The sequence below is a fragment of the Molothrus aeneus genome, chromosome 7 (assembly GCF_037042795.1).
Source record: "Molothrus aeneus isolate 106 chromosome 7, BPBGC_Maene_1.0, whole genome shotgun sequence".
NCBI classification, from domain to species: domain Eukaryota; kingdom Metazoa; phylum Chordata; class Aves; order Passeriformes; family Icteridae; genus Molothrus; species Molothrus aeneus.
This window is the reverse complement of record NC_089652.1, coordinates 24,044,819-24,188,997: the sequence shown is the minus strand read 5'-3', so window position 1 is coordinate 24,188,997 and position 144,179 is coordinate 24,044,819.

Sequence of the window (144,179 nt, the reverse complement as noted above, 5' to 3'; positions counted from 1 at the left end):
TATTTTGCTTGGAGATTTCCCCAATGCCTAGAGCTGATCAACACTGTCCCACCATGCCTAGAGAGGAGTGATGTGCAAGTGGAGAATATGGCATAGAGGCACCTCACCTCCTCTGCTCAGCCCACCTCTTAATAAGTCATTCCAGACTTATTAAGCCCAGGTTCATTAGGATTATCTTCTGCTTTGGCCTTGCTGTTTGGCCAGAGCTGAAGATCCTGAGAGGTCCTGGGTATGAGATCAGAGCGAGGGCTGGAGGGAAAGCTATTGTTGCTCTTATCGCACTGTGAGGTTTGTTGCATTCCAAGGAAATCATCTGGCACTTGGCTTTCCCCGCTTCCCTGGCCACCGTGAGGTTTTAGGACAATCCCTAATCTGTTCCCTTGTGAACACTGAGGGCCTTTCTTGTGGGAAACAAGTTTGCAAGTTCAGTTGTTTCTATCAAAGATGAGAGAACATCCATGCAGCGCCAGACAGTACAAGCTTCCCCCACAGGCACTCTGGCTCTGGCATCCCACACTGATCTATCACCACCAAGACCCACAGCACAAGCCAGCATCTCTGTCCCGAGCAGCCACCTCCTCCGCCTCCGCTCATAGCCTGCGTTCCTGGCTGCCTACCTCGCCTCCTCTCTGCCAGAGAAAGGAGACGCAGTGCAGAGCCTGGGAAAGGCTGACACTGACTTTTCTCTCCCCTCACAACGGCCTGTGCACAAAAAAACCACCTGCAGGCACACAAACCCTTGTGCTTGAACATGTGGCTGGGACCCAGGTCCCACTTGATGGGATGGCTGTGATGTCTGAGCTCTGTGGGGTTCTGGCTGGCAATGGGAGTAGAGCAGGGATGTGTCTTGTTGAGGTAGGGGAAGAAAGGTGGCACTTGGGGAGCAACACAATGATGAGGTGGCAATCCGGATTGAGGTCCCAATCCTCTCCCCACTGTCCTCCCCCCCTCTTCTCCTCCTGCTCTTCACCAGATCTGTCCTTATCTCCTTATCACACAGAGCTTTTCACTCCCTTCTCACTACAGGGAAACAGCCACCCAAGAAGCAAGGAAGAGTGTCTCATTCCTGATGCTGTCAAAATAATTTCTGTGTTGCTTCTGAAAACTTGTCTTTGAGTATTGAAGAGCCCTATTCACCAGCCCTGCCTCCCCACAGACCACTTCTGCCACCACCCAAGCCCTCATCTCGCTTGCAAGAGATGCAGGTGACAAAATTCAAATCCAAAAATTTGGGACACCTCCCATGCCTTGCTTATCTTTCCCTTCACAACTTGGTCATGACTTTGCATCTCAGCCCCCCCCTGTCAGAGGTCAAGGGGGAAATTTGCTTCCACCAACCTTCAGGATAAGTATTACTCTTTCCTCCTCCCATTCCACTTGCTGAGACAACCTAGCTCACTCATTCGACCTATGTCAGGGGGATCAAAGGATCCCCGTGAGTTCTCTCCAAGTCCTGCTGCAACAACAGAAGCACATCTGGTTGTGGTTTCCCTTGGGAAGGGTCCAGATAGTGGCTGTGTTACCAGCCCACTTACCTCAGCCAGCTGCCCCTCTGCCTGTGCCTGCTCCCTGCCTCCCTGCCCACCCCTGGCCACTGCATCACTGGTGCTCTTTTCCTCTGCCACCTTCACACACCACAGTCTCCTGGCCAGACAGGGGCAGAGGAGGGATGAAATATTGTGGGATCAGGAGGTAATGAGAAAACTTGTTTTTAACTTGTCTCCCACCTGAGGCTTTTGTTGGAAGGGCTGAGGACATGGGGCAGATCTCTGAACTGAATCACCCCTTGAACATGTCCACCACACCAAAGGATAGAGGGGTCTGGCTGGAAGTGGAAGCTCCTTTTGCATCCCCTGATTCTCCTCAGTCTGGATCTGAGCAGGCTTTTTCACGAAGACATAAGCAAACCTTCATGAAGTTGCACTGGGGAGACAAAATGCATGTGGAGTCCCTGATGTGATGCCAGTTTCCAGTGATGGGAATGGGAAGTAAAGCAAACCATCAGTGCTTGTCAAAAACACAAGGCTTGGGAGAGTGGGTAGGAGTTTGCTTGTTTGCTGGCAAATCGTAATGGGCTTCATGGAGAAGCACCTAGGGCAGCCTCGAAATCCACCCATTAGTTAAGTGGGATTTAATGTCTTCCAGTGAGTAAATACCATCTCATTTTGTTAGCACAAAGTGGTCCTCATCAAAGTATTGGCAAGATTACAACATTTTTTCATAAATCCAGCAAATTGCAGTCTGCCTACAGTCATCCACTGGAGTCTTTCTTGTCTTGCTTTAATTGAACTTTGTGTGGGGGAGGGAAAGGGGATTACATTTTTTATTGCTGGGTGTGTTTTATGGGAGATCTGTCAGCTGGAAGTGACAGTGCCAATTAGGGTTGCATGTTTTTGTGTGAGTTGCAGAGCCTTAGAAAGCAGGAAAAAAAAGGGGGTGAAGGCAAGCCAAGCTATTCACAGTGATAGATCTGGGGAAGAGCAAGATGGGAGATACCTTGGTTGCTACCTGTGGCTGTGAGACTTGCCCTCCGTCCTTCTTCCCTCCTGCCAAAACATTCACACATTCCCCGAGATGTGCCTGGGGAACATTGGAGCTCTATTTACCACTGCCCTAACCACACCTTTCCCCAGCCACCCAAGTAAGGCTCGTGTCTGCACACAGGGTATTTGTGGTCTTCTCCTACATGTTTCCATAGGTGTGAAGCAAACACCTTCTGAAGGGAACTCCTTAGTTCTCCCTTGGGTCACTCTCTGTGATGGAGGTAATCTCAGAACAGTGTTTTGGAAAGGAAAGGCACAAAAATCTGAAACACTCCAGGCTCTCTGGTGTCTTACAATAAAGTGATTCTAATTCACCCAGAAAAGTACAATGAGTATGATAAGTGCTTGATTTGCAAGTATCTCCTCACATTAGTGAAGGGACAAGGGAAGGAGAAGGAAGGGGAGGTACCATATTTCCAGGTAATCTTAACCTTTTGATTTACACTCTCTTGAGCCAAATATCTTATGGCAAATGCAGCAGCAACCTTTTACAATTCAGAGCCAAAGCTTTGCTTTCCAATCCCTGAGCATCCTGGGTGCTCACTGAGACTGCTGACAATCTCTCCCTTTGCTGTGTCTCTACAGCCAGCAGCTCTGATTCTGCCCAAAAAGACCCTCCATGCATGAGGCCTATCAGCCAGCTTCATGGGCTAAATGGCAACTTCAGCAATCTGGGCAGAGGGGCAGGTGGTGCGGAGAGTCACAGTATGCTTTGAAAGCCAGGCTGCTCCCCTTTGTGGAAGGGATGGGTGCTCAGGATTTATGCTGCTGTACATGAAAAATAAACATTTGGTCTCCACATGCTTTGCTAGTCAGTGTGTGCTACCCAGCTGATTCAAACACCCATCCATCAACCCTCCCTTGACTCATCACCACAACACTGAAGTACACGGGGGAGTGAGCACTCCCACATGTGGATGAGAGAAGGTTCCATTTGCCATGAGATGTTGAAATACCCCTTCGAGCCAGCTCCTAATAGAGGCAGTTGGATACAGCATTGCCTAGCTGCTGTAAACCATCACTTGCAGCTCTGACTAAATGTCCATTTTTAATCTTTCCCTGTGACACAGAGTATCTCCTTCAGTAGGCTCAGGACCCTGTGGGCCAGTGCAGGAGTTTGCTTTTGTGGGCCAGATGGGCTGTTCTCTGTGGCTGGATTTCAGAGCTGGTGGCTATCATGGGTGGCAGAGGAAAAGTCCCTTTTGGAAAAGTGGTGATGATGCTGTCTCACCCATCACCCTTCCCTTGGCTGCTTCTCTGGGTTTCCACTGGAGCACTCTATTAATATCCTTGTTTCCAAACAACAATGTCACTAATCATAATTTATTGAGACTTTAAGGACACATTTGAAAATGACACTGACTGCTGGTGTTTGAGCACCGAACAGGAATTTTAAAGAGAAAAGGAATAAAATGAATAATGCATTAAAAAGGAGATGGGTTTTACCAAGCTTGTGTTTATAGAAGATGATGAAGAGTGTGATGAAAGTTTATCTGCATGGTAAGATGGATAAACGAGTTGATTCTGTTGAAGGCCAGGTGGCCCAAAGTATTCATTCCTCTTTCCTGGGACTGGTCAGCTCTGAACCTGTGCTTTTGGGAGAGCAGTGAAATATGAAACACAGACAGTGGGATTGAGCACAGACTTAGCAGGTTTCCTGATGACACCAAGCTGTGTTTGGGTTGACACATTGGAGGGAGGGAATGCTATCCATATGGACCTTGACAGGCTTCTGAACCTTACAGAGTTCAGCAAGGCCAAGTGCAAAGTCCTGCACCCGGGTCTGGGCAATCCTGAGTACAAGTGCAGTCCGTGCAGAGAACGGGCAGTCCTGAGGAGAAAGTCTTGGAAATGTTCAACAAGCTCAACATGACCTGGGGATGTGCACCTGCAACCCAGAAAGCCAGCTGTAATGTGGGCTGTAAAAAGGCAGTGTGACCAGCAGGCCGAGGGAGAGGATTCTGCTTCTGTACTCCACTGTAGTGAGACCCCACCCGGAACCCACCACTCGTGCGGCTCTGGAGCTCCAACACTAAAAAGATATGGACCTTGTCCATGATGGAGCGAGTCCAGAGCAGGCCATGGAGATGGTCTGAGAGCTGGAGCACCTCTTCTATGAACACAGGCTTAGAGAACTGGGATTGCTCAGCCTGGAGAAGGGAAGGCTCCGTGGACACCTTACAGCACCTTTCAATATCTAGGGGAGGCCTGCAAGAGGGCTGGAGAGGGACGTTTTACAAGTGACAGGACAAGGGGAAATGGCTTTGAACTGAAAAGGGATAGATTTAGATTGGATGTTAAGAAGAAATTTTTTACTGTGAGGGTGGTGGGGCACTGGAACAAGTTGCCCAGAGAAGCTGCCCTATCCCTGAAAGTGTTCAAGGCTGGGCTGGATGGGGCTCTGAGCAACCTGGCCTAGTGAAAGATGTCCCTGCCCATGGCAGGGGGGTTGGAAGGAGATGAGCTGTAAGGTCCTTTCCAAACCAGCCTTTCTATGATTCTGTTCTATGAAATGGGAAGGTGGTCTCCAACAAACTGCTCCTGTCTTTGGATGGGTGTTATTCCTCTGACACAGTGGCAACATTTGTGCCTGGGTGCACAGCCCTGCCCTGGTCCTGTCTCCTCAAGGCCGCTGTGTGTGAACAGCTTTATGGGGGCCCACCTTGACACACAACTTGGAATGAAGTGGATTCACAGACATCTCCAGTGGCACTCCTTGAGGCTGGTGGGGAGTAGGTGCTCCCAGTATTTTCTAGATGCAGGTGATGGCTGGAAAGCTGCATAACACTAGAAAGACTAGGGAATGACTAGAACATTGTGCTCGGACCACCCTTCTTTTCCATGAAGCTGTGTCTCTAGCTGTGAAAACACAGCACACATATGTGTGGGACTATGCTGCCTAAACAAAAGAAGCAGTGTTATTTTGGGAGCAATGGAATGGCCACCTAGCCTCTATTGGATATGTAGAATGAGGAGAGTGGGGCATAGGTCTTGCCCTGTATCTGGCAGGCCCATGAGGATGCTGAGACACCCTAGAGGGTCTAAAATGGCTCAGGCAATTTGCTCCTGCCTAAGTTTCAAATCACTGTCTCCCTACTGACTATCTTGTTTCAGGTCCTGTTGGATAACAGAGAGAGGGCAAAAGCCAGAGAAGATATCTCTGACCAGAAACTTAAAATACTCTTGTGACAGGAGTATTAGAGTTCAGACAAGAGCTTGCCAAGTTTCATATCAACTAGTATCTTGTCTCCAGTGATAATGGATGATTCAGGAAAGTGTGACCCTTCCTTTGCCCCTAATCATCTATTGGCACTATTTCCAAAACTTTTTTCATCCCACAAAGGCTGTTCTGTATAAATATATTGAAGCAGATTCCCCAGAAACAGAGCTTAGAATTTCTCTACCCTCTATAACTATTCCCATCCAAATAAACATACTTGAAAAAAAAATTAAATGGTTACCCTGATTTAGCAAATAAATCAATCCAAACACATGATTCCAGAACTGATCTTACAGCAACTTCTTTGCTGTTTCGTGGTGCAGTTTAAGAAATGCATTTCTTCTGTCCTTGGAATGACAACACGTAGATCCCCTAAGAATCATGGAGCATCACCTCCTAAACTGCCTCTGGTAAAATTTTTCTGGAAACATTCCAGGGGCAAAGTGCTTGCCATGTGTTTCATGTCCCATGCAGCATGCGAGATGGAGTTATTTGTTTGTTGCTGCTTTGTCTTCGTTTGTGCAAACTGACGCCGCAGGGACTTTTTTTGAGGGCATTTTTCAGCCAAGAAGATTATTCTATATAAATACAGTTAAATAAATAGATTTATCATCAGAATAGCTTCAGCCTGTTCCATCTATCTATCTATCTATCTATCTATCTATCTATCTATCTATCTATCTATCTATCTATCTATCTATCTCTATCCATCTAATACTTGTCTGCCTTTGTATATAAAATAATTAAATTCCTATCACAGCCTGAAACAGACACGTTGGGTTTATCTTGTTTTGTGTCTACACTGAAACTGTGAGCAAGAACCGAGCTAATTAAATCAGGTAGATTTATCAGCCTCAGGTACACCTTGGAGTTACTGCCCACAGTGGATCATTCTGTTTCTTTGCCAAAGGACATTGCTTTTTTAGCTAAGGGACAGAGAGCTGTCTGGGACCCATAAACCTTTCAGTAACTAACCTTGATCTGAAGAGGGAAGTGGTTGAGAGTCTGAATGGCTAGTCCAGAGAGAAAACTCCCATCAGCTCTGAGAAACTCTTGGCTACTGTCACCTTTCCCAAGGATTTTGCAACACTGAATTCCCTTTATTTGTATGTTTTCACTGGTTATCACAAATTATTTTGGAAGTGTAAGATAGTTTTTGAGCTGTTGGGAAGCCAGCATGAAATTCATCAGAGAAATGAAAGATCTTTCAGTCCTGCTGTTGGTATAACTTCTATCAGAATCTGATGCAGATAAGGGTCCTGCTGGTATAAGCAAGCTTATTCCTCTGAATAAGCCACTTAGAAGAATGTTTGAAAACTGATCCATTGAAAGACAGTCCCAAAAGGACTGAGAATTAAACTCCAAATAAATACTCTTCTCCCAGTCTTGCATGTGCAGTCCCCTGCATGCCAGCCAAGAAATAGGAGAAAAGGAGAAAGCCAAAATAGGAGAAAAAAAAAGTTTGAACGAGAAGTCTTGCCTGACTTCTAATGAGCTGTGATAAAAAGCAAAATAGTAAAACTACACAAGCAGACCTATAAATTAAGAGTTTTTTCTTCTGAATGATTACATGTCCCTCCCATTAAAAAGGTTTTTAAACTTTCATACGTCCTCAGGGAATGGAGTCACTGCCTGTCAGTTGATGCACCCGAAGGTGTTTGACTTGCTCTTCACCATGAGGTGAAAAGGGTTACCTTAAACCTCAGAGGAAGAGGGAGTAACTTGCTAAGCTGCCATAATTATGTGTGGGTGTCTGTGGGCCCCCAGTGTGCTTAACAGCTTTGCTTTCATGGAAATCAGTGGGATTTTTCCACTTGAGTAAATGTCAGGTACCTAATAAAGATCTGGACTTAGGGAGTGCCCTAATCTGTCTGATTGCTAGCAAACAAGTGTTTTCCCAGCCATAATGGGAAAATAAATAGAGGGGGAACTGTGAGACACAGAAAATCTGGCAACAAATCTATATGAGTATCTCAGATGAAAGACAGTCCCTCGTTCTCTTTGGAAACAAGAACTATAGGAAGTTTCATGAGCATTTTGGGACCAATCAAGGTTGAGGCTGTCATCTCCTAGCTTGAGAGCTAGGAAATATGGGACAACCCAGGCCTCTGGCTCCAAAACAATGAAATAATTTTGATGCCCTTTTCTTTGCAGCAAGAACTGCAAGTGTAGAAAGAATTAGAAGAATGAGTGGCTGAATTCCAGCTCGTAAGAGGTGAAAGGTGAAAAGGAGAGAAAGGATAGTGGCTGTTGCAGGTCACCTGGTTTTCCCCACTACACCATGCATGCATATGGAGCTGTGTTTTAAGTCAGATGAATCACAGAAAATTGGAAAGTCTCAATTTGTTTGTACAAGTGCATGAATAAAATGAAAGATTAGGTTATTACAGACATCAGTCATGCTTTAAAAACCCACGGAACTGGCTGAAAATGAGACAGAGACAGTATGAATAGATACAGTGTTACTATAGTCTATTTCCTATTACTGTTGTTGCACTTATCAGACAGAGTCAAAACTGTTCCTTTGCCTTTGTTAGATAAATACATGACTGTGAAAAAACTCTTTTCTTAAGGACTTTTTTTTGAGATTTTTTTTCATTTTTCCTCTATTGAATTGTCAAAATTAATATGAAATAATTCCTTTAGATGGAAAAAAAAAAAAACCAAATAAAAAATCCCCATCAATAGAATAGGTTTTTGAAAAGATTGATTTACATTTTAACCTTTAAATGAAATTGATCTACAATTTACAGTTCAATATGGAAATGCATCTTAAATGAAAAGAAAAAAACTCAGAGCATATACTTTTGGCAACTATGACTTTCAAAGCAAAATTTGGTAGCCTTAACTTTATCTTTTCAACAGGCTAATTTGAGATGCATTTTTCTATTAAAAATGTAATACAACCCACTTAGCTATATTATTGTACAAAATTTTCAGTGATCTGTACCCCAATCCCTTTGAAAATTATGATGTGAGGGGCAAGGAGGCCCAGAAGATGCTTACTTTCTTGAGCTGGCTAGCAGGTGTGTTGTTTAGGCCAACTCCTCAGAGGGTACCTTAATCCTTTTTTTCGTAGACAGGACTGTGTCCTGCCCCCACCCCCTTCCATGAGTTTCAGGAGAAGGTATCTGGACACAAAGAGATGACAGCTCTTGTTATAATATCCACCCCCATGGATCCCCTGCAGGTAGAGCTGGGTTGGTGATCCCAGAGTAGATTAACTATTGCTGATGATGCTGAAGTACAGGAGATGCACATGGCTTATCTCGGTCATTCAGTTTGTGTCTGAGATGAGGCACCGGATAAGGATGCAGAATTTGTGCAGACAAAGCTGAGCAACTGAATCATTAATAACTGGAGAGGAGGAGCTGACATTTATTTGCTCCAATATCCATAAACAAAGACTTTCAGAAAATGGTTGTTTTCAAATGAGTCATTGAATGGGCATGGTGGTTGGGTCTGCAGCAAATCCTCTGTGAGACACCCAAGTTCTCAGTTAAGAACCTCTTTTTCAAGGGAGAAAGAGAAGTTTCAGATTCAACACAGTACTCCCCCATGTTGGCAGGGATTTTATTTCTCCCTGCTGTGATCAGTGACACACTGTGGGTCGGGGCTGGAACTGGCTCTCTGTTCCTAAGATTCATGGTCTCTGTAATATTTTTCGATTTAAAAGTGGAAATGTTTAAAACTTGAAATGTTGGGCAGTGCTATCTCCTGACACATTTCCTGTGGTGTTTACATGGCTGCATCAGTGGACATTTGTCATTTGGACTATTCCAGGATTCCACGTAGACTTTGTCATCCCACTTGCAAGATGGACACAATCTTGTCTTTAAACCAATTCCCCTCCATTTGTTCTTGATTTAATTTCTTTCCAGCTGAACAGCAGCCCACAGGGAGAAACAACAGGTAGCTGTGTTAGAAAGGACTCTCTCTCACTTTCTGTGTGATCCTTCCTCACATTGCCATTGCATTTGTAGCTCAACCTTCAAAACCAGTCAAACCATGAATAATGCACACGCAACCCTATGGCTTTTCATGGCTGTCCAGAGAGCACAGAAACAGATACTCAAGAGCCTGGGTCAGACCCAAGAGTGTTGGCCAAAAAAAAAAAAAAAGGCTTTGATTTACTCCCACTCTCTTTGTTCCAAGTTTCCCTCTGAAAACAGAGAGGTATATATGGTCTCTTGGCTTTGTGCAAAATATAAAAGCATTTTCATTTCTGCAAAGCCTCTGTTGTAGAACTAAAGAAAGGATGCTTTGTGAGCAATTGGTTAGTGCATGTTCTTTAAAAAAAACCTCAGCAAAAACTTGGCTTCCGTGAAATATAGGAGGACCAAGAGATCTGATCTGTTCAGCACAGGTGAGAGGGAGTGATCTAATCAGGAGGTCTTTTTTATTCCTTTTGAGACATCAGTCTGGCTCTTAAATGTCCTCTGGCTGGCAAGCTTAGGCAGGAAATGAACTGCCTAGGTTTTTGAGAAGAAGGCCAGCTCAGGGGCCAGCTGTGATGCCTCAAGGGCTTGTACTGGCAACCCTGATGAAGACAATCTACCCTTTGTGGAACAGGGCCACCATCAAATCTGTGTTTCTGCAGGGTCTGCTGGCTGGTAGAGCAAATACCCTAGCCATGTTTGGCAGCTGGTGACTGTAACACGCAGTGCTGGTCATCTTGCTTGTTTATTAGATTGATCCTTCTCCTTTAGGTCCTTTCTCTGCTGCAGCTCCTGCTGTCTCAGGAGGTTGGGCTCAAGTCATTAACATCCCTTGGGAGTGAAGTCCCTACTACAGTCAGAAGTGTGACTCAGCTTGTGTAAATACACCTGCCTGGGGTTTGTACAACCTTGTTCAAGGCTTGTGGCATTATCTGGAGAAACTTAAACTCAGGAGTGGCTGTAGAGCTAAAAGGATTTAGGAGAAAACCTCAGGTAGTTGAAATATGGAATATCTTGGTTGCATGTTTATAATCTCCACAGTGCCCAGGAGAGCTACGGTGAGACTTGCTGGGTCTGCCCAAGGAATCCACTGCCTCTCATTTGCCTGCCCTGTAACCCAGCATAAGCTTGTGTTTATAAAATATAGAGGACTTGAGTAAATCAAGTCACAGTTAGAGGGTGGGCTGCTTTTGTAGACATGAAATGTACAATAGTTCATTGTTCTTCTTTTTTGAGAACCTCTCTCTAGATTTTAGGAGACTGGTGCTCAGAGGCTACCCGAACAGACAGCATAATGAATAAAAGTGTTTTGGAAATTTCCCAAGGAAGGGTATTTTCTCTCATAAAATAGAAATGTATGAAAAGAGATAAACTCCAGAAACACACATGGATTTTGCTCAATATCTATTTCAAGATAAGTTTTTGGTAAAGCTAACGTTTTCTGGTTAGAAAATAATTTTTTAGATGTCCAATTTTTTTAAAATATAGCTTTTATTTTTATAATAAACATTACAAGATGAATATTGAAAGTACAGAAAATATGACACATTTTTTCCTTAGAAATGGTATATTTTAACTGCCCTGAAAACATACTTGAGAACCTTGTCTCAGAATTTGAGGGATAGGAAATCATCTTTTTTCTGATGCTATCCTGATCCAAAACAAAGAAAAAAAATATGGAATTACAAGAATTCTTCTACAGAAGAAACTTTCCAATGCCACTTCTTCCTTTAAAACACCAAAGATAAAAATGCCCTTTCTCAGTAGCCATGGAAACACCATTATTTAGTACTTAAATAACAAGCACTGATTCTTCCCTTACAGCAGAAGGGTGACATGCTCACTGGTCTAGGAGCTTATGGCTCTGTGGAACTCAAACTGGTTTATGAAATATGTGTCTCCCATCATTTAAGAAAAGCCCCAAATGAAGGAAGAGGTGTCTGTGATGCCAACCAAGGTGTCTCTGTACAGATCAGCTGTTTGCAGAGTATGTAGAATTTCTTTAAGAAAATTCAGAGTGTGAGGCAATGGATGCAAACTCTACAAGAGAGGAAAGAGTTACTCGATGACACAGGATTGGACTGGGTCCAAGAGGATTATCAGCAAGAAAAAGGGGCTTTGGTTTAGTTCTGCTATCTTTGTTCCAACTTTTTCTCTGTAAAAAAAAAAAAAAGAAAAATATACGGGCTCACGTCTATATGCAACATATAAAAGCATTTTCACGTCTGCAAAGTCCTCACTGCAGAATTAAATAATGAAGGCTTTGTGAGCAATTGGTTGGTACTTGTTCTTAAAAATAGCTGCATCACAGACAAATCAGCTTTTGTTCAGAAACTGGGCAGGCCACGTGACCAATTCAGCCAGGACAGGTGATGACAAGGACTGCGGCTCATTATTGTATTGTGAAACTTTGTGCAATATTGCCATGCTCTGGTCCTGGACCCCAGCAAGTTTCCAGCTAAGGAGAACCAGGTTTAGTCAGGTGCACTGGATATTTTTGTTCCCAGGACAGGAAGAGAGAGGACCAAATCACTGCTGGATTTAAGACCCATCCTTCCACAAAAAGCAGATTTGAGGAGTGAAGAGGTCTTCAATTCTTATACATCAACATTGTACCTTCCCTCTTATTTATACCACAATATATTTTAACAACATTATTGTCTTACAGCAAAATATATCTTATATGCCCTGTTTTGCCCATGTAGTTAATTCATTAACAGTCATCTTAAATTCTACAAAATGACAATTTAGCTCAGAGAGGAAGGGACAGTGTTAACTCATGCTCATGGGAAGCAGGATTTAGGAGGCTCCTCTTCCCATTTTGACACTACACAGGTGGGCTGGAGATTAATGAGCATCTGTCTTGTGACCACGTGAATCTGATCACTGTTTGGTGGGTGAGGTGTGTTCTGGCATCTGTCCTCATAGTTACTGAGCAGAAAAGATGATGCCTAGACAAATACTTGTTTTCCAAAAATACTTGTTTTCCAGTCCAGGGGTAGTTTAATAAGAATGAGCACAATCAGCAGGGTCTACACGGGGTGTCTCCCTTTCAGGTCCCTCTGTTGAGCTTGTAGCTTCTGCTCTCACTTGATACTTGGTGTTTGGCAGCAGTGAAGTCTGTGGCCACTAACAAACCTGCTGCACAGACCAGGATTTATGTTTCTCTCTGATGTTTCTTCCTCCTTGGACGCATGATTTATTTTGAGGAATTAACTGAATCCTGACTGATTGTGCAGTAATTCAAGGCTGAGATTTGATTCTTAGTCAGAGACTCCTTTTTCCATGCTAGACCTTTTTTCCAGGCTCTAACAGTGGTTGGATTAGTAGCACAGATGGATATAGGTGTATCCAAAAGTGTACATTAAGATTAGTGGCTGTGTAGACTATCATGACCACAAGAAGAAATTTAAGAATGACTGACCTAACACTTTTGTTGAATTTTGCCTGAGAGTGTGCCAGCAATTTTAAAATTTAAATTAGTAGAATTTAATTAATTAAAAATAGAAATTCATTGTGCTTGACAGTTTGAATTATTCTAGTGAAACGTGACCATTCCTAGATAAAGCATGAAGGTAGAGTATGTGAAATGTACTTTCATTGACCACTGAGTGCTGGCTGAGCTTCTTCATTGCTTTGTCTTGGGTGATGGGCTCTGTGAGAGGGCTGGGCAGCTTCATCAGTCCTGGATCCTGGATCCTACTCTTGAGAAGCTCCATGAGATGACATGCCAGCCTTCACCTCCTGTGCGTATGAGGCTGTGCAGGGTGGCAGGTCAGCCTGCCTGCAGAGCTCCTCTCTGCCAGCTGGTCCTTTGCTCTGGGTGCCCACTCTGCTTGACAGGAAGATGAATGAGAACATTTGCAAATTTTTGTCTTGTACAATGTACAATCTCATACAACCTGGCTTCCTTCCAGCCCTGATTTTGAAACTGGCATGTGACTGGCTCAGTTGAGTCTTCCCATGTCTTTCTAACATTCTTTTTCAATTTGGGCATATTGTTCTGCTTGGTGATAGTGGCCCTGATAATTGCATGAGTCAGCCATTTTGCGCAGTTTGGCAATATACTGGTCTATTGTTTTTTCAGCTCTTTGGACAATGTTCCTGTTTCTGTGGGTTGAAAAGCACTTCTAGGATTTTACAGAGTCTTTCCTGCTCTGGTCTTGTCCCCACCAAACACTGCAGATGGATATGGTGGGCCTTATCTCAGAGAACTGAAAACATGCCTGCTTGCACTTGGTTTTCTTTTGTTTTCACTATCAGCCTTTATAGTTCTATCTTGAAGGCAAAAGGGCACCCAGCTACTGACCATAGAATCTCACATTTCTGTCAGATGTGAGACAGTGCTGTGCCCTTGACCTTGCCCTTTTTCCTTCTCTTTCTTTCTATGACAATGTTAGTTTCTTGTCCTTGCAAGTCCTTTTTCCTCCCTCCACCACCTTCCATGATGCAGCAGAAAAGGCGGCTGCCCACAGAGAGGTGAAAGTGTTGCTCATGAGTGTTGGTGTCCTTAATTATCACAGAAGTGCTCCCTTGAACTGAGTGCTTCAGGGTTATTAATTCATGCTACCAAACTAGCTGTGAAGAAAGGATGGCTCACTGTTATTTTGCATTTGTTTGATTGGCACCTTGTTTGAAAGTAGGTTTTATCAAGTTTTATCTTGAGCTGAGTGACACAGCTAATTATACTTGTTTTCACAAGCACCAAGCTCCAGTCTGAAGTAGAGGGAGCATATAAAGCACCAGTGTCATAATTCTTACAGATAATGTTTGGTTTTGCAAAATGTTTGGGCACAGGGGTATGAAATGTGACTTCTGCTAGTAAAAATCACATCACAGGAAGACTATGTGAGCAGTCAACAATTTTTTGGTGCTTTTTACCCTTTATAATCCAGGGAAGAAGTGTAAGGGGCAGATCCTCTGGGACATGTCCCAGCACAGAGGGAAGAGCTGACTGATCATAGAATATTTTGCAGGAGATGCCATGTTCTTTTTCTTACTCTATGGAGCCTGGAGGATCTATGAGTCTGGAGTTATGTTGGCTGATGGAAGTGAGATCTAAGGGGTCCAGATCAAACATGTTCACAGAAACTAGAAGAATAATAAAGATGATTCTATGCAGGAAGTTAAATTCTTCTTGCACAGCCTGGTCAGGGGTCACCGAACAATCTGGGTTAGGAACTGCTTCTCTAGAAGATGACCCAGCTAAATATGCCTGCTCCAGTAGGCCACATCTACTAATGAAAAATATGTAAATTTACAGATATAGCTTAACATCATAAGGCTACAGTTTTTCTGTGCCTGCATGCCAGGTCATCTGGTGGCAGGTGCTAACCAGTAAGAAAGATAATTTTCAGTCAATGCATGGATGACTCATCAGCACAGCAGGTCAGAGAGCTAAGGGCTGTAGATGGGCTTCAAGAAGAGCTGAGATAATTTTATGACCTGTGAAAGCATTTCCCTGGCTGTTCCTGTATAATCAGTAAGAGAAGGGTAATCAAAGCTCATTCCTTGGGGCACCAGATAATGATACCAATTAGCACATAGACAAGGCTTTGCTGAAAGCATTGCACCCAGGCATGTGATAATTAATTAGCTGATTGTTTGGGGAAAGGTATGCCCTTTGCTTTTCCTTCTCTTCCAAGATTGTGCAATGGGAAGAAAGGAGGATTTTATGCTTGCTTGTAAAATAGATGCCACATCTAAAATAGATGTGGATTTAGTCCAGCATGGCAAATTTGGGCAGTTTCTCCAGGAATGTGAATTTGTGCTGAGGTTTAAAAAGATCTCTTGAACTGCGGCTCCAAGCTGGATGTCAGTGCGTTGGGAGACAAAGGTAGGGCTATTAGATTTTTTGGTCTGTTTGTCCTCTTAAAAAAGGACTGGTGCCAAAACCAGATGTGTCCATCCCTGTGTACTCAGGCTGTAGCCAGGGATACTCAGCCACAGTTCTGAGCTTCTGGGGACAGAGGTTTGCATGGGAAACAGTTACTGCAAGTTTCTATGGCACAAGAGCATTGCCACTCAGCGAAACAGGCGGTGGTACAGGCTTTTGGCACCACCTCAGGAAACTTTGCAGATCAAAGATCACTGCCTCAGATGGGCTGTGGGGCTGGCTGTCTTTCCCAAGCAGAGCTCTCTGCAAGGAACCCAGATTTGATGAAATCCAATGCCCTGACATTACAGCGACCGCTTTGGCTCCATGGGGCTCAACTCAGACAGAGGTACTGGAGTCTGGCAGTGACCAAGTGTTTTCTCTTGTTGGCTTTCTATTTCTAGGAGACTGCTGGATAGGATCCCAAGTGATATATCTGGCTTCTTGTCCAGGCTGGTTTGTGTGTGTGCGTGTGAATGTGACTAGGCAGAAAATATCCCTCCATTGTTATATGGGAGAGAAGCAAAGATACAACAGTTTAAAAGAGCAATGTGAGGCAGAGTTTAATATTATTTTAGCTCTGTACAAACCTCTTCCTGGCTAGGCCATCATAGTACTCAACATTCTGCCCAACCAAGTGACAGCCAAGTTTTGCAGCTGCATTCAGGGTTTCCCACTGCCTTCTCTGCCTTGTGCTAGCAGAGAAAAGAGAACCTCTGTTGTACTGGAAGCGTGTGACATACAGGTTGGCTGGCTCTACAGGGGGCAGAGGAAAGAGAACAAGTTGTTCCTTGTAATTTCAGAGGTCCTGCATAAAAGCTACTGTGTGGGAAGGGTTTTTGATTATCAGACCTCTGGTCAGGTTTTGAGGAGCTGTTGGGTGGTCATCATTTCTGTGGAGGGTGGGTAGTGGGAAGTCCCCTTCTCTAGTCCTACAGAGGAGTCATGGAAATGGTCACCTCTGGGCCAGGTCTTTTCAAATTAGACAATGCCAGTGTTTTGTGAGCAGAGTTGGAAGCAAGGAAATAGCCTAGCCATCAGCTCCTTTAAGAGGGTGATTTTTATGTCTTATGAGATATAAACATGTGATGAAGCAGGACTTCCTTTCATATGCTTTAGGCTTCTGTCCAGCCCCCTGCTTTTGGGTTTGACTTGGTACCCAAACCTGCCATTTCTGCTCCTTGGAGCAAGGTTCAGTCCATAGATCTCCGAGCAGAACTGTGGTGATCTGCTCCAACATTGTCCCACCAATACAAAGCCAAGCTGTCTGCTGCCCAGTAGTGGTTCCACGAATATGAACTGCTCCTGCAGTCACCTGAGTCTATAACCATATCCATCACAAGCAGTCATAAACAGTGTCTACAAGGATATGTCAGTGCCTGTAGGGCTGACTTTTATAGAGCTCAAATTATCACATGACAGGATAGTTGTTCTCAAAGCCCAAGTCATGTGCTTAATGGGCCCTATTTTTAAATGAAGGAGGCAGAAGTGGCAGTGTTACTGGAAAGGAAGATAACTACTACTTTTGCTTGACACTGAGGGCATTAGGCAAAGTCTCTTCTTTCTAAGGTGGCACTCCATCCTCAAGCAGAAGAGAGTCCACTTTGCTTCTGCCATTATAAAGACAGAGAAAAACACATGCATGGTGGAAGACTAAACATAAACCATTGCATTTTTGATTTGCAGAACTTGTTAAGAAGCTGGTAATATGTCAAAAGCTGGAAGCTGAAATCTTCTCAGATGTCTTCCCAAAGTGCTGAGTAACATATTTTAGAGTTGTGCATTTGGGCATGTGCGAGTTATTGTGTGTGGCAGAAATAAACCACCTTACCTTCCCTTATTCATGTTGCATACAGACACAAATGTGTCATTCACATAAATCAGGCACAATTAGCCAGAGGGCTCAAATTTACAGTGTTTCTGATAAACCAGACACCTAAGAAATTCTGTGATGGGAAAAGGCTGCACTCTGCAAGAACACACCAGGTAACAGTAGCCTTGTGAACGATAGCCCAAAGCCTCAGCTTTTGCCCCGGTACCTGAACATCTCACTGTCCTGAGGGAAACATCTGCGGAGCAATTATTATCTTGGAAAGAGCCATGGGAAAATAAAGCAGTCGGTAACACTTGAAAAGCGTCCCAGATTCCCACTGAAAGGCTTTGTCAGAGCTGTGAACCTTCACTTTATTTAGCTGTATGCTTTTTTCTTTTGTTTTTTTTTTTTTTTTTTCTGGAATGGGTAGTAAACCAAAAAAGTATCCTGTATGTTGCTGCAGTGGGAAATCTCAGCCATGATAACATTCAACTAAAGGTTGTTATCTAGTAGATTGTAACCTGTGGAATATGGGAATATTTCTCAAAGAAAAAGCAGGGCTTGTCACTTGGTGAACTTTAGGAGCTTAACTGTATCACAGCAGGCCCCAGCTGAATGAGCCATGTAAAACTCAGAGGAACAATGGCTATGTCATACTGACCTGCAAAAGGGTTGGGTGTGTTCATCCCTTCTCTGCAGGACACAATCTTCTTGTCACAGACACTCTTCTTTTTTTTCCCAAGTTTTTTTTATGCAAGAGAAAAGGGAATTTGGGACTTGAATGACTGAACATGGTGTTTCCTAGCAGGACAAGCTGAATGGCACAGTCCCAAGTGCTGCTCCATGCTCTGGCAAGTGTCCTGCTCACAGGTCCCATGCAGTAGGAACAGGGGCACATCCCCACCCTGCTGGGCATGGCCAGTTGCAGTGGTGACACAGAGATCCTCATGGGGTCTGCAGAGGTGCACATCCGCAGGAGGAAAGGCGTGGGGCGCACCTGCATCAAATCCCATGGAAATGTCCCATCAGGCTGGGCAATAGTGCTTGGCACTTCCCTTCAGAGGCTACCAAAGGGCTCTGGGCAGGAGGCAGCACCACCCCACCCATTTTCACAGATGGCAAAATTGAAAACCAGGGCAGTGAAATAACTTAGCTAAGGTCACCCAAGGAAGCAGTGGAGGAGCTGGGAATAAAACGCAGGTTTCATGAATCACCAAACCACACGGCTTCCCCTTAGGGCTATGGATGTATTATAATGGAGCAAGATCCAGATGTGGTTTTTAACTGTCATTCAGTACTCTCTGTGATATTACTCTGCCTAAGAAAATATACAAATTTGGACTCCCTGGAGATCTGATTTGTTTGGGGAGCTTTATTAAGCCTGTTTGGCATGACATTTTTAGGCAGAACAGCACACAAAGGGATGGGGGGCAATTCTCAAATACACTGGCAGGGCCTGTGGATTGCTGAGTCCTTTGTGTAACCCAGAGGATGCATAAGAATTTGAGAAACACAATCTCAAAAGATGAAGGAGGGAACAAAGTCAAAGCAAAGAAGCTGGACCACATCAGGAGGTAGGAAGAAAACAGATGCTTGGCAACAAATCTGTGATCAGATGTGCTGTTCAAGTGGCAGCCAATCCCCTTAGAAAGTTATTATTCTCCAGCTGCTCATCTTCTTCCCTCCATTCCCTTCCCAACTCACCAACTCAACTGCTTGTTAACTGTTCCAGGTATCAGCCTGGGCTATTCTGAGGGAGCTCTGCTTGGAGGCACCTGCAGAACTCCCTGCACTGGCTTTTTGGCAGAGATATTCCGCAGTGGTAGGGAGGAGGAGACAAGACAAGGGTCCAGGGATGGCCAACTCTCCACCCAACTTTGTCACATCTCAGCAGCTCTTCTAGCTGCAGTCAGAGGAAAAGGGTGTTAGCTGGGTAAGAAAATATTGCTCTGCATGAAAAACTCCCAGTGCTTTGATATTAACAGTAGGAAGTGAGCGGGCCAAAATCCCAGAGCCTGAAGCCATGATTTAAATTGATCTCTGTTCACATTTCTACCTCCAGGTTTGGTCTGGGGGGATGGGGAGAATGGAAAAATTGCATATTTGCATCAAATTTCTACATTAAAATTACCACTCACCATACCCTGACAAACTATGCCCGTTTTTTTCCAAAAAGGCCTGTTCTTGCAGTCAGATGATCACATATCATCTCTGGCTTAGCTAAATAATGAGCTCCTTAACTTTTGAAATTTTGCCTATACAGTTAGAAAGTTATGTTCATTATACTTAAAAACTTGAAGTCAAACACCATTCCTTTCATACTACTTGACGCTAAATAATGGTTTGTGATTTAAATTTTAATTACTGATTTCTGTAGCAGTACTTATGCTTTTGAACATTTGATCTTAGAAATGCAGATTTCATGCTGGCTTAAACTGGAAGCAGCACTCTTGTTTTCCTTCCTGATAGGATTATGTGGTACTCCTGAGTGATGTTAAAAAACATTATCCAACCTGTAATGGAGACCCCATTGGGCCCAGATGAACAGAACCATCCTCATCCAATCCAGAGACCATGCAGAAAGTCTGTGTCAGAAACAAGAGTCTCATCCTCCTGTGGGGTATTTTGACTAAGGTCCCAGAAGAAGTGATTCCTGTGGATAGTGCATTTTAAAAGCCATCAAGGGCTTTTGACAATGAGGTGTGCAAGTCTCACTTTCTGATGAGACCTTGTGCAAGACTCCTGGCTGTGTTGAGGGACCAAAGTGGTGGAGAGAGGGGGAAGCAGTGCAAATTCATTGCTTTTAGTCTGCAAGACTCTGGTCCAACCCCTGTAAACAAAGCAAGAGAGCAGCTGTCATGTGTACTGATGGCAGTTCATACTCACTAGATATAGGTGAACTGAACAATAATTTGATGGGAATCATAGGTAGAAAGCACTACTTTGATATTGGCATGAAACCTTCCTAAAAACCCAGTCATATCAGCCTCTTGTTTTCAAAAATTAAAAACCCCCAAAACTTCCTGAGTGTTTATGCTTATTTAAAAAGGTTGCTGGGAGAAAATTCACCTTTAGCTTCTCTGAAGGCAAGGGTAGGAATCATCTCACCATACCCTGATTACCTAAAAAGTGTGTGGTTTACATAAATTGAACAGGCTCTATAGCTGCTGGAGAGCTACTGACAACTCCAGGAGAGGATTTCTGCCTGTCTAACAAAGAAATAAAAATGACAGGGGAAGACATGCTTTCAGAGGGTCTCTTTTTCCATTGGCCATAGGAGTTTAGATCCCCAGTTTAGTACAGGTACCTACAATTTTGTTTCAGTGAGCTGAAGCCACAAACTGTCACAGAGAGAGGAAAAACAGGGGCTGAAAGAGGGAATCAGAGAGTGGCCCCAGAGAAGGTAAAAAGATGGAAAGTTTAAGAGTTACAGACAAAAGACAGAGCCTTTAAAACAAAGCCATTTCAGAGGTTGTAAGGCAATGTGTCCTTCAATATCAGGTTAGCTGTTCAGTGGCTGGCACTTTGCACCGTGTGAAAAGATCTCAGCTGAAGATCTGTGATAATCTGCCCAGCCACGGTGTACTCGGGGCACTACTCCTGTATGCCCAGCAGGCAACAGCGGGGAGAGGGAGGCAGAGCTTTCCCACCACTGACAGACACCCCTGCTGTCTCCTGCTCCCACCCACAGTGAGTCATGACTCCAGAGACATCGCCCTGCGCGCTGGAGAAATCCACAAGCCACTACAATGTGATATTATGGACAGGATGGAAGTGATGCCCTTCTTCTTGAGGCTCATGGAGGGAAAGTTTTCCAGGGTTATTGATCAGGGGGTTCTGGGAGTGTGAAGTCAGGTGAACATGCTGAGGATGGGATACAGAAAAGATACACTGGATCTGGATGACAGAGGTGGCACGCTGCAGGAGGCAGGTCTTGATGGAGAGACCAAACTTGACAGTTTGCTGCATCTACCTGCAACAGCCAGCATTTGGCTGCACACCTCTACAATCAAAGTGAACTGTTACATTACAATAAATGCAACCCAGCCAGCCAGGTGTTTGCTTGCTCCTCAGTCACTGATCGCTGGGGCACTTAGTACAATACTGCAATGCCTAATGCTTCTGCTCACAGCCACGTTTGTCTGCAGTGCCCTGTAAAATCAGTCTGGGCTCAGCTTCTCAGCCTGTGCCAGTTAGCCTGATTCCCCAGGAGACAGGTGGGGGGATGCCACTTGAGTGTATTTAAAGAGGGACGATATATTAAACCTTCACCCTGCTTGTAAATTAAATGCATGGTTAAAGCTCTGGTCAGATGCTCACCCGACCACGCTGCCATCTCTTTTGATTTATCTCTGCAGCAGATGCAGACCCACACTTCAGTGGTGAGCCCTGCCAGTAGCAAATCTATTATTCACACTCCTCTCTGCCCAGGAAAATAAAAAAGTCAAGTATATGGACTCCTTTGGAAGGGAAGAGGGAGTGGTGTGGTTTCATGGAGTGGTGGAAAGGCTTATCTTTGCTGAGGTCACACCTGACCTGCCAACATGAGGTTGAACAGGTTGTGAGAGAAGGCAAGCAGCCAGTGAGCAGCAAAGCCTCAAAAACCCCACAACCTGCTAAACAGGGAACGCTGCATGGCTCCCGCTCTCTTGTTCCCCCAGTGTTGCCAGGTTGTAAGGTGTCATGTGGCAAGAAATCTGTTCCTCCGACCACCCTCCTTGCTCTCTTGCCTATGTGAATATCCATGTACCCCCCTTGCCAATGGGATGTGTCCACTCTGTGCTGGTGATGATGGGTTAGACAGAGCCTTCAGGAAAGTCCTTCTCTTTTTTAAAAACTGAAAATGGGACCTCCAGCTCTGTAAATGGGCTTCAGCCTTGTCTGTTGCTCAAGTCCTGGCCATGCTGCAAGATGTCATTATATTGCCAAAGACCTTATTGTGATCTTCAATATCCTCATGAGGGGAAGTGGAGGGGCAGGTACTGATCTCTTCACTCTCATGACCAGTGACAGGACCCAAATAAATGGCATGGAGATGAGTTGAGGGAGCCTTAGGCTGGATATCAGGAAAAAAATCACCTAGCGGGTGGCTGGGCACTGGAACAAGCTCCCCAGAGAAGTGGTCACAGCACCAAGCCTGACAGAGTTCAAGAAGCTTTAGGACAATGATCTTGGGCGCATGGTGTGACTCCCAGGGTGTGACTCATGGGGTGTCCTGTGCAGGGCAGGGAGTAGGACTTGATGATCCTCATGGGTCCCTTTCAACCCAGCATATTCCATGATTCTAAGTCATGTGCTTTACTCTGTTTTTCCTTTTCTGTCTTCCTTTCTTTTTTTGGATTCCCTATTCTTTCTGCTATTGCTTTTTATGATGCAGAAATGAGTAAGGAAGCAGATTTGCATGGTGTGAGACATTAAGAGGAACCTTATGCCGCACTAGCATGGGTACTGTGACAGGGAGAAATGTGTATTGTCTGCGTGTTTGAGACCACTCACACAGGACAGCAGCCACAGGATCGTGGGGATAGGAAAGCCTGATGCCTTGAATACTGTAGGAATATTTAAATACAGCCAGCCTTGATCCTCATTCTGGGAAACAACAGCTGCTGCCAGGATAATTTTATCCTCTTGCTTACACTAGAGAGAAGATCTATTCTACAAACATCCCGTGATCTCCTGGACCCATATATGCGGTTATTCCAGGTCAGAGTTGCATCACTGGAGTGGCAGATCCATATTCTGACTTGTTTTTTTTCTCTAGTCCAGCAGACTCTTCCTGCCTTGAATGCTCTGAGCCTAGTGACCTTATCCTTTCCTCTTGTGGTTGAATGGGTTATCACTGCATCCTCTTCCCAGATTGTCTCTGTGACTTAGGAGGACATTGGGAAAGTTTTGCTCCATCATATTGAATGTAGTGACTCAACATCAAAACCAAACAATTATGGAAGAGAAGAGCTGGTTTCCCTGTTTGCAGGATTCAAGGCCCTAAAGATAAGGAGGTATATTCATGCCCTTATCAGGTCTCACATTGAGGTATTTGGCTTTTCCTGACATTACACTTCCACTGTCTGCCTGAGTGCAAAAGAAAAGACACTAATTAATTAAAGAAAGACATTTCTCAGCTCACTGTGTTTCAATTGGAGCTCACTGCCCTGCTGCACCTGTAGTCTTTACAGGACCTCTGATTACCTCCCAGAAACACTTTCCACATGGAAGTTTCTCTAATGAAAAAACATGGAGAGAGAGAAATCTCAAAATTTGTTAAAAATTTTTTTTGGGGTGGTGGCAGGAGAAGAAGACCTGAAGTGTTTCATTTTATAATCAGGCACTTTGATATTTTCTTATTTCTTTGTTTGTTTTGAAATAACTTTCTGGCTCCATATTTCCTTTTGTAAACATTTAGAAGATTAAAAAAAAAATGCCCAAGCCTTTCATAGGAGCTAAAAATGAAAACTGTTGGCTTTTTCTGGAGAAGCAAATTCGCTTCAGAAGGGACAGAAAATGGCATAAAGTTGAACAAAACTTTGTATTTCAAGAAATAAGATTTCCTTGAAAATGACATTTCCTTCAGATTTGTTCAGCACCAAAGTTTTTTTTTTTTTTTTTGGCTTTTTTTTTTTTTTTAAGAGTTAATTGAGTTAATTTTAACTCTTTCCTTGAAGTTGCTGATGAGTCCAATCACACATTTTTTTCTCTGAACTGTAATTACTGCATTGGAAGGGTTGTGTAGCACAGCAAAAAGCATGAGCCCTCCTGCTCATCCTCTGAGCCTGCCCAGGAGCATGAAGGGTGCCCTGGAGGGTGGCTCTCTAGACACATTTTTATTTGATTAGCAATGGTCACTTGGCATCTGTGCAATCAAAGTATTCCCATATTTAACACTGATATGCTAATGCTGACAGTCAGTGGGTTAATCATTATGGAAATACTGACCAGTTCTTGAGTCAAATATCAGGTGGTGCCAAAAAACAGAGCCCTGGGACAAAGGACAGAGAAGTTCATCTCTGACTAATACTGCAGATAAAACGGCTGTTATGCAAAAACGTGTCTTCCAACACAGCACTTGGGTCACAGCAACATCTGAACCACAAAAATTCATTCTTCTTTCCCATGAAAAGCAAATGCCATGCATTGCTGAAGTTTGGGATTCTGAAAGCGTTTAGTGGGGGACAACTTACTGATAACAAACTGTCCAGGCTGCTGGAAGTTATTTATATAGAGCTTAGAAAAAAAAAGAAGAAAAAAAAGATAAAAAAGAAGGGGAAAAAAAGTCTTCAGATATAGCCATGACTTAACTTAGAAACTAGAAATTAGAAAAGGGTTTCTAAGCAGCAGAGGAGAGGAGGTCTGGAGCATGTCAGCTATGGGTAGAGCACTTGTCAAAACTGGTATCAGGTTTTAAGATGATCTGCATCAGTCAATGAATGACACAAATGGCTGTAAAGGGAGGTCAGGCCTCTTGAATTAGCTCTGCCTTTCTATAGTCCTGTTTATTGAGGGCCGAAGAACCAAAAATAGAGGCAATAATCATACCAGTCAATGCTTTCAGTCCCTCCCCAATGTATTTAAAATAACAATTTCCATCTTCTACAATCACTCAGGATTTGGAAGGTTTCCAGTTTTGACAGCCCAGTGTAACAGAGAGGAAAAAGTGGATGATTTCACATAAGATGGCTCTCTCAGCATCATTGGGCTGGATACATCAGCAGGTCCTTTAGGAAATCTTGGTTTACCCATCAACTTATGCCCACAGACGTTTGCCCTCAATCAGCCCTTTCTGGCTCACAGCAGCAGCAGGGGGTGGAACACACTCAGTAGCACTTTTTGGAGGATGGCAATTTGCTGGCCAAAATAGCTCCAAATCTTTGCCCAAGCTTAACGTTGGTTGCAAATGTATGAATGTTACAGGGTAGGGAGAACAATATGTGACATGTATTGTGGGCTGTGTTTCTGGTCCTGTGAGCCTGTTTGTATCTATTGTTCACCAGAGTTTACAATGGGATTCATGTAATCTAATTTTGACTTTGCTTCTGGAGGAACTCAAGTTATTTTTTAAATCCCTGGCCATGGCAGGAGATGTGGCTGTTGCTTAAGGAATGATGTGTGAGGCACAGCTGGGATGGAGCAGGGATGTGCTGCTACATGTGGAAAGAAGCTGACAGCTCTGGATGGCAGTGCATCCTCTCTGTCATAGAGAGTGTTCTTGGAGAGAGACACATCTGCCCTTCAGCAGAAGGGGATCCTGAATAGCCAGCTAGGAGTAGATGCTGAATTTTTAAGCAGAGAAAGGACAGTGTGATGAATCCCATCTGAATAGAATATGGTCATTAACACATCATTAAAAATGCCTTGTGTCTTACAAATGCAAACAATAAAATCCTTCTGGGAGTGTCAGACTCCCCTTTCTCTTTAAAAGCAGCTGTACTTTTTTAGTACATGGTAACCTTTCAAGACCTGCTACTCTTATTCTTCTTCACAGCTCTGCTGTTCCCCAGATGGGCAGGAGCAAGGTGTTTGCTATCTGTGCCCTACCAGAAGCGTTGCATCCTTACCTCATCTTCCATAAGGCTTTACTACTCTGGACCCAGTGCAAAGCAAATCCTTCTTCATCTTCTGACTCCTCTTTAGCATCTCAGAGAGGATTACAGCTTTTGGCCATATCACAGGGGATAATGCCATCTGAGAGAAAGGTGTGTGCCTCACCAGAGAGTGCCATGAGCCAGGAGACACCTAAAGAGGAAGATGAAAACTGTGATTTGGCCTTGGAATAGGTCTCTGTAGAGCATGTGGAGCCCAAGGGTAGCAGATTCATACTGTCTGCAGTGTTTGTAGAACAGCTTGGTAGAGTAGGATGCTGTCATCCACTGTGAAGTCAGGAGTCGGGGCGAACTATGGTGAGAAGTACCAGCCAATTAATAAAGAAACAAATTGGTTTGTAACCTTGATTATCTATCCAAATTATCGAATCACAATGCAAAATAAAGAAGGACACCAATAATATCCCTTTTATATATGGCCAGTTCTTCTGCTAGAAAATGCTGTTACAGGGATGTTCCACTTCCCACCAACTCCCATATCCCCTTGCATCCAAATTCAACTGGGTAACATTTCCTTAGACAATAATTTCTGGACAGCTAATTCTGGCATAATCTCTCCAATGTTAAAGAGAGAGAAGGTTTGGAGGAAGGGTCTGCAATAGCCTAGAGAAGACCACATTCATATTGCAGATGACAGGAGGACCCCAGCTTGAGCTTGTTGAGTTTAATGAAATAAAAGCTGAAAAGGGTAGGATTGGCTGCCACAGATACATCAGGGGACAAATACTGGGGAGGAAATAGAGCTATTTAACTCAAGTACAATGTTGGCACAAGAACAGCTGGGTACAGGCTGCCCATGAATGCATTTAGACAATGGGAATAGACAGAAAAGAGCAATACAAAGTGAAAAAAAAGAAAAAGCAAGTAATTTTCAGATTATAGAGTAATAGAAATGGCGCTGAGGAAGGCCTCTGGAAAGCTGCTCATTTTGTGTTTTTTAACCTTTGGTAATATGACAATCACTCCTAAAAGAGAAAAGCCAGAGATCATTTTATCAGTGTGGCCACAACACTTTCAATTCACAGCTTACTAAAGCAAAGACTGTCCCTGGCATGTTCCTCTTAATATTTTCCCAGTTTTGGCTGTATGTTTGCAAATGAGAACGTGAAATATTACAATTAATAATTTGCAGTCGTTTCACAGCCCTTCAATCTGACAGTGCTTAATTGGGTGAGAAACACTGCTCTACTGCAAACCTCTGCCCCAAAGCCCTGCCATAAGCAGCTAAAGCATCCCTCACTCTTGATGCACTTAATGAGAGGTTGTGGAGATGTGGTTGTTGCTGACAGTAGGACTCAGACTTTGCAATTTCTTCCAGCACCAGGCAAGGAGGGAGGCTTGAAGGAGTGTGAGGGAAATGCAGCCTCCACCTCCTCTCAACCCCAGGCAACAGAAGGAGTGCTAGGCTTGCCCCTGGCTCCCAGTCCCAGCTCTGCTGCTCTGCATTCCCATACTGCTACCTTGGGACTGTGGCAACAACAGCCAATTTTCCCATGGTGCTGAGCAGCCTTGAGCCCTTGCTGGGATCTATGTGGCCTTCCTTATGCCTCTTCCCTCCCTCCATCTGCTTGTCCTGTTATCTGTTTAGCAGTCATCCTCTTCTGAAGCTGGGAAAAAGCAGTGGGTAAAAAGAGGGCCCAATAACAACCAAGTCCTTCATCCACTTGGAGACTAGAGGTGCTACTTTCTACAAATAAATATCAGTAGGAGCTTATTTTGGCTTAGTCTGTGCCTCTGCACAGGAACCTGTGTCACCAGCAGCTCTCCAGACTGGGGTGAGATAAAGTGTCAAATCCTGCTATTTCAAATACCCATGTATACATTCTTTCCACAGGCTGTGAAAATACCCCCAAAAAGCTCTTCTGGGGCTTAGAGCATTACTGTTCCAGTCTACACTGTCATTTAGTTCCCTGGGTATTAGAGAAATCAGGAGGGGAGAATGCCAGATCTGGCTTTATTTTGGCCATGCAAATGTATTACTGAGTAGTGAAAAGTCAGGGAAAAGCATAAATCTCACTGCTGCACTCCAGTGCTCTGGGAGTTTTTCAAGTCCCTCTGGAATCCAGAGGCAGTTTTCAGTTTGTAAGCCTAAATGTACTTTTTACTGACAGGGCCAAATCCAGCCTTAGGACAAGGCCATGGAAGTCAGGGGAGTTTCATCAGGAATGTGTCAGGAATTGCACCGCTGCTTTAGGGGCTATATTTTAGGGGAGTTGCTGAGCCAGTCTGCCTTTACAAAATGTCAGGAGTAATAAAGCACAAGCCTTGTACCAGTGTATTTTCACTCCTCACCCTGAGATTATCAGATCACCACAGGCACCAAATCACTCTTGCAAGACAACAGTAAAAATGCTTTGCTGTGCTCTGCTCTACTACATTGTGCCTTGAAACTCCTGCAGATGTTCCTGTAACTTTATCACTTTCACCTCCTAATTAACAAAGTGGCATTTTCTCTGTTTCACTAAACAGCAAACAGGGCAAAGAACTGAATTATATGCAGTCCCAGCTGTGCACCCCCAGAATCCTCTCACTTCTGCACAGTGTGAGGGTACAAATATCCCACAGAAAATGGAGCTGCATTGCTGGTGGACAGGTAGCAGCTGTCCTCACTGCAGTCCTCTTCCTCACGCCAGTTGTGACAAGCTGCTGCCCCTGCAGAGGTCGGGACCCTGGAGAGCTGCAGCAGAGACATCAAATACTATTCAAGGCTCCTGCAAAGTTGTTGCATCTCAGACATCCCAACTATTTTAAATTTTAAACACAGCTTTGGAAGGCACGTCTCTCCTGCAACATTCTTCCCATTGCACTCATGTGCACAGTCTTGGCTTTCCAAACAACAGCTCTACTGAGGAGCTTGCTTTGTTATTAATAAGATGGCTGTGTTTATGTAGTTTAAGTGATGTTAAAATTAAAATGAAGTTATGATTCAGCTGACTTCAAGTTTTCTCAGAGCCCTTCCTTTGCACACACAGTTTGCCCTGCACTTGTTTGCCTTGGCAAGGCCCAGGCTTTATAGTAACAATTTCATCTTCCATTTATAGGCATCTGCACGCCATGTTATTCTTATAAAGCAGAATCCTTCTCAGAGCTGAGCAAGGGGGACATGTAAAGCCATGCATGTGAAGGCAAAAAAGTTTTTGGGATCTCAGCTTCTTCACGTAAGGAATAGCTTTGTCTCTGCCCTTTCGGAAAAATCAGTATAAAGGGGAAAAAAGTCCTGTCTCTGACTCTGGATCTTGAAAAAGAAAGAAAAACAGCCACAAACCTGTAGTGTTTTAAATTCAGTGTACACTGTTTGGCAAACTTCCAGGGCAAATGTAGGAAAGCTGCAAACTGTTGAGTTAGATATGTCAGGTGAGCTGTTTTCTGCATGGAGAGAGGAATTAGGGTTTTTTTTCAGATATTTAGACTTCAAGTGACTACTGTAGCAGCAACTATCTCTTCTAAGAGGCTGGGATTGGATTCCCACCCAGGCCTAGCTTGGGTTCCCAGACAGACTTCCTAGTACCTGAGCACCGTGCAGCCCATGGAGGATTGTCTTGTTCTGTTCATCATTAGCCAGACCTTCTTGCAACTCTATCCTTTGAATCAGTGAACATGCTGGAGCTTCTGGATGATTTTTTTAATGTAATTAATTAAAAAAAATTAACATTAAAGGGGGCTCTTAAGCAGGGACTTGACATTTGAAAACCAAGATTCCAGGGGGATCTTTCGGTTTTGCCTTACATATCCACACTAAAGAAAAGAAACATGAGGGAGAACCTGGCTGCAACAAGGGCAAGGGGAATGGCAGACATGGCATGACCTGATGAGACCAGCCTGACACTCATGAAAATGAGATTTGTCCTCCCTTGGTGCCACTGAGTTCCCTCTGAGGGAAGTACTTTTGCTTCAGCTAAAACCTGGTTGCCTTTGCTCTGCAAGCATCCATCGTTTTTGGCAAGCAGCCTTCCTCACCAGCCTGTCTCCTACCCACAGGGCCCAAAACACTGCCAACTCCTAGGCTTGGTGTTGGTTGAGGTGGGGCTCCTGACTCCCAGCATGGCTTTGCTGAGACTCCCTCGACTTCAGGAGCCCCCAGGCAAGGTCTGCTGAGGCAGGACCCGTCTTGCAGACCTGCACTGGGTGATGCTCAGCAAGGCTCACATGGGCAGTTTTCGCTATGAGGGTCAATCAGGACAGCCATCACCTGACTGATGCAGCAGGACCTCCAGTTCTGGACCCCAAGCTCATCCAACAGTCCATCTGTCAAGCTGAGACTGCAGATCCTCAGCAAAATGAGTGCAAGCTTATTATTTCTCTTTTCACTCAAGAACATGGGCCAGGGCTGCTTCTCTCAGCTCTTGCGGTGGACACTGATACCACAGCAGCAAACTGGGAGAAATTACCAGATTTTGTAGCCACGGGGAGGAGAGAGAAAGTGTAATATTTTGGGTGTAACTGGATGGGGTCCAGATGTGCAGGCAGAGGTCATGGTAGAGTGCTCCTTCCTTTCACAATCCTCTCCCAGTGGCATGTCCTGCCTCGGTGTGCCTTTCTAGATGGTGCCATTTGACTCCTGTGCCTGTATGTGCATCTGTAGCGTGACTCCTTGTACATGTCCCATCCCTGCCCCAAATCTGCTTCCCATTTGCCAGGAGTCAGATTCCCTGCTGTTTCTGGGGGACTTTCTCTGAGCTGCTCAGACATGACCAGAGCCTGAGGCGCATTGGAGGGCAGCTCGTGAGTCTCACACTGCAACAACTGACCACAAACTGAAAACCTCCCAGTGGAAGGCTGCTCTTTGGGAGTGTGTAATGCTCCTTTCCCCAAATTACTGGTTACTCAGTCACTTGTGCATAAACAGGAACTTTGTCCCCTGCTCCTTTCCAAGTGCTGGAAGGCAAGCAGCTGGCATGCAATCCTATCATCTTTGAAACAGCATCATCCCCCAAAACATCAGAAATTTATGGATGGTGTCCTGGCTTTCCAGTAACCAGATTCACTTGCACTTTCACTGATGTTACAGTCCATGGAGTCAAAACATCTACATTTTGCACAAAATTGGCAAGCTGGGGCTGCGGGTCTCCTTTGCTCACCCCCAGCAGATGACCCTCCTGGCTCCAACTATAAGCTCTGTGGAGCAGAGGCAGTGAGAATTTTGCAGTGATGAAGTCACATAGGGCCTGTTTTAATTAGAAATATTTATTTTCCTTACAGACTTTGCCTCCTCCTTACTGCTGAGGGATTAGCTGTTTGTCCCACTCTTTCAGGGGCCCTCAGCAGAAAGTGCCCATCCCAGGGGTATTTGGGCCTTTCTGAGCAATCCTCAAGTGCTGTGGAAGTGGTTAAATGAATTTTCTCTCCTGTTTCTATGGGTCTGGAATAGAAATACTCCCAGTGTCCTATTCATTTTGTCTGAGAAAGGGGCATGGAGGCAGTAGGTAGATGAGTTTAGAACTCCTGATCCAGGTGCAGCTAGTGGGAAGATGCCCTTTTACCCTCCTGTGCCCTCTCTTCCTTCTTTCCTCCTCTTCAACCAATGCTTTCCATCTCAACGTTTCTCCTGCTTCCATCATCTCTCACCTCGTCTGCCCTCACCCTCTCCTTTAAATATCCTGCTTCTCTCTTCTTCTAACCCCAGTGCCTTTCTGCCTTCTAGCTTTGCCTCTGGTGAGCTCTCTGGGCGTGCCAAGCCACTGCCTCCTTGTTCAGCAGCAGCCTCTGCAGCTGCTCTGGCTCTCTTGGCTGTCTTGGCTTTTGTTTCTTTTGGCATCCCCCTGAACACCCGGAGGTGGCAAACCTCAGAAAGACCCTACAGCAGAGAGGTTTCTGACCCACTGTTCCCTCAGAGGGAGAAGTTCAGTTTCTCTTAGGGAAGTTTGGGGATGCTTTGTCAGCAGAGGGGATGGGGAGAGCCATGGTACTGCCTGGGGAAATCATTAATTCCCCATCTGAGCTGAGCAAGGTGCTGTGAACAAAGCGTGTGAACACAATGCTTTTCATGAGTACTTTGCAGGGGATCATAGGACTTGTAAGGGGAAGAGAAATGAGCTAAAAAGAAGAGACAAACTCAGGAAGAGCTGAATATTCAGGAGAGGGATAAATAAACTCAATCAAAGAGGGGCAGAGTCCTGATGAGACCTGTCATGGAAAGGTTTAGGAGTCCAAATGAACAGCAAAGAATCTCCACAGCTCTGGTTACAATAGATCTGTGGTGAGCGGCAGTGAAGAGTTTGAGGGGACAGAAGAACAGATGGACAGGACCCCTTCATCTCTAAATTTTGTCAGGCTGCTCTATTTAGAAGGTATTAATAGCAAGCAAACAAAAGGATGGCTTTTTTGGTTGTTTGTTTGGGTTTTTTTTGTTTTGAATTTTTTTTTTTTTTTTGTGTTTGTGTATGTGTTGTTTTGGTTAGGAGCTCAGTTTGGTGTGAATTAAATATTTTACCTGCCCTACAAAAAGGATTGCTCTTGTCTTTGGACCTGAGGCATCAGAGATAGATTTTGATTTTAAAAGCCAGACACAGTGAGTCTGTGAGAGACCAGGTAACTGAACAACATGGAGCTCAGAAACCCTCAACAGCCTCACAGGCCTCTGTGACTGGGAGAGACCTCTTTCCAAGTGGTGTTTTGTTGTGAAAAAGCGGTAAGAAGTCAGCTTGGTTTCAGGTCACTGCCAGGAAAAGAGAGACACAAAGTGGAGGCAGTTCAGAGGAAGAATGACCAAAATGATGAGAAGCGGCTGAGCTAGCTTGGTTTCTGAACTGCAATTGAGAATGTGAAGCCTGCCTTGCTTGGACAAGTGACAGTGAAGAGCTCAGAGTGACAATCAAGTTGCCACAGCTTCATGAATAGCTGGTAAGTTGTTTGAGGCAGTGGCAAAGTCTTGATAAACCTCCAGATTGCTGAAGGGCATAAATACCAAGGCTGCAGAGAAAATGGTTTTTGTTCCTGGATCAGGTCCTGGCTCAGGCCATGGTTCTCTTTTGACTCTACCACTGCAGATGGCCATCCTGAAAATGAGCCCACTGCATGCCTGTAGCTGTAGCACAGGCTGAGCTTTACCTCACCACCACTGGAGCCACAGGAAATATGAGAGCCCTTGCTCGGTGTCATTTCCTCTTCTTCGGATTCTGAGCTGTAATCAATGTGTGTTGGCATTGCCTGTGAGGTAGAAGCTTGAATGCCAGTCCTTGAGGGGAGCAGCAAAAGGCTTTTTTTTCCCAGAATCCAGCACTGGGATTGGATGTTGATCAGTGAATGGATGGTCTTGGTACCCCACAGGACAGAGGAACAGGCTTACTAAGGTTGAATAGGTTTTTCTTCCTGGTGTACCCTAGTGGATCAGCTGAGGGGCTGGGCTAAATCTTTCTGAATAAAAGCATCCAGTTCTACACAAGCTCTCCATGAGTGATGCTGGTGTAACCTCGTACATGAGCCTTGGAGTTAAAATTGTCTTGATAAACTTGGAACAGATTGCTCTACATTAAACTTTTGTTTCCGGATGTGTGGAAACTCAGGCAGATGTCACACTGTTCATTATGCTGAAAATACATTTTCAAGATCTCCTTCCAAATCACAAGGGCAAGAAATGTCAAAAGCAATCACACCAAACTTCCAACATAATCACCTGACTCCAGGAAATGGGGCTCTAGACCTCAGCTGATAACGAAAGGATTTGTAAATTGCAAATGGTTCATTTTACAGCTGACCTAAATAACAGGGAAGATAATTGTTTCTGTTTTACAGAGAATATTTTATTCCTACAACCTGAAATGAAACAAGCCATTTTGATTTGGGGTTTATTTGTTTGTGCTTTTGTTAAAAATGCTAATTAACAAAAAGACCGGGGAATTTCAAAATGAAAGAAATAATTTGGGAATACAAAGCCAAAGTCATATGGGAGCACATTTTATACACATTTTTTTCCAAAATGTAAAAACAGAATCTTGGGATGGGGGGGCTAGGTGGAAGGGGTGGAGGGCTGGTGGGGCATGATATTTTTTCCTCTGCTTCTCAAGTTGGACTTAATTACTTCAGTGATTTCTACTCTTGAATCTCCAGCAAATTCCTTTCTGCAGGCTCATTGCATGATATTCCCAAAGGGAAGTCTAGATCCTTTTTGCTAAAATGTGACTGAGCCGGGAAAGATGATGCACATTATCTGTCACTAGCTCGTCTCCCACTCAGAAACTTACAGGACTGTCTTTTCTCTCACTGGAAGGTCTGTCCTTCTTCCTGGAATCTGGCACTGCTTTCTCATCCTAGCTGCCTTTCATCCATGCAGGAGTGTGGGGCAGAACAAGCCTTGTAAACAAGGTGGTGATGCACTACAGGAGGAGAAGGCTGACCTTAAAATATTTGGATTTCCAGAGTGTCTGGTCTAATGAGCTGAGCTAGCTGGAGCCATAGGGCAGAGAGCAGTGTCACCATATTCAGCTGTCTTGCAAACAGCCTGCAGCCAACCTTTTCAGGGGGGAGAGAAATCAGAAAACAGCCACCACCACCACCACCAAGAGAAAAATAAGTGTCCTGTCTTGCATGAGCGAAATTTATAGGAATAATAGAATGATGCTCCTCCACAGATGGTAGGTCAATAAAGTGAGCCTTACCCGCCCTCAAATCTTTGGTATTTTAATGTATTTCCTGATTCTGTGAGTTACAGCTGCCCTGTTGCACATATATACACATAGCCTTTAATGCTGTAGAGGAGAGATGGAGTAGTATTTATCTCCTCACTCCCAATGTCCCCTTTATCTTTGTTTTAAAGGCTTGATTCAGCTTTGAGAAATCTGCCTTGCTGCGAGTCAAAGTAAAAGCGTGCCCTGAAAGAGGAAGACATTCGTATTTATTTTAGTTAATTGCTTGTTTGCATAATTACTCATTCCAAAATCCAACTTACAATAAAATCTTCCCTTCCATCAATACAGCCATTGTTACAGCCTCCAGCACGTCTGCCCCAGCAATCATTTGCTGGAGCTGGGAAGGCTGCTTTGTAAAGGTGAGCTTTACAGTCTAGCTCTGACCCACAGAAACCAGGTCAGAGAGCTCCCCAGTCAGCTCGAGACCCACTTGTCTTCCAAGTCCTTCACCATAATTCACTGTAATAAAGAAAGAGTAAGGGGATGACGAAGAGGATTTAAGGTTGGTGAGTGCAAAACAAGGATGACTTTTAGATTTAAGCATCTGGTTTTTCACTTTGCCATCTCTGCTGTAGGAGTATGGGAACATGTTTCCCTACATATTAAAAACTAACCAAATCAGAACACTGTTTGAATGCAGAAGAATAGTGATTTGAAAGATGTTATTTATGTTCTTTCTTTTTGTGTGTGTGTGTGGCTTTTTTGGTTTGTTGTGAGTATGTTTGTTGTTGCTTGGGTTGGTTTCTTTTTTTTTGGTGTTTTTGTTTGGACTTTTTAGTTGGTTTTGTTTTGGTTTTGTTCGGTTGTTTATTGGGGCTTTTTTTTGGTTTTTTTTTGGGGGGGTTGTGTGTTTTTTTGGGTGTGGGTTTTTTCTTTTGTTTAGTGTTTTTGTTTGGTTGTTGTTCTTGTTGTTGGCTTTTTTTTTGTTTGTTTGTTTTTTGTTTTTTTTGTGAATATGCCTGAACAGGGGAAGAACCTGCTTGGACTCTGTGGGGCTTTGGAAGCCCTTGGCAGCACGTACAGTGCACCACAGTGCTTCAAGAGAGAGATTTTTCCCCAGTATTGAAGAAACACATGGACTCTGTTTTGAATGTCCAGTCCAAGTCAATGATGAAATGGTGTGTCCTGTTAGGCTAAGATGACAGCAGAGGGCAGGGAATGCAGCACACAAAATTAAAATTAAAGCAAACAAAAGGTTTTGAACATCATGTTAGCCTTTCACCCATTCCCAGCTATGAGGTGTGACCCTGCCTGAATTGGCAGGGTCTGCCAAAGGATCAGGTTCTGACCACGTTTATTTTGGCTGTGGCTATCGTAAACCCAGGGGCAGAGCTGGAAGCCTTCCCTCACCCCAAGTGCCCTTTGGGATACACCCTTCCTGGGCCAAGCTGAGCCAGACTGACAGGAGACAGCATTTATGGATGTACATCTGAGACCTAGGGACAGCCCAAGCTCTGCTTGTTTTCTAAACATGGCCAGGGGGTACCCTAGAAAGCCAACAAGGTTCCCAAACTTGATGAGATGAAGGCTGGTGCAAGCAAGACAGGGTCAGGTCACTGGATCTGGTCTTCAGATGAGGAGGTGGATCATACTGAGGGATCTGAGATTTTATGTTGGTGATAGCTCTCATTTTGTGATCTATATTGTTTTGCCCTGGGGCCTGTGCCTTTCCTTGCTGGCAGTATGCAGCAGCCTGGTGGCCTCCCACTTCCCTTCTGTCCAAGATACCTGTCTGAGAGGAAAGCTGGACGAGATGGCAGAATAGTTTGCTTCGTGATGAGTTCCTATGTGCCTGGACTGGGAACTGGATATGGCAAGAGCATTGTCCAAGCAGAAAAGGAAAGGCCACTGTCTAGGTGCCTGGTTGGATGTCTCTCAGGGTGTGCCTGGAGTTTTACAGGATCAGCCCAGTGGTTGTCTCCTAACTGGCAGAAATGGCTGGTATCTCATAGGGAGTTTCTGCCCCCATGTTTCCCAACATCTCTTCCAAACGTGTGGGTATCCCAAGGAGGAGCCAGCGCCTGCAGTAGTGTGGGAGGGGGAGGAGGGAGAGGAAAAGAAGCCCTGTGTCCTTGTAAGCGTAACAGTTTAGTCTTTGCTCTCAGGGACACAAGCTGGCAGTTGGCTTTGTAGTAACCCACATGACAACAGGAATAACATCAGGCATAATTAGACAAAATGATGGTATAAGTTCAGCTCTTTCCCCCCAAAGCACCCAGCCCCCTCAACCCATTTTGAAACAATGCACCTTTTGTGTACTCCAAGTAGCTTTTAAAAACACAATTGATTTCTTTCTTCCCCATCACAGAAAAGAGTTTGCTGCTAGGATAACAACAGTTGAAATGTCTCAGGCAGGATGGAGACTGAAGCAGGGAGGGGATGGGATGCCTCATCCCTCCCAGCTTCTTCTGATGTCCTCTTCCAGACCCCCCTTACCTACCACCACCCACGAGGTAATCATTGTTTCTTGTTACTCCTGCTTTAAATGCTCTCCCTTTCCACCCCTGCAACCCAAAACAGTATACCCTATTGTTTTGGTGTTAGAAGTACACATGACGTAGTCATGATTCTGCCTTCTCTGAGGCCTCGTCAGGTTATGGATGATTGATCATGCTTCATCCACCCAATGAAGCCCATCAAAGAATAGTACAACATTTTCCTCTCTGTCTCCTTCCCCTAAGTGTGACTTGGCTGAGAGGACTACTGTGCTGGATTTGAATGGAAATTATCTAAGTGTGTGGCTCCAGCTCCCCCTGCTAGCTCCCCTCTCTTTAAAAAATGAGACTGAAATGTAATCAGATTTACTTTAATGAGGGGGGACTGAGAAAATGCATCCCATGAAAAAGAACTTTGTGGGCAACCCAGGTCCCACACCATAAACAAAATCAAGTCACTCTATATTAGTGTAGAGAAAGCTTCAACATAGGAGAAACCCTTTTTATACCCCCTCCTTATCACAGCTTTCTAGCCAGCCCATTAAACTGCTTTGTACCCACTCCTGTGCCACCTCCCCATGGAGATGCATGTGTACATGACTTCTGGGTAACAGGGTTGGACGTGTAAAGGCAGCACCAGAGCTAAAATGGACCCGACTCTGAGTGCTTTGATTTCAGTTTTAGATGGTTTTGAGTCCTTTGCTGAAATATGAGTCATTTTAAAACTACTAAGCTAGGAACTGTGGGGGTTTTATTGGTTTGGCTGTCTGGTTTTTGAGCATCTTTAAGGCATTTAGACATGAAGTGTGATGCCAACCACTGCAGCATTATTAACATTTTAAATGTTTGAAGACTGCATGTGACTGTGTAATGCTATATCTATATATGTGGGTGCATGTAATGTCGATAACTGAAATTGGTTTATAGCTCTGACTAGTTATATTCTTTTTAAGGTCCCAGTGAGATACCCAGGCAATCAATTCTGAAGACTTGCAGTGCAGTCATGCAAATAAAACTTGGGAATAGTGGAGTCTGACAAAGCAGTCTTGAGAATTATGGACATAAAATTTCTTCCAGAAGTGATCCAATAGCTGTACATGTACAAAGAAGAGAATCAAAAATTATATCCTCAGAATGGTTCTTTTTCAGTGCTCCTAATTTTGGTATATCCATCCATGTTCTTTCCTCAAGCAGGACAGTTATTATTTGTGCCAAAAATACCTGCCCTGGGCAAACTTTTATCCCAAACTGATGGATATAAATTTTTGCTCTGACTCAAAAATATTCAAACTCGAATAATATTTTTATAATATTCTACTCAAAGCAGTTTTTTGGGGAAGCTATATTCTTCCTTTTGATCATGTAGGATTTGATTTTGCCACCCTAAAATTTCTGGCAAGTTTCAGGCTAACAAATGATTGTTCCAGAACTTATAATGTTGTGGCAACAGGGGATTGTTCATAAACTCTTTTCCAAACATAACTACTAGGTTAAATGTTGACCAGATAGTATCCAGAAAGTATATTTTATTGACTGTGAATTCATTAATAGTTAACTGGTGTGCAGACATTGAAACAATGTGCTGATTCTTCATATTGAATCCTATCTCAGACAAATACAATAAGATGCCATGGTCTGTTGCTTTCTCAGCTCAACATTGCTGAGTGTTGATGTCAGGGAAAAGTCTTACTCGGTTAACAGCATTCCTAGAGCACTCTGTGGAACTGAGGGAGCTACAGAAAACTTAGAGGCTTCATTGAGATACACAAGCTGAACCTGCAAAACAGCATGGCACAAAAACCCCAACCAAACCAAAACCCCAAAGCAAACAGAAAAACCACCACCACCAAAAAAAAAAAAAAAAAAAAAAAAAAAACACCAAAAAAACCCAAACAAACAAACAAAAAAACCCACGAAACCAAAAGGAAAAAATGATTGGGGTCCAGAGCTAAAAAATGTCAGAGGGGTTCCCAGGGCAGGAACATGCACTTTGAGGAAAGACATGCAGACAAAAGATCAAAGTTTCCTGCTCCAGCACAAAGCAAGGGTTTCCTGCGACAAAAAGTTACCTCTGCCAGAAAGGTTCCTTGGATGCCTTTTAGATGGTTACCTGTTTATATGTTTGGTTATCTGTTGGATAACCTGGAGCTCTTAATTTTTTAGCTTTCTTACCCAGAAGTGTGGGGAGTAATTTGTAAGCTTTATTGCCTTGCAAGGCAGAGAGAGAATGAATTCAGGTCTCTGAAAATTCAGGCCTCTGAAGAGATTAGGAAATGCTTGGTGTTGAATGTGACTGATACTCATAAAGGAGTTTGGCTTCTACTGTTGTACCCAGAAACACAGGAAAAAATGTTTGGTTTAGAGTCCTATTGAACTCCAGGAGGATAAACATTCTATATCTATTGAAGGCCATGATCATTGCCATAAGATTAACTAGAAAGGAAAAACACATGGCAGCCAGCCAGGAAACACAGCTATCAGAAGGTAAACAGGCATAAGCAACCAGGGACTCCAGAAAAGTGCATTTTTAACAGAATAAAACGTATTACCCCATCTCGAGGCCCTCTTTCCTAGAAGGATGTATCTAAATAGAAAACAATTATTGAGGGCTAAGAAATAGTGTTAAGGCTATGGACAAAGCCAAGAAATTGGGCCAGCCCTCATTGTGGTGGTACAGTGAGGATGGTGCTTTTGGAAGACCAGAGAGTGCATTTCTGCTCATGCCAGCCCCTAAGGAGAGACATACTAACCATACCTGTCCTTCTCTGGAAAAACTAATTGTTGGGGTTTTAGTTTTGTTCTGTTTGTTTGTTTTGTTTTGGGGTTTGTGGGGTTTTTGTTTGGTTGGTTTTTTGTTGTTGTTGTTGTCTTAGTTTGTTTTTTCTTCTGGCAAGGGATATATGATAGTGACGACAGTAGGATTTTCCATCACTCCTTCTGAGATTGTACATGTTGGTCCTGCTCTGTTTCTGGGCCAATCATACCCCACTGGTCAGACTACTTCAGCAGAAATGGTATCTATTTGTTTTTGTTAGAATTTTGCTTTTTTTTTTTTTGCTAGATTTTTCCTGGTGTTTATCAAATTGATTTATATACATATGTACCTGTTGGCACCCCTGGTGTTTGCAACTGAAAATTCTTTACTCAATTTTCTTGCACAGTGTATAATTATCTCCTGTCCATTTTGAGCATACCATCTGCAAACAGCCAGGAAGTGTTTCCAGTTCATGGAGTTCTGTTTTACCTCCTCAGTCGTGGTCACAGAGTTGCACTTAATCATGCATGGGTTTTTTTGTGTAGACTTGAAAATAAAAGAGGAGTATAAAAGACAGGGATAAACCACTTTTTGCCTATCAAAAAAGTAAACTTCTTCCTTGTTTTAATGTAGTTTCTCTTTCTCTAAAAGCTCAAGTGCACTTAAGAGACTGACAATGTCTCAAATTTTCACTAGCAAAAAAAGAAAGGATTTTTGTAAAGATTCTGTAGCTTGATGAAGCTGTTTTGCTCTTCCAAAGAAGTCTGTCTCTGGCTTACTTACAGAGCAGTTAGTCTTGTATTCCTCTTTACTCTTCTTTGTAACAGGTGATAGGTAGACTGATCCAATGTGCCAGTAGAGCTTCTTCAGCACATGGGGGTGGCTGTGTTGTACTGAAAGGCTGTGGTCTAATTCTGTGAATGTTCATATGGTGTGGGACTGGCTATTACATTTACAATCCAATACTCTAGATGTAATTATGAACAATTGCACCTCATATTGGCTGCATTATTGGAAACAATAGCCTGGATCAATCACACCATATATCTGACATGAAATTATTAAAAAGACATATTAATAAACTCACTGTGCTTTTCAGATTTACTGGTTATGAGAGAAAAGCAAAGCATTTTTCTTTCTCTACAGTTATGAAATCATCATTATGGTATCCATACCCTGGTGTAATACTGTGGGTTGGAACAAACTATGCCTTCTATATCTTTGACTTTAAATATCAGATGCTTTGGGCTGTTTGAAATGTTGGAATTTTTTTTTTTTAGTACTTACTTTGATATTTCCTGGCCATATTGAGACCTTAGTGCAATATGGATGATGTTTTATGATGCAAAACCATGTGACTGCATTATATTTGCATTCTATGTATAAAGGCCAACCAATGTGACTAACATATTGGAATCTGTTGTGCAGCTCAAGGTTTTGCACATCTAGTTCTGGAAATCAGACTGGTGGCACAGGCCTGGGAACAGCTGCAGCTCCAAAATGCATTGCTCTGCCTACCTAGCTCCAGATCAGCAATCTGAATTTCTTTTTTCTGTGGAGTCTGACTAAACATCCTTTTGAAAGTGACACATCCTGATGCTGGAAGACCTTCCCAGGAAAGTTTCAGTGGGGAGGAAATGGGAGTATATAACATCTCATAAACTCCCTATGACTCCAGAGCAAGGCCCAAAGGCTATCATTACTGAGATGCATACGATTAACGTCAGTTCCAAAAGAGGATCTCAATTTATTGTGTGTTGGGAGTTTCTAGAGTCAGCTCCATCCTGCTATGTGGTATAACAATGTGTCAGCTGCACAATAGGAGTAACCTCACAGTATTCATATGTCACTTCAACAAGAGAGAAAAAAAAAATACTCTTGTAGTTCCAGGGTGGTTTGGTTTTTCTGACATTTAATTCTCACATGGCAGGCATCAGTGCTTTAATGGGTGAGATTTTTGGACTGAAAACAAAATCATTAATAGAAAACAGTTACAAGTCTGTACTTCCTATCCTTGACAAACTTCCCTATTTCTTTTTTTTTTCCCCTTTTATTGTCATGTCATGTCAGAGCTGATTATGAGACAGGCTTTATAGCATTACATGGGTGGGCTTTGGACTATTGAGCTTCTGTTCTGGAGATCACAGACCTCAGTTTCACTGTCTTTGCTCTCTCCCTAACACAGTGAAAACACTGAAGTAACATCCCAGAGGTAAATATTTTAGCCTTGAGTTTAAGTTCATGGATTCCGAGACAGAAGGAAAAAGTTGTATTTCACAGTCACAGACCAATCACAAAGCAGATTTTATTGTGATGGAAAACTAAATAGCAAATGTGACTCTTACCTCTCAATTACCCAATATGTCATAGTGGCTGATCTCTAAAGACAGGCTAGGTCGTGTCCAGGCACCATCTGATACAGAACAAGACCACCCAACAGAGGACACCCAGCAGGCAGGTCTGCCAGGCTGCAGAGGTACTGAAAGCAGAAACAGTGACAAACAGGCAGTGCCATTAGCAGCACAACAGGGAATGCTCAGAGATGAAGAGAGAGAGGCTGGAAGATAGGAAGGAGACAAGGGCTTACATAATGATATTTAGGCAACCATAAAGCCATAGCAACATTTTCACCTACGTCCCACTAAATTTTTAGTTCCAGAGGTGCCTGGGAGCACTATGTAAAGTGAAATCAGACCCCATCAATGTAACATGCGGCATGAGCAGATGGGACAGTTAAGTCCTACCACTAACACCCTTAGTAGCTTTCAGACTAAGGAGGTTGTTTCTCACCCTTGCTCTCCTACCTTCTAGAGCAAGAAGTACCAGGAGGTGAGTGTTGCATTTGGATCCCGACTGCCTTCTCTGCCATGTGTTGTGGCATAGAAACAGGCTGCAAACAACTGCATGACGAACAGCTCTGCTTTCTGAGAAGAGCCTGATGTAAAATCTGATTCACAATTAACAGAGGTGGATGCATTTTGTTCCTTGTTTTTTGTTGCATTCTTAAAATGTGATGTCAGAGACCTTCTTGGTGCACATAGATATGTTCTGGGTTGTCCAGGCCTGGGAGGATTTATTAGAACAAGGGAAGTAAATGGTTAAGATTTGTCTTAGAGTAGCAGTTTAACCTTAGTCTGTAAAACTGCCTTGTAAATCTCTGGAAATCATTAGCTGATAATCCATTGCTCAGCTGATTATTGTGAATAGTATACAGGCCTTTAATTGTCCTTAGCCAGGAAAGGCCACCTTTTGCTGCTGAGAGAATGGCTCTCAAGTTCACCTAACAACATGTGATAGGAGCAGGGTGGTGATAGATTGAAACAGACTAGAAAGATAGGAGCAAGCTAGTGATTCACCTTCTCCATAAATTGGAACCACTGCTGGGGGATGCAGGATGCCAGAAGGGGATGGTGGAACTGATTACTCAAAATCAAGTAAAAATCTAAATTTCCTCCTCTATTCAGGCCATCCCCACACAGAACAGGGGATACATGAGCAGATCTCATCCTCTCTACTTCACGGGAACTGCCAATAGAAATTCCTTAGCTCTGTGAGGAATACAGTCTGGGGCCTTGTGAATCATGAGGTCACCTGAAATAGAACAACCATGCCAGGCATTTCCAAATCCTCCTGATCACAAGGAGTGAACTTAATAAAACACTTGTTTAAGTAACAGCAACTGAGGACTCATGAGCAAGTGAATTCCCCATCACTTGAATTCCCCATCACTTCCTCTTGTCACCTGTGATCTATCAACCTCAGGAAGTTCACAAGTTCATTCATAACCTGCAGAAGAGCAGGACTGTGGGCCCATCTTGTGGAACTTCCCATCTTGGGAACTTGTGGTGGCCCATCAGCTCTGAGCCCTTTCTCTGCATCCTTGGCCAGTGGGGCTTCATATCCAGACAAAGGTCTCCAAGAAGTGACAAGGCAAGGATGTGGCCCAGGTTAGTGCCACACTGAGCCACTTGCCTTGGCACAGATCTGAAACCTGTTGCCCTGGGTTACCTGTGGGTCTTCTCTGATGAGGAAGGAGAGGGGTGTGCTGGGTGTGTCAGGCACTGTGCCCACTGCAACTCATTCAAGCTATATTTTGTCCAGAAGAGACACTATGGCCCATGCTCTTCCAGTCAATTGCAACAGGAAAGCCCTGCCCATCATCTCTCACTCTATTTCTCCTTCCTTTCCTCTCCCTGGATTGGGCACCACTGCCCAGGAGCAGTGGGAACATGCTGATGTGATATCCTGTCAGGACAGCTCATCTTATGCCCCAAGGTCACAGGAAGACATCAGCCACTCCACAAACCTTTTGCACCACTGGTGGAGTCCTGGAGGGTCAGGCAGGGTCAGAGCACAGATGGGGCTCCCATCCCATTCCTGTTCAAACACCCAGCAGGTGACTGTTAGTTTTCAGTTTTGGTATTTTGGCTGCTCCATCCCTGTGTGTTTAAGTATGTGTTGTGTGTATAGGGAGGGAGCAATGCTGATGTTTTTCGGAACCACTCATTTTCTTGCCTTGTTTTTTTCACTTCATAGCATTATTACTCCATTAATATTCCTGAAAGCCAAGCTCTAGTCCAATGGGTTCTCATGATTAAAGACTAAATGCTGCAGAGGAGATGACAGTCCTCACATGTGCCAATGAGTCAGTGAATTCCTTTGTGAAGCCTAAGTCCATCCAGATGTTGACCTCAGCTCTAATGCTATGTTCTTTCCTTATTTTCCTCTAGCATTGCTGGGTCTATTTAAGATGGGTATGACGTGACCATCAATGAGGAAAGACAGGCTCTCTAAGAGGGTGAAATGCTTTCCTTCTTTCTACAATAGGATTGTGAAGCTCTTTCCACTGCCGTAATTCTTGGCTGCTGCCTTAAAAATGCTTGTGTTACAAATATTATTGCTCATTTGCTGCTGTTTGTATTACGCAGGCCTAAATGCCTAAAGGCAATCTAAGCATCTTTCTAGGGGTCCAATCTGGATTTTCGGGCTTTTTCTACAAATAGCTACATGGACTACACTGGTAAGCAGAGAGTACAGAAAAGCAGAGACCTATCTGCCTGTGGCTGCTAGAAATATTCTGCTTTCACCGTCTAAAACCAGTATTTTCATTAAATACAAAGAGACACAATAGTATTCTGCCTACCTAGATTTCTCCAGCAATTTTGCTGTTTCTTTACATTTCTTTGTAATCAATTTCTTAGGAACTGGACTCCGAATTGCACTTTTGAGCAGTTGCTGGCCTGGGTATTTCCTTGCTGTGGATGAGGCAGCTCCATCACCTTCCCTGCAGGCTGTGTGGCAGCAGGCCAGGAAGTGCACTGCTCCTGAAGTTTAGTTGTGATGGGATCAGAGACAGGCATAGAGCACTGACTGCTGCACAGGTTTTAGCAGGGCTCCAACAGAGGACATGAGGATAGTGCCAAATGAATCATGTTCTAGGCTTTTCCTTTGCTCTCCCACCCCTCTGGGTGACACAAGCCACTTTTTCATGATGCACATAAGCAGAGCTGGATATTTTTTCTAGGGCTTTACTTTAAACAGATTTCTGGAGTCTGATCTTAAGAAACATTTACTCTGCCAAGTCTCCTCCCAGATTTGGGACATTTTCTTAAGTGATACTTTGGTTTCCTGTTGTGGGATTCAACGTGGAGATGCAGGGACTATAAATGGGGATTTCCTAATCTCAGCTTGTCCAGTTATGTCCAGCAAAATGGAGCTTTCAGGAAGTTCCTCTCCAGCTGTCATAACATACCCTCACCATACTGACCTGCCACAGTGTTGTTTCCAGTTGAGATATAACTGGTCAGCTGATGAGGGGAGCTTCAGAATGGGAGCAGAATGGGCAGAGCAGTGCACCTCTGGCACTGTTTAGTCTGGATACCCTTATTCCTTTGGTACTGGGATTGGCCTGTTTCTGGTTAGGGCACCGGGCCCTTAGTTACAGATGCTTCACACCTGATTGCCGTGCACACATGAATCCTAGGCCGGCTGCTCAACTCCTGACCCCTCTTCCAGGTTCCAGTGACTTTCACTCCCTGTTCCAAGCCTTTGCATTTCTGTGCTTGCTCCAGGCATTGCTTCCCTGAGCTGCAGCCTCAGAGGCACAGCCTCTTCTGCATGTGCAGCTTTCTGGTCTTGGAGAGACCTTCCCCAAATTGCCCCAAATAGTGCCCTTTAAGTAGAGGTAAAGTAGGAAAAGTGCCAAGGGCAGTGACAGCTGCAAAATGGCAATTCTGACCAGATGCAAAACCAGGATTCAACTCTCTAGAGCCTCTGTGCCAAGCTCCTTCCAGCTGATTGTGCTGAATATGCCTGAAGGCAACTCTCAATAGGCTGGAGTACCAGTGACTTGATGTCTACGACAGTTAACAGAAACTGGCATGTCCCTGTTTAGTTTCCTCTATAAAACTCTTATTTCTACTCTCTACATTTCTCTCTCCCTCTTGCTCTTTCTTTTTATCTGTTTCATGATCTCTGCCAAAAACACATTGATTTACTTGTAACAACTCATGCCAGGATCAGAACAGCCATATCTGAATTTATGGGCCAATTTTCAAACAGAGTAATTTCCTGCTATTTTCCTGCCTCCTGAGTCAGAACAGTATATTTCTACCTACTGCCAGGCACAGACAATCCTTACTTAGAGATGAAGCCATTCCAAACCAGAGCCAGTATGCCTTTCAAAGGCCAAGTCTTTCAGCTCTTATTCAGGATTTTTATTGTAATGATCCAGACACGTGTTTTCTCACGGCCTGTACATTACAGCTCTCGTGGCATTTCAGAGATGCACAAAGAGTGATGGAGGTTACTTTGCAGTGCTTTTCAGAGGTGGTGTTGGGATGAGTTTGAGTTATTTGTTTATGAGATTAGTTTATACAGTGCTGCTGCAGAGCTGGTAACAATTTTCATTATGTGCTAGCTGTCTGTAGGGCATCTTCAAAAGGGATCTGCTCTATTTCATGGCAGAAAGCAGCACAGGTATGAAAGGAACTCTAAATACTTGAAAAGGCGGCACACAAACAGACTTTGTCCTCCTTCTCAACAGCCCACCTTGACAGCACTGGTTTGATAATCAGCAGCTTCTGTGCATTAAGCCAGCCCCATCTGGCTCAGTGACTCAGGGATGTAAGGCAGGAGGGAGGGCTTCTTCCAGTCAACAATTTGACTGCTTATTTTCAGTCTCAGAGGCCCACATCACATCTGGAGTTTTCCCAGTCATGGGTTTTGGTTTTGGATTCATAGTGTGAGAGCACAGGGAGGGTTGTTTTACCATCCAGAATTTCCAGTAGTGGACTGTGGCATTTAAAATTAAAATAAAACAAACAAACAAACAAAATTCTCATCCTTCCTGCAAAGCGTCAGCTGCTCTTAGGGGTACAAAAAAAAAGAACCACAAAAACCACCACTACCAAAAATCCCATCATCATTAACTTCACAAAATTCCCAAGGAACAAGCAATGCAGCAGCTTGACATTCTAGGTGAGTATGAAGTAAATGCAGTCTTGCAGACATATATATTGTGATGTTGAGTTCCTCATTCAGTGAAAGCCCTGAAATCCTCCCAAACAGTAAGCCCCAGTTTCCTCATTGGAAGAAAACACATTAAGGGCCACTCACAATTTAATGTGTTCAGTGCTGACCCAGATCAATCTGTGTATTCTGTGTAATCCCTGATGAAAGGCAAAGCAAAGAGGTACCTGGAGGACCTCCAAGGCACTGGATATGAGACATCCTCTCAAACAAAGCTCAGTTAAGGGAAGGCCCCAGATCCATGCCAGATGATAAGATAGGAAAGAAGGAATTAGCTTGCTCAAGAGGTCCTTCTGAAGGAAGGGATGGTATAGGATGGGGAAGAAACTCAGCCTGTCTATACTCTTTCCTCAATTAGAGCAAGAAGTGGCTCTCCCACAATCTTTTATTTTACTTAGGGTGTTCTGTGGAAGCTTCCAAGTGTTTCTGTATCTCTTTCCTTGCTGTTTCCTTTCCAGGAGTGGTGATCTGCAGCTCTCAGGGAAGACTTAGCACCCTGTTGGTCATCAGCCCCTGACAACAGGCTGGCTATGGGCCTTTGGATTTTCCCACTGACCTCATTTTTCAAGGTTGCATTTTCCACCTCTGATGGTTTCAGGTTTGATCTTAAAATAACTCTACCTTGCAGTGATTCACCCACATCTAAGGGTTGGGTTTCTTGGCCTCTTCTGAGCCTGGGCGTGTTTTGGTCGCTCCTCACTGATCACTACTCAGTTTGCCCCCAGGAGGGCCTTTTGACCATGCTCTGATAATTTTTTTTGTACTCTAGTCATATTGAAATGTGTTTCACACCCAATATCTGTCAACAAGGGGAGAGAGCTGAGGATATCATGACAAGCTATGACTCAGAAAGGTTTACTATTAGGTGCTTATGTATTTTCCAAAAACAGGTAAAACTCTGCATTGCCATGGTGACATAGCCCTTCTTATTTCTCCTAAGCAACGTAAATTAGGGGACTTCTTGGCCAGAGAAGGAAAGTATGGACCCAGGGGCCTGGGAGATGACACATACTTCTTCATGAGTTTGGAAGCCCACTTAGTCCAGGGAAAGAAAGCATCATTCAAAAATTGCTAGCTACTGACATCCAAGAGAAGGATTTAGATTCACCAAAAAAAAACCAAAAAACAAACAACCCCCCCCAAACAAAACAACAACAACAACAACAACAACAACCCCCCCCAAAAAAAAACAAAGCAAAAAAAAAAGGCGTTTTAATCAATACAACAAACACAAATCTTCTGTGTTTGTTGAATTTTTTGTCTCTGTAGTTATTTCCCACCTATATTCTGGTTTCTAAGCAAGAAAGGAAGACTTGCTTCTTTTTTAACAACTATGTATGTAGAGGACAAGATTAAAATTCAATAATCAGTGAATTTTAAACTAGACTCCCCCCCCCAAAAAAAAAAATCCACCTCCCTTGCAGGCAGACTTGAGGATGAGCCTATTTTATTTTTTCTTACATCCTGACACTGACTGGCTTCAAGCACCTTGTACAGTATTGCAGTTACAGGATGTAATGTTACCACATATCCTGAATTTAGGTTTTGGTGGAAAACAAAGGCTGTATGTCATTCTATTGGGGAATTCACCAGTATTCCTGCCAGCTCATCATCTTCCTAATGTTGCCAAGTAGTAAGTGATTAATTGCCATGACACAGACGAGGAAAAAAATCACAAGATGCAACAGAAAAAGAAACATTTTGGAAATGAGCTTATACAAGATATGTTTGCTCGCACTTTGATATTTGAATGCTTTTTGTTCATGTCATCAGGCTTTTGACAAAAGTTCTGATGTTTGTGTGCAGAGACTATCTGGTAAGAGTGAGGAGTTCAGGAACTGAGGATTTAAGGAAAACAGCAGCTATCACAGGAATTGACAACCTGCATTGCATGTCCTTTAAAACAGAAATGCCAAAACTGTGGGTCACAGCTGGTGTCTGAGGCCAATTCACCTGGTTCAGTTTCCAGCCGAGATTGGCTTAAGAAGGTATGAAAAATCACAGGAACTGATACCAGCTAGTGGTCCCAATCCCTCATTGATACCAAGCTGGGAGCTGCATATGGGACTAAAGGGATCATTACTATGACTTTGGCATCATCCCGCCTTTCCTCCAGTGACACAGCCTGAGTACATTTTCAGACTAAAGCTGGGAAAAGCTACAGAGAACATGCATGGGCAGGAGGGTTTGCTTGGCCCTGTGTAATTCTATGTTAGCTCCTTCTTAAAAATATTCCTCAGAAGCTAATTTATCTGCCAAGTTTTAGCATGGCATGAAATATGTACAGCCACATAACCCTCCACCTCATTCCGAAAATGGAGAGGGGCTAAGAAAAGACCAACTCAGGTTTAGCTATCACAACACAGAGGTCCTGAACGTCAGTCAGCCAGGGGCAGACTGTGATTTACCATAAAGTTTCAGCTACAGAGATCCCTCCCGTGCTGAGAACTGGGAAGGATGTGTGTGGGAAGGGAAAAGAAGGGAGAACAGCTCATGTGGAGGGCAAAGGGGGTGACAGCATGGGAACAGAAGGATGCTGCAGAAGGATGGAGAGAAGTGAAGCCTTTCAACCCCTCACCAGCAGTGGCACCTGTCCCAATCTTGGACTCACTTGTGTTTCAGTGGCTTGTCTCACTGCCATGGCTTTGGGAAAAAGAGCCTGTTTACAGGAAACTAGCTTGCTCTGCTTCCCACAGCCTTGCTGGGCTGGGGTGGAGGCAGAAACTGGCTCTTTTTGCTGCTGAGAAAGCTCCAGCTTCTAGGGGTGTGTGAATGCTGCAACTCACTTCTTCCCAACCCTACCTCCTTCCCTTGGCACTGACACTTCCCCACCCTCGCTTCAGCCACATGGGTGTTTGCAGAGTTTGTGGTTCCAAAAGGGCTGAAGGATCCCTGGAGGCTGCTGGGCCCATGTTGTGGCTCAATCCATGGGGACAGACCCTGCCTGGTGTTACCATCCCTCGCATCCTTAGGCTTCGCTGAAGATGTTAAATGAACAGATTTCCTGTAATAGATGGCAGCAATGACAAGAAAAATAAGATGTTGCACCACATCTTGGCAGGAGTGGCTCAGAAGGACAATCCAGGCAGCTGTCTGTCCTCTCCCAGCCCTCTCCCTCTGTTCCCATGCACACTTGCTTACGGGTCATGCTGAGGGCTGAAGAAAAAGCTGTGCACTGTCTTCTTTAGTAGCAGGCACAGAGGTTATCATTCCTGCCTTGAAAACCAAGGCTGAAAACAGGGAAAGGGGGAGGTGACATATTTTAGTAGAAATGAGTATTTAAAATACATCATATTTGTTCTATTGGCCTCTTCCCTGCCTCCCTCGCAGCTTGTAAAACTCCTGCTTGTCTCCCTTCCTTTTCAGGCGGACGCTTGGCTTGTTTCTCCAGTGCAGCACAGTGCATTCCTGTCACCCTGTCCCTGCGGCTCCTAACCCACCTCCTAAAGCTTAGAGAGGAGCTGGTGGGCTACTAACCCACCTCCTAAAGCTTAGAGAGGAGCTGGTGGGCTACTAACCCACCTCCTAAAGCTTAGAGAGGAGCTGGTGGGCCAGCTCCTGTCCCGGTCCTCGCTGCGGCTCCTGCTCGACTTGTACACAGCAGTAAGTGTTGGATGGAGCTCCTGCTCCTGAGGAGCAGAGGGTGCCAAACCGCATGAAGCTGGGGCTTGGCAGAGTCCAGCTGCTTTCAGCCGGAGAGGCAGGGAACGCCGGGGGCAGCAGCCCCAGCACAGAGGGATCGTCACCGGCCGGGAGGGGCTGCTCCTGGAAAAAGGGAGATGTCCCAGTTAGTCACCGGCCACCCGCTGGTGGCTGGGAGGCTCTCTGGCAGCATCTGCTGCTCGGCAGGGCACAGACAGGGTCAGCATGGCTCAGGGCTGATCCCTGAAGAGCCAAGGGCCGCTGCTCCAACCCAGCTACACATTCTCCACTCCCCACAAGCCGTGGGGCTGCTGCCAAGAGTCAGCAGGCACAAGCTGAATGCTGTCATGATATTTATTCAGTGCATGTTCAAAGACACTGGGGATGGCAATAGCATGCACATAGCAGTGTGTGGCTGTGCAAAAGGTGTGGGACACTGACAGGCGTCACACTGTCTGGGATGACAATCCATACCTGCTTTTTGCATGGTTTGCACAGCTCCACATTCCAGGGATTTCCAAGAGTTTCAGTTTTAATAACAAACAAAATGCATTGAAAGCACATTTGATTTACTTAAAAATACACAAAATGTATGCATACACAAAAGAGTCCCTTTCCAAAAGGGAAGGACAACAAAAAGGGCTCAAAAAGCTTTTCAGGTATTACACAAGTATATTCAACAGGCAAGAGGTGCATGAATAGGATGCTGTTTTTCCCAAGCTGTTGTTGTGTTCCTAACTTGTATCTCCCAAATACACTTTGGAAATGTCTTTCTGTGGAAATTTAGTATTGAGAAAGCTTTGGGTAAGAGCTCATAGATAAAAAACCAAAGGACTCTTTAGGAATTTACCTTCAGTAAGGACTGATGGAAACTGACTGTGGAAACCAGCTGCCTGTCTGGGATTTCTGGGACACTTCTACTTTAGCTGTCCATAGATAAGGTCTCCAGAACAGAGATATCTCTGTGATAACTGCAACAATACTGATAACAGCCAAAAATTAGCTAACTGGAAGTTCAAGTGACAGCCTGGAGAATAGCTATACAAATTTTGATCTCATGTCACATGTGTACCCCTGATCGGAAAAAGGTGGAAAGCAAAAGTCATGAGACAAAAGGAGGGCTCATCACTAGAATCCAGCACTTGCAGCTTGCCTGGGGATTACACTTGTGCATTGAACTGTACACGTTGCAGATGCCTGCCAATGTCTGTCTCTACTTCCCCTTCACCTCCATTTCACAAAAGAAGGTCTGCAGTACTCTCTTTTATTTGATGACCTTTAAAAATCACACAGAATATTCTATGGCTGAAGACCTAAGCCATCCTTCCCTTGGGAAACTGCTAGGTAGGTTGTATCTAACCCTGGCAAGACACATTGTCCTACAGTCTCCTAACTTTGACCCTTTCATATATCCCTTTATTGCCCACAAGAAAAACAGACTCATAAAACACAACTCATTAAATGCCCACGCAGTGTGAGACACTAGTAGTAAGCCTGTGCTGTTAAGGCTTTCAGATTTCACATGGTATTAAAAAGTTTACGGGACACTTGGTCCTCTTTAATATTGCAAAACAACCTTTTGGGTCATTTGTGCTATAAACTAGCAGTGAAAGTGAACCAAAGAAACCCAGATTTTATTGTAATCCATGTTACTAGGAGTTGTGCTTTAACACTTCAAGACTTGGCCTGAAGGTAAAGAAGCAGTAGCTTTTACAGACTTTTTTCCAGCAGAGAGAGAGGTTGGCAAGGTACAGAACGAAATAATCCAAAGAATGCCACCCCAAATGCACTGAATCCCATGGAGAATTTGATGCAGATTTCTTAGAAATCTCATGTCATTTTTTCTGCCAAAGTGCAGATCAGGCAAAGTAAGGGAAAGGTCCTTCTAATTTAGTCTTAAGGATCCCATTTTGAGGCAGTTTACCAATATCCAAAGAGACAGCATTTACCTTTACTGTTCTAAAAAAGTGGAAGCAGGCACTACAAATCTCCTTTCTACACAACAAAATGCATCCTGAGTGTCACAGATTTATCTGCTTCTCATGCAGTCCAGGGCTTTTCTGCAAGACTCTTCAAAAGTTTTATTTGTATGATCATGGACATGTAACGTCATCATATTTGAGAAAAGAACTTCAAAACAGATACAATCTAGCAATGTAATCCGAAAACTTGTGGGTTTTTTCACTTCATCAGCTCGTTTCAATGCCTTTCCAGCTCAATTTTTGTGTGGACAAGAAAATGGTGAGAACAGTTCCAAGACATTAGTGGGGGACTTGGCTCATGTAAGCGCGAGATTTGAAAAATCTCTTGAAACCCACCATTAGAAACCTTCAGGGAAGAAGATGATTCCTACCCACTAGCACAAAACAATGGAGTTTTGGGATCATAGGAAGGGTTAGTCAAGAAATGTAACCAGAAACATTGATTTGACATGGGGCAAAAAGGGGTATTGCAAGAAGAGGTTTTGAATCACCACTAGGTGCTGGAGATGTGAAATCTGTGCAACATGACCATGTGGGGTCCTTTCTTCATTCAGTGTCATTACTTGAAAAGCAGGACTTTACTTCCTGGTTTGTGTCAAAACAGGTGTTGAGCAGCTTGATGCCTTAAATGCTGTGATATCTCAGGTCACCAAAGACAGCTGAGAAATACTTGCCCAAGGCTTTGAGGGTGTGTCAGCTCACCAGCCATCAGCTCCTGCCCATGGCAGGATGTACAGCAGAAGGTGCACATATCCCCCTTCCTGGGTGTGGTCCTGGATTGGCTTGGGACCAGGACATTCAGGCAGGTGGGATACAAACTGTGGTATAAATGTTGGTATACATGCCTCCAATTGTCCAATCTTCTGACATAAGACCAGTCATTAAAATACTACAGAGACACTGTTTATAAACTTGAGGAACTTGGTGACCCAAGTCAATGATCTGTCTTGCATGAATGTACCAACCATTCATATTCTGTCCTGTACATACCTAATGAAAATTAATAACTCTGAAACAAACAAAGCCTTAAATCCCCCTGTTTCATAATAAAAAAAAATCTTGCTGGAGTGTAAAAATATTTGTTGCATCATGTTCCTGAACAAAACAGAAAATGGGATCTTCTACTGCCCTCATGTCCATAGAGTCCAGGGCTGCTAAATTAACTAGGTTACTGAGTTTTATTAGTATTAGTTAGGCATGTGTAATATGATCCAAAAGACACAATGCAGTTCTTGACCTCAGATTCCATTAAAAAAATTGGACAGCAAATGACAACGAGCTCAGAGAAGATCAGAAGTAAAGTCTGGTTTAGGAGTGGAAGGATTTATGCTGAAGCCTGGCATTTTATTGTCTGTGTTGGGCTCTACTGGGAGTTTGTCACTGGCTTGTGCCAATGCCACAGAGCCTGTGCTAGTCCCAGAAGGATTTTGATAGGGAAATATATGGGAACTTGACACTCTGAGACAAGGAGGTTGATCCTTGGCTGTAGAGTAGGAAAAGATCAAGGAACTGGAAAGAAAAAAGGAAAGTGGCAAGTGAGAAATCTTTGCATAGGGTTGCAGCAATTCCCAAACTTGAAACAAATGATGGCAGTTTTCCCCTAATTTCCACTGGCAGCACCTCAGAAGGGTTTTGCTTTTTTGGCATGAGGGATAGTCTCAAGTAGAGTCTTTATTTCATAGCCCACTTCATGTGCTCACTGCTATCACAGACCTCCAGACAAACTTTAAGGTTGTGTTTTCTTCATAGAGCACCCAGTGGTTTTAACATCTGGAACAGCTGGCCTAATCAGAATGTTTGGACTGTATTTAAGAAATACTTGTGAGAGGTACTGGCAGGTGATGTAAAGGAGGCTGATGGTCTGGGTTAAATCAGTGTACCTGTAGGTATTGCCCTTTTCTTTATAGATGGAGGGAAAATGTAGTGTGATATCTCAAAGACTGGAAGTCAGATGTAAGGCAAAAATCAGTACCTTAAAATCTTTACTCCCAGTGCTGCTTTTTAAGGACAAAACTGTCCTTCAGAAAAGGTACTAAAGATCAATGCTTTGGTACTAAAGATCAATGCTTTTGAAGTACTTACATGTTGGCATCCTCTCTTTGTGCTTCAGGTGTGATGAATAACTTCAGGGGCGATGCAGTATCACAGTCTCAGACCTACCTGCCAAGCATCCCTGCCCCACAGGAGGTGATGGCTCACACTCACACATTTAGTGTCTTTCTCTTGGTTCTGTAAAAAAAAATACAAAATCACCCTGAACAAATGCATTAATAATCAGAGGCGTGGTTCAATGGAATAATTCAGCAACAGCATAGAGAAAAGATAATTTCAGTGACACCCGTGCAGAACAGGTTCTCAGCTTGAAAGTACAGGCTTACTCAGGGCTGAGCCCAAAAACATACATAGGGGATACAATATGGAAGCAGCTATTCTGCAAGAAAGTGTGAGAACCTTTCCCTGAGGAACCCTTACCCCAGATCCACATGAGCACAAAGGAGAAAATGTAGGCCTGGAGGTGTTGCCAGAAGAGTAACATACCTTATGTAAAGCACATTACAAAAAGAAATGCTGAGCTAGCAAGAATCTCTCTCTAGTAGCAGTGGGAACCCCCTCCTGCTTTATTTTGTGAAGTATCTTTCATATCTTCTGCCAAAGACTTTAGGCGACATCAAGTTTTGCAAGGAGGCGAGAAATAATAGAGCCAAAACTTGGTTCAGACTGCCAATAAGGAGTCATTGCAGCCTGGAACAGTGAAAGGTCATCCACAAAGCCATGAACACACATTTTTTTGCCCCAGATTCTGGACCAAGTGTTCTGAGGAAGAAGCAAGCAGTTGGACTGGGTCCAAAGCATGGGGAGAACTTGTAATTAATCTTTTTGTAATTCTTTTCCCACCCTAAATCTTCCACATTTCCTGCCTCACTTAACTCTTTCCAAAGTATCCTCCTGCAATGTCACAGTTGCTGAGGCTTGATTCAGACCAGATACAGGCCAGATGGCCCCCTGAATGCCACCCTTAGGCACCTCTTATGGGTGACTGGTTTTTGGTGTCACAATTGCCACTTTCCAAGAGAGCTTTAAAGCTTGGTCTGAAAAATTAATCTTGCCCTTGAGCTTCAATAACTGCCTGACAGTCATTTCTTTTCACCTTTACTGGGCAGCTGAATATCAACTTCTTGCACAGCTGCACATTTTTAGGAGCAGATTCAACAAGATGGTACAAAAAAGGTCACCAGTGAGCAGCCATATGCATAAACCTCTCTCCAGGGGTACCCAGCAGGCACTCTGTGAATCTCAGAGTGTTTTGAATTAAAAGAAATGTAAACATATTTCCAATTTTCAGAATTTAATTTCATTTGCCTTCCTTTGTAGCAGTGAAGTTAGAATTTCAGTTCATTTTCTCAACTTCTCTGTGCCTCTCTCTTTTCCCAGCTCTAGCTGGGACATTAGCAAAGAAGATACAACACAGAATCCCCCACACTACAGCATGGATGGCTGCCTCATGCTTCTCAGAGTAGGAGTTCTGCTAGTACTTTGAAAGGAAAAGAGAGAGAGAAAGAGAGAAAGGGAGAGAAAGAAAGAAAGAGAGAAAGAGAGAAAGAGAGAAAGAAAAAGAAAGAGAGAAAGAAAAAGAGAGAAAGAGAGAGCGAAAGAAAAAGAGAGAAGAAAGAAAGGAAGAAAGGAAGAGAAAGAAAGGAAGGAAGAGAAAGAAAGGAAGGAAGGAAGAAAGAAAGGAAGGAAGGAAGGAAGGAAGGAAGGAAGGAAGGAAGGAAGGAAGGAAGAAAGAAAGAAAGAAAGAAAGAAAGAAAGAAAGAAAGAAAGAAAGAAAGAAAGAAAGAAAGAAAGAAAGAAAGAAAGAAAGAAAGAAAGAAAGAAAGAAAGAAAGAAAGAAAGAAAGAAAGAAAGAAAGAAAGAAAGAAAGAAAGAAAGAAAGAAAGAAAGAAAGAAAGAAAGAAAGAAAGAAAGAAAGAAAGAAAGAAAGAAAGAAAGAAAGAAAGAAAGAAAGAAAGAAAGAAAGAAAGAAAGAAAGGAAGAAAGGAAGGAAGGAAGGAAGGAAGGAAGGAAGGAAGAAAGGAAGAAAGGAAGAAAGGAAGAAAGAAAGGAAGAAAGAAAGAAAGAAAGAAAGAAAGAAAGAAAGAAAGAAAGAAAGAAAGAAAGAAAGAAAGAAAGAAAGAAAGAAAGAAAGAAAGAAAGAAAGAAAGAAAGAAAGAAAGAAAGAAAGAAAGAAAGAAAGAAAGAAAGAAAGAAAGAAAGAAAGAAAGAAAGAGAAAGAAAAGAAAGAGAAAAAAAAAGAAAGAAGAGTCCATTTTGGTTTGAGCTGTAACCACACCTGTGGCTCCCCAAAGGCAGTGAGCCACACAGTCAGGGGTGCAGCAGGGTTGCCTCTTCAAAATTTGTCCCTTTCTGTGGTTTTGGGCATTTTAAACCTTTTTCAAATCCAGATGTACTTGCAGTGCTGGAACTGGAAAACTCAGAAGATGTGGAGTGAGGCACACCATGTCTGTGCTTACCAAGCTCATGACCAGCTGACTTTATATCTCCAAAGAGCTGAGCTCTTTCTAGCCAGGAATGGGGAGAAGTGACCAGTTCTTGCTGTCCAGGAGTGACAGTCACCTGGTGCCTCCACATCAGTGCTGTCAAGAGGGGCAGTACTACTCCCAAGATACCTTCCCTTCTCCCTATCCTATGTCTCTTTGAGAGCAAACTAGCTTTAAGCAGTCAACTTCCCTTTTATTTTGGATGTATATATGTCAATTTCTAAAGCATTTGTCTCTACCATGTGCCCATTTAGGTTAACATCTGGACTAAAAACCTAGATTCAAGAGGTCAAGAATTTCTCACATAATCCTTCTATTGTGCAAGGTGATGCTGTTTGTTTAGAGCAGGTGCTGTCTCTGCTCTGAAGGAGATAAAACTGACTTTGTTGCAGTTGGATGGTTTCTGGGGTGCACTTCAGAGGTTCTTTGGTGAGGCAGATGCATGCTTTAGGCATGCTGGAGGAAGGATTGAGGACCCCCAGGCTACTGCAGGAGTGCATTCCACTGAAACAGAAGAGGAATGGATAGGCAAAAATGCTCTAGGTTTTCCAGTCCTTGAAAAGAAGCATTCTTCTCTGAAGTAAAAATGGAAATAGCAAAAAATAAAATTTTATTCTGGTAAATAAAACAGAGAGAAGAGGTAGCCAGTGGAATGAGGTTGTTGGAAGCACCTTGTAAAGCTGCCTGTAGTATCCAGCCTTTACAGTGGAGGTCAGTGGCTTGATCTTTTTTACTACCTGTGCTTCTACTTGCCAAATCTCATCTTAGTGACAGGTTTTTAAAGTGAGAGAAAGATCTGAAGTGACAAATTATACTCCCACCACCTCCAAAAGGCAAGGGAAAGGTTTCAGGAAGATAAGTATGGCACTTTCTCTCAGAAGAGTGCTAAGAATTCAGTTTCCAAATTTCTATCTGCTCCTTCAGAGCAATTTAGCCTGTTGTTGCCTGCTGTTGTTTGTTTGGTTTGGCTTTTTTTCTGTTTGCATCCAGTAAAGTATTTTCAGTGAACTTGGTGCACAGGTAAAGTTGTGTAGTCAAGTGATGAGTGTCTTTCCTGAAGACACCACCAGAAAAGAACCTTTCCTCTGCTTCTCAGCAACCCTGTGCCACCTTTGTAAGGAACAGCTCAGACCCATATGTGTGTTCATTGTGGATTTGGTATCTTGTTTCACACACCTACAACCAGAACCTGCTATCCTGGATCTCACACTGCTCCACTGCTGTAGTGAAATAGTATTTGCAGTGTCCAACAAAACAAGATTGAAATTGTTCTAGGAACTGTAATGGAGACTAGAAAAACATGTTGGGCCTCTCTTCATAACAAATTCAAAATAATTCAAGGCCTGCTTATCCTTGGGAAAGTTCAGGTTCAAATCAAAGACTGATACAAATTCTGCCATTGCTCTGTGGGACAAATCCAGCTAGTTCAGACATGCTCAAGAGAGGAGGTAATAGTTTTTGGAAGCTAAATAAAGGTATGATCTCTCAATAGTCAAGAGGTATGAGTTGTAGAGGTGATGCTGCAGAATTCTCTTCCTCATAATTTGGCAAATAGGCTTGTAGAGGACTGAACAGTTAGACTAGCCTGTTGCCAAGCCCAGTAAATTCCTTTCTTGTAAGGATGGCACATTCCATAATGAATAGCTAAGATGATCTGTTCAATGAGCCATTTGCAAAGTACAGACTCTTTAAAGTAAGAGCTGTTACAGGACTTGTTTCTGTCATAACTGTTCTGAGCTATAAATACACAGTAAATTATCAGTCAGGTGTTTTCTACATGGCTGCACAGTATTCCTAACTTTGCACACAGGCATATTATTTAACCCTTTCTTTTCTTCTCTCTGGCAATTCATGAGGCAGAAGGGAGGACTCAGCATGTTAGTCAAATTCCTCAGGTAGCAGTGCTGTAATATTGAGAGGTGGCCCAGAACAGGATGTGGAAAAGGCTACACTAAAAGAACCTTCTTCTATCTGTTGATAGGCACGTTTGATACAAATCACCATGATGTAGAAGCTTGTGATGGTGAGTTTTAGTGACTTCTCTTCATCATATTGACATTTTTTCATGAATAACAGTGGTCCCAAATGTAATATCTGGTCTGATACTGCTCTCTCTCTATGAGAAATCATGGAGTAGTGCTGTCTGTGATGGGTCTGAACAAATCTGCACCAAGGAAAGCAGAAGCAGGACCATTGACAAGGGAAAAATAAAAGTCTCCAGAATTTCAAATTGGTTTCTGAGGTTGGGGAATCTCCATGTGGCTTTGGAAGATAATTTTTAACTGAAGAAAAGGGGGAGTCATTCTTCTTTTTAAAAACTATTAATAAAAATACAACTTACAGATGCACCATCCCACATTGACATTTAATTCTTAAGAAACAGAATGAAGATTTACTGGGTTGTACCTAGGATTCCAAAGAAAACAATTTTGCAATATAAGATGGTGTATCTTGTTGCAAAAATTTGGTTGTGTTGCTTTAAATTTTGATTTCTGCACCCTTTGGGCATATAGCAAGGAAGATTTTCCAAAAATTTCAAAAGGTGTATTTTGAGGACTGGTCATCAAAACTCAGAACTTAACACTGAAATAAAACTTGCTGACTCTTTCTAGCAATATTTATTAGAAGGATTGACACGTTCCAAACAAAACCTGATGCTCCCAGGTGGGTGTGGAAGAACTTGGTCTCCTTTTCCCACCTTCACTGGTGACTGCCAATAACCAGAAAGTAGGTATCATTCTGGGAGGTGCTAATACAGCTAATACAACATTAGCTATATTTCACCTCTAAGAGAACCCTTGTGCATAGAAAACACCTTTCATTGCTTTGTTAAGGTGATTTGCACTGGAGTGTTAAAAAGAGCCATTCAGAGGGTCATGAATTTCATCCAAAGATCTGACAGAATGCACAGGCTTGTACAAGAGCTGTGCAAATCCAGACTACAAAAACTCCAACATCTCTTAGAACCTCCAATAACATTTCACTTCAAGGACCCCCCTATGCCCCTCAAAGCATGGCACCCTAATCTCAGTTTGGCTATCAAATTCAACTGGTTGTGGTCCAGAATTGGAAATTCAAAACCCCAAGATGAGCATATGTGGCAAAAGGCTTTCAGCCAACAAGTCTGGAAATCTGAAATTATGTATTTTGAACTATAAGTAGCCTGAGAGTTGAGATATTTAATAACAATGACATGAGTCTGTGAATTTCTGGTTTGGAAAAAAAACCAAAAGTAACTTTCAAAACCATATCCAGGTGTACAATTTACTATAGAAGATGGTTGCCTCAGGTCGATATTCCAGGTTTAGAGACAAATAATAGCCATTGTACTGTCAGAATTGTTTAGAGCAAGGAGAATACAACAACTAGGTCAGAAGGATTTTATTTCTCAACTTCAGATTAAATTAGAGCTGCTCCAAAACCACATTGCTTTAGAAGTGACAGATACATTTGCTCCTGCGAAAAGCCCAGTGTGAGTCTTGGCAGGCAGAAGGCGCTTTTGCTGTGTCCATGCAAACATCTGCACGGGTTCCCTGGCCCCTGGACGTGCGAGCAGTGGGGACCCAGCTGGTACTGAGAGCAGAGCAGGGGGAGGAGAATTAACATCCTCCTGGGATGGAAGGCAAATTGGTTGCCTGGCTCACACCAGCTTCACATTGACAAACAGCACGAGCTGGAGCTCCAGAGTCACCAGAGAGCTTGTTTTTCACAAGGTCATGCAAGGTTCACTCGCATCCTTCTTGCCTGTTGATCCTGAAACTACGTTAGCCCTGTGCCTCTGTCGCTGTGCACACTTCCAATTGTTTAATATGCAACTGTCAGTACTGAAGTGGGGCTGTTTTCACAGCTAGAAAAGTATTTTCTGCTTGGGTTGTTCTCTTTTGGGTATGTCTAGTGCTGCTTATGTGATTTTTCTAGATGGAAGCTATCCACAGCAGCTTCTTCAGGCTCTATCACAAATTTTGTATCAGAAGGCTTCTTCACACCTGAAATAAAATTCACACTTTGCAAACAACATTATTAGTTTCCAGTATGCACCTCTAGCAGTGTGCTCTGCTCCAAAAAGTCCTCCTTTTAGGTTAAGAAAGGAGATTTGTTTCCTGTCACTGCAAAAGATACCTGGATCTTGACCTTTTGGGTTGCTCTGGCTGAACTGCTGAGAGAACTTGTCAAGTTTTTGCAAAGTATGGCAATGCCTATCGGCTGATGGGAGGGTGCTAGAGTCAGTAAATCAAATTACTATGATCCTTAGATGCTGATGACCATTCTCACTGCTGTCTTTTCTTGGCCATAGTTGGGGGGTTTACATAAACAGAGAAATTTTATTAAGAAGCCAGAGGAAGGAACAGGGATACCTTGTGGACCAGAGCTAGACATATTCTGGATGAAGTGTTGTTTGACATTCCTTTGGAGCCAAAAAATATTGACTTGAACAATGCAAATGGGACCTTGTGAGACTGTATAAAACCTGTCAGTCACTGAATCCTAAATAACCACAGCACAGCTTTATCTTCAGTGTTACTTGGAATTGTATCAAGGAGGCTTTTTTTTCTCCTTCTTTTTCTTTCTTTCATTCAATTTTTTTTAAAAAACCCCAAGGTCAAACAAAACATATGCTTAAAAATAAAGCTTTATCAAGAGAGATGGAGGACTAAAGGGCTTCCTATTTTTAGTAAGGGCAATCTAATCTAGGCAGAAGTTGTTCTGGGTGCCTCTCTGTTTTCCATGAAAGGTAGGTGCTCCTGGGATGGTTCCCAGGGCTTTCTGTGGCTTCTGTTTTCAGATGGAACCCAAGCCACTGAGTTTTATTGAGCAAGTATCCTGGAAAGTTCTGAGCAAAATGAGAGACAGCTGATAGTCCTAGAATACCAGTACTTTTAGTAAGGTCCTGCAGCTGTATCTCTGGGTTGTGAATTCTCATAGGCTTTGAGCCAAGCTCTTTTCCCCAATCCTCCCCCAGCTACTGATATGGTCCTTGACAGGGGAAAGCATCTGTCCAACTGAAAGCACAGAAAGTGATTAAGTGCTTTCTTAATCGGGCCCTTGTAACTCTTATATTTGACTCTTGGCTTAGTCAAAGCCAGCTATTTCAGTAAATTTAATGTGGAGTTGGATGAAAATGGTAATGAGACAGAACTTTTCACTTCTAGGTCATCACTGAACAATTTTTCAGGAAGAAAAACCCTATAAAATTATTGCTTGAAGGCAGTCAAGAGTGCATTTGAAATGTTGAAGCACAAATGGGAATTTGCTTGTGAGTTTACTGTGCTGAGACAAGAAAATTACTTTTGAAACACCCAACAGACAGCTGATATAAAGCCCTAAGATGGGAAAAAACAAAACACAGTTTTTCTTTTGTAACCAGGACAAAAAGAAATTCCTCTCCCATTGGCCTGAGACGTTAAGCTATATCCCATACAGAATGAAAAATTGCAGAAGAGGTCACTAAGAAATGTCTGGCTGGTTCTGACCTGTAATGCCTGGACCTGTAAGGTCTGTGCATTGCCTCTTTTAGGAGGCTGAAGAAAACAAGGCAAATCATCTGATTGCTGGGAGGATTGAAAGTACTTTACAGAAAAAAAATGCTTTAGTGAGCAACAAAATTATCACCAGTGTATTCAAACGTATAAAAAAAAAAAAAAAGAAAATAAATAAAGCCAGATTTCTGTGAAACCTGATGACTTTATGCTTGGGAAGGAACAATCATTAAGCAGAATGAGATATCTGGGAGTGGGGAAGTAACAGAAAGCCAAGGCTGCAAACCACCCTTTTTTATTCTAATGCAAGGGTCAATCTCATCTAAGTTTGCAAGAAAATTTGCCTTGCCTGGGTCCTGTGGAAATCTGAAGCAGGCTTCCCTCCTTTCCATCTCTTCAGTACTAAGCAATGATCTGCATCCCCTGAAGTTTGGAGAGGAAATATACATAAAGCCTGTAAGTATTTATGAGAGCTATAAAAAAGAGCTTTGCGGTAGTTGACATGGGAAGTGATTAAAGTACCTTATAGGCAAAGATTGCAGAAAAGAGGGAGAAGTGATGCCAGAAGAGAATCTGGCAACAATCCCGAGGTAACGATAAGTGACTTTAAGAAGTAGGAGTTGTGGGAGGAAAAGCAAAAAAAAATTAAATTGAAGCAGATTGCAAGACTTTTGGCCTTGGGGACTGAGCTGCAGAGACTGTTGATTGCTGGAATTGCAGTCACAAAAGGAAGGTGATGTCTCACCCTGCTTGTGACTCAGAATTTACTGGTCAAAGCCCACAAAACAGCAGTTCATCAAGATTAACTTGAATTTGAAAGGACTCAATTTCCCAGGCATCTCAGCTTTCTCCATCTGTGTTTACACAAATGGGTCTTGGGTCTCTCCAGGGCTTAGCAAAAAGCTGCTCTGCATAGAAACACACACAGGGGCCGTGTTGCCAAGGGGGATCTCTCTGAGTGACTTGTTTTCCCAGGCTGATCTTTTTTTCCCTTTTTTTTTTTTTGGTTTTTTTTTTTTTTTTTTTTGTTTTGTTTTGTTTTGTTTTGTTTTCCTATTGAACAGGTGGAGCATGTGTTCAGACCTGTCCTTAGACATGACATAAGCATTTGCAGGTGAAATGATACATCAGAGGACCACACTGTTATCATGATCAATAATGAGTACAAAAGTCTGCCTTGGGAAGTCTGAGTTTTGGACTCTTCACATCCCAAATGGTGCAGAAATGGCTTCTGATCAGATGCCCTTGCAAATGGGGAGGAGGAAATGTACAGGCAGGGAGAATGGTGTGGAGAAAGGGAGAGCAATAGAAAGATATAGACAAATTTCAAAACTATTAAGGAAATAGTTGTGAGTAAAGGGTACATTTACTTAAACTGGACCAGCTACAGGAGAAGAAAACAAGGGCTGAATTCATCAGGACATACTGAACAAATAATTTAGACACTAAAAATTGGCCTATGTCCTCCCCAAAACTCACCAGCCTGCTACTTAGCTTTCATCAGGGCTTGCTTATGGTATTTTAGTTTAGGTATTTCAACTGTACCAGTGTGCAGTCTGTCTTCTGTTGCATTGCTGTGTTACAAAGATGAAGTGCACTGACACAGAGCAAACTCATTGATCTGTGAATACAGAGCACATATGTCTTGATAGGCAATTACATTTCTTGATCTTTGGCACTTTTGAGTTTTCTTCAGGTCACACTAATATCAGGAAGAACTTCAGATGCTGAAGCACACTGAGAATCAGTGTGTAGCTGTAGGTTCATGTTCGAATTCAAATGTCAACCAGCTGGGTTCAGATCATCATCATATTGAAGGAACACATTTGGTAAGCTTCTGCAGTGATATTCTTTGAACCTGTTACTATTCATGATTTTTATTATTTACCTAGATTGAATGAAAATAAAATATGCTCTTAAAAGTAGCAGGTAACATAAATTTAAAAAGATAACAAGAGGACAGCCTTGTACTTTGGAATTATCAAATATAAGTGGATGAATAATCCAGGGGTTTGTGAAGGGACAAGATGAAGTTCAATAAAGAGAAATGCAAGATACACAGTTCTAGACTTAGGCAAGAACAATCCGATGTACAAACAAGGGATGTGAAGTAGCCAGTAGAGAAAGATCTGGAGCAATTGTGAATAGCAAGCTGAAGAGAAGTCAGAATTAAGATTGCCATGAGAAAAGCAAACACCATATTGGGATATATAAACCAGAGTTCCATCTGCATGACATGGGATGTGATTTTTCTGCTGCATTCTCCTCTCCAATTTTGGTCACTGTTGTTCAAGAAGGATGGAACTGGTTGAACAATGTTTAGAAGAGGCCAACAAGAATGATTAGAAGTCCAGAGAATGTGACTAAGGAGGAGAGATTGAAATATGGGGGTTATTTAGTCTAGAGAAGACCAGCCTGGGAAGGGATATGATAACAGTCTTGAAATACATGAAGAGGAAGAGAACAATTTGTTCTTTATGTCCAGGGTGCAGAGGAGAAGGGTTAAAGTATAACAAGGGACATGTAGGTTAGATTTCATGAAAAAAACTTTCCTAACAGGAAAGATAAATGAAATCCTGAAATAGCCTGAGATTTGGACTTCATGGGAGATTTTCAGAGACAAGTTGGACATAGCATGTCTCAGGAATGACAGAGGGAGGACAGGTTTTGTCTGTGGGAAGGCAGACAGAGTTGATGGCACCAAAGAAAGTCACTTGCAGTTCTATTTTGTGCACTGTCTACAAACAACTGTGACAAGTTCTTCCTGAGATATGATAATCATGGTAATATGGAATTTCATAGGAGTGATGGGTAATTCAGGCTGTTGTTTTTTTACCCTTCTGTACCTTCAAATGTCATAGTCACAACAACAAACATAGGCATCTCCTCAGGTCTCCAAACTTAGTGCACATACAAATGCATACACAGGTGGCCAAAATGCTTCCTTCTACCCTTGGATAAATGAGACATTCAACAAAGCAACAAGTATCTGGACCGTAATCCAAATGCCTTAACACAACCTGGATTTCTATTGATATTTGAACAACCTTTACTACATTCTCGTGATGCTATGTTCTAGTAAGAATAAGAGCACAAACTTAAATAGTGCAAAACACCCATCTCTTTATGGAGAGAAAACTGTATTTCCTGAGTCTTGGGAGAGACCAGAGACCATCTTCATAGGTTCCTATCTCATGCTTGCTAATTGGAAGTGTCACCAGGCTATGGATAGGATCCTGAAAGGTGCACAGGTTGTCAGCATTGCCCATGGTAGTGGTAGCCTGCATTTACCTTTAGGGTAAATATTATGGGAGAGGAACTACTAAAATCTTCATCCAGGCTCCCTGTCTGGGCATTTATTTGATTTATTCTATGGAAGTAATCCTGTTGCTATATTGTATTTAATGAAATATACTCTATTAGAACCATTTGCATGTATGCTGGAGACCTTTTGGGGTTGCTGGGATTTGGAGGCCAGTCCTTGCTGAGAGGTGTGGGTTCAGTTATTGCATTGCTTCCTAAGTGGTGGGAAGCTCTAGGTCTGCAAGCATGTTCTTTGACTCCATTTGAGTCTGGTGCTTGCTCCCATTGATACCCAAAAACTCTGGGGGTGCCAGCTTACTCCTGTGATTTACGGAGACTTTTTGTTTCCCTGGCAGCCACAGAAGACCCAGCTCTACCTTTGCCCAGAGGAAGGTGCCACCCCCACAGCCTGTGTGCCACAGGCTGCAGTGACCAGCTGTCACCCAATCCCTGCCACAGGCAGGGGAGGAGGACAGACCTACTGCCATACCAGCAGGACTCGGGGAGGAGAAATCTCTCCCTGCCATTTCAAATAGAAATAAGCTAAATTATGCTTCAGGTGAAGCGAGGAAGAAGAATGATTCAAGTCCTCTGAAGGTAGGCAGAAATGAGCTAGTCCACGGGATAAGTTCAGTTTTAATTTGCTCTGCTCTGTGGGCAGAGGGCAGCTGTGATGAACCATTTTTGTCACATGAGCCCAGGAAAGTGGTTTTGTCACTGTCAGTAATGAACGTCAGTTCTGCTACTACAGCCCCAGGAGGAGAAAAAGACAGAATTGCTGTGCACAGAGGGCCAAAAATTTCCATAATTTTTCCTTTCCCCCCTTCTCTGTGCACCATCCTCCCTTGTGCTGCCAAAGAAAAGAGCCCCTCAGAGGTTACCCTCCGCCTTTCTTGAATTCACATGACTTTGCCGCTTCGGATCCTTCACCCCCTGTGTTTAACCGAGGTTATGAAAACCAAGCTGCTTGCTCTCTGTTTGTTTTCAGTGATCTTCCCTGTGTGCTGCCAGCAGCCAGAGCCATGGCCTTTCCCAATCCAGGGCATCACAGAGAGCTCTGAGTGCACCCAGGGTTGATGGGAGAGGTGCAGGAGACAGCAGCCAAGCTGAGCTTATGTAAAAAATTAAGGTCGAGGCCTCACCAAGATTTACAGTGCTTTGTGTTCAAGGTACTGGTGGTTGAGCTTAGGTCATGTTTTCCCTGCTGCTCTGAGGCAGAGACCAGCTGCAGGGTACAATGCAGGGACACAGTGGCTCTCAAAGAGCGTGACCAGTCAGCTCTGCAGCTGCACTAGTCTGAACCCTGGATGCAAGAACCAGCAGCATCTGGGATTTCCACTGGAGCAATTTCCATAATCCTTGGGCATGCTGCAGGTATGAAATTGTGTGTGGAAGAATCCTGGTGGGCCAGCACTTGGGAAACAAATTGGGCAGTTGCCTACAATGATGGCAAATCCCCACAGCATTGGAAAGTAGCATTTCCAAATTGTATTTAGGTGACTTAGAAACTTACACCCCATCTTCAGGCCTGGCAGGCTCATATCTGTGAAACATTTCTGTTGGGAAATAGGATTCTAAAACTTTTGACACTCAGCACTAAGTTAACTTAAATCCCACTGATTTTGGCATTATTGGAACATAATTCCTTCTACAGCGGCTTTAAAAGAAGTCCTAGTGAGAAAGAACAGCGGGTGAAAAAGTCAGAACAAAAATTAGAAGGGCAATAGTTTATAGATGCATTGCAGGGTAAGATTAGAAATGTATCTATTTATCTCTGCTGTTTCACTGGCTTCTCTTTTGGTTTTGACTTTTGTGGAATATATTTAATCACTCTCAAATGTCAGAGCATGAATGTGGGTGATGCTGTCCCAGATGGCTAGCACAGAGCATGGGCTTCTCACACAAAGCAGGGGGACATGTGTGAACGCCCGGAGGACTTTCTGTGCTGATCCCATTTCGTGACTTCCTTTGAGACCACAAAGCAGTGCATGAGTCCTCCTTTGTACTTTCTTGTTCAGCTGTGTCTTGAAAGCTGGCTAGCACAGCTCAGGGAAGATCCCTGAGGTTGGCTCTGTGCTGTAAGATGCTTGTCTTCCATGGTAAGCAGGGCACTTCCACCAGGGAACATCTGGAGCTGGAGATGAATGAGACCATAGGGGGGAATTCACATCAGCTAGTCTTGAGCTGTAGCAGCTACTCAGTTCTCCATGCAGCTGCACTGCACAAGAGATCAAGCTGTGCCTTGTGTCTTGACATGCATTTGAAGGAGAAGAACCAAGCAAGCTTGTTAATCCAGAGCTGGTTATTGATCAGTGTTTTGTTTTCTTTTTTTGGGTGGGGTGAGGGGAGTCTAAAGTTCATAACACAGTTTTTCTACAGATTTTAGTATCTCTATTCCTCACCAGGCCACAGACACAGGGAGGCTGTGACAACTTCCCAGGGGAGGCTGTTCCCATGCCCAAACCACCTTCTGGTGAAAACCTTTTCCTGATATCCAACCTAAATCTCTCCTGAATCAGCTTCATGCTGTTTTCTCAAGTCCTGTCAATGGTCATGAGAGAGAAGATTTCTGTACTTGCCCCTCCTTTTCCTCTCATGAGAAAGTTCAGACTGCAATGAAGTGTTCCCTCAGTCTCCTCCAGGATAAATGGACCCAGAGGCCTCAGCTGCTCCTCAAAGGGCTTCCCCTCCAGGCCCCTCACCATCCTCGTGACCCTCCTTTGGATGCTTTGGACTTTGGCAGGGGAATGTTGACATACCTGATCCATAATGCTAGTGACCCATAGTAAGATATTTGCCTTTATTGAAAAGCATCACTCCAGGCCAGGAATTTGGATCAGAGTGGGGCAAAGCATTAAGAAAGCTTCTGGTGCCACATGAATGAGGCTGTCCCGCCACAGCCAGAGATGGTACCTGCTTTGGTGCAAAGATTAATTGCACCAAAAATCTTGATTTTTGTTTATATTTCATTTAGCATGCTGGTGCCAGTGCCAGTATGAACCTGTAGATACTAGCGGAATGCAAATCTTGAAAGTAGTTTTTGCATTTGTTCTTAGTCCTTCATGCTGAAGTTTTACTTCCTGCTGACTAGGAACTGTCCATACTAGCTTTCTGCATTTCCTACATGAAAACTTTTTACCCAGTTTTCAGTCAATTTAAATTCTGTCTTCTTGAAAGATAGAGGGCTTGAAGTGTAAAGAATTTAGGTAATGATTTTTCTACCTTTGTTACAATTGTATTTGTCCCACTAAATAGCCATGGACCAGGTATGGAAGGTCTTGGTTTACCTAAAGTTCTTGGATTAGCTTTTGTAATAATGCTTTCTATGGTAGAGGTTCTCATCCAGTGAACTCACCACTCTGTCCTTGTTACTGCCAGCCTATCATCATCATCCTCTTATCATATGCTAGGAAAACCCCAAACTTTCTTGTTGTGAGATGTTTTCGTGCTGCCTTTATTTGCCTTATAACTCTGTTTTCTTCTCTGGTAGCTAGCCTTGGAGAAAAAAAAAAGTCCTTCTATGCACAGATAACAGAGTTTCTGTTTTAAGTCATGTAACAAAGGCTTGTGTTTTTGTTGTCATGGCTGCCACGTTTTGTTCCCATAGCACTGTCTGTGTCTATGTGGATGTGATTCATTACCTACAGACACTAGAACCTACACCCTGTCCTGCTGTTTGTACTCAAACTGCTTCCCTATAATAGAACAAACAAATATCTCAGATCTGCTTCTTGGTGGGTTCACGCCAATATCCAAGTTGTTTGGCTTTGATCCATCTCCAAGGACCTATCAATTAATTTACAAAAGCAGGGTTGACAATGCCATGGAATATTCCATTGTGAGCAGCAGTCAATGCACGTTCTATATTTTAATATAAACTGATGTCCTTCATTTCCATGTTATATAAGGCAGCATCCACAAATGTATGATCTTAAAGATTATTCAGAGGAAAAGCATAGTAATAGAACATTCCTGTCATGACAAAAGAACAAAATTTAACAAGTTTAAAATGCCAGCTATTAATTTTAAGGGGAGGGGAATATATCTTGCCTGAAGTTTTCCTGCAATGCCTGAATGACTGGAGTGCTTGGTGGAGTGCCTGGTGTACTGACTGCAGAGTCTGGAATGCCACAATAAAAATCAAATAGCAAAACACTCAGTAAGTTTATATATTTTCTACCCAGCCCATGCAAACAAAACATGTCCACTTGGATATTTTTTTACAGAATCACAGAATCATCGGGGTTGAAAGAGACCTTCAAATTATCTACTGCAACCACCAACCCAGCACCGCCATAATCATCCCAACCCATATGCTCAAATGCCACATCCAGACACCTCTTTACTCATATCCCGAGACAGTGACTTCATCACGTCCATGGGCAGCTTATTCCAATGCTTGACCATTCTTTCAGGGATTCTGGTATCTAATCCGAACCTTCCCTGGTGCAAATTAAAGCCATTTCCTTCCATTGTTTTCCTAGAGACATCACAGAAGAGACCAAATCTCACCTGGCTCCAACCTTCTTTCAGGGAGCTGTAGAGAGCAATGGAGTCCCCCTTGAGATTCTTCTCCAGGCTAAACACCTCAGGCTCCCTCAGCTGCTCCTTATAGAACTTGTGTTCCTGACCCTTCACCAGCTCCAGTGCCCTTCTTTGAACATGCTCCAGCACCTCAACACCTTTCTCATAGTGAGGGGCTCAAAACTGATCTCAGGACACAAGGTGTGAACTCACCGGTGCCGAGTACAGGGTGACAGTCACTGCCCTGCTGGCCACGCTATTTGTGATACAGGTCAAGATGCCTTTGGCCTTCTTGGCCACCTGGGCACACTGTTCATATCCAGCTGGCTTTCCACCAGCACTGCAAGTTTCTTTCTGCTGAGCAGCTCTCAAGCCACTCTTTCCTGGTCTCATAGACCCTGCCCTCCCCTCCACGTTACTATAAAGCATACTGTCTGCAAGTAGTTGTAGGTGTGCACTTAGGTATATAGAACATGATAAATAATTGAAAATTTCTTGTAAATTCACTCTTTTAATGTATAAGTTCACTAATCAGTGCTAGAATCTCTTAGGATTGGAGCCTGTTTCATCGGCTCTCACAAGCATAAAACAGAACACTCAGTCTTCAAAGTGAAACCCCTTGCTTTGCCACTAGACCATCCCCACCTGAAATTCCTTCAGAATTCTTCTTTTTTCTTTTTCCTGTATCTTTTACTGCTGGTTCCTTTCTCCTCCCCATTTTCCTGAATATCCCAAGAAAATTCCCTAAATATTTCTCCAGAATCTCACAATGTCAAAACCCTGAGGTCCGCCAAATTTCATTTTCTTTTCATAAAAGGCGATTCACCTTCCCTTCTTTCAAGCAATGAAACACATTAATTTTGTAGAATTACCCTCTGAAAAACTACCCTGACTCCAGCTTTTGAAGGAAACGAACTACGTCCCTACATGGAAGAACTCCCTGGTATGTACCATTGGAGACAAATAAATTTGGGGAAGACCTGTCATATTTCCCATAGTTGAATCCTGTTAAGTACTTGTCCTTTCTTCATATTTTGTGGCAATAAACTCCATATGCTAACATTGAAGTGGAGGGTTTTTCAGTCAAGTTGCCACAAGTATAACAATGTATAACAAGGAGAAAATAGGGAATAATTTAAAAGAGAGGGGATCTACATCATGTGAAAGGTTTAATTCAAGGCTGGATTTTTGCATGAAGAAAGAGTATTTCAAACTGGAATTAGATGAGAAGACTCTTAAAGGCTGTGTTAGAACAGAGTAGCCTCTTTCAACTTCTCATGTAGGAAGTATTTCAGTTCCCCAAAACTGCATCATGACTTTCAGCTTTCATTGGCTGCTGTCTGGATAGATGCCAGCACAGAGGAGGAAAGGGAAAACATGTTCTTTTTCTTTCACTCCAGCTAGAAATCTGGTTTCAAGGAAAATATCTGCTCTGCCTTTCATCAAACTCAGTGTTGGGCCAGTTGATGTGTTAGGGCTTGGGGATATTCCATGCAGTGTTCTAACAACAGGGACTCATTTGATGGCCATGCAGCCAAATGTCCTCTGTGTGGCCTCGTAGGATGGGCGATTGTCAGGTGGCCTTTGAAGGAAAACAGTGTTTTCTTTGCAGAGGTGGAGGTTTGGGTTCTGCTCTGCCTATCTCAGGTAGGTTCTCCCTCTACAAGGTCAGAGTCCAGGACACTTCTCATGAACAGGCCATTCAGAGCTCTGCAGCAAAGTAAACAAACAGGATCTGATCACAAACAGCTCATTATCTAATCCATTTTCTGAATCATCACAACCAGCTTGGAATGGGAATCCCATCTAAGCTGGTTGTTTTTGGCAAATCAGGCTATCCCTTGTGACCAGAAGTGACTGGTTTCTTCCCTTTATTCCCCCACACTTTACTGAACATAATACAAGATACTTTCCAGCCTCCGTTGCGGGTAAAGACAAGGAACCAAAGGGACTAGGAACTCTTTCCAGTGGCAGCGCTGCTGGAACACAGCTCCAAGCAAAGCAATGTGGAGAAGGGACAGAAAACCTGTCATTTGGGCAGCTCCCTTTCACAGTACTAACAGCAGCAAAGGAGAAGCCAGATAATGGCAATTTGGGGTGGGAGAGATGGGTAAGAAGTCATGATGTGGGCTGGAGTGCATCCACTAAGTGTTCAGAAAAGAGACAGTTTTCAACAGGATCTTGAAATGCACTGCAATCTAGTAAATGTGTGTGTCAGCAGCAAAGGCTTGAGAGTGCTCTGGGGATTTATTTATTTCCTGGAGACTCTGACACAAAGAAAAAACAATAGAGGAAAGAAGAAGAAAAATTACATGCCAGTTTCTGTGCAAAACATGGGAAAACACACTTTGTGTCAATGAAATATTTTATCTCTTCTGAAATAGGTCAACTTGTGTCACTCTTGAGTACTTTAAAGCATAAGACAGGACAGAAAATTCAAAATGAAGAGCTCTTTTGAACAGGAGAATCCAAATGTTTCAAAGAATGCTAATTTTTATCTTCATAGATTTTTCATTAATACACAACCACAAATGAACAGTGTGGCAAAGCCAAAAAGAAATGTGTAAACTTGCAAAAAAATCTCATGTGAAAAATTTTCTCTGGGGAAAAAATTACATTTCTACAGTTTAAAAACACGAAAAATCTGGGGACAGAGTGTTTTAATGCTTGTTTGTATCTGGGAAAGTGGGTGTCAGCACCACTCTTTTTTCCCTTCTTGGATCCCAGTGGGTGCCACAAGAAGCAATTTTCCTAGTCATGCTGAGAGGATATAAATACCACAGAGGAATTTCTTCAGATTTGAAGCCAGTGCTCTGTCATAACATGGACAATACCTTGGAGGTGCTGAAGCACTAACAAGAGGAGAAGTGATTCAGGCCTGCATATGGGTTTCTGCATCAGAACTGAGCCAAGACTGCTCGATCCCATCACAGGCAGGCAGGAGATCTGAGTCAGTGAGGGTGGTAGAAAGGAATGAGTACATCAGAGCCTCCCAATTGCACATGATGAACCAGTTGGAATACCAGCACAACTCAGCCTTTCCCTCCAAACACACAGAGATGCTTTATGCAGCTCTCACTGTGCAGGGGAGATGGACGGTTCTCCACTGGATACAGAGGAACAACATGAAAGTCCAGCATAAACATGCCTCTGTCAGAGCCATCGCTGCCCACCTCCTCCCCATCACTTACTCATCCCTCCCATGGGCAGGACTGGAGATGAAATAGCAGTGGAAAGCAAAGACAGGCCTGCCCAAAAAGAAATTGAGCAGCTGCTGGAGCCTCAGAGTGACACTGGAGTAAATAGTTTGTGTCTGTAATGACAGGAGCTTAATACAGGGATCATCATGCATATGACAGACACTGGGTCCCTTTGTGTTGTGGGCATATGGAAACCAACACATTCAATTAATCCCATGTTTCTGGACCATGTTGTTGTGTGTGTACATCTGTTCCAGAGGACAGACTGGAAAGCCCTGGAGCAACCATTGCTGTCTTTCAAGGGGTACATCCAAGCCTCTTTGAAAATACTCAGTGGGGAATGTTTACTGCAGATATTGTCCTCCAATGCAAATTGCATTTCATCATGGGCCTGGGATAGTGGAGGGGAAAAGGGACTCCTTAGTCTTTTAGGACTCTGAAGTCCTAAAAGCCAAGCTCATGTTTTGAAGCTATAGGGAACCATTGCTGACAATAGCAAAATATGGATGACAATGGAAAGAATTGTAGAAAACACCTAGTGGGGAGAAGATGGCCTGAACAGCACAGAAAACTTCTGTAGGGAAGGAACAAGAAGCATCACATCAAAGTAGAACTATAAATTATACTTTGTGTAATAAATTACACTTTGGTTAGCCCAAAACAACCAAATCATCACAGAAACTATAACAACAATTTATCTCCCTCTTAAGGTCATGTTACTCAGCAGCTGGCAAAGTGGAGGCCCTTTCTTGCTGCTCTGTTCCCCAGATACAGTGTCTGTCTTACTATTATTAACCTGTTTCCTGAAAGATAAACTGAAAATCTTGAGGCTGCTCAGACAGAATGTGCTAATTAGGAACTGAAGGGGCACTTTGCAAGGTATGATTCACTGTGCTTGGACACTGAGTGATAGTGCGTGTTGGCAGAAGGTATGCAAATTGACAGCAAAAAGTAATTTGAACCCACGATATCTTCCCCCAAGTATTCTGAAATTCAGGAGGGTCAGAAGTGACAGAAATAGAAAGTCTTCTTTGTACGATACATCTCCAGAAAAAGTGGCGTAGTTCAATATTGCAGTACACTTGATGAGGATGAGGTGATTTGCTAACTCAGGAACCACTGAGCCTGAGGGCACATCCTGCATCCCACAAAGAGCAGAGCCTCTCAGCCTGAAGATGGATACACTGCCCATTTAAGAGAGTGCCAAGCTAAATGGACAGGCTGCTGCAATGAAGACACCAAAGTCAGGAGGAATGACATGGAGATAAGAAGGAAAATTAAAATATGCACACAAAAAGATACCAGCAGTTGCTAGGGCCAAAATAACCCCCCATCCTCTAGCCTTCACAGACAGAAATTCTATACACCAGGGTCAAGAATTCCATCCACAAAAAGGATTCTCCTTTCAGATTAACTGGTTCTCCAAAAATTTAGCACTGAATTGCCAGCTGGTAGGGAAGTCAGTAGATGATGCTGAGAACATGTCTTTCACTAGACAGATTAGACCCTTTTTTTTAGGAAAGGAAAGACCAAAAATACTGTCCAGTGCTCAGTGAGACCAGCTGTAACTTTAAACTTCATAAACTTCATTGGTGCAAGATTTCCAGTCTTGCTGTTGATCTGAACCTTGTTCCTGGCAGATCCTCCTGGTCTCCATGCTGAAGCCGTCCCATACAAATAAATCCACCAAACTTCTTTCTTGTCATTGCAGGCAACTAGCAGAAGACCAGGCCATGTAATCTATGCCTTCTTTCCTATAGGGTTCCCTTCATTATCCTGACCCAGGTACCTCTGAATGTCCTATTTTCTCCTTACTTCAGTGAACCCAGTCACTGATACCCATTCCCTGCCTGTATTGGTCAAAACCTTCTCCAGACTGATTCTCTAGATGTATAAGGCCAGGTTAATCCAAACCCAGACAAGGAAAGAAGCTGGTAGAGGCCTCCAGACACAACAACAATGGTGTTGGGACATATGGGTTGGAATGGTGTGCTACACTAAATGGTGCTGGCAGGAGAAGATGGGGAGAACAGTCTTTTCCAGAAAATTCATGCCTCATAGGTACAGCTCTTCCTGACAGAGCAGAGCAGAGCCAGAACAAATTGCTCATCCAGGCTGGGACACACTGTTTCACCCACAGCCATCTTGGAACTGCTTTATTCCTTTCTATAACCTCACACAACACTGGCAACAAAGAGATAATCAGGAGGACAATGTCTTCATTTAGCGAGTGATGGCTCCCCCTCCTTTCTGGTAAAGACCTAGGCTTGTGGTTGGAGGTCAGCTGGGATGCAAGGGCAGCCAAGTAGCTCTTTCAATCCACAATGGGATGGAGCAGCCATTTTAATAAAAGGGAGAAAGAGCTGTTTCCTCTGTGGCTGAAAAAGCTTGTAATTGACCTGGCAGAGCATGCAAACCCTGGTTTGCATGGGAAATGCTCTCTTTTCCCTTCCACATGTGCTCCTTTGTAATACTGCTGGGGACTGCTATGCTGCTGTCTGCAGTGTCTAGTTCTTAATTAAGTGCAGCAGGGTCTGTTGACACTGTGGGACAGAGCAGGAGACTGCTGGTAAAGCCCTCACCAAAGACGGCTCAGACAGTGCAGCCAAACCTGGAGGAAAGTGAAACAGCTAAAACAGAATCCCATCTCCCACTCCACAGCATGGTCAGAGCAGGCTACGCAACCTGTCTCCAAATCTTACTACACTTTTTGCTCCACCCTTGACCAGGAAAGTATGCATGTCTTCCCACATCAGGCTAAAAAAGAGCTGAAAAATCAAGGTGAATATTACCTGCAAAAAGAGTCATACCTGCTTGTGTGACTTTCACATCATGATCAGCCATTTGCTGACCTCTCCTCTCATTTGTCCCAAGGGTTGCACAAGCTCAGATCCAAAAAAATTCTATGTCATATCCCAAGAACAAAGTATTAAACACAGCAAACAAGTGTATACAGAAATAGGAGGACACAAGGATTCCAGCTAGTTTTGTAGCTATGGTTTTGCTGGTATTCAGCATGAAGAAAAAGCTAAAGTGAACAGAACAGGGGATGGATGAGAGAGCATAAATGCTCAGTAGGTATACGGATTACATGTTAAAAATGCACTGGCTGTATCAAGCCAGCATTAGCTGCTCACTCCCTTTTCCATGGAGGTGGCTGGTTCAAAGGAGTGGTATCTAATATGTTTCTTGAATCAGTGTGTTAAAATTCAGTATTCATTAGATCCTGCCTTTGCTGAGTCTCTTAAATGTGGGAGAGGCACCACTGTTTTGGTTCCAAATTCTTGTCAGGAATCTAATTTTTACCAATTTTTTCTTTGTCAGTTCTTTTTCTCTGGTGCATCATTTCTTCAGCTCCTCTCCTGTTTCCTTTATCTCCATCTGTCCTCAAACAGTACTGTTTTCCTGCTGCAAAATAGATGCAAGTATTGCCAATTTATGCTTAAGTTCCTTTTCTTCGTCTCACTTTACAGTATACTGAGTCACATAAAACAGAGATGAGGGAATCTGCCTGCCTCATGGCAAGATTGCCTTTGCTGAAATTATTTGTCTAACCTGCTATTAAAACCATTCAGAGATGGAGATTTCACAAGTGCCCCAGGCAATTCTATTACCTAAAAATAGACTCCTGTTTATCAAATAGTCTGAAACTACAATCTGTAGCAAAGTATTATCTTATGCTCTACAGCACCAAGGCTGGGACAAATGAAGAGGTCAAAAATAATCTTCTGCCATCATTCCAGGGTCAAAAGAAGTCCTTAGAGCACAGTCTTCTGCATTTAGTCACAGCATGTCTCCTGGCTGCTCTGTATACTGAAGTTAAGATGCTTGAGCTGGTCCTAATAGGTATATGCAAGGACCCATGGTAAAGAAAAATTAATATCTGAGTGGCTGAGATTACCGCTCTGAGTTGTGGCTACTTCCCTCCCCACTCAGACACCTACAGCCACACCCACACCTTCCTTGGAAACTCTCTTGGGTTTCAGTTCCAGAGGAACAACTGTGGGACAAGATGAGATAGGTTTTTTGGGAGAAGACTGGCTTTGTTTGTGGCTGGGATTACTTTTACCCCAGCATAGGAGAATAGAGATAGTCAGATGAAAGATTAGGACTAAAATTGAAGCATTTTCTGTCTCCAGTGTTATACTGAATACAGATTTTTCCAGGTGAACATATTTCTAATGCCTCCCCACACATCACACTGCTGGATGAAAGCTCCAGCATCATGGATCATTGACCCTCCTAGAAGTGTTGGGCTTTCTGGTGAAAACACCCAGCAAATGATACAAATCCAAAGAAGCGTATACTCCACTTGCATGTTCTATGAAACTATCAAGCATCAGATTTAGTGTTCTGGAGTCTTATCTGAAAAGAAGTTAAAACCAGATACATATTTTCACAGAAAATGGCAATTACTCTAGCTCTTATGTAAATGAACCATGACTTGCTTAGCCCAGGCTCATGCAGCAGATCTAAAAATCTCAGGAACAGCTTCTCAGTTGGTGCCTTTGTGAAATACTCAACATGATAAAATGAAAACAATCCCTGTCCTGTTCACTGGTCATAGCTGTGGTTCTGAAACAATCAATAGAGGTGAGCTAGGAGTGAAGGGGAAACACAGGGTCTTACCTTGCTTCCCTACCCACTGAGTTGTGGTGAATGTTATAATTTATTTCCTTACATTGCTCTCTTCTCTGCTGACTGCCAGCCACTCTGATCTCCAGGCTGAACATTAATGACTGATGAAGTGAGCAAGTTCCCCAGAGGAATGCTACTTCTCTCCTGCCTCTGGGCAGTCTGGAGATCTACCTAGGACAGAGCAGCAGGGAACCCCTTGGTGCTGAACAGCCCAGCTGCAGAGGATGTGCTCAGTGGTGGCTCTAGACAATGTATGAACAATGAGATCACAACAAACCCCTAATTTAAAGGGGCTTTGTTCCAAGTCTATGTGCTTCAGAAAGCTGTAGGGCAGTCCATACTGTTCATGAACATACATCCATTTAAACAGAAGCTCTATGTTCAGTAAATAATAATGGCTTTTGTTCTCTTTGGCAAAGCCACTTAACCCACATTCAAGGAAGGGCAGGACTTCCTTTGGCTGACTTACTTTATATGTTTTGGCTATGGAATGGGTGTAGGTTTCTAAAATGAGAATGATTGACACTTTCTTTGCACATATGCAGCCAGGCTCTAGAATCCATGGTGGTGGAGCCATTGATCTCAGTGGAGGTTTTCCCATTTACTTCAGCAAATGAGTTTGTCTTTCTATGCATATAGAAGCACAAATCCCAGAGTGAATTCACCTGGACTTTCCTTATTTATAAATGAGCATCCATAAAGTGAATTTAGATGAGTCAGTGCATTTTTCTTTCCAAAATAAATAATTAGGTCCTATCACCTGAAAGTTTCAAAAACATGTCCAGAACTTAATGCTGTCTGTCTAGTAACAATGTGACAGATGCTGTGGAATGGTTGGATTATCTAGAATCACAGATAGAAATTTCCATCCAGGAATTTCCTTTTGCAAACAGACACAAGATTCAATAGATAAATACTGGAGAATCAAAGTTATCATTCTTATAAAGATTATCCAACATTCCAGTCCAGATCTTGCCATCAGTGTTGCTAAATCTTTAGCCTGCTGTCCCAACATGAAGGACATCAGATGGGAATATTTATGGCAGCTGTTAAGACAAGGCAAAAGACGTTCAGCTGCAATTCTGAATGGCTTTTTGCAGCTGCACATGGTGGTGCTGAGTCGGCCTTGATATGCTGCCTAGTGGTCCCAAATTAGCTCCCAGCAAAGAGCTTAAGCCTCTAAGCTGAATGATGGTGAGTGTCTCAGTGCTCTAACTTCTGCTTACCCTGGGAATTGAGGTAAACATGTCTGGCTGTCCGACTGTGAAAAATACGATTTGCCATTGAAACGTGTCTGGCCTAATTATCTTCATGCCTTGCTCCAGAGCCGTGTGATCCTCCTAAGGGTGTGATTTCAGACATATCCCCTTCCCCATGAAAGGGAAACTGGGGATCTGAGCCTCATATAAATAACAGTGCAGCACCCTATAACTAATGCTGCTGGAAGAGGGTCTTTGGTATCTGAGAACTTTAATCTCATGAGGAAAATTTGGCTGTTTGGCTAATGTCCTTTGCCAATCAGTTCACACAAGCTGGGAGGACTCTCTCATAGCCTATGATTGACCCTGAAGAGGAAGATTATTGCCTTGGAATGGGTGCTGTGCTAGACAACAGTGCATGGCCAAGTTTGATTAATTAATAGGATGAGGAGCAGCTTATTTGGATTTCTCTGGGATATTTTTACTCTGCAGACTAAGGTAGTTGCTTTCCATGATGTTCTAAGCCTGTAAATTCCTTCTGGTCTGAACAATATTTTTATTATTATTATTTTTAAGCATGTAGACTAAACACAATCCATACATCTCTGAGCTGCCCAGGCATTTTCCCTTGCATTGGGAAAGCAGGATCCTTTGGGTTGTTTACAACCCTCTCTGTGCTTTGGATGGCTGACTTTGCAGGACCTCTTTTGCTTTGGGTGACACAAGGGAGACAGTAAGAAGGTCATGGCACCCCCAGCTTGCTGTGCTTTATTCTCAGTGGTTGAAGGAGCACCACACATAAACTCTGCTGGGACAGCTAGTCTCTAAGAGGACAAATTCCAATTTTGTACTGAGTGGCACAAATCCAGAGTCACTTTACTGAAATCAGCAGAGTTATTTTGGATCAGGACTGAAAAGAACCTAGCCTAAGGTCAGAGTCTGAGTTATCAATCCTCAGAAGCTGTAGAGATTAGATGGTACTTACTTGGAAGCCAAGGAATATCTGAAGATATTCAGACTTGAGCTGCCTGACCTGACATAGCTGAAAGCTGTTCTAGTTCTCTTGCTCTTCTCTGGCAAGAGACTTACAGATTCTCTCCTTATCAGCAAGGACATAGATCCGTTCACTATCTCTCTGCAAAGACTTTTATAAGGACTTTCACAGGGTCCCTGGGATAGTATCTTTTCCTGGTTACAGCAATGGGGCTGGTACAGGACACTTTAAGTGCTGTGGGCAGTTTTGGGCACCACAATATAAAAAAAAGACATCAAGCTTCAACATCCATGAGGATGGAGGAAGCTTGGAGGGGAAAGTGAAGGGGCAGGAACCAATCTCTTCACTCTCATGCCCAGTGACAGGACTAGAGGAAACAGCATGAAGCTGAGACTTAACACTCTCTCAGGAGAGACTTAAGTTGGATATGAGGAAAAGGTTTTACACCCAGAAGGTGGCTGGGCACTGGAACAGGCTCCCCAGGGGAATGTTCACAGCACAAAGCCTAACAGAGCTTGAACACTGTTTGGACAATGCTCTCGGGCCCATGGTATGACTCTTGGGGTGTCCTGCACAGGACCAGGAAGGGCCTTTGCAGGACACCTGTGTCCTGTGTCCTGCACAGGACTTATGATCCTGATGGGTCCCTTCCAGCTCAGCATACTCTATGATTCTATGATTTTGTGTTCACTGATAGATAAATAGAATCTTAGGCACAGTGGAAGGAACTGAATATGGATGAATGAATAAACAGAAGAGGAGAGGAAGGAACAGGAGAGAAGCCAGTCCCTTCCACAAGGCCTTCAAATGGCTCTTTTTGACATAGATGTAATTCCTCCTCCCCTCAAACCCCACCCCTGAAAAAGCAACAAACAGTGTAGGGAAGGATTTTCAATTCTGAATTAATGTTCATGATATACATTAATAAAAAGCCATCTGCTGAGTTTTTGTTGACATTATTGTTCCTTGCCTGGTACTTCTCTCTTTGTTTTAGGAACGTCTCTGCAGTGCTTGGGCAATTTCTCGGTCTTATCCAAGCTCTGTAGCTAGAAAACCTTACACAGTCATATTAACTGAAGAAAACCTAACTTGGCTTCAAACTCTGTCCTTCCTCCTCACAGTGAATGGCTCCCCTACTTAAGAAAGTAGGAAGTTAGTAGTCTTAATTAATAGATTTCTAATTAGAAATCTGTCATATTTATGTATATTCATTACATTTATACAGTCACATACACCCCTACACAGTACACTCATTAATGTTTGATTGGAAGTTAAACTGCAGAACACTGATTTGATCTTGACAACACCAGTTCCAGAACATCTTCTCCAGCATCAATCACTCTTCCCTTTAAGTTTAGCCTGAAGATTTCAGAAATCCTACATCACTCTTCAGGTCTGCCACAATTTTACCAGGTCACCTCAGAATAACAGTTTAATATACAAGGATCTGTGTGATATACACATCTCATCTGTGATGCTTATTCTGAAACTCCTGGGAGGTTTGGCAGCATGCTGGATGTGCAAGAGTCACTTTGTTTTTGTGCTGGTACAAAGGGGGTTGCAGGTAAAATTTGGCTATGGTCAAACCTTATCTGTAAACTTCCAAACAGGGTGAGATTAGCTAAATTATGTGTTCAGGACTGGATGGCAAAGATGTTTCCTTCTTGTGATGAGTTACACATCTTTCAAAGCTCACTCCTATGTTTTACTCAGCTGTTCGCAGACTTTTCTGAAAAACTCATGAAGTGGAAAGTGACACAGCAAACCTGGTTGAATAACATCCTTTAAAGGCCCTTTAAAAAGTCTATTACATGTTACAAACAGTCAGCAAGACAAGATTGCAGAAACTTTCTTTAAAAGCTTTTTGTTTCCTCTCTTCATTACCAGAAACACTTTTTTCTTGGCTATTCACCCTCTAGAATCTCACAGGAAGGAAAAAAACAGCTCCTTTAGATGCAGTGGGGACAGACAGTTTCTCAGCAGATACCTGCTAGATTCCAAAGTTTAAAAAAAGTATTTTAGATGTTCTTAAAGTAAAATGCTTTAAATGACCAGAAACTACCCTTAAAACATTTTTCAAAAATTATTAAAAACCATATAATTGGTAAGGATTTATTTTTTAGAAATAATTCTCGCCTTTTAATACAAATTTTCAGTGTAAAACTAACCAAAACCCTTCATTTAAGTAAAACCCATTCTTTCTCCTATTCACGCGTCAGGTTCTTAAATTACCATTGCAAACGCCTATTTAGGTAAATTTAAAAAAAATTATTGTCTGAGAATACTCTTAATGGCTTAATAAAAAAAAAAAGACTTGAATGGAAACAGGCTTCATTTGCACCTAGGTATAAGGTCTTTACATTTTGGCCCAGAGATTCAAAACAAAATGCTTGCAGCTTGATTTCTAGATTTGTATCAAACACAACTAGCACATGTATCAGTACATCTTGTATCTTTATATATCAGGCCAACTTTGTAGGCGTTCAAATAAGAACATTAACGCGTATTTGAAGCACGTATCTTAGAAACCTGTCTGCATTACTGTACTCAAACTTAAAAACAATTCTCTAGAGTTTATGTAAAAACAAAAAAAGTTTTCTCTTCCATACCCATAAGGAGAGAAAAATCAAAAAACATCAAAGACATTAAAGCAGAGGGGTGATTTCTGTCAGTTTTGGAAGGTCCAACAGGTAAAGACTGAATTCCATCCCAGAGATCTGATATCCATCCTATTTCAAAGGTGAAGGTATAATTCACCATGTTTTTCTTTAAAAACTTTATTTATTTTTAATAAAAAACATTCACTCACTGGCCTGTTAGCTTGGCAGCCACTGCTTAATGCTGTCAACTGGAACATGTGAGTTTGTGAACAAACTCAAGTTCCCAGGACCTAGGCTGGCAGAGGCTAAGTGCTTTTTGGAGATGCTGCATTTGAGTCCCTGGAGGAGGGAAAATGGCTTTAAAGCTCTTTAGGGATAAGAGATTCATGGGGTCTTGTTACAGCAGGCTCCCTTGTGTCTCATTTGTGTGTGCCTTCTTGGCTGGGCAAAACAGTATGAGCTGATGAGACCATGAAGGGAAACAAGGGCAAGGAATTGGGGGGTTTTTTGGACAGCAGAGATTGGGGTCTAGATGCTGGGCTTTTAATGCCAGACTATGAAAGAGAAAGAATAGTTCCTAAAAGAGGGAAATGATTCAGGGCTACAAATAACACTGGGATGGCTGGCATCTTAACCCTGTGGGTGCTGTCATAATTGGAAACATTTTTCTGAACTGTGGGTCTTTGTCTGAGACCACAGGTAGTGGAAAGCTATTCTGTCATATTGTGTCATTAACATTCATGACACAGACTTTAAGAAATTCAGCATTTTGAATGTTACTTTGTGTTGTGTGGCTCCCATCCCTTAGAATCCCAATCAAGATTCACTACCTCATTAATTTAGGGACTCCTTGGAGTCACTGGGTGGAAAGTGATTGGCTCCAATCGAGCACAGGACTAATGTGAAACATTGCATTCAATTCAACCACATTGCATTGAACCACTTTTCAGTAAGCTGTGAAATTCTTGCTGGATGCTTCTCCTGAATGGGACTTTGGTCCAACCACAAGAAGCTCTCTGAAAAGAGAGGCTCTCTCTGCCTTTTTCTAGGTCATCCAGCTAATTGCATTGATTTTTAGTTGTAGCCCTGTCTATAAAGAGGCAGCAAAGACAGGGATTTTATTTTGCCAGGATGATTTCCCAGTCTCTCTTTTGGAAGAGCCATCTGGACTCCAGTTCATATTCTCAGTGCCATTTTCCTGGGCACCTACCTATTCCTGCTGTTGGGTTTCTGTGGCAGTGAAAATTTCTGGCATGACTCTCGTAATGTTAACATTAAACCCATCAGTTGTACTTGAGGCAACCCACACATCTTCCTTTCTGATGCTAATTTGGTTTCCTCCCTGGAAGTCTAAAATATCAAAGCTAATCCTTTGCAGCATTTCTTTAGAACAGCCATTCTAAAATGGGGCTGGACATCATTTCTTTCCAACTTCTAGTGCTGATGTTCCAAGTCACTCATTATCTCTCTTCCTCCCCCTCAGCTCACTGGACAAATGGAGTCTTTATAAGAGAATAAAAGAATCCAAATATACTTTGGTGCCAGCTATAAAAATTAAAATCAAGTTCAATCCAGACATTTCCCTTCCTATCACATTCAAAGCCTCCCTTCTGCAAGGTTCTGCTCTTGTTCTCACTGTTTCTATGCCTGTAACCCACAATTACAGCCTCTGAGCTCAGAATGCTTGAGAGAGGTAAAACCAGCAGGGACATCTTGCCTGAAATTCAGTAGCACTGAGGTCAGTGCTTCCACTAAGGCTTTAGGCCTTAATGGAATATCTCAAAACCATTTTGGTCATTTAGTGGCAGGAGCTGAGTTTCTGAGGTGGGTGAGAGAAATAAAACACTTTCCTATGAAAGCCAGTGTCTGAGGCAGGAAGCAGGAGACAGGCTGAATGGTTTGCTGCAGCATTGTGCTGTGGGATTTGGTTGGGTTACCCGGAAGAAACTGGCCTCAAAACTGGCCTGATGAATCTTGCAGAAAGATTTCGCCACTAACACTTTGCAGAATTACATCTACCAATTATTGGCTGGTATTTCCTAGCAGAAGTAATTTGTACTTCTTTTTTTTCTTTTTTAAAAAAAGGAAAAACCACCACCAGCCTTTCCAAGGGAACATCAGAGTGCTTAACCAATGTTAAGCATTTTCTTTCCTTCAGGGAAAGAAGCATCCTTCTATTTCATATAGATTTTACATGCATTGCAACACTCTTTGAACTTTTCCAGGCTTAGATTACAGTGCCTCCAGTCCTGGCATTAAAGCTGATTTACACCCCATAGTAAAGTAAAACACTGTCAGATTAAGAGCTTTGAAGGCCTTGGCTTCATGGAGGTTAATGGAGTGCATCCCATTAATGTCAGCTCAAGGATGGCTCAAGGGAAAATGGAATAATATTAAAACAAAGAAAATTACAGGAAAAGTGACACTTGGTACTTTTGTGAGGCTTATTCTTGGGACAAACATCAGAATGTGCCCCTTGCCATATATGTTATGCATACCTTCAACTTGGTCTGAGATGACTAACTCTATATTATGACATAAAAAGAGATTAAGCCTCCATGTAAATGTTCTATTCAAATACTCGCTCAAATACCCATTGCAGTTCTGGAGGCTCACTGAGGACCTATTATAGTCAATAAGATGACTTTGTGAGAAAGGTTCTGTCACGGACACTTCAGTTCATCATCACATTTAGTGTTTGCTTTTCATGTAAACAAGACCATGCCCCTGTCTCTTGACTTTTGCACCACCTTTTATATTTCTTCACCTCAGAATAGAGCCTGAGAGCCTCTGCTGCCCAAAAAGTGAGACTTTATTAGTCTCTTACATCCTATAATATGTGCCGTCACCTTGTCACCTTTCAACTGAAGAAATTATGTCACTGGAGGATGACATCTCTGGATTTGATGAAAATTTCCATTTGAGTTGTTGGAGAAGAGGTAGAAGGAGAGGATATCGTGACCCCATGGCCTCTTCTTTGAACATGGACTTTCCATGGAAGTGGTTTGCCTCTTCCCACTGCCAGGCAGTAGACATATTACAGTCCTCAGACAAGACCTACATATCCTCTAAAATATTGATTCTAAAGTGTAAAAGAGAGGACTGCTTTCTCCTTGTTTGTCATGTCCTATCCCTCATTCCTTCCTCTCCCTGTCCCTTTAGCTTTGACGTCACTCTCCAGTGATACCATTTCTTGAATTGTGAGATAACTGATAGGAAGGTTGAGAATGCCCATTTTGATCAAAATTTCCAAATTCACTGAGCAGTCTGAGTCAGAAAACCTGGCTATCCTCTTCCTCCTCATATTCCCTAAGAGTTGCCATAAGAAATTACCAGATTATTAAGATATTTTTCAGTAGCTGTCTTTTGGCACTTTTGCTACTTAAATGGGCTTGAAAGTAGAGTGTAGGTAGTAGATGCATTTATCTGTTTTTCTATCTGTTCTTCCAGTACACTTTTATATTTTATTATTAGTGGGGCAAGCTTGTAAATGACAAGTTCATATCAGTCTTAAAACTCAACCAATTCTAGTGCACTCATGCTGTAGCCTCTGCTGTTATCTCTAAATTCTTGTGATCTTCAAAAGTTTGTAATAACCTTGCTCTCCAGTGGGACTAAGGTCTGCCTCAGGTTGACTTGTCCCTATTATTTCTTCAGCACGGACACTGAATGGATGATCTGGGCATTGGCAGGTCCTGGTCCTTAAGCACAGATTACATTATTTTGACGTATCTAAGGAGCAGCGTTATGAGCAGGAATATTGCAAAATTAAGGTGTAAGGAAAGAGAATTTGATGCATTTCCCACAAAGCCTCAGCAGATGGTGGGAGTCAGATTGATCTGAATGCATCCAAGTGATTGTTAGTTTATTTTCCAGAACAGTCCTTCTACTTTTTGCTTTTTAGAGAGCAAGTTGGATTTATCTGGAGTCTCTCTTTCTCTTGTGGATGACTCATGCATATGTATTTTTATGCATACACTTTGGTATTAATCAGTAATTTCCCTTTGATTCAGTCCTTTTTTCTCTGCTCCTCATTAAATGTTCCTGCCAATGACTTTGCATTCAGCCCTGAGCTTATCCACTCCTGCAAGCTTTGGCATTCTTTTACCTGTTGAAAGGATGAAACCAGTGTCAGTTTGGAAACTAGCAAATTTAGAAAGAACCTAACAAAGAGTGAGTTTAAAATTAATCATGTGGCCAAGCTGCCCAATCAGAACAGATATAAATCCCAGCAACAAATTGCCCATGAACAGAGAAGGGAAAAGGACTATTTATTTCAATGACTTCACAGCTGGACTCACACAATATATACATTTGAAAGCAAAAAATGAAATGCAAGTCATCCAAGAAAGAACCTGCTATGAATCATTGACAAAGAAATGTGTTTGCAACAAGGAGTCTCAAATAGCAGAATTCTTGCATGAGGCAGCATGTTTTAGGTTCAAGTCTTACATGGGACCAAAGCTTCTGAATGGACCCTTAATGTAAAATGCAGAAAAAAACCTGCTATACCTTCTGCTGTTTTATATTTTTTGGGCAAGACATGGGTATTAAATACCTCCTTTCCCCGATTTGTCTGGTGACTTTTTTGGAATGTTGACAGTTTTGGAAAATTGATGTCCTTTTTATGTCCTGGGGAATGTCTGGGCAAAAATGACCAATGCTGTACAAGGAGTACAAGAAGAATGACTAAAATCCTGTACATAGCTCTGAACACATAATCTAGGCTAAGTCACAGACCTGGCTTGCCAAATGGGCATGAATGAAAACCAACTTCTTTTCCTGCTGGCAGCAAGCTTGGAGGAAAGATGATCTGTTTAAGTCTAGTCTCTTTCCTTGAGCAGTCCCTTGTTCAAAATTAAAATTAAAATAATACCAGTGTGCCAATATGTTTACTGAAAAGCCCTGCATGGTGTAAGCACAGTGCAGTCTAGGTGACTCTGCCAGAGAGTCTGCAAGGAAAGCCACAGCAGTTTTCCAACACCATTCATTGCCTGCATGCTCCTCCTAGAGTCCTCCTAGAGTCTCTGGCCCTATGGGCCCAAAAACTTACAGTGTAGATTTCAACCAAACACATCTCTCCCATGAAAGCAAATCAAAACCAGTTTCTCCTTGGCTGGGGCAACATAGCTCATCTTGAAAGAAGGATGGGATAGAGGCTGGGTCTTATTTTAGGTCCATTTCTAAAATCTGATGGTCTGTGAAGCCCAGTATGTTTTTTTTCTCCTGGCAGCTTACAAGACTTTTCTGGGAATGAGAGGGCACTGGGGTGAAATGTTGCAGCTTTAAGGACAAGTTACCCAGGTTTTCTTTGCTAGTGTAATATATTTGCATGTCTATGGAATATTTGCCACACTCTTCCACGAGGCATTGAAGCCAGTTTTCAAATGCAAAAGTAAAACTTTATTCCTTTTACATGCCCAGTTTAATTTATTTCATCAGCACTGGCTACATAAAGACATAAATCTTCCCATGGAACCATACAAAACAACCAGCATCAATTTCTAATTTCGGATGGTTGAGCTGCAACTGCCAGGTTGCCAGAAGTTAGTGCACTTTATCTTTTCCTTAGGTTTCATATAATAAAGTGAATAATTGAGGTAATCCAATTGGAACCAAAAAAAAAAAAAAAAAAAGCAGCTGCACCTGTTTTGCTCACAGCAGAATTTGGAGAGTAGAATCTACTGGTTAGAGACTACAACATCCTAGTTGGTAAGAGGCCTTGATTGATTTCATGGGGAATGCAAACACGTTGAGTGTGCAACCACTTCTCCAGAGCTGCACTGTCATTTGCCACTGAAGATCTGCAGAAAGGGCTCTTGTGAGGTTTCAGCTCCACTGACTGGGGACTGTGACAGGAAATCATGGGAAGAATCAAATGTGATCCTTTCTAGTCCCAGCCATCTAAATTGGCATAGAGCTATTTTCAGCTACTACAAACATCTGCTTTTTGAGAGAGTAAGATTTGAGGAATTTAGGATATTCAAGAGAAGAAATATTTCTAAAATAAGCATAATAACAAAAGCGCTCTTTTGTCTGAAGTAGTCTGGAGTATCCTCTTCCCTCTCCTATTTCAAGTCTTGCTATAAGAAACACACCAGAGGGAACAAGCCTGTATTGGGAGTGGCTTCCTCATACTTTTCAGACAGTGGCTGTGGGTAACCAGTACTTTGAAAGAGGAGCCCATGGATAACATGCTGCAGAAGTAACCCAGGATGGATGTGAGAGCATTTCAGAGAGTCCTCCCCCATGCCGCCTGGCAAACATGACAAGCTGGAGCCAGCTCTACAGTAGACTTGGCTCTTTAACTACTCCAGGTAAGTTCACACTAGCAGGGGAAAAGGTGAGATGGGGAGGTGAGCATGAACCTTATGCATCAGCCAAATCCCACTACCTTTGGATTAACATTGCTATCTGCCATGGGAACTGAAGGAGCAACTGGCAGAGGTAGTATGTTGTTATTGTACAAGAACAGATGGTTAAAGGGAGATGTGATACGTACATGTCTCTGATAGCCAGGAAAAATATATGGAAATTCAAAATTTTGGCTCCTCTTCCTGATTCTGGGAGGAAATGTGGCTTAAGCCAGTACACTCAACACTATCAATCACTTAGATTTAGTGTACAATATTTCTAAAAGGCATATTATCTTAAAAGAGATTCTAACTTTGTACACATCTTTCAGAAAACCTTTCTAAAATCTTATTTTTTAAATGTGTAAATGGTCTCTATCTGTCTCCATAGGCAATGATATTGCACTGACTTAAATGGAAAACTGAAAAAATGAGGAGTTGAGACTAACAACCATGACCTTCCATGAGGTTGGCAGCTCATCACACTTTTCTATAGCTCAAAGAACAAATAGTGCTGTGACCACCTATACTGCTGGGGGTTTTTGTGGTTATGCCCTTCTGTTTAGGATTTCAACTCATCTGCCTGCCATGTAAAAAGTTTATAGTACAGACTGGCACTTTTCAGAAGTGCAGAGACTTTGCTGTCTGGACCACATGCACATTGCCTTGTCCATGGGCTTAAACCCAATATAACAGCACCTCCTTCTTTCCCAGTTCATTCCCTCTCAGGTTTCCTCCTGAAAGCCCTAAGATTTTACACTGTTTCAAGAAAAACAGTTAGGGAAAAAATGTCTGGTTTAGAAGAGTAATTTATTTTCCTCCATCTCCTTTTTCAGAAATGGCCAGACTGTTAAAACATTAATTACCAAAAAAAAAAAAAAATACCCCACCAAAAAAAAATCTCCCCCACTAAAAAAAAAAAGAAAATGCCAGCCTGAGGCAGAGCATGAACATGGAAAGTTTCAGTCTAAATAATTAAAATTTGACAAAACTATAAATCCATGAAGAGAAGAACTTCCACTGGAGACCGTTAAGAAAAGTTTAATTTCCCATAATGTTATTCTCAATGTTAATTACATAATGCATTAATGAACGGGTAGGGGTTGTTATTCACAGAGGTGGATTTGGCTTACTGCCCCTTAGGAATTCACTCTCTCATAGCAGCTGCTGGAAGAAATGTTATCTGCTGGGCAGACACTGCTGTGTTGTTTGGAGCTGCCAGAGAGGAGTAAGATCCCATGTAAGGTTATGAACCCCTCTTCACCTTGTGTTATGCATCATCAATCTTTAAACATGATGTTCCCATTCACATTCAAGCAAATACCACACTGCCATAAAAGTCTCTTAAAAAAGTATAATAAAATCATGAAACCAGTTACAGAAGTGGTGAACAGAGAAGACGTTTCATTGTAATAAGTTCAAATGAGAGATAATGATCTAAATATCTCCACATTTTAGGAAAATGTGCACCTGGAATCTACCCAGAACTTTCACAATGGGCTGAACCAGCTCCTTCAGACTCTGGGAAAGTTCAGACCCACGTTCCCACTCTCTGGCTCGGAACCATCTCAGCTTTGATCTTGTGTGTATTTCATCATGTTGCACACCGCTGCTCTCCTATTGTGGCTCGAGTCAATTGCATCATTTAAGAAAAGTGCTACAGAAGGTGCGGGGAAAAAAAGATATGTGGGACCATTTTTGTTCCCTGCTCACCACACACACACACACACACACACACACACAAAGTAATAAAAAGATTTTTAAAAAAGAAAAGAAAGAGAGAGAAGGAGGAGATAGCACATGATAACATTTGTGCCATTTTCCCTCATATGTGTTACTGCAAGGGTCAAATGTTCCCATCATAAGATTTATTAACTCTCAGTGAGAGGTTATGGGCCTGAAGAGGGGATTTCTCCATGAAATTTTATGCTATAGTGTTATGCAGGAAGTAAGACCCTATGGGTTCTAATGGTCACTGAGAGCTTTGAAGACATTTCAGCATTCTCACAAGACATGCTTGCAGGAGTTTCAGTGAGCAGACAACTACAATTGTCCAGCAGATGGGTACTTTCCATTGGCATCACAGCTGCTTGGGCACAAATCGAGACTGGGCTTCTGGTTCCTTCCTCAGACTGGAACCTGTCTGAGTCTGTGATGATGTTTCCAACAACATATTTGTTTGGTTCTCTCCATGAGCTCAGCCTGAATCCTACTGATTTGGAAAAATGAGACAGAGCAAGTGGCCCAGCCTGGGAGTGTTTCCTAAGGGCCGATATGACACATAGAAACAGGAGTTTACTTGCCTGGGGGAACACTGGCACTATAAGAGATCTTTGAGCAAATTTGCCTTCTCCCAGTTCAGGGCACCGAGATTATGTTCCACAAGGCTCTAGTCACAGCCTCTAAATTGCCCAGTTAACCTGGTCTTAATCCTACCACAGAAAAGGAAAAATCTTCTTGAATCTATTACTTTCTTTAACTCAAATATTTTACCAAAGTGGCTTTTAGTTCCAGTTCCCCAATTTACAATCTCAATTAAGAAATGTTCTGTGTCGTTGTTTTCAACAGACACCAGAAGAGATGGAATCTTCACTGGTGAGCACTGAACAAATGAAAGAGCTTTATCTGCCCCACACCTCTGCTCCTGCAAATGCTCACTAATCTCTAAGGAGCTTGTGGAGCTATGAAGGGAAGTGTCACAGAGAGGAGGAAACCTCCTCCTCCTTGCTTCATTCACCTTAATCCCATCACAGAGCAGTACACTCCCTGAGTTGGGGTTTCTAAGGAAGGTAGCCCTACATCCATAGTATAACCTGGCTCTAATGACTCCTTGGTAAAAAAGCAACAGGAGTTTCTTAGTGGTAAACAGTATTAATCACCATTTCCCATCGGTGCAGCCTATTATGAAGCGATTACAGACTGTTTACAAAGAGGGAAGGAGGGAGGGTGTCATGGGGGTGGTATTTGCTTTGGCAACCATTCATTTCCCAAAATCCCTGGGAACCATATTCCTGCTTTAATTACATGGAAATCTCTGAGGTCAAAGGGCTGAGACAAAGTATAATTTCTTTCTCACTTCCTTCTGCCACAATCTCTTTTCTCTGCCTCTGTCAGCCACTGACAGAAAATGACTCTGTCTGCAAACGTCTTTAACCTTCTCTCAGGAGGGGCCTGCTGTCTACTGATGGCACCCTGTCACCCATGAGGAGACTTTGGAATTTGGATGAGCATTTGGTTTACTCAGGTCCATTTAAGTCTTCTGGTTTTGAGCACAGTCTTGTGTTGGCTGCTGTCACTTCTCTATTCCTCAATGCAAACATTGTCAGGCAGTTTCTTTGTAGAATAAAATGCCTACAAACAATGCAGGTAGGTTGTGTCATGCCTGGCAAAGTTCCAGCAGCTAACTCAAGGCCTACTCAAATTTCAGGAACTTTTCTTAAATAAAATTAACTTTTTCTGGGGTGGACTTCTATCCACCCCAGCCTAAAGTACAGGGATCAGAGCAAATTAATGATTAGAAATAAACAGAACCAGGGAGATTACTAATCCATTTTACTATTCTCTGGAATTTTGGTGTTGCTGCAATACTGAGTCAAATTGGTTTCTCACCCTTCCCAGCCCCACATACATTTTCCTTGTTGCAAATATCAAAGTTATCTACTTTAAAAAATTAAAAGCACAAAATTTCATTTTTCTTTCTTCAAATATGAAATATTAAATTTCATATATAAAGATCATATATTAAATATATGAAACATAATTTGGTATTTGTGATGATATTTGCCACTTTTACAGAGGTTTGGAAGTAGTAGCACTTACCAGTGCTTGATGGCAACTTGGTATGACCATTACTCTCTTGGAAGACTATCCCACTGTGGCACTAGAATGTATTCAGAGTAAAAAACCATTCACTAAGCAGAAGTTATCTTACTAGACATGCTGGGGAAAATAAAGGGAGAAGAGAGACAGAAATGCTATTTTAATGTCACGGAAGAACAAACAAAACAGGGGTGGCATATAAGATGTCTGAAACAGAGTTTAAATACCATGGTTTAAAACTTGTAAAATACAGGAAAAAGCATGATTCACACACACACTCTTCCTCTGAGATCTCCTGCTGACAGCAGGAGCTGAAGATAGTCAGCACATTGCAGGATTTAGCTCAGACTCTTCCAGCAAAGTAAAGGGGATTGAAATTGAAATTTGTAATACATGTTCCACCACTGCAGGAAAAGCACAGTGCTGCGCTAACTGCAGGTCTTGCAGAGAGCACCTTGTCTGCAGAGGAAGAAAGTCTGATTGTGAATAGGTGCAGTGTGCAACATCAGCAACAATTAACTGCAGATGAAAGATTTAATGGATTTTCAAAGTTTCCATCACTCAGGCATAGGGAGGGGCTTTTTTAATATAAACCAGTGACAAATTGCTGGAGAAAACAGAGCCAAAGAAATGGTTTCGTTTTGACATCAGGAGTTAATCGACGCAGCATAATCACACACTTTGGTTATATTTATCTAATATAATTCACTGAGAAAAATTCTTGAGTCAAAATAGCAGGTTTCCAGAGTCAGTCAGGGAGTCTGTTAAATAAATACCACGTTTTGAGGGGAAATATATCAAAAGGAAGTTTCGTTTTTTTCAAGCAAAAGGTCTGAGCCTTGGCATTTTTCTCTCTGCTGTTCAATCCCACAAACATCTGAATTAAGGCAATCTGCTTGCTACCAAAAACTCCCAATGAAACCAGAAAATGAGGGAGTATCCCCAAAAGAAAATAGTGGATGCTCAGGCAAGGCACTGCACAAAAAATTTCCCCTTGCATGGCCACCTTCTGATTTTCTGCTCAGGGGAAAATTTCAATGTCAAATTAGTGAATTTAGCAGTTGTCTTCACTGCAGCTAGGCCAAACTAGGGTAATAAAAAGCTTTATAGGGCTTAGTTAAGAAAGAGAGTCCTTTAGACATTATTCTGGAACGGTAAGCTTATGTGCCCAAATGATCAGCTCTCATCATGTCTGCCTCTGAGTCAAACAAGATATTTTGGAGAAAACCTGACCAGCTTCTGGCAGAATTATTGGAGGGGCTGTGAGAAACTTGGTAGAATAGCCTTCACTCCTGCTCTCAGGCACCTGAGCTGACAGGAATATCTCATTTCTGTATCAGGGGCATATGCCATCTCCAAGTCGCCCAGGTAGAGATACACAACCTCTTTTCAATCAAGCACTTCTTGAAATAAATTTATCTTCATGAACTACCACCAAAAGATACAAAAAGAGAAAAAGTCCTCTATAAATTGTTAATTTAGGAGAGCACTATTCTGAGAGCATTTTTAGTGGTTGGTTGCTTTCCACTACTTACTCCACTCAAGGGGGCTCATTGCTATTTCATCAGTCCCTGTGCTACCAGCAGCTGAAAGGCACATCTGAAGATACAAACACTCTGTGTGGCCTCTCTTTCTCTTGCTCCTTTGGTAAACCTCGGCTTATGACCAACTTCAAAGATGGGATTTAGGGTTCTGGTATCTTTAGCTTGGCCATTCTTGTGTTTTTTATGACTAATAAGTTCTTGTTGAATACAGCAGAGAAGGAAAGTGATCTAGGGCTACATTCAAAGAGTATTTCAAGTTGACATGTTTTTACACAGGTGTTCCCTGAAACATATATCTTCCACCTTGAACCCAGGGAAGTTCCTAAAGTATTGGACCATTTTTTTTCCTGCTGGTAATAAATACAGTCACTTGCACAGGGCCTGTTCTAGGAGCAAGACAGGTGTAAACTGAGCAGATGATTATTTCCAGTGGCTGCTTAGATTTTGTGCAGAACAGAATAACACAGGGATAGGGATTTTGAAGATATTAGAAAAGAGGTATTGCAAGAGGCTTTGAAGGCAGACAAATGGAGAGGGGCAGGGTGCTATCTGGGATGCTGACAAGGATACCAGAGGGGAGTGGAAAACAAGAGAGCTGGCCAAATCAAGTAAGAAAGAGAGTGTGCAACTGATGGTCCAAGGACTTTGTTAAGAGGCAGCCAAGGTCAGGGAGACCTGGAACAAAGAGCCCTGGGGAAGACCCCTCCAAAGTGCTGACAAGGAGGGAGAGAGGTCAGTAAATGGAAACACTGCTGGGGCCCTTGCCTTGGACCCTGAAGTAAGGATCCAGATGATGTCTAGGTTATTTGAAGAGATGGAAGAAAACTGTTCTGAGGGGAAACTGTGAAAGAGGTTTCTTGAAAAAACAAAGGAAACAAATTATTTTGCCAAAAGGGCTCCTTGAAAATCTTGCCTTTTAGGAATATCTGCTATGAAATGTTTCTCTCTCCTGGACTGCTACAAAGTGAATTCTGCCTAGGAAACTCTCTGCAAACCAGCTGTGTCTCTACTTTCACACCTTCTGTGGTTCTGTTTCCCAACACAAGGCTGAGGCAAAGATTGGAGGACAGGGCTTATCCCTCAGCCTCAGGGTATTAATCACCCTGCCTGGGCCAGCTTGGTGCCAGTGGCAGATAAACACAACACATTTATCTGTGCTCAGAGGGACTGTTGGATATGACACTAATCTCTTTTGATTTAAAGTTCTTTACACTGTGGAGAAGGTGAGTGCATTTTTTTCAAAACTAAGAAACATTCTGCAAACTGGAGGAAACACTGGAGCATCTTAAAACAGGCAAAACATCCAAAACCTCCAGAGAACTTGAAAAGTTTTCCTGGGCCCTTTCCCAGTGTTCTTCTAATTGTTAATTCCATTCCCCTACTTGGATATCTCTGAGCTTCTCCCCCTTCCTTATGTCTACATTTCTAGAGAAAGACTCTCGGGGTTTTTGCACACTTCCTGCAGAAACTAAGCTGAAGAAATATCTTCATGTGTCAATAAGGTCTGCCCATCATCTTGGTTACTACACACTCCCTTTGGTAAAATCTGATAGTTTTTCCTCTTCTCCACTCACTTATCTCAATGGGTTTATTATAATCAAGGGACTGAAATACAATTTTCAACCTCTTCTTAATTTTACACTTGATGTGATCCTGCTTGAGAGCTTGTTGGATCAGTAAACACTTGAAAGCCAAGGAGCCTTGACCTAGACCAAGTCCATTGGGTTTTTCTGTTTATGGTGGAGATCCATGTGGTATGCAAAGGGTTACCTGTAGAGAGGTCTTCTGGCTCACACAGCCTCCTCCCTCAGTAAATGCTGCAGAGGGTTAAATACATAATAAACCCAGTGGGGAAGGAGAAGAGAAGAGAGGGCTAGCCAAGCTGTTTCTTGTGCAGTGGTGCCAAACTGGTTATTTATAGCATCCTGGACCAGCATCTGCCATTTTCCCTTTTCTCACTCCCTGTGAGGTGAGACGCATTTTCACTTTCCCCTGCTCCCTCTCTCACAATTTTGGCAGCTCCTCTCCTTGAACTTGACCGAACGCAGCCAACCTCAACACAGCTGTTTGATAAACAGAAACAGGGGCAGCAGGCCGGGCTTTGAAGAGGCTTTTGCAGAGCAATAACTGAAGGTTTGAATAATGGTGCACAGTTGGCTGAAGGCTCCTCTCATTTGGAAGGACATCAGGCACAAGCAAGAGTTCGTCAACTAATTAACAAAAATGGAGAAGGGAGACATGCCAAGACAAACAGGGGCTTTTGAAATGGTGCTCACTTTGTGGCCTCTCGCAAACATTTGGTTATACACATGCACATACAGTAAAGGATTCGCCTCATACATGTGTTTAAGCAAGTTTGGTATCCTGCTGAGACCTTGGAGGAAGCTCTTGGCTGATCCAGGCAGAAGAGAAAACATGACACAGGTGAGAAAAATTGGTTTTTACTCAGAAATAAGAACATTGCACACACATGTCTTCTTCACCATTTTGTTTCCCTATGTAAAACTTATCGGTACAAAATGGGGTGACAGTATTAGAGAAAATAAAATTAACAAACATTCAAAGTTGGAGAAAAGTCAAAACAGTAGAAAAACTATCTACTATCATTTGCAAACCTGTTGGAAATACAAAAACTGCCAAGAAATTTCCCACCCTACCTGTGCATGCACACGTTCCCATCCTCTGATGTGTCAAGTGTTCCAGAAAAGGAAACTCCTTCCAACAGCATGGGCAGAGGGAAGAATTGATATATTTTTAAAATATATTTCTTTACTTGGACTTTTAGACTTTCAGGATTGCATCAGGATGTGAAGATTTTTTTAAGAGGAAAGGCTGGTGTTCTCAAAATGTGACAATACCTGCATTTCAATGCTTCTGGGACATCTAACTCAGAGCTCAGTTCTAGTTTGCTAAATTGGCCTTTTGTGTTAGAGTCAGCCTTGGAGACATCTGGTAGTAACGGAGTTTCATCCTTGCTTATTTAGACATCACCCCTTCAAGGGGAAAAATACCTGATGAAACCCAAAGCTCATGTTAAGACATATCACTCCCAAAGCTTATGTTGAGCCATATCACCCTAATGAATGCTTGTTCCTACTCTTGTACATTGCCCAGTCATGTTTTCAGTATCTCTGGAAGTGGATTTCCATTCTTCCCTTTATAGTGTTTCCCACTGCTCTGGGAACCCCACACCAGAAGATTAGTCAGACTGGTTTTTCCCTGTCCACCTGTAATTTTTTCACTCGAGGTGAGGAATGAAGTCATGAAGCACCATCAGTGACTGTATTTTTTCCTCAGCTTCTAGTACACGCAGAACATTGAGGTTCCACAAGCAGCTAGAATTGCCTTCTGTGAACTCGACAGGGGAGTTTACACAAGGTGCTTATGAAAGCTTGCAAATAGTTTCTAAATTTCAGTGTCAGTGAGTTTCTCTGGCAATAGGTTAACAGGAGTGCCAAAGAGGGAAGGCTTCTCTTTCTTCCTCAGGCTGACACAGTATGGTCATTTGCAGTTCCCACTTTCTACCTACACAGACCTGGCCTGGAGTTCTGGCTCCATCACCTGATCAGCCCCTTTAAAGGCCTTTATTTCTCCTCTCTTACTGGATCCTGCCAGGTCTGTAAGACTCTGTCTATGATGCAAACATTTTATTTGGGACCCAGGCTCCTCTCTGTATCATGCTAAGTGCTTCCCATGCTGAGGAAGCACCGACACATTAGTGCACAACAGGACCAGGGATCAGGCTTTGCATAGATGAGTGCTTTGTGTCTAGGCTTTCATTTGCTCCAAGCAGTGATATTTAAAGATGTGATCAGACCTTGAAAATGGTTAAGACCCAATGCAATTATTGAGACTTGCTCTGGCATTGTTTGAACTGGCAGGGAAAATGTAGCATCCACCATCTGCAGCAGGAAAGGGTTGGGGTTTTTTTAGGTGGTACTTTAAAGAAAGACCAAGTTTTACCCTCTTCCAGGCCTCAGCACTGGATGTGGACACAGGCTGTGCTGACAGAAGGCAGCTTTTACTGGCACAACAGGTCATACAGCTAAGGCCTAGCACTGGCAGGAAAGATCTGAATTAGTGCCAGCAGCAAAGGTGGTTTTTTGTACAGTCATCTCAAAGGAAGGGAACTGGAGACCAGTGATTTGCTGAGCAGCCCTCAGATGCTAATCACTTTCAGCACCTCTAGGTATGAACTGGATTTAGCCTGGCAGTTTCTGAAGTAAAGCACTCCATAACCCATTACCCCTCTCTTCACAGTCCCACCCATAAAGGTCAGCTTGAGGTGCAGCCCCATATGAGAGACCAAGGCCATGCCATGCAAGAGGGGCTGCCACGTCAGACCCACGACAAGGCTGACAGTGCCATTTTCTCCTTGGATTTGAGGGTGGACTAGCAAAAAAGGTTATCTAGGAACCTTCCCTGTTTCCAGGATTTATCCTCAGGACAAATTGTTTTATCCACAAGATTCTTGTCTGTGAAAACAAGCAAAACTAATGTGTAATTTCTCTCTTTTCTGTCTCCCTGATCCATCACTCAATGTAGTAGTATAGTAAATGTCTTTGCAGGGATTTGTAAAAATTGGCACAAATTATGGGACTGCTTTTATAAGCAATGCTCCCTTTCAGAGCAGGTACCATACAGTGCAGAATTTTAAATGTGTTTTCTTCTTTCTCTTGGCACAAGGAAAATTTGACTCCAGCCACCTACAGAGGTCTTGATCTGCTTTCTTTGCAGTGCATAAAATAACAAACCTTTCAAAATTTCTTTTCAAGCTGTGCAGGACCTACTGCAAGATCCAGCTCCATTGTTGAACCAGGGGGAATTATAATAAATAAACAAGGGAGTTGAGAAATTTGGCTGAAGAGGGGGAATTCATGAGCACAAGCATTGGATAGAGCTCTTATCACTTCTGAAATGTGCGGGCCTTTGAACCCTCACAGTTGGGAAGCAAAGGTGGACATGTGGAGTATAATTCTTTAGAAAGGTGTCTTAGAGAGTCGACAGGTGATTGTCACCTGTGAAAGACAAGTGTAAAAACCCTCATCCATCCCTAAGACATGAGCTGAATATTGGAATTCAGCACTGTCAAGAGACCAGGCCAAGTGTGGTTCTCTGTTGATGAGCACAGACAAATAGAAATCAGAGTCATAAAGCTGTGAAAATGCAGAGACTCAGTCCCCATGTGTGATGTAGTAGCTGCAAGGCAGTGAGATCTCTGAGCTTTTCACCCTCAAAGTGTTTTGGAACCAACATTGTGCATCTTCTGCAAAGTCACAAGGTTTGACAAAGGTAGCTGAAATCACACCTGTGTTTGAGTTCTTTGCAATGGCTGAGATGGATGTCCTGGAGGCAGAGATTCTAACTTGACTGTGCCTGCCTGTGGGCAGCTCAGGAGCCTGCTGAGGAACACAACAGGGATACAACATCTCGCTGCGTCCTAATGGCAGGACAGGTTCATCTGAAGAGGACAGGCTATAAAATGCTGCTATTGTAGGTAAGAAACAGCAAAAACTTATGTCCACCACTGCTCTTGGAGCCTTAAGCTCCAAGATAAAATTATTTGGCATTTCTCTGTCTCCATGAAGGTTATCTAAAACTGCCAAGTGGTAAAGTGACTGTTTGTAGAGGACTGGAAGCATTTGCTGAATGCTGACTCATGGCTTCAGTCCCCTGTTGACAAACACACAACTCTGATTCCTGCTGTGTGAGATGAAAGGAGCAGAGAGATTTACACTCTGGCTACTTCTTTGACAGAGTCAACTAAATATTTGACTGAGTCAACTAAATAATCTAGTACATCTGTGTCTTCTCCTGTGGATACGCCTAAATCATATTAATAAGCCATTATTTTTTGAGTAATCAAAACCAGCTAGCGTCTTCTGTCCCTCGCTGACCTCTGTATGAGCACTGATTCCAAATATATGCCCAAATCTCATATAACAAACATGACCAGGCAGTCTTTTGATGTCATTCCTGGCTTATGTAGAGCACAGCACCACAGCAATCCATTTCTAACCAGTTTGCATAAGATCTATATGCTTTACCTCCATTGCTAATTCTTCTTTGAAATGACCATGTATGCATGCAACAAATAATCCTGTGGCAGTGACAGCAATATGTTTGCAGACCTGACCCAAGGGGTCTGAAAAATTCTTTTTTTTTTTAATTGTGGTTTCAAAGTAAACCTACCCCAAGCCCCAATAAGTGGAACAGAAAATATCCTGTGTTATAGGTAACTCCTCCAGTCATCTGGAGACATATGCAGCAACCCATTGAAACTCATGGAGCGGATGATGGAACAAAATGACTCACTCTTGGGCTTTGACTAGTCTAGCAGAGATAATGTCATTATTCAAACATGACCAGCACTCCTGTCTAGCAGACGAGGCCTGCGGCATTGGAGTCAGAAGGGCTGGGTTGCTCTCCCAGTTCTGGTGTTGGCTTGCTACTGGATTCTGGACAAGTCCTTCTTCTCCATTTGGAAAGAAAAGGAAAAAGGAAAATAATTGCATGGGTATGGAGAGTTTGGAAATCATATAAAGTAAGAGGAGCCGAGTGCAAGTGCTACAAAACAGTGTCTATGGAAGCGCTGTGGTATGTTTGCATGGGCCCAGGCCCACGCGTGGGCACGGACACAGGCTGGCTGCCAGGGAAGGAACTTGCTCATTGCCTTAAACTGGGCCCAAGCTCTTGCCCACGTGCATCTGCACAAGTGGGAATTGTAGATGATGCCTTAGGCTACGGTCCATCCCATCAAGAGTTATTCCAAGTTTAGCCTGTCCCAAACCCAAGCACAGGCATTTTAAGTTTGAGCTGCAGCCAACAGAGTGATGGGCTATAAGCTATAGGTGCTTAATTCTGCTCTCAAACTGCTCTTTGCCCTGTGGTGTGAACTAACTTCCTTGGAGACTGTTGTCTCAGAAGATCTGCAGGGGACTCCCTCACACTGGTGGGTTGAAGAAATTGCAGAGCACAAGGGAGAAATGTGTCCTTGGTGGGAGAGCAGCCAAGGACCCTCAGCCAGCCTGGTACTTTCTGCAAGTGAGCATGGAGAATGTGACTGCAATGTGGGCTGGAGACCCACCAGTTGGGCTGTCATGGGTCAGAGGATCTGTGCAGTGTTAGCCACCCTGCCCCGCCACGGGGCTGCTGGCCTCAGGAACAGCCAGCCTTAGGCAGGGTCATCCAACTGGCTGTGCAGCAGAGCCAGCTCTTGGAGCAGAGGTTTCCTCAGAGAACAGCCCTGGCTGAGGAAATTTATCTGATTTTTTTTTCTTCTGGATAAACACTGAACCTGGGTTTCACTTGAAGGGCTTGCTTCCCGTTGAATTTGTTCTATCTTGTGCTTTCCTACAGGAATGACATTGCAAAAGATACCTCCTTCTCCTTTCTCTTAAATGCCTTTCCAGATTTGCACCATCCCAGCCCTACAGGCAGGCTGCCTACTCATACTTAAAGACACAGTACACAGAAACCAGAATTACAGCTGTGCAGCCCACGCACTCATGTCTGCAGGACAAACATGTGCATCAGTGGAGTCCAGGAGGCAATGAAGTTTTTTCCTTCCTTTCTTTTTTCTTTCAGGTGCTATATGATGAAATGGAGATATGTAAGAACCACAGGAAGCATTTATTTTAAGTACAAGCTAATGCCATGAATGTTATTTGCATTACATGACAGCCCAATGAACCACAATATGAATAAGGAAAGGAAAAACTAGTGTTTTCATGACGGGTAAATCTCTCTGTTGCTTTCTCATGTTTCCTATCAATACCAATTTGCATTCCCTTGCAGACCATTAAGGATGTCAATAGGTAACAGAGAGCATCAGGGAGGGTTCAGAATTGCAAGAGGGCTTGTGAGGAGATGCTGACATATTTCTGGGAGGCAGGAAATGGGTGGGTACAGGAGCTGAAAAAGTAGGTGTTGGTCTGGCTGATATATATTTCCCTTGATGTATAGCTGGTAACTTTAGCCTATCAATGTTAAATCAGTTTTGATATCATGAAAACAATGCTCTCTTTGTTCAGCTGCAAAAGAAGGACAAGCAGGCAGGCAAAAGCAAAATATTCTAGCACAAATATCCTGCTGGTTATCAGGCAGATAGAGAGAATCAGGCAGAGGATAACCTCTGTTTCAAATGGTCAGTGTCCTGGCAAATATCAGCATGAGTAACTGGAGTTCATCAGCCTGTATTTACGATTGGATACAGAATGCTCTACCCAGACATGGAGTATTATCTTGCATTAAACTCTCAACCACCTGAGCACCTCAAGTGAAGTGTGATTAAGTGTCCTGCTGACCAGCTGCTCCTTCCAGCTGAGAGTAGCCCGCTTTTCAGCAGTGGGTAAAAATCACTTCTATGTAATGTCAAGTTGGCATCCTGCCGGGAAATAACCTTTCCCTCCTTTTACTCAGTGAGCCACAGATCCTCTCATGGCATCTATGACTGGGAGGCTCACTTGGTCTCATCTGAAACTTGCTGCCTCCCAGACATTGTCCGGGAATATCACCAGTTTGGTCATAATCTCCTACTCTCACCTCTGAGGATTTCTGTGGGAGATTGCCTTGATTGTCTGCTCACACTTTTCTTCAGCCTCACTCAGGCAGCGCCTGCAGAGGGGATATGGAGATCTGAAGCTGGAGATCTGTAAGGAGCATGGAGAAGGTGAGCTAAGAGTTGCCACCAACTTTGCTATCTAGCCCACGGCAGGAGGCAATTTGGAAGGCCCAAAGGTACCTTCATGATGTCACAAAAAAAACCCTGGAAGGTGACTTTGTTGTGTACAGGACAGGCAAGTAAAAAGTGACGTCTCAAAAGACTTGTTGAACAACAATCCCTTGTTCACTCCCTACAAATAGAAGACCACCCACAGAGAAAGAGAAGTCAGAATTTTCATTAACTAGAGGGCTAGTTTAGTCTCTACTGTTCAAACTGGATGACAATTTCTCCTGCACGCTAAATTACAGAGAAGCTGTAACTTCTGGATTAACTGGGTTTTGACATCCCCACCCCATTGCTCACCCCTTCCCTCCTGGCAAGGGCGAGAGCAACAAGCACCACCCAACTCCTGCACTAAGGGTTATCCGACACAGGGAGCTTCGGTGGCTGTGTGAACGTGGTTTCTCTGCTATGAGAGAAGAGGCCCATTTAGATCCAAGCCAGAGTCAACATGACTCATTGGCTCATACATCCTTCACTGCAGGGCTCAGGAGGTCACTGCAGGTTCAAGTCTCACACTGGGACTTGGAATGGTACTTCACACTGTGGGGAAGGGAGGGGAGATGCTGAGCTCCTGGAGGTGCTTCCTACTGCAGGAGAGAGAGATTTTAATCTGAGATCCCTGCTGGCAACTCTTCCAAAAGTGAATTAATTGCACTAGGGCAAACACATCCCTGGTGGGGGCTCCTTTATCTTCAATGTGTCCGTCATAGGGCTGATTCTGTTGTTATTTTGGAGGAGTACTGTGTGCCATTTCTTGTTTTTTGTTGTTGTTGGTTTGGGGTTCTTTATTATTTTTGGGCTTTTTTTGGGTGACCTGGTCTTCTGGCTCATGTCCACTCTGGCAGCCAAACAGATTCCAGCAGCCAAAGGTGTGTGTGTTTGCATGAGCCCTTGCAGAGTTGCTGCACAAGTTTCTGGCCTTGCTAAATCACAACTCTGTTGCTTTGCAGACCTCTTTCTTCCACCTTCCTCCTAGGACTGGAGGAGTGGGGAAAGGGGTATACAAACCATGTCTCTGCTCTCAGCCATGCAAACCCCTAACACAGAATAGGTGATGGGGGAGCTACATCTGTGCCCACTTCCCTGCAACTCTAGCTCTTGGGCTGCTTTTCCACTACCCGTCCTGATTTTAACACTGCTCCCACTCTCCAAAAAAATGCAGCAGCTCTGGGGCAGCTGTTCCCAAACAGCTACAGGCTCAGCAGGGGACAAGAGCACATCAGGTAGACTTCCCTGCTGTTATCTCAAAGGTCTTGCTGAAGCTTGGTTAAATGGTCTTCTGCAGAGCAATGACAGCTGAGAAATGCACAGAAAAGAGGGAGAATTTTCTCAGCAGGTTCTGATGGTGAAAGCTCCTTTTTCTTGATGAAGCAGAAGGAAGCATTCATCCCTCTAGATCAGCTTGGCTGGCAGTGAAATACAGTTAACTATGGGTGAAACCCAGGACTGTGTACAAGGAAGGGATGAAAGTCCTCATCTCTGAGCAAAAGGGGTGACAAACTAAATGGTGAAGGTGAATGTCAGTGTTGTCTTATCACAGGTGGAATAACTGTGCTTTGGAAAAGGGGTCTCCATGGAGTTAATTCCAAAAGGTTTGCAGCACCTGGTCTTAGAGCAACATCTAAAAATGAGAAAAAAGTGGAAGCTGTCAGAATCTCTATTTGTAGAAATATGCTGAAATATGAAACAATTTTCCTTACAGGCACAACATCTGGGTGTAGAGTAACCAGTAAAAAGTATCCAAACCTCAGCTCCTACTGCTTCTCCCTCCCAAGTGGCCCCTTTTATCTGTCCTCTCAAAACGAATCCCAGAGAGGTTCTTCCATGACCATTTTGAATTTCCTTACATACTCTTTTTCAAGCAAGCAGGAGTTACCATTCACTCCATTTGTCAATCACTCACTGATAATATTGAATCTATCCACTGATCAAAATTGACAGAGGGTGGAAAGAAATATTGTGTTCCTAGTATTATTGGGAAAATAGGCAACTAGGGTAGAGGGAAAATAAACTTTCTGAAGTGAAAAATTACAGCAGGGAAAACATTATTTTTAAACACCAGAAACTTCAGCCAAATAACATTATGCCTCAGAGTCCATGCTCAGTCGTTTCTGATCTTCACACGACTGAAGCAGTTTCACAGCAGATTTGTCTGGCTGCTGCCTGACTCTCTCTATCCTCATTTTCCTCTTAAGAATCACTGTTGCAGGACCATGGGAACAGAAATAGTTCAAGAGAACAATCCAAGGGACTACCACTTTGGGACAGACCTCATGGTAACTGGACTGCTAGTTCATTTCAAAGGGCAACAAAGTGGGTCAAAGTCATCATTTGAATGAGGAGGACTAAAGATGGGTCAAATCAAGTTTGCATTGTTTGTCAGTGTCCACAGATGATGCTGACTGGAGATTTTTATTCTCCCTTTTAAGCCATTACAGCTGAGGCCAGAGGTGAAACATGATGGTGTTAGTGCAATAAGAGCCATTGGCAGGATTTTGCCAGACCTGTTTTCCTGTCTGATTCACTACAGGATGGATGAAGGGGGGTCTTCATCGAGACTTGCTCTGATAGAGTTAATGCATTTTACAAGGACAGCTGCCATCTCTCAAGGTCATTTTATCTTTTCGTTACATGAATTCTAGGAAAGCAAAGATTCTTTCCAAGTAAGTTGCTGGTTTATCCAAGTGATGGTGTTACAGAAATTGTTGTATAGGATCCAGGTTTTTCTAGGGTATAGTGAGTGTGTGTGGTGTTTAGATTTAGGCTGTGTGCTGCCAAGCTACTGGATCCCTTTTTTCTTCCTTTTTTTCCTCATCCCACCCTCTCTCCCCTAAATCACAAGCCTAAGAAAAACAAATAAGAATAATAAATAAACAGATGAAAGTGGAAACATTCCTAAACCTGTTATCACAGAGGCAGTTTCTGTCCAGACCATGCTAGTTTCACAACGAGCCTTGGAATTGTCAATTCTCATTACTTTCCAGGGTTGAGTGCAGGAGGAGAGAATTTCAATCTCTGCTTTCCAGAATCAAACCTTCTGTTTAATGCGGTAGGGAAAGTTGAGATGAAATATAGGTCTCAGGGGACTTTTCCTGTGTGAAAGCTTATTACAGCTGTAACAAAACCTTCTAATCGGAACAGATTCTGTTACATGCATGATATTCTGGTCTTGGGCAGGGTGGGGGGGACATGAGAAAAAGATGACAAAAAGCTTTAAAAGCAATTAAATGACAACTGCATTCATTCCCTGTCTCCTCCTCACTGCTTTCATTTGCTGTTTACATAAAACGTTTTCTTTTCTGCATTTTCTGGGGGTCTTGTAATATTTGTAGGAGTTTTGCTGGGTCAGGTTGTTGAATGGTATTTTGCATTTACAAACTTGGAATCACCTGCCCGAATGGAAAACTGTTTAGTGGTGTTTGAAATACAGAATCCATATTACCATAGCAGGAGAGCCTAGTGGGCTATCTAAACACAATATTCAGTTACAGCTGAAGACAGGGAACCACTTAAAATGTGTCACAATGTCCGATGTAATAATAAAGTTGTAGACAGAAGAAACCCAAAGGCACAATTCCCGCCCAAAGCAAAGTGTCTCTGGGCCTGTGTTGGTGATATAAATGGCTTCACTAAGCAATTAAGAAAAAAATTAGTGCCAATGTAGACACATTCAAGTTGTTTTCCTCTCGTTTGCTTCAATGAATTATACTGGCTGTAAAAGAGACACAGAGAAATTGTGAAGGGAAAAAGAAAAATATGTAAGAAGATGAAGTACCTTGCTATTCTGCATTGTACTACCTCAGTTTCTTGTTCCTTGTGGTGTTCCAACAGGACAAGTCCACCTCACCATTTCCTTTGGGCATTTTGGGCATGCTATGGGGGCTCTGCAGCAGGGGGGTTCACAGATCAGAAATAACATCTCTTCAGTTAGGAAAGCATGAAAATGAACTCCATCATGCAGAGACTTGAGAAAAGTCATCATTTTAAGACTTGAGAAAAGAGCTGTGAGACAGACCCTTGGGTTCTGTGTAGCTCCCTGGCCATGACTTGCTGGAGAAGGCTGGGCATACTTTTGTTTGATAGTGGTGAAGTATCTACACTTACCTGGGATAAACACACTGCAGTACTCAACACCAGTGATGTCAAATCATGCTGAACTGTAGGTAGATGAGGAGCAATGAAAAGATGCTTCTGGCCTCTTAAGATTTGTATTCCCACCAGACTCTACTCCTTTGTCTGTTGTAGGGTCTTCTGAGTATGGATCATATCTTGCTTCATATGTCTATTAGTTGGCATGACTTGAAGAAAGATTAGGAAGCTCCCTCTCCAAGGGCTACTGTGATACTAGTAAAATAAAAGCAGCAAGTGCCCTGGTGTTCTGAGGCAAATCTGAAATGGTGATGATGATCCAGGAAAGAGATCAAAAATCATCTGATCCTCTCTGCTATTCATGTGAAACACTGTCCGTGCACTGGGGTTTGAAGGGAGCAATCTCATTTTCCTTCATCTCTCCCATGGATAGGTGCCCTTTTTCTCTCTTCTCCTTCCCCTTAAGAAATACAGGGTAGGGACAGTAAAATTATAAAGCAGCCTATAAAGGTGCTTCATGCTGTAAAATGCAACTCAGATAATGAATGTTTCCAGCCCAGCCAGAGCACTCTCTGAGGGATATTTTTATCTCCACAGTGCCTGAGATTAACTGTACATTTGTCTTAATGGTATCACCCTTTAGTGTTAATGGAAGCTATGTGTGTAAATCCCTGACCATCCAAATGAGAATACACATTGAACGATCACAATAAATCAAAGTAAATGGAAGACCCCTGCAGAACAAATTCATCTCCAGAGTAGCTCCTGAGGCTTTTAGGAAGCTTGTGCCAAGCAGGCACAGCAAGAACAAACACAGTAGATCATGTCACCTGCTTTATGATTTCAGAGTACTCATAATGATGATACTTCCAGTTCGAACACAGCAATTTACTCTTTTGAAATTATTTTCAAAGGAAAAACACCACTGGGTTTGGTAATGTTGGGTTCTCTATAGTATTTGGAGAAATGGACTCAGCGGTTCTTTCCACTCTACTTTCATCTCAAAAATGAGATTGAAGGTCTGAAAAAAAAAGATCACTACCGGAAAAGGGAAAATACATTTATTTTCAACTGCTTAGACCACTTTGAACTGATGAAATTTTGTGAAAATGGGTCCATTTTAAATACAACAGCTATTAAATTCTCAGCAACAAATCCAATTCCCTTTTCCAAGAAATACAGGCAAGACAGACATAGAAGAATAAAGAGACATAATGTTCTTCTGTGTGTAAAGTAGAAACAAATATCACACAGTATAATATATTAGTCTTTTGTGCTTCACTTAGGCACTATGGAAATGAAAGACAGACAAATCATTGTCCTTTTATAATTTGCAGATTTTTTTTTAGGTGAGGAACAATAACTTAAAGGGCACTGATGACAACAGGGATAAGTATAAGACAGGAATGGAGTTTCTTCTTCCAAAAGAGTCTGCACCTGTCCATATGCAGAGACAACCTAGAATTATATTTCAGACTACATCAGCAACTCTGTGTTTGTTGAAAAATACATTAATTCCCATTGCCTGTATTTCTGAAGAACTGCTTGAGCAGAAAAAATGAGAAGAGGGAAGGTGATTAATTTTGATGGTTTTCATTGTGAAATAAAGCATAATATAGAAGGGATGACAGAGAAGATTATTAACTACAAAGTAGAAATATTAGTATTTAGGTTGTTTGATGAGGGCACAGAAAATGTCCTCTTATGAAAAAATTACTCTGAAGTCCTCCTTCATTCTGGCTGCTGCCCTTCAGTCTTGCTACTTTGAGGACTGCTGTGCCTTATAGGTGACAAAGTCAATGCCAATCAATATCTTTCCCCTGTTAGGTGGAAGCAACCTTAAAAATTCCTCATTACAGCTTTGCATGAGAAAAATCCACCTCCTAATGTCTCCATCCAAGGTCTCTTGAATCTCATATATCAGATATAGCACAGACTACCAGGGAGTTAGGAAATCACCAGTCAAGTACCTGTCATTTTAAGAATATAGCATTTTTATGCTGGGTAAGTCTCATCTGGAATAATACATTAGGAAATAGAAGTATGTGAAAGGCAACAAAGAAAACTCAGGCTATAACCCACTACACAAATTCTCTTTCCAGCTCTAGATGTGGATTGGAGATTTTCAGGCTGATGAAGGTGAATATCTCCCTCCCAAACTTTCACTTTCCCTGTATGCATACTTTCTTTCAAAGCCTTTTCTTTTGATTGATGGGAAGAGGGCTTAGAAAAAATATCTCTAGTTTCATGTCTAGCTTTTTCTTCAGCTGTCCTCCAACGTAACTCTAAAATTAATTCTTTGGCTGCTAACTGCTCTTAGAAAGATTTTGGCCATTTTCCATCCCTGGGGTTTCTCCATTCTTATTTCTTTGAGAACTTCTATGGGCTTTGTACATTTAAATTCCTCCTGTGTAGAAACTGTTTATGCATTTCCTTATTTACCCCGACAAATCTCGGCCACCAAGTGGTCCATGACTCCCTGATTCCTGAAGAAATGTAAAGTTGCTATCAAGAGCAAGAGGAAACATTTCTGCATTTTCAAACAGTACTCCCTGGGTTGTATCACTGCAGAACTGGAACAAGCCAATGAGTCAAGACCTACATCTTAAACACACCCGTGTTACAAACTGTTAAAATTTGACCTGCTACTCTGAGTTAAATAGAAGTATCTGGAACTCAAAATATTTTGATATTTTGTAGTTGTTTCCATCCTCTTTCTCTACTCTCTGAGAGCATCCAAGACTGAAAGCTCAAGAGCCAACAGCAAGAAGGGGCAGCTTTTGGCCCAAGAGACAATCAGGAAACACTGAATTTGTTGAGATTAATTAAATTTCTGACCTGTTCCTGCAGCAGTGAGAGGATCACATAAGTCAGCTGGGAATTTGATGGAGGCCTGCATCTAAACAGAAAGAGGTTGTGCTGAAAATTCAGATAGGCAAGTGCTGCTCATGTCCATCCATTGACTCTAGTGGTTTTGCACTTAAAAAAACAGACTTACACAAAGCTCTTTTCTGAAAACCCAACACCATGGGGACTTATCTGGGGGAGTAAACAAATGGGGCTTTTTGTTTCCCGAGGAGGAGGAGGGCATGCAGCTAAAAGGCAGCTCTCCCATGCTGCCCTCCCCCTTTGAGCTGCCAGCCCCACCTGTCAGGAGCAGGAGTAACCAGAGAGATGAACAGCACAGCGGTATTTTTGCAGGATGAACGCACCGGGTCAGCTGGAGGCCTGCTGAAACCCAATATCGAGTTGTGGCTGCAGACAGGCACCGTGCGAGGCCTGGGGGAGGAGGGTGCTGAAGGATGGGTGGAGGGAAAGCAGGGTAGTCCCAAAGGAGGCAGAATTTTGCTTGGGAGACTTCTGCTTCCCTTTGGTGCCCCCGAAACTGAATAGTGGGGATTGTTGATTAAATGTTTGACTAGGGCTGGTTGCAGGGGGAGGATAAGGGGAAGTGGAGGGGCAGGGACAGGGGCAGTAGGAACAGCACTCACAGGAACAAAGAGCACATGTGTACGCAGGCACTGTGTGCCCAGTTCCCAGGGGAAAGGGGTCACTCAGAGGTATCTATTTCGTTCATTCACCTGCTTCTCTCTCCTTTTGTGCAAAGTAAACAGAAAACCATGGCACTTCAGCCTTCCCCCTTCCCAGCTCTCCTGGTACCGCCAGCACTGGACCAGCATGTTTATTCCAGAGAAACTTATTGTCCAGCCATGACAGAGTTTCCCCCATGCCTCTCATGCAGTCAGAAACTTGCTGCTGAAGGGGCTGCTTGGGGAATAAACACCTGCAAGGAGCCACAGCTGTGGCGTGAGCTGCTCTCCTAATGCTCTGTTTAGGATTACAGCACTCCAGAGTATCACATTACCCCAGTGGCTGCACTGAAACCTGGTATTAATTCACATTAGCAAGGATCAGATTTAGCATGTTGGGAGGGGGAGGACTGTTATTATTGTTTCTAAAACTGCTGGAGCAAACTCCTAGGATTGGTCTTTCATTAATACTGGCAATGGCCAGAGAAGCTTCTTTGTTCTTCCACACCCCTGGCCACTCACCCTATCTCCTCTTGCATGAATGCCTCTAAACACAGCTGCTTGTTTCCATGATGGGGTTACTTGCTTATTTTTATTTTTGGTGTACCAAAGTTAGTAACTTTCAAAGCAAATTTCTGGATTTTGTGGGATTTCTTTGGATTGCAGAGGTCTTCCAATACTAGGAGGAGAGTTACAGTGGGGTGTGGATTCACCTCTTGCCAATACCCATGATAAATTATCCAAACATTGGAAAAAGGGAAAGATGTTCTAGGCACTAAGAATAGTGAAATGCTGGGATGGATTTGTTAAAAGAGGGCATGGAGCCTTCATTGCCAGGTAATTTTGAGCATATCTGTTGAGTTGATCTGATTTTGTCTTTGTGTAGGGACATTGCACTCGTCCTTCAATGTGTCTTTCAACCTGCTTTTTTGATGCAGCCATTATAAGGGTGTGGTGGAGTTACTTTTCTTCCTTGCTTTCCCTACCCACACTGTCCCTTCTTTACTGAGTGTTGATGAGGCTGCTTCTGTCTGAGGAGTGCAGGCATTCCCCAGGCTTATGGGTGGCACCTAGACTGCTGTGTTTAGTTGTCCCTGGAAGGCCTCATGATATAATCCTGGTGTTTTTCCAAACCAAGGGCTATTTCATGTATGTATAATTGACCCCTGATTTCAGATGTTGCTTCTTGAAGCCAAGGGAACATAATCATCAGTAGCAATAACCAATGTTCACCACAGATAGGGTTAAATATCTCTGGAATGCCCACAGAGAGCTTTGGGACAGATATAAAAAAGGAAGTGAAAAAAGCGTTTCACCTGAAGCTTTCCTTCAGAGGCTACAAATCTCACCCATGTTTGTTAATTTTATTTGCAGTTTCAGAGTTATCTTGAAATGTCATTATTATTAGCTGTGCTACCAAATTCAGAAAGTACCAATGTTTAGCTAGAGAGGGGTGGACCCAAACAATCAGGCCAGAGATGGGGCATGTGCTGTACACAGTGCCAGGGGTGAAGAATGAAGACTAGTACATCATCTACTGACTCCTGTGTGACATTTCTTTGTGTAGAGCACAGAATACTTCTGGCATTTGTTAGTGTCAGCCTTCTGCACAGAAATCTTGTACAGATCATCCAGATTTGTAAAGCCAGAAGAGGACATCTGAATATCAGGTTTCACTTCCTGTGTACAAACACAGATCTTCAAATTTCAGTTTATTACATGTCTATTGAATTTTTTGTTCCAGAAAAACAGTCAGAAGATGGGAAATCACATGCTTTTTGTGGTGCTTTATTCCAATTAAGCTGGTGAGTTCTGATTCCCTTCCCCTGCTGCCCCCATGTGATCCCATGCCATCCTGATGGGAATGGTATACACTGCAGAGGATGGTCCATCTTCAAAGAACTTGCTGGCACCTCAAGATCAGCACCGTGTAAGACTGACCATCCATCTCATATATATCACAGTATCCCTCCCAGATGGCAAACTTCATAGGCATTTTAGTCATCAATGAGCTTGGGATCATATTTACTGAGTTCCAGTGTTGACCTGTCAGACTCTGGTTCCTTCTGATACCAGTAAAGTAGCTGCTCCTGTATGCTAGGGCAACTATCATGGCCAGTCTGGATATAGCTCTTGATTTTTATTCTTCTGCTGGATTTCCTGAGCCATACATGTGTCTCCTGCTGATGCTGTGTTTTTAGGATTATTGCTTTCTCCTGTGCTCTGACGCCCAAGTTTATTAAAGTTCATTTTGTTTTCCCTGGAGGAAAAAGAAACAGGAAAAAGAAAATCCTGTCTTCAATGTACACGTGTTTTTCTGAGGGCTTTCAGCATTACTGCACTGTTGTATGTGTAAGTTGAAGGCAAGGCTCTGCTGAACAGGTTTATCTCTCCAGCATGTTATCACTCTCTGGACAACATGACTTCATACAGGGTGGAATTAATGGGCTTGTGATGGAGTCATAGTGCAGCTCCTCAAAGGCCAGTCTGTCTGGGAAAATCCAGGTATTTATGACAAACCCTTGAAGTAATTAGGTGACTCCAGGAAAATCCAAGGACTTAAAGAACTCTGTTGGTGTGTTCTTCTAACCTGTGTTTGGATACATCCAAAAATTCATGCCTACCTCTTGTCTCTGCAGATCTAGCAGTCTGAGCACAATGACTGTTTGGATGGCAAGGATGAAGCAACACAGGAGGCTTAGTCATTAGTGGGGACTATTTTCTTTCAGACAACATCAAACAGAACAGGGTGTTGAGCTGTCCTGCCTGTGGATCTCGATATGTTTGTGAGAACAGAAAGTATCCCCATGGCAGGTGGGGAGGCTCCACAGAGAGCACTGAGGGAGCTTTTCTGACCAGACATAACCACAGCTCCAGTTACTCCAGATCATTTAGGATCACTTGCCATTTTCTGCAAGTAGAGAAGATGTCCAATGTCTGGGTAGCATTCTTGTTAGATCAGTTACTTTGCTTCTGCTTGGATTTTCTGCTTTCACCTTCAGCTGCAGGCACACTTCTTTTGCTTTTCCTTTCCTGAGCTTTTACAAACACTATTCTGGGAAACAGCTACTTCCACTCGTCTCTACATTTCATCAGGTAGCAAATATCTCTGCAATACAGTTCTTGGCTGAATTCACTCAGAATGAAAGGTGTTGATGCATTGTCTCACACAGAGAAATACTGACAAACCAAACAAAAAAAAAGCTTTTCTAAAGACACTACAGAAAACAAGCTGCTGCAGAAAAGGTGAGAATCGTCTAAAAATGAAAAACAGTCAAAATGAAGTGAATTTGTTCTTTTCATCAGAACATACACAATTGAGTAAGTTGCCTGTCATTACGGCATAGAAAATCCAACATCTGTATAAGTGATGAAATTTCATAACCTCCCCTGTATAACCTTGCTTGATTTTGACACTTGTGACTTATGACAGGTTTAGAGGTCAACCCTGAAGCGTGAGTATTGTTTCAATCATGCTGCTCCCTCTCATGAATTACGTTAGCAAGGGCTTGGTCACAGTTATCTGTGCAACAAAGAAATATTGTAGTAGAAGTTGTAGCATGGTAGGATAGTTACTGTGGTGATGTAGTTAAAATGCCTGGGAGAGAGATTTTCATTGTTGAAAAGTCTACATAATAAAGTTTAATGTAGTCCACGGGACACGTTTTTTTCCTTAGGATTTATGAGTGGAGCTTGGTGAGTGCTATGTATTTTGGTCTGATCACCAAAATAGAAAATCAGAGAGGAAGAAAAGGCTCAACCAACACGATAATCTTTTGAGGTTTTGGATGAAAGGAAAAGGTTGATTTTGGACCTAAATGAAGTGTTTCATTGGGCTGAAATTGAAAGGCTTTTACACTTATTAGTTACTTAGATAATTTAGAAACTTTTTTCCCCTTGCTTTTAAGTGCAATGCCTATTTTTAATTGTAAAATTTATTTTGAAAATACCTGAGAGATTTTGAAAAATGTCAACACTGATATATTCTTTGGCCAAAAATATTCACCACACTCTGCTCAGTTTGGTGATCTCTTTTAGTCCTACTCTAACAACAGCTTTTGGCACACTAACTATTATTATTATTAATAATAACCATAATATCATCACCCAGCTGTGCTTAGAAGGCTTGGGCACCAGTCCCAGATCTGCTATGACAAATCTTTTCAGCTCTCTGGGCTTCTGTTTCACCTCCCACTCTTTGGCTCTCTTATCTAGTCAGATTTAAAGTCACAGGGTCAGGAACTCTCATATATGGAGCCTGTTACGTACGCACCAATGCTTGTGCTACTGCTCCTGCTACAACCGCATGAATGGTGGATTTTCTGCTCCATCCTCCCCCATCTATCAGCCCACTACAGAGATTTCTGAAGTGTCTCAGGCTCCTAAGACAGCTAGCTCCATGAGAGAAGGGAAAATGAGGGAGCAAAACCAATAAGGAAATTATTTTTGTTTGCATTCTCCATGCAGAGCCCGAGTGGTTAGTCTGGGGAGTGGGTGACACTGAACTGTGACTATAAGCATTGCAGCCACTCTTTGCTCAGCTGTGATTAACTTCTGTGTGAAGCAGAGTAGTGTACACCCAAAATACTGTTTGCTTCGAGGACCAGCAAGGATCTGAGGAGACTGAATGTAAATATAAAGCACAACAGAGAGAATGGGAGTGAAAACTTGGCTTTTTGGGTTTTTTAACCAGGATACCTGTTTTGAGAGGCCTCATTCCATGTCAGTCTGTTACCAGGTAGAGGGGGGATCATATGCTCCTCTTCCTCCCTGCATCTGTAGCTATATTCCTGTCTAGAGAGTAGGCTGGGGAATTAGATCTATTGGAGAAGGAGCCAGCAGTAAGCAAGACACAGAGCATTGAGCCAATTTGAAAACTAGCATTTGCAGAAGTGCTGGTACAAAATCAGCACACTTTGGAGGCAAAATGCTGGGAAAATAATTTTCAGAAAGGACTCAGAGAACCTATCTCATATTGTTTAATTTTCTTCTATATCTAGGCCACCAGGGCCTCATGTATGTCTTTAGTAAATCCATTAGGATAGCATCAAAGATACCTGACTGCCTCATTTTCTTCTTCCATAGCATTTGACTGCTTAGCAACATGATTGTTGAACCTGTTGCATAACATATTTTGGAGGAAGAACTTGCAAGAATGTTGTGCAGAGCAGAAGATTGGGTTTGATGGCAGACAGCAGGGCTGATCTGCTCTGTATTTCAGGTCTTTTTTTCTTGACTGTGCTTCCCAGAAAACAGGATTAAAAACTTGGGGATTTTGCTGCCACATGACACATGGAGTGTCCATTTTTATGACTTCGGTGACCCTGCACCTGCCAAACAAGCACAGCCTCACTGCTGCCCTCTCCACCACACTTTCTGCAGACTCAAGATCTGGTTATCCACACTTTCATGTGTGACAGTATTGCTGAATGCCATTCCCAGCACATCAGAGAAACACCTTGACAGGACGAACAGCTGCTGCTGGTGGCTCTATTGACAGTGATGTGGAAACAGATTCAGAAGCTGTTTCTAGCATAGGGCTGCATTGTCAGCTTTCAGAATTTGGCCCCAACAAAGGGGTTCAAACTGAGCTTGGTTAAAGCTCCCTTATTTATACTAAAGTCCAGACCTCAATCCTACTGTGTCAGAGGGTGGCTGTTTCTTACCTGTTGAAAAATTTCTCCTGGGACAAGTCACCAGGCCTGGCATCAAAAGGGTGATTTTTGAGCCTTAGAAATCTCTTTTGTGGGTTTTGTGCTAAGAGTGACTGAAACTTGCTACTGGTTCATTTCAACTACATCCACCGAACCGTAACTCACTACTGCATACAAGTTCAGCAGGAACATTCCCAAAACCCCCGTAGAAGAAATTTACGGTTGCTCAACGCTCTGTTACTGGCGGCCACAACTGTGTGTGCTCCACATGTCTTTGTAATCACTTAATGACTCATTTCCTTAATCTCTCATTTCCTATAGCCTTATTACAAGCAATTCATAAACCCAGATCCATAGCTGTTCTCTGGCTGTAGTCAGGAAGCGCTGAACTGACTGCATCTGGTTGGTTGGCTGAAGTACCCCTCTGAAACTTTCCACTGGACCCTGTCTTTTGCTGCAGTGACACCTACTGATGAGGTAAGAGTGTATTAACTACACGGTCCCTTGATGCCAAATGCAGCCAGAGACCACTTCCTGGTACTAACCAGATGTTTCTGCTCTTTTGGAGCAAATTTCACACTACATTGGAAGAAGTTTTGCACAGTCTTGACTGTAACACACCAGTGGCCAGCAGACCTGAACAGAGATCAGTGCAGCAGGAGGAAATGGCACTTCATGTCCAGGCTTCTCATTCAGCCATCAACCACCTTATGGCCTTAGGAAGCAAATCTTGCAAGCCAACATCCCTGGGGATGCTATATGGCACTAAGGAAGCAGCCAAACAGCCAGCATGCCTTTGCTTTCCTCTGCAGATCCTTTTATTTTTCTGGAGAAATAACTTCTGCCAGAAGTTGTAACCCTGATACCTCCTCAAAACACCCCATGGTGACTGGGAAAAGGGGTGTCAAAGCCTGAGCTCCATTGCTTGGTGCTGCCAGGCCAAGGGTTTCTCATTCTGTGAGAAGTGTTTCCCTTTCAAAGGCCAGTCTTTTCCCTATACAATTATTTGGAAAATTTCAGCTTCAGTTCAAACACTACAAAAACCAACCTGCACCACCTCAAGAAGAGAAGAAATGGGGTTAGCACTCCAGAAGAGCAAGAGGAGAGTCAAAGAACGAGTGAAGGAAATAAGGACACTTTCTAACTGGAGACCTTGGCTTTAGCCCAGTTTGCCATGAATGTTATCTGTTCTCTAGTATACCTAAACATTGATTCATGTGGGAGACAGCATGATAAAGGAATGAGCATAGGATAGGATTAGATAGGATGGGATAGGTTAGGAATTGTCAAAACATTCCTCAATCTCCCTCTCTGCTTTGAGATCCTGTCTGGCTGGCACTGCAGGTTAACATCTTAAATCTGAGGCCAGCAACCCAAAGCCGATGGATAAGCATTGTGAAACAGGGTTGGAAATCCATGATCCCTAAGCCTGTCTGTCCTGTGAAGGAAAGGTCTTCAATAATTGCACGGAGGGTTTGGGACATAACAGGTCTGCACAAGAGGAGGAGTACTGAAGAGGTTCTCTCTCACACTAGAAAACCTGGCTGCATTTTCGCCATTGTTTTGTAGGACTGCAAGGCCTGAACATGAATTCCCCATGTCATTTTGGTGCAGAAGCAATGCATCTCCATTATCCATCTTCCACTTCACCATCACCACAGCACAAATGGAGCAAACACACTAAGAAGGTAAATGACCTACCCAATGTATAAAAGAGGAGCTTCCTGAGATGTGACAAAGTAAAGCAGAATCTACCTACAGCCTGCAATAAGGCTTTTGCCAAAAGGTAAAGCAACTCAAATAGAGGTCAATTTTGTCAAATAGAAAGGACCTCAGGAACATGTTATTAACTACTGGCTGCATTATGTCAGGTACTATATGTTGTACCACCTCCTTCTGGATGGATTCTACTCACCTCTGCTGCCCACTTTTCATGTCAATTCAAGGTCTTCTGGGCAAGAATCTGAAATCTCAGTTTTGTTTCTGTGACTTCTCCTGTAGGACCCTCCAGAAAAGAGGCCCTGCCTTGAAAACTTGAGTCTTTCTGAGGATGGCAGGTGCTACAAAAAGAGAGAAATTGTGGATGCAAATCCTCTCATCTTTGATGAAGCTCCATGATGAGATTATTGGGGTCAGCAGTTTGAAAAAGTCTTCAGCTTTTAAAGAATTTCTGTCATGGCTGATGGGGACATGGACAAGGGGCACCAAACCACAGGGTTTCCACAGAGCCCGCAAACATAAACAGCAAGATCTTTCATGGGTACCAAGTAAATCACAGCTGATGGAGTTCAGGGGAAGAGAAAAATGTCATGGTGGTACAGACAGATAGATAGACAGAGAGTAGAGTGGCTTTGTAGTGTCTAATTTGTTAGAATAATGCAACAAGACAGATCACATAACATGAAAACCTTATCTAACTACCCCTGTTCAGAACCTGACCTGGTGCTACAAAGAGCTCCAGTGTTGTCAGCTGAGAAACTGCAGTGTTTGCCCTGAGATCTCACAGTACCCCAGCACAGGAAGCCATGGCATCGCAGCAGATTATCTGTGATTTCCAGTTTTTGCAGGCACAAGAGGTCAGTGCCACAGCGCCTGCAGGGAATGTGACTTTTCAGCTGTCTTGCTCTCCCCAGTGAACTTTGACCTTTGCACAATCTAATATCAAAGAACCAATTATTCTCAACACTCATATATTTTTCTCCATAGACTCAATGCCACATGGTTGCCGGGGGCAAGGCATCATGCTAATCAAGGCAATAATTCAATGGAAGGCAGTGGGGGGCTGTCATGATCAAGAGCCTGGGGTTCCACTTCTGCCTCTCAGCCACAAATATGGATTCAGTCATGCCTGCTTGTTCCCTCCCTCTCCCCCAAGTCGGTGCCATGATCCTGTCCTGGTGTAAGCTATATAAAGAAATTAAAGGAGATACACCAGTGTATCCCACTATCTCTTGCCATACTCAAGTTTCCCTGTCACCTATAGGTCTCCTCTTAAAAGAGGCACCGTTGTCCAGTGCTTATTTATCTTTTCATTCCTCAGCATCCAGAATTAGGTCTCCTCTGTCCTTGTGCCTGCCGCAACTGGAGCCATTGGAAAAGTGACACTAGGAAAGTATCACTGCCTCGGTGGGATGGGGAAGAAAAGAGGAGGCTGCAGTCCCACACAACAGACACATCCAAATATCCCACTGCTCACTCAGTGTCCACAGCCTCCTTTGGCCCTCACCTGCCACCACTGCATACCATGAGCTCACAGCATCAGGATCAATGAAAAATCAAAGACCCATCCAGGAAAGGCTCTTACTTCCAACAGCAGGCATATGGAGCTGACTATAATTTTCCCACCCAAAGGTGTTAATGTGCAAGAAAATGCATTAAATGTCACAAAGTGCTGACAACTTGGCTCACTGTGACCAACAAAATCCTGAAGCTAAGGAGTGAACTCATTTCCCAGTTGTGTTGGGTATTAGCCCCTACCCAGGATGTCAATATAGATAAATATATCTCACGGTATAACTGAGCCCAGATGGGTCAGAAATTCAGTTTCAAGTGCATTAAACCAGTGACTTTCCCAGGTTAATGTGGTATCACACTGTGGCCTCAGATAGAGTAAGATGAGGAGAACTCACTTGGTTAACATCTTGGAGGGAGATGTTTTACTGATATTTTATATGTTTTAATAGTGTTGTTGACTGTTCTGTCACTAAGTCTCAATGTCTTTTAAAGTGGAAAGCATGGAGTGGCAAGTGAGTGTGCTGGAAATTCATTCATCCCCTGGAGACAGGTGGGGTTAATTCTGACTAGCACAAACCTAGTGGGGAGATGGAAAACGAAGATAAACACATAGAAGAAATAGAAGTTGATGGATGTCTGCACAGTTAAATCTGACAGGTAGGATTGTGCTTCAGCATAGTTTGTTTCCCTGTAGTTGTTCCAGATTTCTTTGTTGCAAACTAAAAACATCTACAAAGGGCCTGCAAGCTTCATATCCCACTTGTACTGCATGGAGGTGATGACTGCACTTTAAAAGACCTCAGGATTATTCAGTGGCACATCCTGGGGTGTAAATCAGCTCAAATTTAACCTTAATCACTATGGGTAATCAGTGGAAAGGGTTCAGTTCAGACTGCAAGGGTAAAAACAGCCAAGGCTGAAAGTACTCAAGGCTTCTGAAGGAGCAAAACTTCGAGGCAGGGATGTTGGCTAAGACAAAAACATCGTATTTCAGGAAAAAATACGAAATGCTCAGATTATAAAGCATTCCAACATGTATATGTGAGCAGTCTTTCTCTTTAATAGCAGGATGTAAATGCTTCCTTTCTTACTTTTTGTAAACATAGGAGAAAATGTCAACCTGGATAAATTTGATTTTGAATGAATAAAAAGTCAATAATCCCAATCCCAAAAGGAACTGCAACACATGAGAGGAGAATATAAGAGCAGAAATGCAAAACGCTACAACTGAAATGCTTGTCTCCTTCAACATTAGAGTCCTTAGAGAATCAGAGCTGTTCTATACCAAAAGCAAAAGTATTACATACCAGTGCTCTTAAAAAACCAGAAAAACAAAAGGAGAAAGTTAGAGGCTGAGAGATCTGAAAAGATAGAAACCAAATGCTCTGGCTTCTTGATATGGGTTTTTTTTGGGTTTTTTTTTTGGGGGGGGGGGTTTGTTTTTGGGTTTTTTTTTGGTTTTTTTGGGTTTTTTTTGTTTGTTTTTGGGGTTTGTTTTGTTTTGTTTTGTTTTGTTTTTTAAGGAAAGAAGCTACTGGAGAAATTGAAGAGGATGACTCCTGGTACCCAAATGGAAGATGGAAGTTAAACTCCATCTAGTCAAGACCCTGTGGAATGTGCATGTTGGGGAAGAAATGAGGAAGAGAAACTTTCTTACCAGGATACACACATCTGAGCAGCTCCTAGGTGGGAAACATTCCTGTGGTGTGGTTTGCTGCTGGTCCTGGCCCACAACACCTTATCTCTCTGGGTCTATGGCCCAGCTCCTCCAAGGAATGGTGCATCCCTGTGGATTTCTGGCCATGTTTGCCCAGTGTCACCATCACTGATGCTCCCCAGTCTTCAACTTTCTGGTCTAAATTGTGCATGCATTGAGGCTCCTGCATGTGTGAGTGTTTTAATTGAGTGTTTAGTGTTGGCTTGGAAGGTCAGGAAAGTTAGTCCCACAGGATTTATATTGAAAGCCTTCAATTCCTACAATTTTCTGCATCTGTCTCATACTTCTCTGTCTTTCATTTATTACACTTCATTAATTGTTTTTCTTTTCATTGGAGGCGTAGGTGAGAAAAAAGCAAGTGAACCACTTCCCACGGAAGCAAAAAGTGTCTCAAAGTTGCCCCATGAAATGGATCATTCCCTGATTTAGGAGGAGGCTGTGAACACATTCTGGCAAGTGCTGAGAGTGCTGCAGGGGCCAAGTCTCTCCCAATTATTTTGCCTCCCAAGATCTTGTCTCCTGGCTGGATCAGACCATGCGAGAAGGAAAATGCTGAAAAGAGGAGGTGGGTGAGAGGAATGTATTTCTTACTTTGCTTCAGAGGCAACTCCATAAATCTCCACACATTAAGGTCTTCCATATGTGGATTTTCAATATCAGCTTGTCACTTCAGGCTGTCTGACGTGAGCTGTTGGATGGGGCTGCTGTCTTCTCCAGGGCTCACTCACATCCCACCCAGATGCCAGAAAAGGTTGAAAAAACCAGTGAAAAATGCAAAAGGTGACCGTTCAGAGCATAGATGTTTTCCAGAGTTGCAACCTATTGACCTATTTTCATCAGGCTCAGTTGCATAGACTATATATCAGGTCCAGGGAACATCAACAGAAGAAGGAAAAGGATAGTTTAAAAAAAATTATAATGGGGAATTTAAAGCGACCAAATATTACCTTCCTCAGTTCTCCCAGATCTTCCTGTAGATCTAGCAGCTACCTCAGGCTTGGAGATTTCTGACTCATTTCACAAAAAGGTGCTTGGAGTTCAGCAGGTGACTGCCTTCTATTTTTTTTCTTTGTTGGAGAAAAATATAAATGCATATGGGTTTATAAACCATTCTCTTCCTACTCTTTTATTCATTATTATACTGTGCTCAAGTGCAAAAGTTACAGAAGCAGGTAGGAACAGAATGGGAGAAAAGCAGCATTGAAAACCTGAAGTGGGTTTTGAGATTTACTCAAATCCCAGTAGCATAGGTCTCAGAAAGTTCACAAGTTCACATCTGAAGCTCAGTTTTGTAGCTGCTTCTGCTCTTTTTGGGATGCAAAAAATTGCTAAATCCTGGACCCTAGAACTGAACATTAATGATCTTTCTGGATGCCAGTCCATAGCTTGGGTTCATCTAAGCTCTTGCTGATTAGGGGATGAGTAGGACCACTGGAGGTGCAAATACTTGATTGTTTATAAGCACTGGCCACTACCAAAGAAATGTATTTTTTCCCCAGACTTCTGGATTTGTGGAAACAGATGTTTAAAATGAATGTTGTAGGACTCATAGCCACAGGTTACTTTAGAAAACTAAGGCAGAAGTGGATTAAAACCCAGATATTTTTCAGGAGAACAGTCCTTCCATTGGTAATGCAATGGCCTAAATCTAGCCTCCAGTTTAAGAAGTTGCGAAACAAGTGATTGCTGAGAGGATATGATGGGGAAATGCTACCTTATATGTGACCTTTGAGCTCTTCTTTTACACATACACAATGGGTCATATTGCAAAAAGTGTGTCCTGGTAGAGATGGCTGATCTCACACGAAACTTGGAGAAAAGTGAGGATGAAAAGTAAAGTATGTCTTCTTTTTTACCATGTAAAGAACCTTGATTCAAACTAGGAGGTAGTCAAGTTGAAACTGGAAAGTTAGGGAAAACTCTTAGCTTCCTTCAAATAGCTGTATGTAGGGTTAGGCAAACACCCCAAATGAACGTGGCCTTCCTCAGGGTTTTGTTGTCTTGGTACTCCCCTGGGAGCATTGCTGTGATATTTGAGAACCTATAGCTGCTGCAACTAAGGTCCAGCTGTGAAAGTGATGATATGCAGTACTGACTAGGAATAGCAGGGAACCAAGCTTCAGTGACCCAAATGCCTCTCATAGTTCTCTAAAAATTCTTTTCTTTGACTACATTACAGCCAGACTTCCATTCAATACCAATGGGGTGCATTGAGGGTGGCTTGTACCTGGGGATAGATGTATCTTTCAAATTGATTTTTGGCATGGTGCAGGCTCTTTTGAGCTCTTCTCGGGCTTTGAATTCTGCCAACTATTATCAGTTGGGAATGTAAAAAAAAACAACCAGAAAAACACTTTACTTTTCTCCAGTTGGCCTTAGCCCACCAACCAGTTGTACACAGAGTCAAATACAGCTGTCAAGCAGTAATGTGTTTTCATTTTTTTCCTCTTGCTGATTATTCCTGGGCTGAAGCTGAGCTGATAACCTCAGAGACTGTCTTTTTGGGCTGGCTGCAGACCAAGAATGTAATTTCACAAAGAAGTGCTGAGGTTTCAGAAGCAAGGTTTCACTGCAATGTGGAATGAAGCTGGGAAGTTTTAAACACTGTCAAGGGACAGTGAATGCCCACCTCCTGCCTCTCACTGAATTCCCCACCTTTCTCCTGGACTGTGGAGTACCAATCTGCCTTGTGGAAAACATGGGATCAGCTCAGGAAAACATGGGTTTCCTATGCACCTTTAAAGTTTTCCTGTCCAGAAATTAATTGGACTGTGGGGCATAGCAAATAAAATGGCTTATTTCTTGCATACCAGGACAGATTAGGGGAGCAACTATCCAACACAGTTTCCCTTTGACAGGAGGGCTGAGACTCCTTGGGCCAGTGGCATGAAATTTCCAGCTGAGTTGCTCTGAGGCTTGGGTGTCCTTAGGAGTGCCATAGGAGGCCCATAGTGCCTCCTGTTTCCTCTTGAAATCCTTAAGATAGTCCTCAAAATGCCGTATTTTTTGGCTGGGGACAAAGTTGCAGCAGCAGATAGTCCATGCCTCCCCATCCTCCCTTCCTGGTGTCAAAAGGCACAAGGGAAAAGCTGAACATGGCAGATTTCCAGACTAATCAGAGAGGCATGTTCCTGTCTTTGCTGACAGCTTTTCTATCCTCCCAAGTATGGTGTGGCCAAAGTGGAGACTGGGGCTGCTGGAGAGCCAGGTGCTAAAGGCTTTCCATATCCATCTGGGAGCACAGCAGAGTGGCTTGCATATGATGCAGACGATGATCTGCTCTCCATTAGCCTGCTTGGTGGATCTGTACCACAACTGCCTGCCTTGTGTGGTATTGCCACATCTCCAGACAAGTAAAAATGCAGCTAAAACTTTGAAGGTTTGTTTATAGCTCGAATTTTTCCTCAGTACATTTGCTCCTCTTCTTGTCTGCATGCAAATGTGTGCCAAGGGGGAAAGGAATGCTTCCTAAAAGAAATTAAAAAGTTCATGGAATGGTGTCTGCTGTCTTATCTGACAGTAGCTCACCATTCCAGTGGAGAAAACCAGGACTAGACATCACAGTGTATGTGGGGGTGGGGGGTGAAGAAGAGGGAGAAAAGAGAAAAAAATTGCAATATTGTTCTTTAAGCGGCTGATTTCCTTCCTCTCAAATACCAAACAAAATTTTAATGATGAAACCTGCTAACAGCTGGGGCTAATTTGGAGGTTATTTTTGTGGCAAGAGCAGCAAGACAATAAAAGGTCAGTCCCAACTGCAGCTCAGTTCAAGCGTTTATTTCAGCAGACCCTCTGCAGTAGTTGTGCTCCGAACTCCTCCACCCCCATTGCATCACCTCTGCCTGGTAGCATCCTGTCATGGGGATGGGATCACAGGCCACATATCTCCTCCAAAGGATGCGGAGGCTGCTGTAGCTCCTTGCTTAGCAAATCACAAGGCAGGGCCAAGGCCTGCAGGGTTCACGTGGGGACTCTCTGGAAATGTTGTCAGTGCTTACATTTATATGTCATCGGATTTTCAAGACTATTCCGCTTTGCTGTTGTTGGTCCCAGTCTATCCAGGATCTTCTTCATCTGCTGTGGAGGAAGACTGTTGTCCCAAGGTTTCTCAGGCTTCATGGGAGTTTAAGAACAATTTACTGCTGCAAGATGCATGGCTCTCTCTGACAGAAAGCTGCTCACACCCAGGACTAAGAGAAGGGCTGGACTGCAGGACTTGAGCTTGGGGGGTTGACAAGGATTGAGTTTTTTGGGAAAGCCAGTTTTCCAGCCCTGAGCCTGGTGTACCTATGTTCCCTAAGGAGCACCCATGGTGAGGATGGGGTGGAGCAGGAGTCCCACCAGCCATCAAGGGAGTCCCTCAGCCCCAGGCCCACGTTTGGCAGGGCGGAAGGAACGTGACAGACACAAGCTTAGACTTCTGGCACTGGCTGGAGCTTAAATAACCACCATAGGCTGTTAAACCAAAGCCACTGGCTCTGGGGATGGAGGAGGGCACCAGCCTAAGGGCAAAGAAAGCCTCCTTTCACAAGTGAGAACCAGCACCTCTCGTGACACTGCCATATAAAATCATGCAGCACCTGTTAGATCTTTTCTCGCTCTGCTCTCAAGACGCAGGAACAGCTTGGCTCTATAAAAGCCTCAGTGTGTTTGTTTTCATTCTGAAGAGCTAATCCAAACCCCTCTCTTCCCAAAGGACAGGGAAGGAGGGGCTGGAGGGGGTATTTTTATTTTTTTCCTTCTGCTGGGGAAACAGGTTGGAGCTGTTAAAATAATTGGCAGCAGTAGATTCCTGCAGGTTTTGGCTGCATTTTAAAATAGAGAGGTTTTCTTCTTCTCCCTCTCTCCCCTTGTTTTTTGTCTTCTGATTTAGCCATAAAATTGCCACTTATTACATTAGCAGTTGCAGAAAGCAGGAGTTTTCCTCATTAGAGTGGCTTCTGCTCACAGTCTCTGGTAATATCATTTGGTTGGAAGGACCTTGCCAAAAGGCTATAAAACCAGCTGAGGACTCACACAGCAGTGTCAGGAGGTTGCTTTCTTGGTTACTTTGGTAACACAAAAGCAAAGCTTCCCTCTCTTTTCAGGACAGGGAGATAGGTTTAGTTTTGGGTCTATTTCTACCTCCTCTGTCTTGTGAAGGACTTTGCAAACAAGCAGCAGGTGGGGACATGGTAGGACAGGAGAAGGCCCACAGCATGTGTCAGGTCTGTAACTGAGTGTTGTGGCTTCCAGGGAAGCCAGCTCAGCTATGTGCATCCCCACCTGCATCCTCCTGAAAACCATCAAGGGCCAGCAGCATGCAAGCCCACACCTTTCCCAATCCTTAGAGCACACATATCACTGGTACCCACCCAAGGCAGTTGGTGAGTGCCACCTTCCAGCTGGGACCAGACCCTTCCAGTGGAGGGCAGATGGCAGGGTCTATAGCCTTTGAAGCCCCGGAGCAGCATTGCTGGGAGAAGGGAGCACTCCCTGCCTCCTCACAGGTGTAATCAGCCAGGCAGCTCACAAAAAAAAAACCCAAAAAAACACCTCTGCAGCTCACCGAATTGTACTGCAGCCCTTTTACCTAGATTAGAGTCTCAGCAGAGACCCAGTCTTCAGGGCTTTTTCTCCAGCATTGCTATTGCTCTTTTTCTTAAATCCATTAAATTTGAAAGAGTGCTTCAGTCTTCAACAAAGTGGAAGCTGTGTTACCAGAGCAGATGAGATCATGTTCTGAGTTGAGTCCTACTACAACACCCTCATCCAAACTTACAGAACAATTCAGAAAAGAGGGGCAATCCATGTGCACCACCAGCCTGCTGAAACTCCTCTTGATGACACAAACACACCTTGCAAAGCTCAGGAGAAAATATATCTGGAAGATATTTTAACATTGCAACTCCTGCAGAGATGTATCCTTATCAAAACTGTCTGGTCAGGTAGAGATTTAGAGTCTTGGGGCCACAATGCATCTCTGGCATAGTCAGAATTACTGGCATTTCTGCCTTGCTTTTTACCTCCATGGACTTCAACCCAGCCAGCCAGACATATGCTGTATTGCAGTTGAACAAGCCTTCCTCTGAAATGGACCTAAATTTTACTGTGGGAGCTGGATACTTCCTACTTTGGGGCCAAACTTGGATGGAATGCTGTGTTCCTTAGCAGGCTCCCCTCCTCTCTGAGCCAACAAGTGGCAAAGCCCAAGAGTTGCAGGTGGCCAGAGCTACAAAGCCCAGAAATACATCTGCTTCATTCCTTGCTGTGAAATTCGAGGAAATTCTTCAGTTTCTGAGAGTCCTGGTTTAAAGAGCAGTTAGATACTGGCTTGTCATTAGACATGGTGCAGTTTCTTCAGTGGCTGTGTCTGGAAATGGAGCACAACAAGCAGGCAAAAGACAGACACTTGGCTGTACACCTACAGAATCCAGTCCTCTCTATCCCAAACTGGCAAAACTGACTGAAGCTTTCATTCTGGTACTTCACCCAGCATGCCCATTGTAAACCTCCATTTGTTACAGCCCTGTCAGGAACAGTCCTCCCAGCATCTCCACACAATCAACCATCCAGTCAATCTTGTAAAAATCAGGCTGTCAGCACAAAGTTTCAGCAAAGGGGTCAGGAAGATTGTAGAGTCCTCTGACCTTTCCTTTGTCAGCTCCTCCTACCCTTCCCTGAACTTTCCTTCTCTTTGGCAAGAAAATTCAGAAGTCAGTTCCATGACTTTATGGACAGATCTATATAAAACAGTGACTCAGTCTGCACTCACTTACTGGCAGAGATGTATCAGCTGCAAACAACTTTAAAATGGTGAAATAGAAAAATTACAATTAAACAGAAAAAGAAAACATTCTGGGCCAAAAGTTTGGGGTGTAAAGTCTTCCTTATGTGTCAGCAGTTTCTGCTATTTAATACTAGAGATGGACCCAAAGAGTTTCTTTATGAATCTCTTCTCCTTCAAAGCTCAAATATTGACTCTCAAGAAGATTTCTGTGTCTTTGTCCAGAACTCATTTCTACCTACTTTCAGTGTAAAGCTCATATTAAAATAACAAGATAGCAGTGGCTGACAGTGTGGAGAAGGTGTAATTTACTCATTAGATATTTCTTAGCACCAAAATCCCAGCTGCAAGCAGGGATCTTAGTTGAGGATGGTCCAGAAATGTTCTTGTTCTGAACACCTGGAGGACATTGTGCTGCTCATTGTCAAAAAATGCAATCATTTTTGGTCATTTTAAGTTACAAGTCTCAGGAAAGAAAAAACACTGGTAGTGATTTCAGATGCTTTTTTTCTCCTCCCAGAAATTAAAACCAGTGCCTGGACTGGTGCCTTTGAATGTATTTATCTTTTTTTAAATTAAAACAACCACTTAAAAAAAAAAAAAAAAAAACACTAGTTACTGGCTTTTACTTTAGCTGAAATTTTCTGGCAAGTGTCATGCCAGGTTTTTTTTTTTCTTTTTTTTTTCTTTTTTCTTTTTTTTTTTTTTTTGTATGGGAACTTGCGGGGCAAGTTGGTGTGAGAAACTTTCCCAAATAATCTGTGTAAACCACACCAAAACCCAACAAACTCCACCAGTCTGGAAAGGTCTGGGAGTGAGAGGAAGGCACATCTGCAGACAGGCTGGGGACATCAGCAGTTTTCAGCTGGCTGCCAGCAGCAGCAACGGCTTCTGCATTCCCTCAGGCAATAGTGAGTTGGATTTGGTGGTTCTGGAACCAGCAGAACACCTGGTCTGGGCAGCCTTTGGCTTCTTCATGGAGGATTTGAAGGGAGCCTGAGGAACTGGGGCACTCCTCGCTTGTGGGCAGTCTGGGCACCTGACGGCTGTGGGCTGCTGGGGAAATCCCGGCCAGCGCCTCCCAGTACTGCAGGCAAGTGTCCAAACCTTTGGGCCAGAGGGCAGGTGAGTCCTTGAAACTCTACTGCGGACACAGGAGAACTCCCTGTGGAAGGCAGGACTCCAGAGGGAAGTGAGAAAACCGAGATGCATCAGTACAAGCATCTTTGGTGACATGAATCAGGACAGAGCAGGCTCAGGGTTGGGCGGCACAACCTTCAGGTTAAAATGGTGCTTTCTGGGGGGCTTGGGGGGCACTCAGAAAAATAGTCAATTTTCATTGAAGGTCTACTTCCCGCATGACTTGGACACATCAGCACACTGCCCTCTACTCTGAGGTCCTGTATCCCCATCACAGGAACAGCAGCATTCTGTGCCAGCACTTATGGAAGAGCCTCCTTCAGGCTTGGCAAGGTACCAAATGCTTCCACCTGCACCCAGAGAGAGTTTGAAGCCTAAATACCCCCAGCATCAGCCTCATAGGCACCATCATGTCTTTTCTCCCAACTCCAGTCTGGAGAGGGAAACATGTTTAAACCAACACAAGTCTCAGTTGACCACCTTTCTCTTGGAGCTTGTGGTATCTAAACCTGAAGCCAAGCCTCTTTCCTGCCATTTCATTTTCCCCCTCTCCTTCCCAGTTTAACTTGTTTCCTGTTCTGACATTTGCAGCAAACGTGTGTCTCTTGCTTTGTCCTGTAAACTTCATGTGACCATGGGAACAGTTCCTGACCCAGCTGGCAGCCTGCATGCTCTTCTCAATAAACTTTGGCTCTCGCCTCAACTGGATCTTTAGGAAACATCCAGGTGAGCACAGCTGGGAAAGCACTTCCATTCACCTTGAGGATGCATACAGCATTTCTTCCCAGTCTGCCTTTCACTGGGGGAAGCTTTATCCCACGTACCTGCTAAAACACCAACCTGCTCCCCACCACACTGCCTCTCCTCAGATCAATCCCATTCACAACTGCCTCCCCAAATCCTTTTTTTCAGGGCACATGACCAGAAGAAAACCAGTGGAGTTCTACAAGGTGACTGGTACAAGGAAAGCCTGTACCAAATTGGAGAAGGCCAGAATTTATGGGCAATGGTTATTTTGTGAAGCCTGAAACTTCTTATTGAAACTGTCAGAGCATCTGGAATACTTTTGCCAGTCAAAACCAGTGGTGCCCAGCGCCCTGGTTCCCAAATTTCTGCAGAAAACTTCAAAGCACTGTCATGTGGCTTGAAGGCCCACATGGATCCCACCTGTTTGTTAGGCCAGCCAGGTGATTTAGTGTTCCTCAGACACCTTCCTCACACCAACTCACAAACTGGGCAGGCAAACAGCACTGACTGCAGTCAGCACCCACCTCTTGTGCTTGCACCTTCCTGGTGCACCAGGAGAGGACTGGGGAGGGAGGCAGCAGGGCTTGCAAGCAAGAGCTGTGTTATGGCTGTGTGCAGTGTTTGACAGAGGAGCAGAGCAGCCTTCAGCCCTTCCTGAGAGCTGGAAGCAAAGCCAGGGAGTCCACCTGAGGGGATCAGCATCAGGTCACCTTGCAACCCAGCTCCACACTGCTGAGGAACCAGGGTCATCCACGAATTTTCCCAAATCCCTCTGTCATCCAGACCCCTGGAGTGCCTGGTGGGGGTGGCCTGTTAAGTCAAGAGGGCAGACCACTAGGGAATCACCACCTTCTGACCAAAGTATGCAAATCTTCCCTTCAATATCAGGGAGAGGAGATGAGTTATGTTACTGGCCCTCCCAGCTGACTTGGCATGTCCAGCTGGGAGCTGCAATGAGCAAACTGGGTGGAAGAAGACAGAAGGAAGGATTTTGACCAAGGAAATGAGTATCTCTTGCTGCTTTTGGAGGGTTCTGGCATTAGCCCAGAAGGAGGATCTGATGCCTGAGAGGGTCTGTGAGAGCCACCAGCATGAGAGTTACTGTGAAATAACTCTCAGGGCTCCCCCCGGGAGGGCTGAGCAGCAAAGCGCTCTGTGCGTGTGCACGCACGGGCATGAACAGAGCGCGCTGCACAGTCTCAGCAGTGTTCTGAGGAACATGGTTTTAGGCCATTCTGGGGATTTCCCAGCCCTGACAAAGAATTTAATTTCCCTCCACAGGATGGAAAATTCAGCAGGGGATTGGTTGCTCAGGCCACTGAAGCAGAGCAGTTACAATGTGGAGGCAGGGTCTCCTGCCATCAGCAGCTGCACTGGGTCCAGTCACAGCAAGGAATGTAGGTTAATGGAGAGCACTTAGGTTCCTGGCTCCTATGGGTTTCCCCACCATGAATCTATCTTAACAGACCTGCAGCTAGGCCTGTCTGCTTTATGTGCAGTAATAGCCCCCAAATCTCTCACTAAAGGAAGGAGAGGGTGGCAGAAGGTCATCTCCGTGGCTTAAGCTGGAGTGCAAAGAGTTTCCACTGACAGGGCAGATGGCAAGGCCAAGCCTGCCAGACCACTACCCATTCCTAACAGAAGAGAAAAGATGCTTTTCAAATGAGAAATCTTCCAGATATACACTGAAAAAAAGCAGAAACTGAAAATATGTGGGGGAGGGGAGAGAGAAGGAAAGCATGTGTGAAAGATACTTTCCCAGAAAAGAAAAAAGAAAAAAAAAAATCTCAAAAGTGAAAAATCCTTGGCACCAATTATGATAGTCCAGTTTCTTTGGGTAAATTCTGAAAAGAATTTCGCTTGCTTTGCAGAGTGAAAAGATCTTTGGAGAAAACTTTGAAATGAGGGTAAGTCCCAGTTCATGCTCTTTTCTGCAGTACCTCAGGACTGGGGGAACTCTGTGCAACTCTCTGTCACCAGTGCCCTGCGTGACCTTCAGCAAGGAATTTAAATCACCTATGCCACAAGCTTAGTTGATATAATAGGTGATAACAGGATGAAAAAATGTTTTGATTTAAAAGCCAAGATACAGTAAAAATATGTAGACTGGGGTTCATCTGAAACATTTCCAGTAAAGCATCAACAACAAAAAGCTGTTTGTTTTATTGGGATGTCAAATATAAATGCTCCAACCAGTCCAAAAAAAGCCTTTTTGTTTAATGTTCATGGCTCAAAAAGGTGGGGAGAAAAGTATTATCTCTATTTTTTAAAAGTTAAATATAGATACATATATGTAATGTTTCAAAACAAAAACATGAATAATTTTTTGAGATGTCAGACCAATTTAGTTTTTAACCTAAGAAATTCAATATGAGTGATGTTAGTTGAAATTAGTAAGTATTTTTGAAGGGAATTAATAAATACATATAAGTATATATATATATATATATATATATATATAGGGAAGAATTCATCAGTTCAAAAAGCCAGCAGTACCTCCCAGCCTTGCAGGAGTTTGGGGATAGTTAAATCAGACATATGAAATCCACAGAAACTATGTGACAAGATGCCAGATAAGTGTCTCAGAAAGACAGGATTTGATTGTCATGGGCCTGTTCTCATGAAAAAGAAAAGGCTCCAGTTTCTGTACAATTATGTACAGACAAGACATGTGTTTTCACTGCATGGCACCAAGCCTGGAGTATATTTTTTGCTCCTGAATTACAAGGAAAACTTGGCATGAGGATGACCCACACAGCAAGAAGTGGGCAGATTTAATACAGATGCATGGGATATTCTTTCAAATTCAAAAACTTTTAGTATCAAAGCTGGTTTTCCCTTGACCTATCTACAGAATACCCTCAATAGGGACCTTCTGAGATTCGGCTGGGATTTTTAGGTGTTACCACCACATATTTATAAAGGGAAAAAAAATTATCTTAGTGCCCCTCCACCTGGGATTCTGCAGCAGCAGGGCTTTTGAACTACCACAGTCTGCAAGAGAAGGCAAGATTGAGCTGAACAAGGAGAGGATTTTCTGCCTCTGCCTGTAGCAGCTTTTGAGGTTTCCTCTTTGGGTGCTCCCTTCACATGTGTTGTCTCCGTTTCATTTCTTTCAAGCCTGCAAAAACAGGAAGGTGAAGGTGCTTTTGCATCATGATCTTGTTCAGGATAGTGGGAATTCAGAGAGATGGGGATGTAATTCTAATTCTAAGCTTCTCAGCAGCACCCACGTGTTTGTGCAGCTCCTGCAACCATTCGGAGTAGCCACCAGGTTTGGAGAGTGTCAGAAATAGAGGTTTTGAACTCTGCTAGTTCTTCCTTTCCTGCCTTCCACAGTGATTCCCTCAGGACCATTTTCCAGCTCAGGTATCCAGATCATAGTCAGCCCATGGCCAGCACCACCACCGAGCCCTGATGGCTCTTTGCCTCACTTCTCCAAGACATGCTGCTGAGTGTTTGCACCAGCAGCCTTCCCTGCCTGTGGACCTTTGCTGGCAAGCAGCCCATTCACCATCTTTCATGAGTGGCAACATAACCAACATGGAGAATTAATTTTGCTCATTTAGAGAGGAGGTTGGCAGTTAGTACCAGGAACAGCCGTGCTTCTTTCAAGATTTAATCAAGGTCTACAAACAAGCCAGAGGAAGAGGCAACAAGCATCACATAACAAGCTGACTAGTCTGACTCTGACATTTTCCTTCTGTATTCCCAAGGAACAGCCCCTCCCAGGGAAAGCAGACAGCACAGTTATGCAGTGTTAGAAGTATAATTTGAAACTGTAAAATAGAAGAGCCTCCCTTTTGGTGCAGGTCTCTGGATGATCTTTCCTTTTGAATGTCACACAAAGCCATCACAGAGACATGTGTCCTTTGAGAGTTAAAAACACCAAACCTGTCTCACTGAGGACAAAAGTTATAATTTAATTTGTGTTCCAAAACATCACTAATAGTAGTATGATCCTGTCCTGTCATATGAAGTTTCCAAGGACAGCATGAAAAGTTTGATTGAATGCATTCAGAGTGGCCATGGGTGTGAAATGTCACACACATAAGCACGTATCTATGTATGTGTATATATATGTACACACATACATATATAAATAAATATATATATATATATATATACACATATACACACACCACACTGCAACTGTGATGGACTGAAAAATCAGGCCCTCAATATTTATAACTTTGGCTCATATCCCAAGAAAAGCAGCCCTAGTGCAGAAGCTCTATTTGTGGCAATGGGATCTACACACTCCTTTTTAGTTCTAATCCTAGGCAAGCTGGCAGACATAAGGTTTTATGGGAAGCAGAACAACTAATCCATGCTGAAGTGCACCACAGAAAGTTTCCTAAGTATAGCATCCCCTCAGAAATATGAGGGCTCAAATTAACCCCCTAAATCCTCTTTATCAAAGTCAGCCAAGCCCAGGGATGGTAAATTGATTATGTGGCCAACTCCAGCAGATGAAGTACTTATGGGAGAGGGCTGTGAGGAAAGTGTAGAAAAAGGACTGAATTAGCAAAACTACTGACATGGAAATCTCCTGGAGCTTGAAGTCTGAGCACAGTTCTGCTGAATCCACAGCTTCACACCAGAATTTGGGGAGACTTGTGTCTTGCTTGGACACCCTGATTGATTTGTGAGGAACAGCAAGAGAAGTCCCTGGTTGAAGCAGAACCTTGGGAATGTGGATAGTTATGACTCTGCAGTGTTATTTGTTGCCCCTTGGCATTATTGCCCAGTGTGGGGTGTACTCTTTGTCCCCTAATATTCCCATCCAAATCCATGGCTGTGATCAGCTTTGCTCTAGTTTCTGGGCTGTACTAAATAATCAAAGAGAGGTTTCATTCCACTTTGTGAGTACTGGCTTCAGGCCAACAGTAAAGTGGAGGTCTGGTTACAAACTTTTTTAAACACAGAAATGTGGCCAGGTCCAGGCTTTCTGTTTGGATACATTGCTCCAAGTCAAGGAGAAATTTCCAGTTGTCTGGATGCTGAGTCAGCAGAAACATTGGGAATTAGCACAGGTTTGTTTTTTGGTTTTTTTTTTTTGTTTTGCTTCCCCTTCAAACCTTGAAACGGGCTCAAATTTTTTTGCAGCTTCGGCCAGTGGTTCTCATGTCTTCCCAGATGAGATGTCCAACAGGAGATTGCCAAGTGCTCTTGGAGTTTTCTGTGACCCTAACCATTGGCCCAGAAAGGAGGGAGCTGAGGAGGGAGATGACACCTATCATGCTCATTTCATGTGAGATCCTGGAGGGACTGACAGCCAAAGGTCTTTCTTACCAAAGTGCAACTCACAAAGGAGCAAAAAAGGAGAGGAATGCAATGAAAACAACTGATATAGAAGAGCTTTTGGTTAATATTTCTTTGCTGAACAATAGTTGTTTGTGGGAAATATTTTTATATTTTTAATGAGTAAATAATGTTATCCAGAGGCAAATTTTCTGATAATGAAAAAACACAAATTTTGCCACACAAATTCAACCTCATGAATTCCTAAAGCAGGAACAAGTTCACCAGCTTCTCCCTTTCTAGTGCCCATGAAGTAAATGAAAAAGATTATAGAGCTGGGAGTTCAAAATTAATTTTTTTCAGTATTGATGGCTGCCACAGAGACTTCTGCTTCTACAGCACTGATCCAAATCTCAAGGTCTGACCCAGAGAACAGCCATGGCCTGAAAAATACCTCCACTTATCTTCAGATTTGAGATCTCAGTGAAGACTCTGAGTAGTCCCAAATTCACACAAGAAAGATTGGTGCCATTTGAAAATTAGAGAAAAGATACTTCAAACAAATTAAGGGTGTGATTTGAGGCTACAAATAATAATAGTAATAAAAAAAAACCCAAAACAAAGTATACCATGTAGAAAGGTCTCCTTGAAACCATTTATCAAGGATCTCAAACAAAATCTCTCATCTCCTTGACCCTAAGAGCTAAGGACCTAAATAACTAGGAAGGCTGGTTGTAATTTCCTCTAAGCTCAGATCACCAGATAAAAAAAAAAAGGGACAAAAACATGTGTCCCTTTTAGATTATTTTTGCCCTCCTTTTTCCTTTCTCTTTTTGTGTGTAGAACTTTTCAAGCATCATGTGAACAGAGGAGTAGTTGGGACAAAAAACAGTGGAGAATTTCCCAAGTCTCTGTTGGGGTAGAAGTTCTGTGAACTACAGCCTGAACAGTTTTCATGCACCCTCAGAAACCTATAAATGTTTTCAAAGAATATTTACTAGCAACCTTTTCACTAACATTTGCCAAACTCATTTGAAAAGGGAAGCAAAGTTTGTGTCAGAGGAGCAATTCCTAGCAAGGGAGCCACAACCTCCTTTGAGCTGCCTTGGGGGGGGAGGCAGGGAGGGTGGAGTGGGTAGGGAAATAAAAAAGCAAGCAAAAAAAGAAAAAGGAAGAGGAGGCAGAGAGGGAAAGAGGGGAAAAGCATCTGTAAACCATAGTCTGCAACTTTGGCTTTGGAGCTCAAGATAATAAGACCACGGACTGACAAATTCCAAGAGTTTTTTTCTATTTATATTAGCTTATATTTATTTATTCAATATGTGAGGATGTGATTCCTTGCATTAATCATTACCTTGGTAGAGCTTTTCCTGATTCCTTTCCAATAATTAAAAAAAAAGAAAAAGAAAAAAATAGACACAGAAAAATATAGTGTAAATTGTAGTCTTTCATGGAATAAGCCCCCCTTGTAAGAAAGGGCAGGACAAGTTGTTGAGACAGCCCTGTAGTCTAGGCTTTTATTTATATCATTGTTGCTGGAGATTTGCAAAAAGGCATGCAGATGCTCTCCTCATGGAAACAAGCAGACCAAGTTTGTGTCGGATTTCAGAGAAGGCCTGGATAAACCTCTCTGAGCCATGTCACCCTTGAACTCAGTTCTGCATGTGGAATAACCCAGATTTCCACTTTGGTTTCTGTTCAATGATAGGGTGTTTAAAAGCCCAGCCTTCCAGCCTGCCCTACAACAGCCCTGCTCTGACTCCCCTGCCTTTCCTACCCATGGCAGATTCTCTGGAGATGCCCACTGGCCTAACAAGGTGTTTAGCACCATACCGGGGTCCTAAGCTCTGGTGTAAAACAGAGCACGTTCCAATGTAAGTGGACACTGATCTCGTTCAGACCCCAAAGGGGTAACTGAGATGTGTGATTGGAATCAGGCCCATTTTCCTAAAGAATGTGCAATTTCTGTGTTTAGAGCTGGAATTAATAAGAGCGTCCACTCAGAGCAAGCATGAGCAATTGTTTCCATTGGTTACCAGCAGCAGAGGAGGAAGGCAGCAGCTGGAGAGATGCCATCCAAAAAGCTATTAGTGAAAAGCAAAGGTGAAAGTGAAGGTCCTGTACTGGGATCCATTTTCATACTGGCTGAGTTATAGCAGAGCCTTCAAAGAAGAGGAGACTCTGCTTTGCACCAGGAAAATATCTCAGGGGAGGAGTTAGGGTTATAAAATATCTCTATTTTATAACCCTATAAAATAGGGTTATAAAATATCTCAGGCTAGGATGAAATAGACAAGAGTAGTTCTTTGAGCTACCAGCTTAAGGGTAGATAGGATTCACCTGAGCTGGAGAAAATTCCTCTCTAGAACAACACAAATGGCAACTACAAGGAGAGAGAAAGGGAGATCTGCAGGTGTGACTCAGTTTCCTGAATGGAGAAGCTTTTTGAAATGCTTATAGTGCTGTATAGGACTATTAAAAGTTGCACCCCCAGTCTTCCCAGCCACTGAACTATCTTCCTCTCCTTCATTCCTATAAATTTTACGTCTTCAAACAAACAGTCTCTTCTATACCATAAACATTCATCAGGATTGTAGGAAGGGAAGATAATGTATTCTGTGCTTCTTTTGTGCTGACAAAGAAGATGAAGATGGCTTAACTGATGATTTCTGGTATGCTTTTGGAGCAGGTGAAACTTTAGCACTATCTAAGCAATGAAGTCTTCCCCTCCTAGCAGAGACATGTATCCTGGCCAGCATTGCTCAGTTTAACCCATCAGCTTAAAATTCATCCTGCACTTTGAAGTGAGTCATCCAAGTGGGGAACAGAAATCTCCAAGGTACGCAGGCTTCTCCCTGCCCATGTAGAACAGCTCATCACAGCAGTCCTTCAGACTCAGGGCCAGCCCAGGGCTGCGTGACTCAAACAATCAGGTTTCCATCTCCTGCCTTGGGAGGCTAATCCACTTTTAGGAAAGTTTTCCTCAAGCTAATTTTTCCTTTGCTTAGCCTTAACCCACTGCTCTTAAATCTCTATGTCTTGCGTTAGCCCCCCTCCACCCTGGACCTCCCTGAATGACTGATCTTTCTTCTTGGATGATCTTCAGATATTTGCACATCATTATTTTTCTCTCCTGCTAAGAGGTCTTGTAGCCCATAGTAATGCTTTTGTGTCATAGTGTCTCGGGTCTTGTGTTTATCTGAAGCAATTTTCTTGTTTTCTTTTTAAGAAAAAAAGTCAGAAAATGGAAATCAAAATCAACTGGAGTCACTCACGAGTCAGGATGCCATCTGCCAAAAAGTCTTCCAGGGTGCTTTTGTTTATGGCTGACTTTCAAAACTGCAAATGAAGCAGCATAATGGAAATATTGGCACCACCTTATCTTTTTCTACACTAATGTAGAGACAAGTGAGCACATCAGGGATTAATGGGTGTGATACTTTGACCCTGTGGGAGCTCAGCTGGGAATAAGCAAACACCCTTTTGTCATAACTTTCTTTCCTAGAACTTCCTCTGGTTCATTAGTAATCATCCTCACCATTATTTTATATGTCTAGAATGCCAGGCATCCCAAAGGATACTCATGTCCTTAACACAGTATCCATTTGTTTTTATACTAGGAGCAGCAAGTGCTATAGCAGAGGAGTCCCACATCTCATTTAGGAAATATCAGCTCGTTGAACAGGAGGATACATTACCAAGAAGATGTAAAAATAGTGACAGGGCGAATGGGGGAATGCCCAGGGAAAAGGTTAAACACCTATGGTTAGACAAGGGAATCACCTTCTAATATTGATTTCTCTCCAGTCCTTGCAAACAAATTTGGATAGCTAATATCTTGGATACCTCTGATATCTTGGACTTCATATGTCCCTTGTAGATATCTAAAATTAGGGTAGGAAGAAGCACCAAAATATGAGAGCTGTACTGTTCTCTGTAAAATGGACAATTAACAGCATTGAGTACTAAGAGGAGAAATATCCTACAAACATTCTGAAATGCTCATATACTTGTGACATCAAGGCCACAGAAGTAGTTGCATTAGATGGATTGAATTGTAGTTAATTTCCTCTTTTTTTTTTCTTTTGTTGGTCTTGTGTCTTAAATCCTTTATACCCAAAAGATGAAATTCCTGTATGAAATACTCCAGTCCTTCCTATGGAGTGGCTCATGGTGGCTATTTTGCCAGCAACACTGAGGGTCCACAGAAGCTCTGAAGCCTGGTGCCTCAACAGCAGCTACAGGTTCATGATTTCCAGACATGGTTCTGTGGATTTCTCCTAGGAGGAGCATGAATTGTGACAGCAATAAAATAGTTCACCTCTGACAAGGCCTCTTGGACATTTCTAACAATCAGTGCCTTGGCTGGAACACCCATAAAATAACCCACAAACTGAAAGGGACGTCACTAGTGTAGGAGGGGTGGGGAGGTGGCCGTGAGATGGAAATTGGTCAGGATCTGAGAGTTAATGATGCTGACAACTTGGAATTTTCAGGAAGAAATTTTATCTCCATTTATCCCCATCGGCTGCAATGGCCATACCCATAGCATGACACTCCAGGCCCCAACTGTTTAGACATTATTGCTTGCTGACTTTTTTTCCCCTGCAACATATTGCATTCTTTCTAAACATCTGTTTGCACAGAGAGATGTGTTGAAAAGACTGTGGTTATTCATTTAATCACATTTTGACATGGCATCACTGAGTGATTATATTAGCAAAGCTGATGAGTTTTCTTTACAAAGGGAAGCCCCATGGAACAACATGAAACAGGCATTGTTGTAATTTTGCTGGAACGAAAGAGGGGAAAAACTCAAACCCAAAAAAAGCCCTTGCTCACGGCATGTCTCCACCCAGCAACGAAAGGCAAGCCAGAGATCTCTGAACAAGTCCTAATTAAGGCAGTAAGTTCACAGAGAAACAGGCAATACCAGGGGGACAGACTGCCTGATCTCAAAGTAGCTGGATTGGCTGGATTCATGTGCCTGACAGCGTAAAACCCCATTGTTCCTTCGGAACAGAAGTGGCTGGGGCACAGCACTGCATGATTGCAGCTGGACTTCTGCACTCACGTCAGATGGGGGGAGAAGCTGAGAGTTATGTCGTGATCTGGACTTCAAGAAACCTGTGCTGTGCTCCAGATCTGGAGCAACCGATTTACTATTTGTAAAAAAACTCCACAAAGCAGCTGTGTACAGTTCCAGCATGAATTCAGTACTTCAGTCTCCTCTCCCATACAGAGGCAAGGAGGGTGATTTGAGGCAAATCCCTGAAGGTCCTGTACTGTGAGGAACTTCCAACTAAAAGAAACGTGAATGACTGCCATTAACAGCTCGTTTGATTGTATAATCTGCTATTCTTTGGGGTCTGCAGCCTTTCTGTGGACTCCAAGCTCTGCATCTCTAGGAAGCATAATTTCAGAGCATTTTCCTACACTTACAAAGAGGGTCCAGAAGAAATCCTTAAGCGAACCCTCCTCTTTCTTTTTCTCTCTTTTTTTTTTTAGGTTGAAAAGTAGAACAGATTTAGGAGAGCTTTGTTTCTGCTGCTTTCACTGTGAATTTATTGCTCATGAAAGGAACTAGGCTGATAGCTCCAACAGCTTCATTTCATTCTCAGAAGAACAACTACAGAGGAAGACACTGGCGGATCCCCCAGGGCCAGGCTCCAGCACTCGTGCAGAGAGTCAGCAGATGCCCATCTTCACCACAAACCCAGTTCTCCTTCTGAGCTGGCAAGCTGGGCTGGGACAGCCACGTCAATGCTACGTGCCATGGCACAGACAGATCCTCTCTCCTGCGGCTGTCACCAGCAGGGTTGAGGCAGGGGGCAGGGGGCAGGGGGCAGTGTTTTATATGTGCTGAAATCTACTTTAAATCACAGTTCCGGGAGGGCAGATGGCCCTCCAGGGCCAAAATCTGAGACTCCATGAAGTTAAGACTATCTTGAAAACTTGTCCTAAATTCAACCATAAGTCCCCAAATTCTTTTGTGTTCTCTTGTCCTGAAGGAGAGGTAAATATGGTCTCTGAGAGAATTTCAGGCTAAAAATTATGCCTTGTATAGTACTACACTAGAAGCCACACTAGATAATCTGCTGGTTTTCAGAGTGCACTGTTCCTCCCCACAGCATCCAACTGACAATCCCATAGAAACTAATGGTACAGACAGGTGTCCTCTCTGCCAGCAACTGTGCTGATGGGAGAAATCTCTTCCCCTTGTACTTGTCACACCTCTCCTGCTAACAGCTTCTCCCATTGCATGTTCCCTTACTCATTTCAGCCACAAGGAGCTGGATTAGAAAACTAATTAAATAATGAGGTCTTCACAATTTTGTTTTAATCAAAGAAGTTGGAGAACTTTTACTCAAGCAGCTCTGCTGCTGGGTGGTTCAAAATTGAGAATATGTGTCCATAGCCTGGACACCTTTTCTTCTCTAAGGGGCTCATGCTTAAATAGTGCAATGGATGCAGGTCCCTGGGAAATGCATTGGGGCCAGGTGCTCTGCTGCTAATTGCTTTGTTTCTTCCTCTTCACTTCACCGGACTGCTAATCCCAGTCCTTCTCCCTTTTCGAGGTTGAATGGAAAGGTTTCCCATGAAGATGGAAATGCTGACTTGATGTCCTTTAGAAGGTGGTTTCATAATAATCCTGGATTTCTATTTATTTATTAGATTTCCAGCAATGGAAGAGCTTTCAGGAGCAAGGATCATTTGAGATCACAAACTTGCAGCAGAATATCTTTGCAGTTGTTTTCTTTCTGGTGGAGTATCCTGTGTGTGGAAGACACACTGAGCGGGAGGGATCCTGTGTGCACACAAGGGTGCCCCAGGCAGCCTCATGCTTCATGCAGCTGTGACAGCAGGGGAGCATCTGTGAGCCAGTGGACAATGCTCATGGCAAGAAAATCCACCTGTCTGTATCTGACACAATGGTATTTCCTGTTCCTTTACTCTGTGGGCCAAGCAGAGGTGTGACTATGCAGAGTCCTCCACAGGGAGAGAAGCCATGTAAGTGAGCAAACATGTGCTGGCTCATGGGATCTATTCAAATCCATTTCTTTCTACTTTTCTTAGCAGCCCAGTCCTTCCTCTGTCACATGCCTTGACAAAATGCTGTTTCATGTGTCAAAGTGGAGCAATTATTCTACACATATATTCATCTTCAAGGACAGTTTGAGTCACTTGAGGTTTTCTCAAGGCTTTGAGGTAGCAACTGATATCTCACAGAAGAGCTCCAGCTTGCAAATACAGCACTGGGCAAGTCAATATGCTTGAAACTCTTGGATGCATGTCAGGAGCTCACTTCTTTGTGAGGCTTGGCTACAGTTCCCAAGCTTTCTCCCAGGGAATTCATCAGGATCTCTCTCCTATGCGTCTGCAAGTTTATATTTTGCTTTGGCCTGAGCATCCATACTGATATCATACTTGTAAATCAACCCTCCTCTCCGTAGGTGAATGGAGGAATCAGCAGGAAGCTAATTGCATCATTTAACTCCTCATCCTCCTCAGCTGTCAATCAGCTTTCTGCTTTTGTGACCCAGAGTTCAGTTGTCTCCAGGTTTATTTTCATTTTAATTTTTGTGCTAATTAAATTTGGATTCCAGGTTTTAAAAAGCAAAAATGGTACTGCTGAGGCTAGGAATCAGGAGTTGAATTGTTGTTATCTGAGTCCAGCCAGAGGGTAAATGATACCAACTTTGCTGTAGGCTCAAAAGGCCAAAAAACAAAAAGGGAGAGAAAACACAAGATACCTCCCAACTTGCAGTTTTCCTAGCTTGCCAGTTTGCTTTTTGGAGGGGGTTCTCCCTGTGCTCTGGCACTTTGCAAGGTTTATGTAAATCAGCATATGTTTCCCCACATCTGTGTATTTTACCATACACGTGCCAGCACAGCATATGTTCACATCACTGCTCTGCTGTTTCTTTACATGTGTGTGAATTCAACGCTGGATGTGTAAGACACAGAAAAGAAATGGGGGAGTGTGACCAAGCTGCTCTTCTCTGGTATACCATGAAAGATGCTAAAGGTGCTGAATAAGGTTTGGTCCAGCTGTGACATTTTCTACACGCACAAGATAAAGGTTAACTCCAAATGACCTCCCTGCAAAAGTGCTGGCTCACCTTTCATTAGCTGGACAGTTTTAATCAGGAATAGATATACAGGTGGTCTTCCATTGTGTTAGAA